The sequence below is a fragment of the Gossypium hirsutum genome, chromosome D07, assembly GCF_007990345.1.
Source record: "Gossypium hirsutum isolate 1008001.06 chromosome D07, Gossypium_hirsutum_v2.1, whole genome shotgun sequence".
In the NCBI taxonomy this organism is placed as follows: domain Eukaryota; kingdom Viridiplantae; phylum Streptophyta; class Magnoliopsida; order Malvales; family Malvaceae; genus Gossypium; species Gossypium hirsutum.
In genome coordinates, this window is record NC_053443.1 from 50168971 (window position 1) to 50313149 (window position 144179).

Consider the following 144179-nt stretch of genomic DNA (forward strand, 5'->3'; position numbering starts at 1 on the left):
CGAAGTTACGTTTAGTTCTTTTCGTTCGGAATGGATTCAGAATTATGTAAGTCTTTGTCAGACGAAGTTCTCAAGAGTGACGTTTTTCCAACATTCTAAGTTGTGCTGGTGAATTGTCGGTAAGCGTTCTTCGTCAAAAGTTTAGCGTCGAGGGTTAGACATTCTTAGTTGAGTGTTAATGTATGCAATGATTCATCGTTTTAGTTGTTTAATTGATTATTGAATGCTTAAATTAGGTTCTGGGACTTCTCCATGTTGATTCTACTTCAAAACAAGACCAGGTGTGTACCAAAACCCTTAAATTCTATGAATTTTAGACATCCAAAAATATGGTTGGTCGTGTAACTCACTGTCCATCAAATTAGGGTTATACAGGCATGTGTCCAGGCCGTGTGTGGCGATATTAATGCAGGGTTCACACAAGCAAAGGACAGGTGTGTGTGTCTAGGTCATGTAACTTACTATTTATGGTTTAGGACCATACGGCTAGGGACATTGGTGTGTGCCCAAGCTGTGTGAGCCACACGGGCAAGGACATGGGTGTGTGTCCAAGTCGTATGGTATATGAATAGAATCTTGATCTTATTTTTGAGGCCGCGAGTATTGCCCAAGACACGAGTACTAACCTTCACAATGTATTTATGATCTGAATTTGATCGTAAGGGGACTATCTGATGCTCTAATACTGATATATGGATGATATATTCGATATCTAAACATGTTAGACTGATGATGAACAACTTGTGACATGTATGTATGTCTGTTATGTTTGAACCTAAGTGAGTAGGATCTATCAGAACGTAATGTGCTATTGTCTATGTGTGCGAATTATCCAGGTATGATCTGTATTCTGTTAAGTTTGTTGGTACATCTCTGCGTTACTCTGTTGATGAAAAATATATTACATCTGAACATGTTAGACTGATTGTTACTGATTCTGATTTATAACAGTTCATGTGACTTTATGGCAAATCTGGTATGATTTTTTTAGGTTTGATAAGCCTACTTTACAAAACATGGACTCCCATATTCACTGGTTCTGTTACTGAGAGATAGCATGACTTACTTGCTCATTACTTTGATTTTGCATATGCATGCCATGACACATTGCATGGGACTTGGATTGATGTGAAAGAAGAAAGTTTCTAGCAGTTTAATAATCTGCATTATCTGGTGGCTTATCTACAATTCAGTTCCGACAGTTCGACTATACTATAGTGGTTTGACCACATGTATTCGATCTGGCAGTTTTAACTGCAAAATACTGGTGGCACTATCCACAGATATCTGTTGGTGTGATTTGGTTGGATGAGTTCTGGGGAAACTCTATTTTGGTGTGTAGCGGAGTTTGAGTATGATGTTTTCTGATAAATCTGTATTCTGATCTATTTGAAAAATATAGCATCTGCATAACACACATTCTTTGTTCGGCTCTGTTCTGCTCTGCTCTGTTTTGCTCAATTCGTTATGTTCTGTTTCGCTTTGTTTTGCTCGATTTTGTTGTACCACTATTATGGGAACCTTTGTGATTCTCTAGATCTATTTCATACTAGATATAAAACTATCTTAAGTTCCTTACGTGAGTTTGATTTTTATATATCAAGAATTGTTTATTTGTATCTGAGTTTGGTTATGTGATGCTTGGTAGCTCACCCTTTGTTTTACCTTATTCTGTTCAGGTGGACATATGACTTAGGATCCGACGACGCTCGAGAGCTCGGATCAGCTTGTACTGTAATAATTGTGATTTGATCTTTTGGGTTTGTAAATGGTCCTTAGACTTTGCCTTGCTTTCCTTTTGATAATCTCGTCTGTATCGGTCAATTTCTAACACGAAACTATATAACCACCTAAACTGACAAAAATAAATATATGATTTTCAAAGTTAAAATCTCGAAAAGAAATCGATTTTCAATGCGTTGATGTAACTAGTCCAAGTTCGGCTTAAACTTTCAGGCCGGGTATGGGGTTTTACAGGATTCATAATCCTTTCAGGGCTTCGAAGAGACTAACGAAAGTGATGAGAGGCATTAGTTTCATTGGTAGTTCTAAAGACGATGAATGGTCATTAGTGAAAATTCCTAGAGTTATTAACATTGAATCAGATGAAGTAGATAAATTAGGTGGTTTTCATGGATAGCATGTTATGTCATTTTGCTTAAGGTCTTTATTCCCTGTATTAACTCATGTACCTGCATTTTAATTACTTAAAAAAACCTAGGCAACTATGGAAGAGTTTCAAAGGAGGGGATGTTTGTTTATTGCCATTAAATTATTTTTTGGCTTTTGATGGATTGATATATGATACTAATAAAGACTGCAGTCATGGATCTGACTACAAAATAGAAGCGGCATCTAATTCTAATTTTTTCGAGACTAAAGTTATGTTCCATTTTTTGACACACAGAATAGTCATACAATGCTACACTCAAACTCCATCTCCACTATCAGCCTCATTGATCTCCAAAACTTATAATAGTGCTCATCATCTCCTTCATCTTTGATCAATAAAACCATAACTTTTATTTTTTTTATTTGTGGTTGTTATTTTTTATTTTTTCGTGAGAAAGAAAAACAATTTAGTGACTTGAAAGCTAACATGAAAAAAAAGTTAACATATACTGATTTTATTGATCAAGATTATAAGTGAGGTGGTTGAAGGGTTTATAAAATAATCTCTTGCAGAAATAAATATTTGATAAATTTTGAAATATATTTTTTAATTTATATAACTCTATATTCAATTAAAAAAAAAGACTCAGGGTTCCTTTGGATGGGCGTTTACTTCCATTGTGGTGCGTTGAACTTTATTTTTGTCTCACGCTATAATATCACTACAGTACCTAATCTCACCGCCGTCGCTGTTTTACACTAACCGCAAATAAATGCACTGCATATTCAAAGGGACCCTTCAAAATTATTCTTTTTAAAACATAACAAATATTATCATAAGAAACTTTTTTATTTTTTTATATAAAATCTAAAAATACCATTTAAACTCATAATAAAGCTAAAAAATTATCCATATATAATGAGACTAAAATCATCAAGACTTCAATTTTACTATTTTAATTAGAAACTTATTTTTTTATATGTTTTTATAAATATAATCCTAATATACATATTTACAAATATAGTGTAGATTCCATAATTTAGCATGTACCCAACTAAAATACCAAAAAAGGCCAATTTTATAAAAGAATTACGAAAATGGGTTAATTTTGTTGAAATTTATGGAAATGGGCCAATTTTACAAAAATGCTCACTCTAGTGCCTCTTTCATGGGAAAATCAGTAAAGCGTCCAGCTCAGCGCTTTTCCCCCTAACCAGTAAAACATGTCCAGCTCAACACTTTTTTCCCCTTGACTAGAAAAATGCTTCCAGGTTAACGCGTTTTTCTTTTTTTTTAGGGTTTTAATTGTTTAATTAGGGTTTATGGTTTATTAAATTACGATTTTACTGTTTTATTTAATTTTTAAGTGTTTATTAATTAGTGTTTTAGAGTTTTTAAAAAATGATTTTATTATTAGGGTTTTAGGTGTGTTAATTAGGGTTTTGGTTTATTTTAGGGTTTTGGATTTTATTGTTAGGTTTTTAGTGTTTAAGGGTTCCAAAAAATAATTTTGACGAGATGGGTTCGGAGAAAATATCTCGAGAATTCTGGGATATCTGAAACGTTTTTGAATAACGCTCCAAGAAGGATGCACTATTAGCAAAATTACTGAAAGTGCTTCCAACTGGACACCTTTTTAAGTATTGCTGCTGATAGTGCATCCTACTTGGAGCCTTTTTTCTCTACAAATTTCAACCCCCACTATCCGAGGCATTTTTATAGAAACGAGTGGGATGCTATCCCTTCGACTATAAATGACCCATATTTCAGCCTCTAGTGGCATAAGTTGGAGCAATAGAATTTGAAGAAGTTAAGAAGATTAGAAGTTCGTAGGGAAGGTATAAGTTGGAGCAACGATACTGTAACACCCCTAACCCGTATCCGTTGTCGGAATAGGGTTACCGAGCATTACCATAAAAATGTAACATATAACCATACATTTATACACTAATATAAACATGGTGTAAACCATTCATTTACATGCATATTGTCCCTTAATCGAGCCCTCGAGGCCCTAAAAATATGATAAAAACAATTCACGATTAAATTGGAAACATTGGGAAAATTTAAGAAAAAGTTAAAAAATTTGGACTGCATGGGTCACACGGCTGAGACACATACCCGTGTATCAGGCCGTGTAACAATTGAAATAGGGACACACGGTCATATCCCAACCCGTGTCTATGCCTGTGTAATTCTCTGAGTTAGATCACACAGCCAAGCCACACGCCCGTAACTCTCAAAATAGCTCCATATGCTCGTGTCCCAGGTCGTGTGTTAAGCCGTGTAACAGCCTAACTTGCATGCCTTAAGCCTACAGAGGACACACGGCCTGAGACACAGGCATGAAATTGGCCAAAGTCAAGCCATTTCCATCACCAAATCAAACATGTACCTAAAAGCATTTTATGCACATAACTAAAGCATCAAACCTTACCAAAACATACATGAAATGACCAATTCAAAAGACCAAATCCATTAAACCAATATGCATACAAGGCACATCAAATACAATAATTCAAACACACCTAAACATACACACCTACCACATTTCAATCATACTCATATAATTCAATACCACTTCCAAAACATACCATAGTTATGATCATTAGAACTTCCATATAAAATATACCATTTGGTCACTCAAACATGCATCATATCTTAGCCATATTAACACATACCAATAAGGCACCAAAAGTACCAAAAGTACATCAACCAAAACAATATATACATGCCAAACTTTTCAATTAACATTCAACTAAACATCAAATACAAGTCCACCTATACATGCCATTATAACCTTTAATAAGTATTAAAAACTACTGATATAATTGTTGGATAGTGTGATAGACCTCTAACGAACTTCCAAATCAATCAAGCTTTCGATTATCTATAAAACATAGGAAAGAAAACTACATAAGCATGAACATAACTTACCATGAACATAACTTACCATTTCAACGCATAACATTAAGATTAAACATGATATAATCCAAACATAAGCTCGGCACAAGCCTAAGCACCATCAACAACACAAGTTAGTGCATAAACACATAATTCACTTGAAATATCATAAGGTAAGCTATTTGTACATGAACATACTACTTTTGAATTCATCATTTTCATGAACATAAGTATACTTTTATTGAACATATCCATTTTAATAATTTTCATAGATTCATGACATAGTTCATTTTAACACTTACCATTCATTTCTTTTTCATGCCCGTTGAACCATTTAGAATAACATTGGATACGCAGGAAAGCTCACACGAAGTGTGCTAAACATATAATCGTAACCTTTCTTTTACATTATTGCTCACACGAGCTGTGGGTCAAAATGTAAGCTACACAATGCTGCTCACACGAGTTGTGGAGAATCCACAACAAATGCAGGACCTCAGCCATTGGTAGGACATTCAAGATCAGCACCCGAAACATAAAAACCCTAATGACATGTCATTTGTATCCTACGAATTCCTAAGGTTCAAACGGGACTCGATAACCATCGTGACTTCATTAGATTTACATCATTTAGTTACATGGAAATAAAACATTAACATATAGATCAATATAACATTAAAACATTATTTAATCATACGAACTTACCTTGATGATTTGAGCATAAAAATAAAGTCGATCAATCCGAGGCTTTTACTTTTCCCTGATCTAAATTCGTACGAGGTCTATCTTGATCTAAATAGACAAATTCAATTTATTTAATAATTCTATTATTTAATTTAGTCCATATTTTATTTTTGAAAAATTATAATTTTACCCTTAACATTTTAACTTTTTACAATTTAGTCCTTAAGCTCATAAATTGAAATCTAAGCATTTTCATCCTTTACCCCAGCTAGTCGATTTCTATAAGGACCTATATCAACCCATACAAATCATCATTTCACAATTTGACCATGGATTTTTACTACTTTTATAAATAAGTCCCTAAATGTAATTTTCATCAAAAATCCATTTACAAAACTTGTTTATTTAACAACAAGGACCCATAATATTCCATCAAACATAAAAAATCATGCAAGCATATTCATGGAAAATCCCTAAATATTTAACAGTTTTACAAATTAATCCCCGGGTTAGCTAGATTAAGCTACAATGATCTCGAAAACATAAAAATCATTAAAAACGGGCTCAACAAGGTATTTTTTCTTGGCCAAAACTTCCTCCCTATCTCAAAAATAGTGGTCGATTCTTAGGGTTCCAAATGAGGAAGATAATGTTTTATTTCATCTTTTATTATTAACATTAACTTATTTTATCTAATTACAAAATTAACCTTAATAACTTATTAAAATTTCAATAAAACCATGTCATGTATGTCCACTATCCACATAAATAGTCTAATTAACATCTAAGTCCTTTCACTTTAAAGTTCTATAGCCATTTGAAACATTTAACTAATAGAACTCTACTTTTGCACCTTTTACGATTTAGTCCTTTTCACATAATTAAGCATGCGAAGTCAAAATTTCTTAACGAAATTTTTATACAACCTTACTAAAATTCCATAAAAATTAAAATAATAATAAAATTATAATTTACTAGTTGGATTTTTGGTCCCAAAATCACTGTTCAGATTTCACTAGAAATGGGCTGTTACAGATACTATTTATAAAAAAGTAAGCATAAGCATTGGTTTTTTGTGTTAATATTTAATTAAAGCATTATATTTTTTGCATAATGTTTTTTTTGAACTTCTCTCAATGGATAATTTGGTACAAAATGAGTGGACAAATTAGTGTTATTATTTATTACAAAGGTGAGGTTTGGGACACCGAAAACGGCGTGGTTTTTTTATCGGAGAACACAATGCGACTAGATTTTAACTAGAACATAGAGTTGCCAGAACTTCAGAAAAGAATTAGGCAAAAATTTGTTGGATCCATGACAATGAGAGTATCGTCTATTAAGTATCAATTTTGTGTTTTGGTCGATCCCGTGAGATATGACGCATTCGATATCAAAGGTGCTCGAGGCTTGGAGGCGATGGTGCAGACACACCTCGATAGTGGACCACCATTTCTTGAGTTATATGTGGAATTTTGAGGGCTAGATGAAGGACTTGCCACTTCAACATCTTTTCCTATTCGAGAGGCGAGAATGATTGAAAATGTCGATAGTCCAACCACTTTGTTAGAAAGTTCCCATTATGACATCCTAGAACCATCAATGGGAAGACACTTATCCGTCTTGACCTTAGATTTCAATCGTGGGAGATAGAACACCGAACTATCAGGTTTTGGTAGTAGAAAAAAATACACGGCCCCTGTACGACACTTAGTTAGTGGATGAGACATGAACCTTCGTAGGTCGATGTTTAACGATGGGAAAATTTTTTAGGAATCGTAGCAACTTCTAGTGGTTGGCAATCGACATGTGATTTTGGATGTTCCAACACGAACATGAGAAAGGATGATGTACTCTATACAACGTTCACCGGCAAGGGGACCTCCAACACGACAAATGTTGGTGAGTCCGAGAATAAAGATGATAATGAATTTGATGTGGATCCACCTTGGGAGCTCAGTGTCGACAGTTCAGAAGTTGCATTATTTTCTCAACCAGAGTTTGTTCCAACTAAACTGAAAAATGGTGAGGGGTGAAGATGAAAAAGAAGAAGATTCACTATTCACGACGTATTCGCCTCCAACCTACATACATAATGTTGACCTATCGACAGAAGATGAGTTAGAGTTTGCAGAACTACCACACAGAAAGTCTGGCCACGCAAGTCCTTCATTGGATTCAAGTGATTTGGAAGTGGGCAGGGAGTTTTCCAATAAAGATGGTTTTCTCGCTACATTGAAGCAATACAACATTAAGAATAGGGTTAACTTCCGCGTGGTTAAATCCAAATCAAAGAAGTTTAAGGTCAAGTGTGCAATGTGAGATGGTAGATACGCATGGAAAATCATGACTTCTATTGAGAAAAAGACGGGGTTATGGACGATAAAAAAGTTCACCGGTCTGTATATGTGTGTTACCTTTAGTAAACTATCACAGGGTTTTTAGGGTTTTATTAGTTAGGGTTTTACATACTTGTGTGGTTATAGGTGTTTCATAGGATCACCCGAAGTTGGATTTAGATATGACCATGGGCATAATACTATCGATGGTGAAAGTGGATTCGAGAACTACTGTGTCAGTTTTAATTGCAAATATTCATACTGTAAGGCGTGGATAGCAAAGTATAAGGCTTTGTAGAAGATGCACAATGGGTGGGACGCGTCATACAACGATGTATGGTAGTGGTGTTAGGTGCTGGAGAGGTACGTCTCAGGTTGCATAACAGATATTAAAACGGAGCCCGTGTACCACAACAATTGCTTGCTCCGTAAATACCGAGTCTTCCGCCGTCTGTTTTGGACCTTCAAGGAATGCTCTCAAGCATTTCAGTATTGCAAGCCATTGGTACAAATTGATGGTACCTTTATGTATGGTAGATATACCCATCAACTGTTGTTGGTTATGGTACAGGATGGTAATCGGAGGATCCTTCCAATTGCATTTACAATAACACCGAGGGAGAAAGTAGACGATTGGAATTTTTTTGTCTAGATTGAGAAGGCATGTCTGCCCCCAACCTGATATATGCATCATTTTGAATCGAGAAACTGAAATATTATCTCCAATTGAATAAAAGGGAAGCCTCTGAGACCGCACACATCATCGGTACTGTCTAAGGCACGTTGCGTCCAACTACTACCAGCAATATTCCTCTACCGCTGAGCAATCACAAGTGACCAAAATGGGTATGTAATCACCACCAATATTATTTGGTTTGTAATATTCCGTTTGTTTTTATATTCTTTGGTATGTAATCGTCACTATCAACTTCTATTGACAGGGTACGGGATCATGAAGGACCGTTTTCATGAAATGTTAGAAATCTTATGGTCAACTCACTCGGTAGGGGAACGATACCTCACTAACATACCCTACGATCAGTGGACACAATCCTAGGACGATGCTCTATGATATGGACATATGACCTCAAAACTTAGTGGAATGCATCAATTTCGTTTTAAATGGAACGCGTCATTTGCCAATAACCTCGATTGTCAAAGAGACATACTTTCGTTTGGTGGAACTGTTCCCAAAGCGAGCGGTGAGTTATGTTGGGCAAATGTAAGGACGCCATGTATGGTGCCCGGTGGTACTAGAACAAATTAAGAAGGAAAAGGCACGAGCCAACTGTATGTACGCAGTTTGTCACTCGTGCAACAACCTATTGTTTCGGGTAATAGAGTTTGACAGACCGAACCAAGGTGTTGTCGGGTGACAGTATCGTGTACACCTAAGAAATAGGACTTGCGATTGTGAGATATTTGACGCACTTCGTTTTCCATGCGGTCATGCAATTTCAACTTGTATCAATCTCCGTTTCGATTCCATGAGCTTTGTCGATGAAGTGGACAAATTAGAAAACTTGTACAACGTGTGGAGACATGTATGTCCACTAGTCCTTGATGAACATAAGTGGTCGCCTGTATCACTTGCTTCGTTTAAGTTTTTACTTAATAGAAGATTGCGTTGCAAACCAAAGGTTGACCCATATTGACTCGAATACGTGGCAACATGAATATCCGAGACAGGTCAAACAAACTGAGGTTATGCGAGGTGGTGTAGGAACCCGGGCCATACAATGTGTAACAACCTGTTTTCAGTGGTGTCAGAAATAGTAGTTTTGGGACCACAATTCCAATGAGTAAATTATTATTTTAATCTTTATTTAATTTCTGCGGGATTATATTAAGGTCGTACTAAAATTTTGCTAAGAAAATTTGAAATTTAAATGGTTAATTAGGTAAAACAGACTAAATCGTAAAAGGTGAAAAAGTTGAGTTCTATTAGTTAAAGGGGTCAAATGGTTATGGAAATGAAAGTTAATGGACTTGAGTTGTAAATATACCATATTTAAAGTTAGTGGATGTACATGGATAGATTTTATTGAAATTTTTAATTAGTAATAAGGTTAATATGGTAATTTGGTAAATAAAAGAAAAAACTAATTAAATAAAGCATAAAATAATGATGATATCTTCTTTATTTTGTTTCAAACCCTAAAAATAGCCATTGGAGAAGAATTGTTATTCGGTCAAGCTTAGTTTGATGAATGTAAGTGAATTCAAGCCCTGTTTTTAATGATTTTTATGTTTTTGTGATCATTTTAGCTTAATCTAGCTAGCTCGGGGGTTAATTTGCAAAATTGTCAAAGTTAGAGGGACTTGTCATGGATTTTTTATTGTGTTTTGATGTTTGTTGAAGGGTTATTTATCTTTGTTGTAAAATAAACATGTTTTGTTAAGTGATTTTTGTTGAATTATGGAAATAGGGATTAAATTGTTAAAAGTATAAATCCTTGAGTTTTGTTGCGAATTGTTGATAATTATGGGTTGTTTCAAGGTCCCTAGTAACATTGGTTAAGTTGGATTTAGGCTAAAATGAACTATATTCAAGTTATGAGCTTAAGGGCTAAATTGGAAAAAGTTAAAATATTAGGGAAAAATTTGTAATTTTTCATAAATATGAATTATGGATTAAATTGAATTCTAGAAGTACTTAATTGATTGAAATTATCCATTTAGATCAAGATAAACCACCATCGGACTTAAATCGAGGAAAAACTAAAGCTTCGGATTAGTTCGACTTTACTTTTACGCCCTATTTACGTAAAAATTATAAAAAAATATTAAGTTAAAATAGAATAATGAAATAAAAAATAAAAAAAATTAAAATTTATTCTTACCATTTGTAATTGGTTGGCAGGGATGTTCTTGTTATCGAGACAGATTAAAGATCCGACCATTGCTAAATTATGTTGAACACGAACAATTTTTTTTTTTAAAATCTTGAAAATATTAATAAAAAATAAAAATAGAATTTAGGAAAAAAATTTAAGAGAATTTTTAGAGTTGATTGAGAAATTTGAGAGAAAAGAGAATTATGAGGAATGTGAGTGAGAAGAAGGTGTGTAGGGTTTATAGTTTTTTTTAACGGTTGGAGGGGCCAACGGCTATTTGAAATAGTAGTTGGAAGTGACTATTGGGAAGGGAAATGCATTGACTTGGACGCGTTTAATTGGTTAGAGGGGAAAAAAGTGCAGAACTAAACGCACTTTTCTGACTTTCTCCTGAAAATAACATTAATTAGGCACGTTTTTATAAAATTGGCCTATTTCCATAACTTTGAACAAAATTAACCTTTTTCTGTCATACTTTAAAAAATGAGCTTCTTCTAGTATTTTACCCATGTTCCTAAAAAAAAAAATTAATTTAAATAAAAAAAAGCGAGTAAAAAATAGTATTGTGTTTTTAGAGAGAGAGAGCATTGAGATTAGGGTCGGGTGATCCGTCTTTTGAATTTTGACCCGAGGATGACGGGAAAAAAATTCAAAATTATATATTAAAAAAATAGCGGTTCCTACTCTTGAAATTTGGCGCTTTATTTCCAGTCATTTCTCCAAAGAAGCAAAGGGAAAATCACTAGACCAAATCACCGCCCACCGGCCTCCGAAACAAAGCCGCTGCAAATTGAACTCTTAGAGTAAAAAGAACAATGGTATTGCTCCGGCAGCAACAACAGTCACGGAAGAGATCTTCCTCTTCCTTTGTCCCTCCATTTCCTCCGCCCAAAATCCCCAAACCTCAAAACGACATCGGCACTGCCGTTGATGCTGTTGAGAAGATGGTTTCGATCTTAGCTGAGGGCGGTTGTACCTTGGTAAACCCGTTAGGCCCGCCCTCCCTTCCTTCAGATCCCTACAAGCTCCGCCGCCACCTCTCCCGCCTCTTTTCTTCTACTGACGATCGCTCCGTTTTTCTATCTGGTTTCTCTTCTTACATTCAGTCTTCCTCCAATCTTCGCAGGTCTGTTCACTCTTTTTCCAATTGCTAACTTAAAATTTTTCGTTTTTGCTTCCCCGTTTACATGCATAATCTATCTGTTGCCTAGCTTTTTAACTAATCGTACTGGATTTTCTTTTAGTTTTTGGCTTTATTATTTCTTTTGGATTTTAGGACTAATCAGTTAATCTATCCTTCTATATATATGTTTTCTTGAGAATAGAATGAGATTCAGTTGGAAGGTGTTTTAAGGTTTTCGCATTGCTTACTCCATTGGTATTTATGACCAAATGCCTCATTTTTCCTACAAATTAAATGCTTTCAGGGTTCTCATGTCTTCAAACGGAAGTAATTTTGGTCCCGCTAGAAGTGAAAGCTTAGTCCGGCATCTCTTGCTGGTTGCACCGATCCAATTAGACCTCCAAATTATGCTCCTTGAGAAACTTCCTGAATATTTTGATGTAGTTCCTGGAGATTCCCAAACATCATTGTCCCTCGAAGATGATGTTTCTAGGCTTATCATTAATCAGTTTCGGTGGCTTGATTTTGTTGTTGATCCTAGTTCCTTCATCGATAAGTTATTGCAAGTTCTTTCCATTTGTCCTTTACACTTGAAGAAAGAGATAATTGGATCATTGCCCGAGATCATTGGTGATCAAAATAACAAGACTGTAATTGATTCCCTTGAGCAAATGCTTCATGAGGACCCATCTGTAATTGTTCCTGTGCTCGATTCTTTTTCAAATCTTAATTTGGATGATCAGTTGCAAGAACAGGTTTATTCTCTTCTGTCTAGTTTTTCCACTACGTGGTTTACTTGATTTTTATTTTATTTATTTTAATGTTCTATCATATAATGACATTTCTTATAAGTGGTAACAAATCTGCAAAGTAGTATTGCAAGGTTAATGCAAATGAAACTTTCCGCTCTTCAGCATAGAAGACAACGTTACTTCTTGGATTCAATATTTTGTCTTCTTGTCCTACAATAATACAGCTATTTAATGCAGCGCAAAGTAATCAGTGGTTCAGGGTCTTTTGTTCAATATTACACCTGAAATAAAATACAGGATTGGAATTGAGTTTTGAATGTTACAATTCAGTTCTTTTATCAGTCGTAGATAAGTTAGAAGTTTATGTCTGTTTGGTTACCCAGAGTGAGGTAATTGTAGTTATGGTAGACTAGCTGCGCTCCTGGGCTTAGCAGTTAAGTTGAATTAAGGATAATTAGCACAAAGGCTGTTGAGTTTGGTAATTGAGGTTTCTTAGGAGGAAAATACCTAGGTGATTTCACTTTGTGTTCTCTAGGCACTCACAGCTATAAAAGGTATTCAACTTCACCTGAATTCACTCAGTATTTGATACAGAAACCTTCTTATTGTGTCTTCTGAAGTTAGAAGGCTAGGTCAGGCTATACATAGACCAACTTTGGGTTGCAAGAACAAAGACAGTTCCAAACGGGTTTGCCATACATAATATTAGTACACCAATGTGAGGCCCCTGAAATTTCCAATACGCTCATTTCTAGGAAGACTTGAATTTACAGGAATGTCTAAACCGAAACCAAACCACTAAACAAAAACTTAAACGGAACCAGCCACAAGTAACATTAAACCTAGATCTGCAAAGGAGTCCCAAATTATAGTTTGGTGACCTTAATCAGCCTTCTTTGCCATTAATACACTTTTTATTTGATCCTTCCAGTAATTTCATCAAATGTATATTGCCTTTTGTTTTTTGTATTTCTACTTGTTGATGTGAAAATATGTAATGCCATTAGCTCAATTGAATATTCTCTAACAAATATATAAATTTTTTCCTTTCAAGTGGCTTTTTTACCTTTATTGACTGGAGAAACTTGACTTGAGCCCTCTTCTTTTCATCATTCTAATACGTTTTTAGCAGCCGATGAAAATTTTAAGGTGCTATGTAGCTCTTGCTTTGATATCTAATTTAATTCTCTTTCTTTACATTGAAGGTCATAACCATAGCACTATCATGCATTAGAACAATTGATGCGGAGCACATGCCCTGTCTGCTTCGATTTTTACTGCTCTCTGCCACACAACTAAATGTTCGAAGAATAATCTCACAGATACGTGAGCATTTAAAGTTTGTTAGGACACCACATAATCGCACAATTCAAAAAAATAAACTCAAAGGGAAGTTGGTTGTTGACAACACAGAGGCATCTATTCTAGATGCTTTGAGATCTAGCCTTCAATTTAAGAGTGTAAGTAATTTATGCTCTTTCCTATTTGACAATACATGTTTTTATATCCTCTTTCTTATTTGACAATTTATGGTTTTAATTTGATATGCTCTTTTATATCTACACATTACCTATAGCTACTCTGTCAAGAGATTTTGAAGGAATTGAATGGCCTTGAAAAACCTCGAGATCACAAAGTAATCGACATGTGGCTACTTATACTATTGTACACAAATGGTGAGTCCATGCGAAAAAGCGTTGAAAAGGTGTTTAAGAAGAAAATTGTTGAAGGTTGCATTCAAGAAGTTATGCTTGATCAATGCATTTGTGGGAACAAGGAACTCGCACAGGTATATGTTGCTATTCTTCGGCATTAAGATCATTCCAATTTTGCTGAATATATTCCAGAAACTCATCTGATTGCATCTTTTTTTTTTTTCTTAGGAATATTTCCTGTCCTTCCTTTCTTTATCTGAGTATATATTGGCTTGCAAAGAACAAAAGGCAAGGGATTTTGGCATTTACATGTATACTCTTCTTTTTGAAGAGTTTGCTGATACTTATTCAAGACAGGAAGTAAGCATCAATATATTCCTCTCTGAAGATTAGGTTCATTTTCTCCAAGAGACTTTCATGTGGCTTTGTGCAGGTTCTTGGTGCACTAGTTACTCATGTGGGCTCTGCTGTTAGTTTTGAAGTTACTTCTGCTCTTCAGATTATGGCTTCACTTGCCTCAAAACATGCAAGGGAACTGATTCCACTTTCTTATCATATAAATGGTAGCTAAGTTTTTGCTTTCAGATTTTCTTTATCTTTTGCTGCTATTGTGTTCTTCATTAGTTTAATGTTATTCTCAGGAATCTTGGACTACTTGGAGGGATTGACTATAGAAAATCTTTATAAGGTTTATTGCTGCTCATTATATTTTTGATCTTTTAACCTTTATAAGGACAAAGTTGTACGTGAAAGTGTCATTAACATTCAGTCAGTGCAGGTTTATGAGGTCTTCAGCCATATGGCACTGCTAGCTCGCTCTGGTGCTGACTGTTTGGGCTCTTCCATTGCAAATGAACTTTTTATTATTGTTCGGAAGCAGGTATCTTGCACCAGCATGGCTCTTGAGAATAGGGTGCTTTGAACATTGACTTTTAGTGCAATTTTTAGATTGTATCTCTCAATTTTCTGTGCTGTAGATTTAAGTGGAGGATCTTAGCAATGGAAGTTACTTTGACTAGCATTACCTTCAATTGGGCAGGTCGGCCATCCGGATCTGAAGTACAAAAAGATGGGCCTAATTGGAATCTTAAAAATAGTTTCATGTCTAGGGGTTGAAAGTAATGTCACTTCATCATCACCATTTCAGGTAGGACCTAGTATCAGTGTATCCCCTATCTGTGGCTCTTGGTTATTATATTGCTATTTAGTTGTTGATCACTTGATCTTACTTAAAGATTGCAGCATATTATTATAACTGTACATGCTACACATGGCATGTTGTGATCTTGAAGGTAAATTGCTGTTTTCTTTTTCCTTTAATCATGTCTGTTGTTTATCCTTCAATGCTGAAGACTGGTTAGAAGCAAAACAAAAGCAGAAACCTGCTGAAAATTGACAAAAACTTTTATCTTGACACATCACAAGCTACTGTAAAAGTTTCTTTCCAGGAGGTTGATGGTTTGAATAATTGCTTCGGCTGGGCATTACTGGCATTAAAACTGGTAGTCAAAAAGTCTATGTTACAGCTTGGGGTGACTGACTGCATTTGACCATGCATATGAGAAGGATATGATGTAAATAGATGGTTCCACTGTCACTGGTGCCAATAAATCCACAAGCAGTCTGAAGAACATAGTTTTTTCATTAGTTACAAGAAAATTTTTAATGACTACAAAAAATCAACAAGTGCATCTTGAGTCTAGACCATTATATGGATGTTAAAGTAGTGCATCAAAAGTATGGAGATTAATAGTTGTGCTTGAAACAATTAAAACCCATTTCTTCCAATGTTTCAGACCATAATAAAAGCTAAGATATGAGTGAAGTTGTGGTCTCTGGATAAGGTATATAGAAAAGTCTCCATGTCTCATCTGCAGCCACATTTTAAAAGGGAGTCAACAGCTTCTCTAGGATAGAAAATAATTGCACCAAGGCCTCCTTAGTGGACAGAACAGTTCAAACAGGTTGGATGGATCCTAGTTGAAGAATAGTTTTGCATATTAAGTAGAGAGCAGAAACCGAAATTGAATCTACCTACAATTTTCAAATTCTTTCTCTTCTGGAACTATTTTACTGCGTAATACTCGGTTCTTATCTATGTTTGATTTTTTATTGTTTTCCAAGTACTTATAAGTGTTGATTGTGAAATCCTTTCTCGTGCTTTCAACTAACAGGAAAATATAGGAAATTTCTTGTCATTCTCTTTCCCTGTTGAGTAGCTTAGGATGTATGATTTCACCTTTACTGTTCATTCACCTTTCTGAGACCTCAAATATTATTATCTTGAGCAAACAGAAATCAAATGCTGAGGAGGCTGTGGAGCTCCTTGAAACTGGCTTAGAATCTTGCAAACAATCATGCTTGTCATTGATCTTCTTTTACGATGAACTGACTGCAATTTTAGAAAGTACAACTCTTCACCCTATTATCATGGATTGGTGAGACAACTTCAACAATCTATTATTATTGTCATGTAGATTGCAAGTTTTAAGGATTTAGGAAGATAATAAAACTATTAATTGCATGCGTGAAAGTTGTCTTTTGCAGGATTGGCAAGCATTTAGGAGAATTTGAATCTATATTTCTGTCTGATCTTGATGGTGGGCAGTTGCCTAGCAGGATCCCGTATTGCTGTTTAGAAGGTAGGTTTAAAAATGCTGTCTGTGCTTGCCTGAAGTTTTATGTAAACTCATGATAGACTATAGTCTATTCTTTCTACTTTTTACTTCTTTAGGGGAGCTATGGATGAACTTGGACGGTGAAATGTCTCCTATTTGTCTGAACATTCTGCCATTGGCTTCTTCTTCTCAGTAATGTTCTTTAATGCTTTCCCTTGAATCTGAATGTCTATTATCATCCTCCTTAGAGATTGGGTGTAGTGAACTTGGAATCTTCTCTTGCAGAAATGCTTCTTTGCAATTTCTTCCTGCTAACTTCCATTTACTATCAACTGTAAGTGTATACTGTTTTAGTCATCAGAAGTATTAAAAAAGAAAGCTTTCTAATAAATTGATATCAATGGCAGGTGGAACGGTTGACAAACCAAGGATCTCTTGGTGGAATTGATGCATTACTTGGCTGTCCTATGCTACTTCCCTCGTCTAAGGTCAGATCAAGCATAACACTCACGACCATCATATTGTTTCACCATTGAGTCTCAGAGTTTCATGATGCTATTGCATTAAAAATGCTTTTCTCAGTGTGATTTTCCTCTATGTAATAGCTATTGTTTGAGTTAGATCCTTAACATTTTAATCTTCTGTATACAATTGTGATTTGTTCATGAAGTTTGCCGAGTATTGGAAAACTTCAGACCTATGATTTAAAACGATTTTATGTCAACTTTTAAGTGTTTATCCACACTGTTTTACTTAAGAGGACAGTTGTTTTCTTCTCATTTCTTCTATGATTTAAAAGTTGTGAAGATTTTTGTTTCCTATTGTAAGATACTTAAAATTATGTTGATCTTTCTTAGCTCTCTATTTTTATTTTATTGTTCATATTTTTTTATTGGACCATTTTTCTGACATGGACTCCTTTTCTAAAATGCCAGTACTTCTTAGAAGCTGAATGGCAGTCTCTGACAGGAAAGCAGAAACAGATTATTTGTCTCTCTCTTTATTATGCAATGAACTGGATAAGGGAACTGGTGAATAGTTTACTCTGAGATGTTGATTTTAAGTAACATGATTGTTAAACATGCAATTGAGGTTTATAGGTCTTCCACTGCTACAGCTCAATGCCTTCTGTACACAAGTAGATGGGAGATTTGAATCCATAAGTCAGACCTCAAAGGATGACATAATGCAGAAGCTATTAAAGCGAATGAGGAACCTAGTGTAAGTCATCAAATCCTCACTCCTTGCTAGTTTGTCCATTATCCTTAAATCAGATTAAGATATAAGGAGAGACCAAGGGCAATTATGCTGGCAGGTTTCATGGGAAATATAATTTCACCGGGATTGAAAAAACCTGCATTGGATGAAGGTATACTAAAAAAAAGGATCTTATCTTATATCAGGAGAAAAAGGAGAGATGTTGGCCCTCACCTGACCTAGAATGTAGTAAGCTAGTTACCATGCTTCTATAAGGAAGAAGTTAGTTTTCCCAACTTAGCAAGCCTCCCTTCACAAGAGGAGAGGCTAAGGCTGGCTTAAGCACATTTCTGGTTTAGTGTTCTCATTTTGGTTTTGCTTTCCTTGTTTGGTTGCTAGAAAACATGGCAACCTTTTAGCGGTAGTCTTTTCTCCTTATCCAGTCAATTGAGGATTTAAGAATAATCACGAACAAAATCGATGTGTAGTGGATCTATGAAATTTTAACTATTCTCCCAACTAAGTAATACAAGTCATGTTTTAGTGTGACACAGAACAGTTTACGGAAATGTAGTTCTTGGTAGCCTAATTCATTATTATGAATTACAGCTTCTTTTGTTTATCCTTCGGGGTGTCGCATATCATATCGTATTATGAACTAATTCTATATACTGATGGTAAGAACCAGCTGGCTGTTGATGCAGATTTCTCGAAAGCTTGTTAAGTCATTCCATCAGAATGTGTCCTGTAACACTACCTCAGCTCCATCTTCGAGTGGAGCATTGTGGATCAGCATTCATAAACCAACCAAACCATGTGGGAAATAAAGAAAAGAAGAATGAGCCAAAGATGACACCTGAATCCGCATCTCCATACAAGAGGAAGCATAAAAAGATTTCAAAGACCTCAGCAACTGGTGCAGATGGAAACCTACACCAGCAAACATTGTTTGATTTGTTGAGAAAAGCAGGAGCAGTGACAAGCCAGGAGGTACCAGATAAGGTTTCTTCAAAAGATATGGCAACCTCAGCATCAGTGGATCACAATTCTCATGTCTTTAATGAGTCGGTGCTTATAGAAGTTTCTCCAGTTTCCCAAGCTCTGGAATCACAGAAATTTAGGTTCAGGCCCCTTCTATTGGAATGCTTTTCCATTTTGACTTTTTCAAAGGTGTGTCTCCTTACAGTTTAACTCTCAACTATTGCACAGTTCCTTTAAATTTTTGGTTAGAATGTGGCATTTGACTGGCTGGTGCATAATCATTTGTTGTATGTGATTTACATAATCTTGGGACTCAGTAAAGATAATTCATCTGAACTTCTCATGGCCTACGTTCCTGTCTTCGTTTCAAGTGCCTTTAAAATAATATGTTTGTTAACCTTTTATTATGTGCTAATTAAGTTGTTTGCTCATTGCTTGTTGACCTAGCAGGTGTAGCGTTTAGTCCTAAAATATCAAAATGCAATTTTACTTAATGAGGCCTATTTTTCTTGTTTTCTATTAAAAGAATGATCATAGTCATTGAATGTGACTTTTCAAATGTAGGACCACGACACCTGTTGCTCTGACCCTGTGGCTGAGGTATATTTTTCATGTAGTTCTTTCTTTCCTTCAAATCATATAGATAAAATGATTAGGTGACATGTAGAAAACTTGTTATTTCTGGACAGTTGCCCCTATACCTGTACCTTATTCATGATTTTCAACACAAGCTGGATTACTTTGCTGCTCCGAGCAAACAATGTTCCTCAAGGAACATTATTTCTGCTGCTGTTACCAGGATGACATTGGATGAATTTCTTAGCAAAATTAGACCACTCTTTCAAAGTCTTAAGAGGAACTTAGACAGTTCGTTCTGTATTCTTAAAGAAGGAGAAGGTAACATGATAGTTTCATTTTGTTGCCAACACCATGTCTTCTATATTCTTGTAGTCTTATCAAATGTATTGTAGGTAACGAAACATGTCAAGAACACTGGAAGCTTCAATCCACTGCTGCTGGCAACCCAGATTTAACCAATGTTGTGCCATCAAATTCTTCAATTTCTACTATGGTGTTTAAGGAAATACTTAATTGTTTCAGTAAGGTGAATACTTTTACTCACCTTTACCTTTGAGTGTACATACATGTCTGTGCGGCACTTTCCATCTTGACAACTGATGCTTTTATTTGGTTTATGTTTCGATAGAAAATTTTCTTTTCTGAAAAAGTTGTATTCTACTACTAAAATAGTTTTTCCTCGAACAGATGCTAAACCTTTCTGAAGTTCAAAGGTACAGATCAGTTCTTTCAGATCTCCTTGAGGCCTTTCAGCCTGATAAAGCATTAGATACTGGTTCCTTAGATGTGCACCCTTGTCCTTCACCTGGTACAATAGAATATTTGTATCTTGGTGCTTGTTCATTTGTAGAGTGTATCCTTGATGCAGGTGCAAAACGCTTGCCTTTATTCCGTAGTTCTTTTATGGTGCTTATTTATCCTTTCATTGTAGCTAATTTGTATCAGATTCTACTCCACAGCATGTTCTTTCTCCTTTATTGTGGCATCAGAGGCTCTTTTTACTTTGGAATCAGCTGTTACATCATTTCTGAAGGTCATGGATAAGTTGGACGGAGATGATAAAAGCGTACAGTCAGCGTTTCACCAGATCCTTCCTTTATTGCGTGGCAGACTTTCATCTTCTGCTAAGAAACTTTTGAAGCATAAGTGGGACAATAAAAATCTTGAGAATGGCTGGAAGAACAAAGTGAGACCAATTACATTATGTTTGATTGTGATTTCTTACTTTAGCATACCATGTAGTTATGCATATAGCTACTGAAATACATGCTGGTTTTTCCAGGGAGAAATGGTACAAAAGATACTGCGGACTTACTTAGAATATGATGAGTCAATTTCTGATTTGCTTGATGAGCTTGCCTGCACAATTTTGCCACAGGTATTTGACTTTGTTGAGTTGACATTTGTTGCAAGGTTAATAGTGTGCTTCAGAAATTGTCCTTCAATGCTATGTTTATACATTAGGGATCTGCCAGTTTTTCTATGTACGTCCTCTGTCCTAGCAATAGAATTGCTCTTCCTTCTTAGAGAGTTAAGAGCAGGTGACTTACATGTGATGAAGGACAAGATCATGTTAGTTCTATTGGAAGTGTCGATAAAAGTTTGGATATCTGTTGCTGGCATTTTGTACAGGGATATGTTGGTCATTTCTTTTACTTCAATACTTTAACATTTGATCCTGCATTTTCTCATATTAAGGGGATAATGATGTGGAATATAGTCATGCTTATTGAAGGATTATATTTTGGACATGTTTCATTAGTTTCATATTATATTTTGTTGGGTTCAATTGTAAATTTCAGTATCGAGGAAACTTTTAGTGAATTTAGAGTTATAATTGGTGTTTGATTTTTATATTAATATTAACGTTTAAGGTGTAGCACTGTAGCCTATGAGTGTTCATCTTGACTTTTAGTTACAGATAATACTATTGGGTTCATTTTTATGGGTTAGTTAGCCTCACGAGTTAAAAGACACATTCAGTTGCAAAGTTTATACAAATAAGAAAAAGGGAGGTATGTGCATTACCTTCTCAGAGTGAGTTTTAGTTCTCATACTTGTTTTAGTTTCATGTCATTTAAAATGGAACTGCCAATTTTAATAAAACACAACTGCATATTTTTTGCTACTTGTTTCTTTTTTCACAAGCAAATAATGGTTGCCACAATTTTTATTACGGATTATTGAGATCTAAATATTGATAAATTGGATATCCTTGCCCTAATTCTCTTTTCTTTCTGATTTCTACCCCTAATTTCTTTTATTTTCTCTCAAGTTCCTGTCTTCTCATTTTTGTTTGTCTCTTTTGTCTTACCATTGTTCTGGGTTATTGCATCTACTTAAGATTTAGTTTAAGATGACAATTTTAAGTTAGAATGAACCATGAGGGTCATTTGGCGTACAATTCTTATCAATTGAATCCATTTTCATTTGTATGTAGTACCACTAAAAGGGGATTTCTTTGTCAGGTCTCTCTTACAACAATAGCAGAAGATGAGGATTATGGTTTCCCAACTCTATGTTCTGCAACTTTCCTCTCATGGTACCGTGTGCTGGTAGGGCATCTTCTGTTTTCCAAGTTCTTTTCAAAGATTACTCTTATTGTTTCCCATCAAACATGTTGATTGAGGTTGGCCCTTTGTGCAGTTTGAAGTGAATCTCACAGTTCTTGGAAAATTGGTAAGCAGTAATTTTGCTGCTTTGTTTCCATTGATCATAAGGGATAGAAAACACTAGTGAAAAGTGTTGCAATTCTTATCCTTTTTCTCTCTTTGTAGGTTAAGGAAGTTGTTCGCTTAGAGAAGGTTCGACCTGGTTTTCAACCTGTAAATGTTCACACACTTTTGATCAGGCTGCAAAAGAATGTTAATGTGGTTGTTGCACTAGTTAGCATGTGCAGAACCCATGACAAGGTAACCAAATAGAACTGTGGTTTTCTTTGCCAACATTTCTTAGATACTAATAACTAAATATGCATATTACATTCCCAGCCTTGAACCTTCCCCACCACTAGGGAAATTAGTCAAGTCTCTGATTTCTGTACATGAACGGCCTTCATTTCAGATTTGATTTTATGACATTTTCCTTTAGCTTTTCATTTATTTTTGGCCTTCTTAATTTCTGTCACTACTTCTATAACATTGTTTTAGGAATTCTTTTGAGAGAATTTTATGATTGTATGAGAGAACACCAGGATCATGAAATCGCTCTCCTTTATCCATTTGGCATGTGTAATTCTATGGATTTAATATATTAGTGAAACTGTAGAACCCTTGTACTTTTTCATGACTATACTTTATCTCAGATAGAAGTTCCCTAGAATAGTTTGTAAGAACTTTTATTGTTTCAGAGGTTTAGGAAAGTTGGGCACAGCTAGGTTTTGTTGAGTAAAAAGCTAAATGACTGCTTATCCTAAATTGGAAGTGTATGTGGTGGTTAATCAATAGAAGTGCCTTTGCTTATTACAAAAATTTCTTGCTAACATGTCATGTAGTTAGTACCTCTTTATTGTTGCTATGCTTCAGGCAGTAATCTTGTTGACATGTGATGGCATAGGTCACCCTGCATGCTATGGCAGTCAAGTACGGTGGGAAATTCGTTGATTCCTTCCTTAAAGGTAGTTATATCTTAGAAATGAATATGGTCATTGATTGCTGTCTGCCCGAGCGCTGACATCTTGGTATTGCAGCTTTTGACTTCTTGCAGGTTCACTTCCAAATGCATAATGAAGCCATACTTCTGTTGGTAAGATCAGATACAATTTTTTTTTCTGACATGCTTGGTCCAAGTTTGAAGCTTAGAAGAAGAGGCCTTATGACTAGTTCTTTTCATTAGGTGAAAGAACTTCAAAAGGCTACACGAACTATTCAGACCTTATGTTCTGAAGCCAAGGTGAGCCTTGTATATCAAATCCATTTGAGGCTTAGTCAGAAACTTTGAAATGATAGCAGATTATATTGAATTGTCATATTTGGTACTTGAAGGGCTTGAAACAAACAGCCATCACTAGCAAAATACCTGCTACTAAAAGATCTTTGGAACGCTTTTTGTTTCGTGTCAAGGCTCTTCTCCATTCTACCTCTAACGGGTGCACTTTCTGGATGGGTATGTACCGCATTATCTTATTTTTAGCTTATTTGAGGGAGTTGGGGACCTGGGTTTGGTTTAGAACACTACATTCTTCATATTTGGAACATTACTAAGCTTCATTGATATTTTCATTCTTTCTTGAAGAAGCGTATGCTCATTTAAACCAGTATAAAAGTTTTTAGTTTTATTAATTATTATTACGTTAGTTTAAAACAAGTTAGGGTCAGATAAACAATTAGCATTTGCTCTAGTACATCTTTAAAAATTCCAGGTTACTTGTGAAATTTATCTGGTCTAGCTCTTGAATCTGGCTTAAAGAAAAGACTCATACAAAATTCTTATACTGGTGCTTTAAAATAGATGATGTATTCTTTCATCAATTTGGAGATTAAATAGTGACTTGCTATCATATTTATTGCAAAATCAGTGTGATTTTACAAAATACTTTGTTGCCTTTTTACTTTTTGAAAAATTAGATTCTCCGAAGGGTCAAAATGTTACTTCTGTTTAATGCTTTAAATGTCTTATTTATATTCATTGAAGTCCAAACTGGCAATGATTGGATAACTCGTCCTCTTAGTATAGGTGAGTATGTCCCACTGAAATGGGATGATATTGTTAATCCTCCGGCTAGATTTGTACTTACTAAGTTAGATATTTTATATATATATGAGAAATGTTAGCCTATATTATTCCAACTTAGAAATGAATGTCAGAGACGGATTTATGTTTAAAATGTGTATACTCAAGTTAAGATGGGTTTTATAGAAAAAAGTTGTAACTGTTCTAGAAAAATCAAAATGGTAATTAAATAATCCTCAACTAGTTTCTATAGTCACCGGTTAACCGGACCCATTAACTATTTATCACTACAACTGTGTATTTACAATTGCACAGTGAAATCTGATTTTGGCCAAACATAATATTTTGATAAGTGGGAGTATGGGTGGGGGTGGGGTGGCCAAACATAATTGTATCATCCTATTGTAAACTCCAAGCTTCACATACTGAACATAAAATAATATGTATATTCCTATCGTGCGTCTATCAAATATGGAATAAGATAACATAATCTAATTTTATCATCAAGTGCCACTCTAAATGCTTAGAATTGTTTCCAGTTTCCAATATATCTTTGTATTTACAGGTAATCTAAAACACAAGGATCTGAGGGGACAGGTGGTGAGCTCCCAGGCATATGTAGATGATGGAATTGACAGCATTGATGAAGATCCAGAAGGAGCTGTTGATGTGGATCCACAAGGTAGTGTTCCTTCTGCTAGTGAAAACAGTGAAAATGAATGAATAGTTCTTTTCTCCGTAAAATGCTTGTCAATTCATAGACCCTATGCTAACATAGACAATCATTCTATCTTTCCCTATTATTCTAAATAGATCAAGTTTCTTATATATCATTTTCCGCGGAAAATGATGTATAAGAAAGATGATTTTGTTATTTGTTAAAAAGTGTTTAGTGATTTCATTTCGTTGGTAGAAAATGAAATTAGGCAAGGGTTTCATTGTATCTTATGATTATTTGATTTATTACATGAATAACTTTTTATCCAGTCCAAAGCTTCTTCACTGAAAAATGGGGATTATTTATTCGAGTCGATAAATGATTTCCGGTTCAATTATATTATATTACATCTCCCAATTGATTACCATCGGAACGGAATAAACTAATATGAATGAAAATTTTTAATTAATTGTTTGAGTTCAGAAAGTTTAATGCTTAGTTTGGTCATGGATTGGGAGCAAATAACATATGTAGTATTAGGGGTCTTTTACCACACAAACTCAATTTGCAAATACCAATATAGTTTACTTCAACCCTTCTGTTGTTTATATTTTATTTATTGTGGATTAGGTAGCAATCTATGAATACAATCTGTCTTTGAGCTACATGGTTTGTGACACTTGAGTTTTTTTGTCCACAGAGGATGAGATTCAATTAGAAATACAATATTAGAAACAACTATATTAGTATTAAGGATAAATCTTAAAATTATACATAAATTTGGATCAAATGTGCAATGCTATATATAAATTTTGATTTTGTGCAATTTTATATATGAATTTTTTGTTTGATTTATTTTTTGCAAATCACTAACACAATTATCAATATAGTATCATGTTAGTATTATATATTGTATACATAAATAATTATATTTATTTAATTACATTTATTTTTGCGAATATGTATAGTTAAATCAAAATCAAAGTTTTATATATATAATTTGAATCAATCAGAGTTTAATGTGCATGTACTAAATTAAAATTCATATATCTAATTACCCATTAAATCAAAGTTAATGTATAGTTTTGAAATTTACCCCTACTATTAATTACATTCATTACATCTAAAAATGCTGTAAGGGTCTTGGAAAAAAAATTGCCTTAAAAGGTATGTATCTTCTTTGGTTTCGTCCATTCATGAGCAAAGTGATCTTTCTTACCACAGTTAAAGCATTTACTTTAGTTTTGCTTTTGTTAACTGTGAATGTATTGGGAGAATTGTTTTGTGCCTAATTATAGTTTGTTAAAAGCTTTGCCTTAATATTCACCATATGATTTGCGTTAAAGCTGGAAGCTTCATTGGAACTTGTTCCTACCATATACAAATCAATATTAGGTTTGGCTGTATCAATACATTTTTCTTCCAATAGTAAATGGCTTAAAGCAACATCCAAATTCTTGATGCTATAATTGTAGATAAGGTGTAGGTTCATATGTTCCTAACTATGAGGTAAAGATTGAATAAGTGCTTGAACCTGTAGTTTACAAATAAGTGTAACTTGTGTCCTTAATCTCACTCTATCATTTTTGACATTTGATGCTGAGTGGTGTAGGTGTAGAGTTTAATTGAGTTACTTGATTTTAGCGGTGGATGTACCACCGAACTTAGTTGTCTACGTTTCCTATTCTATTTCATGCTTTTTGCACTTACGCACGATGTCGTTATCCATTCTGCTTAGCAACGTAATGCAAGCAATGGAAAATTTCTTTTTCCAAGCCTTATAAGCCTCTTGATCTCTTTGATGTTGGGTGGTTTGTCCATCTTTAGGCTATTTCAAAATATTATTTAGAACATTGTGAATCTCTTGTTCCTTTAATATGTATTCAGCTTCTCATTTTTGTTAAGTTCAACAAATATATTTTCTGAAGCAAATGCTAATGACATTATGCACGTATTAATGCTTAGGATGCACATTTTGTTTATTTATTTATTTTTAGTTACCTGCAAATGTTGGAAAAATTATTGAAGCTGATAACACTTCGTTTTTGAATAAATTTTTTTGTTCGATGGTTATAAGGCTTTCGAAATTTAATCTTTAACTGTTTTAAAAAAAAATCAATATGAATCGGTCCGTATTATTTTTTAATAAAAAATATAAATTTTTTAATTTTTTTAATAAATTTTGTTTATTATTTTTATTATTTTTAAAAGACTTTTTAAAATTTTGAAAGGATTTAATTGATTTTTTAATTTGTTACTATTAATTTCAAAAAATTTTAATTTGCTTTCAATAAAAGATTAAGAGCCAAATTGAATAAAGGTAATGATTGACTACTAAATTTGTTATTATACTTTATATATAAAACACTAAAGCAAGCAACTTTAAAGGATGGGGTTGTTTTGTTCACTCATCTAATATACAATAATCAATTTGTCTCTTTTTTTGAATAAAAGGGCTAAAATGAAATCTAGGGTATAGTACAAGGGATTTTGTGGTACTTTTATAGATTTAAACACATGTGAATTTCACCATTCAACGAAAACCTCATTTACTATTTACAGTAATTTATCATTTATATCAATTTTTATAAATATATTTGTTACATAATTTTGTTTGTCGCTCACATTGTGGATATGTTAATATTATTTAAGTTTATGATTTAATTGATGCTACTTATCAACACAATACCAATTCTAATTGCAATAATATTAAAAAAATAAAATAATTTTAAAAAAATTGATAATAATAATTATTATAGGATGTTTTTATCTTTTTATACCTTACATAAAATTTATTAAAAAAACAATTTAAAAAACACATGACTTAAGCATAAAACATCAATCTTCTTCTTCTTCTTCTTTTTTTGCTTTTTAAGTTTTACTAATATAAAGATTGAATAATTATAATTACAAGATAAATAAAAATATGTATTGACCAACTACAATGTTGAATGTAATCAATACAATGTACAACAAATGAAAAATTAAAATCAGCATAATGCATAATAAAAAACCAAAAAATTATTATTCTTTTACAAATTTTGACATCAAATTTATTTTTCACCCAAAAATCTCTCATAATAATAATATTATTATTTAAAGTATATTAAGATTATTTCAAAGAAAGAAATTCGAAACTGAAATTTTACTACAAATATAAAATTTATTAGTTTGAAATATGTTGGAAATCTATTTTTATAAATTTAAAAATTAGTTATTATACTTTTATTTTTAAGGATTTAGTTTCTATATTTTTAAAATTTTAAAATTTAAGTCCAGTTGCTAATACCATTAAAATTTAGTCCTTGTACTCGTTTTTTGATTTTGCTTGCCGCTTTTTGGACCATCCGAGGTTGATTTCCTTATTGTTTTAAGTGTTTGCAATCACTTTAAACATGCCGCGCTTTAGTTGTGACAAAGCTTGTTGTCAACGTGTTGTAATGTTCTATAGATGCTGAGGCTGAAACTTTGTTGTGTTGATAGAGTTTGTCATTTACCGCCGATGACGGATGTTTGTTGTTTTTTTTTTTCTCTTTTTTTCCGAATTGTATGATCTTATTCATGTAACGAATTAATGAATGTTCCCTTAAAAAAATAATTTTATAATAAACCTGAATTTAATAAAATAAATTTAGTAGTGTTAATAGCTGGATCAAAATTTTAAAATTAAAAAGTAGAACTAAATTCCTAAAATGAAAAATACAAAGACTAAATTCTAAATTTATGAAGAGTAGAGGGATTTTTGGCATATTTTAACCAAACTATTATGGCTGCTGAGGCTTGGATGTGTTGGTCCAAGAGGAAGTTGGCGCGCTTTATCGTTACATGTTAAGTTTTACTCCCGCTTCTCTTTCTGTTTTGCTTCTTTCCCTCTGCAACTCATGCTGATAATTGCAGTATCAGAATTTTTATAAGACCCAAATATCATTAAATTTATTTTCCACCCTACCCTCTCTCTCTCTTTCTCCATCGGAGGAGAAAATGGTTAGAGAGGCGGCGTCTCCACCCTCATTCCCACCCATCCGTAACCCCTGTATAAACCTCCTTCAGATCTACCGTTTGGTGCGACAGCTTCGATCATTGGAAATCGGAGAGCAGTGTCTTGATCTTCTTTCCAAGGTATCACCTTTCTTTCTTTTTCTTCTCCACTATCTGTTTGGTTTCTGGAAAAAGAATACGTAATCAAATAACTCAAAACCATGGAAAAGTTAGAATCTGTACATAAGTTAACAATATATAAAAGAAAAAAGAAAGACTAGTTTTATTTTCTTGGCTTTATAAAGGAATGGTAGAATTGAATATTCCAAAAAGATTAACTTACAAGTAATTATATCCAACATAGATAGTACTTGATACATGTTCTTAGAAATTTTTGAATCTTACAAGGAAATACCAATGCCTGTATTAAGTTTTCGAAGAAGGTGGAATTTGAGAGATTGAATATTTGCCAATGCCATCAATCATCATTCAAAGATTTGCACTCTTTTTCATGATTGTTACCCTCACCTCACCTTTTCTATTTCTTTTGTTAAACTTTTCAAGTTCTTCTATGATTTTATTCCACTAAAATTAGAGCTTTGATCAATAGATAATAGCTTTCTAGTAATAAGCATGATATTTTCTGATTGGCTCATTTGTAATCTTTTCTTATCCCCCAGAATAGACATTCTTGTAACCTTTTGGCATTTTTCTTATGGAGTTCCTGTTGAAATATTTTTAAATATTTATAGTATCCCAATAACTATAAATGAATGGGTGTAATTAATCAAAAGATAAAACTTTTGGTCATTGATCAAAAGTTATATCATTTGATTTTTTAAAAAAGAATTATAACTATTCAAAAAATATTATTTGAATAGTTACAAAATTAAATGAATAATTATTATTATTTATTTATTTATTCATAAAGACACCTATTGAAAGATGTCTCTATGAAGAGACATGAAAATTCCTATAAATAGGAATGGGATTTCATTTGGAAATCATATCAACAAATTCTAATATTATTTCTTCTCTTCCTTCATTTTCTAATATTATTAGATTATTCTATAAAGTATTGCTGCAGAAATCCTTTGTAGAAATTGAGTTTTTGTTATACATTACTCAGTGCATAGTGGACTATTCTCGTCAGTGCAAAACGCAAATAGTCATTGGCTTCATTGTATCCTCGAGGTTAATTTGCTTGGAACTCGTTTGCACACTGAAGATAAGTGGGGGCGAATATAACCTTAAAGATAGTGGCTTGATACACGCCTTGGAGCCTGTCCTATTTCTTCTTTTTCTTTTCGAGTTCCAATCGTGTGTTCGAGTTTTTTCCTTACCGGAGTTTTGTACTAACAATTTTAAGGTTATACTTCATGATGACTACCACAACACATGAAAGTGGAACACTAAGGGAGTTGGCTTCCAACTTTGTTAAACTTGATCGTTTTGATGGTGGCAATTTTCGACGATGGCAGAAAAAGATGCACTTTTTGTTATCAACTTTGAAGATTGCTTATGTTTTGGATACTCCAAGACCTGAAGAGAATGAAAATGAATCTGTTGCTGCAACCCGAGAAAGACAAAAATGGGACAATGCTGATTACATGTGCATGGGCCACATATTGAATGGTTTATCTGATGGTTTGTTCGACACCTACCAAAACGACGTCACCGCTAAAGAATTATGGGACAAATTGGAGGCAAGATACATGACCGAAGATGTTACAAGTAAGAAATTTCTTGTCAGTCGTTTCAATAATTATCAAATGGTTGATGGTCGTTCTGTTATGGAACAATTTCGTGATATTGAAAAGATGCTGAATCAATTTAAGCAATATGATATGAAAATGGATGAAATGATTGTGGTATCCTCCATAATAGACAAACTTCCTCCATCTTGGAAAGACTTTAAAAGAAGTCTAAAACATAAGAAAGAGGAAATATCTCTTGAGGCTTTGGCAAATCATCTTCGTATTGAAGAAGAGTATCGAAAACAAGATCAGAACCTAAATTCTGAAAATGCCAAAGTACATGTTACGGAGGAAGTACATACTACTAAACCATTCAAGAGAAAGTTCAATCAGACTGATAGAGCACCTAAGTTCAAAAAGAAACAAAAGGGCTCATGCTATCATTGTGGAAAGCCGGGACATTTCAAGAATGAATGTCGATTTTTAAAGAAGAAATCATCTTCTAAGGCTGATAATAACGAAAAGTTCGTTGCAATGATATCTGAAATTAATATGGCACAAGATGATAATACATGGTGGATTGATACCGGAGCAACCAAACATGTGTGCAAAGACAAAAGCATGTTCACAAAGTTCACACAATGTGAAAATGACAATGTCTTGTACATGGGAAATTCTTCCACCGCAACAATTAAAGGCAAAGGGTCTATTAAACTACAATTCACTTCTGGAAAGGTTTTAACCTTAAATGATGTATATTATGTACCAGAAGTTAGGAAAAATTTAGTGTCTGGAAGTCTGTTGAATAAGTTTGGTTTCAAACTTGTTTTTGAGGAAGATAAGTTTATTTTGTCTAAGGGAGGAATTTTTGTGGGAAAAGGGTATATGTATGAAAGCATGTTCAAACTTAATATTATTAATAAGAATAAAAATACTATTTCTGCTTATATGGTTGAATCATTTTGTTTGTGGCATTATAGATTAGGTCATTTGAATTATAGAAAATTGAATGACATGTATAAATTAGATTTAATTCCTGTTTTTAATAATAAATTAAAAAATGCAATACCTGTATGTTGACTAAAATTACAAGAAATCCTTTCCCTAAGGTTAAAAGGAAAACAAAATTGCTTGATTTGATACATAGTGATTTATGTGACTTGCATAATACTCCTACATTAGGTGGAAAGAAATATTTTGTTACTTTTATTGATGATTGTTCTAGATATTGTTATGTATATTTATTGCATTCAAAAGATGAAGCGCTTGATAAATTTAAAGTTTATAAATCTGAAGTTGAACTTCAGTGTGAATCATTTATCAAGTGCTTAAGATCGGATAGAGGTGGAGAATACTATAATCCAAGTTATTTTGAACTCACTGGAATTGTCCATCAAGTTTCAGCCCCTTACACACCACAACAAAATGGTGTAGCTGAAAGGAAAAATAGAGTCTTGATTGAAATGGTAAATTCAATGTTATCATATTCAGGTCTTGGACAGGGTTTTTGGGGAGAAACTGTTCTAACAGCTTGTCATATATTGAATAGAGTTCCTAATAAGGAAACTAAAATAACCCCCTATGAACAATGGAAGAAAAGGAAACCAAACCTTAATTATTTAAAGGTTTGGGGTTGTAGAGCTATTGTAAAAGTTCCAACACCTAAACGTAAAAAGTTAGGTGAAAGAGGAATTGAATGCATATTTATAGGTTATGCACATAATAGCAAGGCATATAGGTTCATAGTAATTGAACCAAATGATTCAATTTCAATTAATACGGTTATTGAATCAAGAGATGCTATTTTTGATGAAAATAGATTTAATTCTATATCAAGACAATTACAACCACAACAATTGATTCATTCTTCAAATGAGAATGAGATTCCGTTGAAACAAATTGATAATAATGATGAATCTTGTCAAGAATTAAGAAGAAGTAAGAGGATTAAAAAGGTCAAAGATTTTGGACCAGATTTCATTATGTTTCTTGTAGAAGGAAAAGGTGAAAGTATATGCAATAAGATACCTTATTGTTATAATACCGAATCTGATCCTATTACATTTGAAGAAGCAGTGAAATCTCAAGACTCTGCTTTTTGGAAAGAAGCAATAAATGATGAAATGGATTCAATAATGGGAAATCAAACTTGGATCTTAGTTGATCTTCCACCAGGTTCCAAACCAATAGGTTGTAAATGGATATTCAAAAAGAAAATGAAGGTCGATGGAACCATTGATAAATTTAAAGCAAGGTTGGTAGCAAAAGGTTTTACACAAAGACAAGGTATTGATTACTTTGATACCTATGCTCCAGTAGCAAGAATTGCTACAATTAGACTATTAATATCACTTACCTCTATATATAATTTGGTTGTTCACCAAATGGATGTTAAAACTGCATTTTTAAATGGTGAATTGGAAGAGGAAGTGTACATGGAGCAACCGGAAGGATTTGTTGTTCCAGGACAAGAGCATAAGGTATGTAAGCTTGTTAAATCTTTATATAGGCTTAAACAAGCACCAAAACAATGGCACAAAAAGTTTGACAAGGTTGTTTTAGCTAATGGCTATAAAATAAATGAATCCAATAAGTGCATATATAGTAAATTTGATAATGGAAAGGGTGTTATAATTTGCTTATATGTAGATGACATGCTCATTTTTGGCACGGATTTGGAACAAATAGAAAACACAAAGAAATTCTTGTCAAACAACTTTGCTATGAAGGATATGGGTGTAGCAGATGTTATTCTTGGGATTAAAATAACCCGAGATGAAAGCACTATAGCTTTATCACAATCACATTACATTGAAAATGTGCTTAAAAAGTTTGATCTTTTCAACTGTATACCAGCATCTACACCCATGGATCCTCAATTAAAATTAGTATCTAATGCTGGTAGGAAAATTGATCAATTGAAATATGCAAGTCTAATTGGTTGTCTTATGTACATAATGACTTGTACAAGACTAGATATTGCATATGCTATTGGAAAATTGAGTAGATACACAAGTAATCCAAGTAGTTTGCATTGGCAAGCTTTAAATAGAGTACTTAGGTACTTAAAGAAAACTATTAACTATGGATTGTGTTATAATGGATATCCTCCAGTTTTAGAAGGGTATTCGGATGCTAGTTGGATTACAAGTTTGGAAGATCATGCATCTACTAGTGGGTGGATCTTCATTCTTGGTGGAGGAGTCATTTCTTGGGGTTCCAAGAAACAAACATGTATTACTGATTCCACCATGGCAGCAGAATTTATTGCATTAGCCGCTGCATCTAAAGAAGCAGAATGGTTAAGAAATTTGCTTTATGATGTACCTTTATGGCTTAAGCCAATTTCACCTATTTCTATCCGTTGTGATAGTGAGGCTACTCTAGCAAAGGCATATAGCCAAGTATATAATGGAAAGTCTAGACACATTGGATTAAGACATAGTTATGTCCGACAATTAATCTCTAATGGAGTGATCACTATTAATTATGTGAGGTCAAGTGAAAATTTGGCAAATCCTTTGACAAAAAGTCTTGCTAGAGATGCAGTAAAAAGGACCTCAAAAGGGATGGGACTCAAGCCTATTAATTAGAGTCACCCATGATGGAAACTCGACTCAACGCTTGGTATAACGTCAAGTCTTGAGTTCAATGAGACAAAGTACATCATTAGTATGTGACTGTTAGCACTATAAATAAATCCATCCTAAGATTAAAGTGCTAGGTACCCGTAATGATAAGGGAAGGATGAGTAATGTACTCTTAATGGACCCATAACATAAATATGTTAGAGTGTTATAATTACGGGAATACTTTTGATGGGATCTACTTATGTGAGTGGAAGTGTGGCCGCTTCTAGGAGCTTAAGGGCTTGGCTCTGACAGCACTCATGAAAAGAGGACATAGACACATGGCTATAATAGTGTCCCTAGATACTATGCATTGACTGATGTTGAAATCATTGTGTGAGATGTGTTTAGTTAATCAAATGGAATAGTTGGTTCAAAGCTTAGTCTACCATACAATTTCGATTAACTTTAACATGTTTTCACTAAGTGAAGGTTCAATCGTAAGACACCTTTATTTATGCAAATTGATTTCCAAGAATATCAAAATCTAAATATTTTGAAAATGGGGGGAGATTGTTGGAATATTTTCAAATATTTATAGTATCCCAATAACTATAAATGAATGGGTGTAATTAATCAAAAGATAAAACTTTTGGTCATTGGTCAAAAGTTATATCATTTGATTTTTTAAAAAAGAATTATAACTATTCAAAAAATATTATTTGAATAGTTACAAAATTAAATGAATAATTATTATTATTTATTTATTCATAAAGACACCTATTGAAAGATGTCTCTATGAAGAGACATGAAAATTCCTATAAATAGGAATGGGATTTCATTTGGAAATCATATCAACAAATTTAAATATTATTTCTTCTCTTCCTTCATTTTCTAATATTATTAGATTATTCTATAAAGTATTGCTGCAGAAATCCTTTGTAGAAATTGAGTTTTTGTTATACAGTACTCAGTGCATAGTGGACTATTCTCGTCAGTGCAAAACGCAAATAGTCATTGGTTTCATTGTATCCTCGAGGTTAATTTGCTTGGAACTCGTTTGCACACTGAAGATAAGTGGGGGCGAATATAACCTTAAAGATAGTGGCTTGATACACGCCTTGGAGCCTGTCCTATTTCTTCTTTTTCTTTTCGAGTTCTGATCGTGTGTTCGAGTTTTTTCGTTACCGGAGTTTTGTACTAACAGTTCCCTTGGTTCTATGAGGCTACTTTTACTGGTAGGTCCTGCTATTTCATTCTATGTTACTCCACACTCTTGTTCTATACAATATTCGGACAGGGGTATGGAGGTACAATCCTCCAATGTTATTGAAAAGCTTCAAAAGAAATAAGCAAATTCGTATTAGACAGATCCCTGTATGCAACACTCACAATTTAAAATTTTGTTGCTGTTATATCACTCATTGTATTAATTAGTTCTAATGTATCTCTAGAATAGTGCTATTTTGTCCGCCATACCCATGTTACTCTCCAAGAAAATTATAGATTTGAAAGCTTTATTGATACATACAATGTCCACATCAAATCAATACTAAATGATTGATTACCTGTTCATTATTCAGGTAATAACTTCCGCTTACCGTCCACTAGTATCCAATAGGCTTTCAGAAAGAGTTGTAAGACGAACTTGCAATGCTATAGGGCTTTTCCAGGTTCACTCTTCTAGTTTTATAATTATCGTAGTGTTTTAAGTATTGTATGATTCTATCAATAGATTTCAGTCCAAATATGTAATATATATCTATCAATGACATCCATTCTTTGTATATCTTTACAGACTCTAGCTTCTCACCCTGATACAAAGATGTCATTTATCAGAGGTAACTTCACTTTGAATCCTCTACATATGTGAATACTTTATGAACTGTATAAGTCTTCGAGTTCAATTGTTTTTCTTTAATTGTATGATTAAAAAGAAGCTATATCTCGTACAAAAATACCATAGTTTGTTAGGTTTGGAGTTTAGTTTTATAAAAACTGTTCTAATTGAAATATTTCTTTGTAGCTTCTATGCCAGAGTATCTTTATGCCTTCTTGAAAACCAGGAGCAGAGAAAGGAACTATGAACGTCTACGGTTCGCCAGCTTAGTTGTGATTGGGTCCCTAGTAGAGGTAGCATTAGCTCACATCTTCTGTTCATTTCTCATGTTAATCTCTGTCAGAATACATACATCTTTAGAGCTCATGGAGTTGGATAAAATGTGTTTTCAGTTAATATTTTTTAGTTACTTCGTTTTTGACTTCTTCAGGTTGACAATCCAGAAGTTGTTGATTACCTTCTTGCCACAGAAATGTTTCCTTGTTGCATGGAAATTGGCACAACATTTTCAAAAACAGTGGGTGACTGGATTTCTTTAACTGTTATATCATTTGTTTTTCTGGCTTGATAATTATGAGGGAAAAATTGCTATATAAAGCTAGGGGTTAAGAGTCGGCTAAAATCGAAGTTTAACCATATTCAAATACATATATAGTCCTGGTAACAGACTTGAGACATTTCTGTTTATGATGTGATCATGTGACAAACTGTGCATTATTCCAAATTTGCACTGTAAAAATTGGAGCGATGAAATCTTCGGAAGTCCAAGAAAATGAAATTGAGGTAAAATGGAATAAACCATAGAGCTTATTACACATACCGTGATTTCTGGACCATAATTGTATCATCTATGGCGTTTACTACAATCTTGGACATGCAACCTTCTTAGCTATATTCTTGAAGCTAATATGTTCAACAATTGGAAGTACAGGTGGCCACATTTATAATTTACAGAATCTTACTAAATGAGAAAGGGCTCAACTACTTGCTCTCCATGCCGGAGCGATATCTCGTGGTAACCCATTGTTTGGAAAACATGGTTGAAATACTTGATGTAGAAGATGAAGAATATTTGCCACACTTGCTGAAAAACATCATTGGCTGTTATCTCAGGATCTCAGAAAATGAAAGGTTAGCAAATAGTACATAATTTACTTGTTCATTCATTAATGTTTGAAACTGTGTTTGGAAACGTAGGATACGAGCAGACTTGTCAGGCTACATTCCATGGTTGTTGGTAGATTACAAATATGTTAATATCATTCGTGTAAGCTTCAAAACTTCCATTTAGAATATTCTATCGGAATTTAGGTTTTGTTTCCAGAAAGAAAAGGCTCATGCCAATTTCCTTTTCCAGGGTGATCCAGAAGCCTTTGGTAACCTACGGAGATTGATTGGCTTTTCGGAAGTAGCACAGGCATACAAGAGAATCTACCGGTGAGCCACCCGGATTGGTAATCGGATGACGAAGAATGCAATCTGTTACGAACAGAAATCGAGAAGCCAAAAATGGCAAAGAAAGAAGGGAAGGAAAAGAGAAATTCCAGAGAGGAGATGAAGAGTTTGAGAAGAAGGAAGAAGAATAGACAGAAAAGAGAGAGAGAAAGAGAACAATTCCTCAACAATTTTCATTAACCATTCAATGACCTCAGCCAAAATAGAACAGCATATATAAGGGAAGATAACAGCAAAAAGAAAATAAAAAGGAAAAGAAAATTGTTGGATGAAATGCTCCTTCTCATGGAGTTTTCTACGCGCTGTATCATTAAAGCAAAACGCATCGTTTTGCTTGGTATTTTCATTTGCTCGTATCAAATACCTCCACCTCAAAATGATTCTTGTCCTCAAGGATCAAAGTGAAGAAAAGTGCTTGAATTTTCAATAGGATAACCATAAATATCCATTATTTGATCAAGCATAGGGCATTCATAAGCACAAAGTTCATGACAGGAACATTAAACTTGAATTCAATGGGACATAGATCATCAAAAATTTCTAGCCCAACGCTATTCATTGTGCCATTAGGATTAGTAACCTTATGCACTTTGGTAATCATTGTAGTAAATTTCACATCTTTATAAATTCAGTTTTCACGTGCCTTGTCTACAATTGGATGATATAAAAGGAATTGTTTTGGCCTTTGAAAGTTAACCCACATCTCATTCTTATCATAAGCAAGAGAGACGATTTCATCATTGTTAAGCAAGCAAAAATCTGATACAACCATTTCTATAATAACCCGTATTACTTCATTGACTCTAAAGCTAAACTCCATGTCTATAAAAAATAAACCCATTTTCTTCGAATCAGGAAAACCATTATGAAACTCATGAAGTGTAAATAGAATAGGAAGAGGAAGAACAAGACCCACAAGCGAATCATCATGCTGCATTTTATGTGACCACTTAGTGCTGCAGCATGAAGGCTTCACTAATAGGAATGGAGGCAACTGAGGAAGGTTTGGAACAATTGAAAAATTCCAGAGGCATGGTCATGTCATCGAATGGCACATCAAGTAACTCAGGATAGCTAGAGAAAGCTAGTAGTAAAAGTCTCAAAGGGAAGGTTGCCCATGTTTGCCTCGAAACAACTTCGCATATACTTGTTGGTAAGCTAATGTTATTGAAGGCAATAGAAAGTGCAAGATAGGACCTGAATCGACCAAATTTGCAGACTGTTAACTTCTCACACAAAATTTCATGAAAATCTAGGTTAAAAGATTTCTTCTGCTGAAAATCCTTATGGGACTTCTGCATCCTGGAACTTAGGCTTTCTGCGAGATTGTCATTCAAATAACCACGAAGATAGTCAAGGTTCAAATACCTAAACCTTTTAAGAAATTCATATTCATCGTCACTCGAGGAGTATAGTCAGCTATCCTCAAAATTGAACAATGGTTCTTTGTGAGCTATATCAAAATTTTGCCCCAAACCCCATGAGGCACAATATCGTTGAGCTTCAATCTTCCCTGAAGATATTAGCCTAATCAAAATAAACCCACCGAATTCATCTAACTCGTACACCATTTTCTAACAAAACCGCACTTTCTTCTGGTATGTGTGGACTACAACAAGCACAGATAATTGAGGAACTCCTGAATAGCTCACTGCCTAAGTAATCCAAAGCAGCAGTTTTGCACGGGTTATCAAATCTAACCGAATACCAATGAACATAATATAGAGTAGAAGCCATTAAATTCCCAACAACAGAATCACCTAAAATCCCGTCGAAATCATCAACTGGATCGTTTGCTACTGGCACTCCATTGAAGGAATATTCATTTGGAAGAACCTTACCCATCACTGTACACTTATCATTTGTCCCAGTTATAGCTTGCCTCAGTTGTGTCCCTGGCATTTTTTGTGTAGTTGAAATAGCCGAAAAGCCATCATTAGGTTCACCCTGTTCTTGTATCTGAGAAACCTTGAACATCGGATCCGATTGAAGCACTTGATTTTTGACTTGTCTAGACGAACCTTCTACCTTCACAGCCGACGCACGAGAGAGAGCAACAGCTGTGTAGGCTTGATGGAGCTTGTTCTTAAGGATCGTGTAATACTTATCCGTGTCACTCAGTATAGTCGAATGTCGAATCGGACGGTGGATAACTACGATTATTAGGTCTTTTTACATCCACCACACCACCATATGTGTCACCAATTTCAGATTTGGAAACTAGCATTTGAGGTACCACCAAAGACGTACCAACCACATTCTCGCCCATACATGACACCTGGATCGCCGCACTAGCACCATAAAACTGTATATCAAGTTGGAAACAATCATCATAAACATTACGACCCTACAAAGAAATTCTAGCTAAGATAGCATTTAGGTGTCCTTCAAACTTGATCAAGGCTTGAAAGCCAGCAGACTTTTGAAATGTGACATCTTCTCCACAAATCCATAAGGTGAGAAAATCTAGTGGAACACTTCCACAGTAATAGGATAAAGCATATGATAGATTGTGACTAGGAGGGTTTGATTCGACTCATCACCAGTCATGGAGGATTGACTGAAGCTCTGGTACCTTTATTATGAACAGAAATTGAGAAGCCAAAAATGACAGAGAAAGAAGGGAAGGAAGAGAGAAATTCTAGAGAGGAGAGGAAGAGTTTGAGAAGAAGGAAGAAGAATAGAAGAAAAGAGAGAAAAAGAGAATAATTCCTCAACAATTTTCATTAACCACTCGATGACCTCAGTCAAAAGTAGAACATCATTTATAAGGGAAGATAATAGCAAAAAGAAAATAAAAATTAAAAAAAAAATGTTGGATGAAACTCTCCGTACCATCGAGTCTTCTGTGCGCCATATCATTAAAGCAAAATGCATCATTTTCCTTGGTATTCATTTTGGCTCGTATCATAATCACCTTGTTCAGGCTGGCCAGGGCTGTCACTGGTCACATACAATATACAATGTCAATACCCCATACTTGTAAGACTTACTCTATAGAATTGAACTCTATAAGTGTGAAGGCGTATGCATATTTCACAGGACCTGAGTTCGGGTTATATTTTAATTTTTAATTAATTGAGTTTAAATTAATACTTCTACATTATTAAATGGATAAGTTTTGAGTTAAAAAAATTGGACCAATTTTTGGATTTTAATAAATTAGTTCAGTTCTTGAATAGATCTATACGACCAATAATTAGACCGACAAAATGCTTACTCATCCTTGTTAGCTTAACTCAAACAAAGCTATAAACATTGAACTTCAAGCTTTTCCAGCAAAGAAAGACAAATGGCAAATCAATAGACACAGTCAAAGCAAATTTCATTCCATCAAACTGAAAAAATTTGTTTAATTATTAAATAAAATATTTTTAATATTAATATTTTTACATTCTTATTGTTGATGTCAAGGAAATGAAGGAGGCTTGAGAGATTACTCAAAGGCCGAGAGCAGTAAGTGAAGTTCGAGGAAGAGAAAATGTTTGGGATTATTGGAGAGGAGAGGTTGGTAGATAGAGATTGTTGTTCTCCCCTTTATTGGCTTTGGAGAAGCATCCAAGAAAGACATTTGTAGACTAGATGTCCTCCCTTGATTTGTGGGCCGTCACTTAGGTCATTCAACTTAATTCTTTCGTTAGGTTGATAATGTAACTTGATGTGATGGAGTTGTAGGGCATGTTAATATTGAGTGATAGAGGTCTTGTTGGGCGAAGCTCGTAAGTTCACGAAGTGGTTGAGTTTCGCATTGCCTTGGTCTTAGGCAAGGCATGTTGCTTGACGAAATAGTCTCCCTAGCGGGATATGTCTAACACTTACCTATCCAACTTATTAAATTGCCATCTACAATGGAATGCGATGAGGGTGAGGGCAAGTGGGTGGGAATTCTCTCGTCCACCTCTGCTCTACTTATGAATGAAATATTAAAAACATTTACATCCCTAAATGCTGATTATATCCATAACTATCCCATCTCACTTTTCTTATTAATGAATGGACATAATTTCGAGATATAATTCTTTGATATATGTTGGGTCCAAATTGATATTTGAAGGTAGAATCAAGCAGTGCCAGAAGCAGTGCTAAGAGCAATTCCAACTGCTTCAGACACTAGTAATGAAAAGTGTAAAAAAATAAAGAACATAAGAGATATTTACATAGTTCAATTTTTCTAAATCTACGTCTTAGCACCTCCTACAACGAGTGTTTTCAAGCACTAATGTTCACCAGTTTATGTTTCTTACTTTTGTACTTAAGATCTAAACATCTTCCCTTTTAAATTATTTCCTTAAACACATAGACTCTAACTCAGTCACATGATTATTACAGTTTTATGTACTCACAAAATGTTTCTTATTGAAAAAAAAAGTAATTTTGTAAATATGTGGAAATGTAATTTTGTAAATATATACATATATATGTGGAATTGTAATTTCATAAATATTTCAAGAGTAGAGTGGGAAGATTTATGCCAAGACCGAATCTAACCCATTCCCAAATATTTTTTAAAATTAACTCAACTTGACCCGATCTGAACCCAATTTGAAAAAGAATTTGACACTAACCGATTCTATCAAAACATGTAGATTTTGAATTTTTTTCACCACTAGTTAAACCATTTAAAGAAAACTCTTATGGGCTTTGTTATTCTAAATAGGGTTAATATACTACTTGGTGCCTCAGTTTGGCTTCAATATTCAATTTGGTACCTAAATTTTTTTTGTCCCAATTTGATACTCAAGTTTGATTTCAATGTTCACATTGTACTTGAGTTTTTTTAATTTGTTACTTTAGTTTTTCTTTGACCCATTTAAGAATTTGAGTTTAGCTTCAATGTTTAATTTGCATACGAGCATTATTTTTTGTCCCAATTAAATACCCCTGTTTTTTTACTAGAGTACATATGTCAAACATTCATTAGGTTATTTTGACTAGGTATCAAATTGAACATTGAAGGCAAACTCAAATACCAAATTGAATATTGAAACCAAACTCAGGTACCAAAATAATTTATTAACTAGTCCTAAATAGTACATTTATCACCATTCACAAAACAACAAAACTCAAGAAAGATAGAAAAATAAACTAAAAATATGAGTGTGTGTATTTTGAAAAAAATGTACGACTTTATTGTTTTTATCATATTTTATTTGGTTATAACCTTGTAGAGCTCATACTAGTAAATGCAATATTATAAAATTTATTACTAGAACAATAAGAAGAATATCACCTGGATTTTCAATATTTCTGTAACATCTCTCTCTCTCTCTCTCTCTCTCTCTCTCTTATAAGAGGAAATGGTTTCAAATCCAACGACTTCATCTATAATCCAACCACTCCGCCAAAAGGAAAGAAATCAATACGAAGTTAGTGACGTTTTTCTTCAAATCACTACCAATAATTAGCGACAATATTTTTTTGTGGCAAATGTTGTGGTGTTTTCAAAAACACCAGTATGCTGTTAGTGACATTCATAACCGGCGTAGTATGCAAAAAAAAAAAAGCCAGTAATATATCATTTTATTGTAGTGTCTATTCTAATTTATTTATTTGAGAAAAGATATATGAAATTAATTTTGTAGAAAAATGCATTCAGTTATTAGTAAAATAAAATACTACAAGCTTCAAATTTTGTTTGTAGTAATAAATAAAAAAACAAATTTATAAGGAGAATTTAGTGAAACGTGTTAAGGTATTATTCAATTTCGTCAACCGAATATCAAAATTTTGTATTCTGACCAAAGGAATAGAATAGAGCAATGTATCATACTGAGTACTATACCAAGTAATCTTTTATTACCAAAAGTAATTTAAAATTACCTAAACTAAAGTCTCTCCCAAAGTAATTATGAAAGTAAAATCGTAATTTTAAAAGTCAAATTCAACGAAGAAGAACCATTTATCAGTTCAAACATGCTTAAGAGTATCTTTAATAGGAGGAAAAGACATGTTTAATCATGTTTGAACCCATGTCCTCTTCATTGTTGTAATAGCAACAATACCAACTAAGCTAAATTCACTCGACAAAATATACGCATATTTTTTGCTATAAATTTTGAGTTTATATCAAGACATTTAAAGCAATAGATGAGAGGCCACTAAAGTACTCGAGACTAAGAGAGTATAATTTAGAGATTTAACCTAATTTTTTATTATATATATAGGTAATTTTGTAAATGTTCCGAGAGGCGAAGCGGGTGAGTTTACCTCAAAACCAAATCCAATCCAATCTCAAATATATACTAAAATAAATTTGACCCAACTCAATCCATTCGAAACCTAATTTGAAAAATAATCCGACCTTCACCAATCAAATCGAAACAAGTTGATTTCAGATTCTTTTTCATCCCTAGTTGAGCCTTTAAAATAAAATATTTATGGTTTGTCGTCATAATAGGTTAATACATTTATCACCATTCGCAAAACAAGAAGTTTGTGACTATGAGTTTGAGTGTGTGTTTAGAAAAAAAATGCACGACGCGCTCCCTGCATCATTTTTTGTTTGGTTATTTCCTTGTGCAACTCCTAATAAATGCAGTATCTGAAATTTTATTGCTAGAAAAACAAGAAGACATCACTTGGATTTTCAATATTTCTATAACGTATTTTCTAGTCTATTCTCCCATCCCTCGTCGGAAAAAATGGTTTCTGGTGCGGTTGCTCCAATCACATCCAACCCTCCTGTTAGAGTCAGATATTTGATTCGAGGAGTTGCTTCTAAAGAAACCCAAGAACAATCACTTGACGTGCTTTGCAAGGTATCAGACACCTTTACTTTACTTTTTTATTTTTAACTACCTGTTTGGTTTTTGAAAAAAGAAAATGATCAAATAAGCCAAAAACCATAGAAAAAGTTAGAACATGCACATAAGATGACAATATACAAAATAAAAGACTAATCAATTTTGGGGTCTTTATTTTCTTTTTGGTTTAATAAAGAAATATGGTAGAACCATTTTTAATATTTCAAAATATTAGTTGTCATATTTTTTTTTAATTTTTATAATATATGTTTTTTTATCAAAGAATAATTAAGAAAATTCCATATAAGCTTTCTTTGAAATACTGAAAAAGGGCGAAATTCTAAGTAAATTAAACCTTCATATAACTATGAGTTAGAGCAAAAAAGATTTTACCAACCTGAATACATACATGCATGTATAGATGACTTGAGTTTGATATTCAAACAGTGCTCTCTCTTTCATGATAGTTACTCTTTTTTTTTTAGAACTTTTCAAGTTCTGAACTCTAAGAAATGGCTGCTCATTTGTAATCTTTTCTTCTCTCTACAGAATGGACTGGCTTATGACAATTTGGCAGTGCTGTTATGGAATTCTTTTGGTACTATGAGTGTCCTTTTGAAGGTAGGTCTTGCTATTTCATTCTATGTTACTTCTAGAACATATTTGAGCATGGGTGGAGGTACAAATTGAAGTAAAAAAAAGCATATTTACATCATATACTTCTAAATTTCATTTTTAATGTTTTAGGTATACAGGGGATTTGTTTTGCTAAAAATGAATTGGGTAAAATCAATTTGTAAGATAAATGATTTACTTTCCGTTATTTTACAAGTCACTTTTTATTACTCAAACTATTTTTCATGAAATAAACATAAAAAAATACAAATAAATATTTTTCGTGATACAAAGCCACCCTAAATGTTTCTTCATTCATCCCTAGAATAGTCATATTCATCTACCAGACCATGTTAGTCTCTAGGAAAATCATAAACTTCAAAGCTTTGTTGATAGATACATTGGTCACACCAATTCTGTAGTAAATGGATTAATTATATAACTGTTCATTATTCAGATAATAACTTCAGCTTACGGTCCACTGTTATCCGACGGCCTTACTGAAAGAGCTGTAACACAAGTCTGCAATGCTATAGCCCTTTTCCAGGTCCACTCTTCTACTTTCATCTTCTTTCATTTTTCCTTTTATATGTTAAGAATCTCAAAGGTGAGCTTGCCTTCGTTTTAAGATTAGTAAAGTTTGAATTTGTAGATTATATTAAATTTCACTTGTATCAAAATCTTAATGACATCATTCTTTGTATTTTTATAGTGTGTAGCTTCTCACCCTGATACAAGGATTCCATTTATCAGAGGTAACTTCACTTTTGAGTTATCAAATTCAATTATTGTTGGCTGCTCTAATTGAAATAAATATTTCTTTTGTAGCTACAATGCCAGTGTATCTTTATCCCTTCTTGAACACCATGAGCAATGAAAGGAGCTATGAATGTCTAAGGATTACCAGCTTAGGTGTGATCGGGTCCCTAGCAAAGGTAGCTTCACCTAACACCTTTTGTTCTTTTTTCTCGTGTCAACTTCTCGCAGAATACATACATACATACATACATAGAGGTCATGATGGAGTTGAATTAAATGTTTTTTTCCCCAGTTAATATGATTTGTACTAATTTTGATGGAGTTTTGGAACTGTGCAAGTAGAGGATCCAGAAGTGATAGGGTACCTACTTTTGATGGAGTATTTTTTTTTTACATAAAAGAGAGATTATATCAATTTTAATATGCATGATAATATGAAATATGATGATTAGATCTTTAAAGTATTAAATGTATAAAAATATACGAAAAATAGTTTTAAACCTGTGTAAGTGGATCCCTCCCCAAAATATATAATAGAGATATAACATGTTTAGATACATATGATTTTAGTATATATATATTAAACTTATATAAAAAAGTACATTGAGATGTTTGATTTAGGAAATATAAGATTGCCTTTCATAGTATGATTATTAACAAGAGCAAAGGCAGGGAAGGCGGATAGCGCCTTAGTCCCTCCTAAAATGGTAAAATTATGTTTTAAACCCTTTAAATTTTATAAAATTTTAAGTTAATACATGATAAAATTATAGTTCCCAAATAATAAAATTTTGATTTAGTCATTCTAAAACCTATAAATATACATGTCAATAAATGGTAAAATTGCATTTAGCTCAAATAAAAATATATAACTTAATCTTGGTCCCTAAGAAACATTTATGGCTTCACCCTTGATTTTTGGAATGTATGATTACTTACCACATTATTGAGTTTATCACATTTTACTGTTTGGTTTATTTGGTTAGAATGTTAAACTTTACTAAATGTGTTGTTATACCAATTAAAAAGATCATCTCATCGTTCCTGTCCTCATTTTAACAGAGGGTGACTAAAATAGAAACAATTGAAAATGTTAGCGACGGAATTGAAATTTTAATAGTTTGATGACCAAAACTGAAACACACTAATTGTTGAGTGACAAATTATATAATTTACCTAATGAAACAATCATAAAAAACTAATGAATCAATTCTCTAGTGTTTTTTATTCAAGCAATATTTAGTCTATTATATTACATTTTGTCTATTACATCTTGCCCAAAATATTACTTTTATAATTATTTGTCATCCTGATCAAATTTACACTTAGATCATAATAAATAACATGTTTTAATAATTAAAAAAAGAAGAAGCTTATGTTTCTTCATTCTTTTCCTTGACACTCTAATTAAAATAGAATTCCTCCCCTCACTACAACATATTGTTGTATCAACGACAATATCGCATAGGTATACTTACAATGACATTTCGGGTAAAAATGCCACTATATATACAAGATTCATTGGAGTTTATATCGGGAAACTGCCACTATTTCATTGTACAACCCAATTTTGCCCAGACCCGGGCCCAAGAACCAAAACCAATTAACTCACCCAACTAGCCTAACCCGGAACCCAATTACAAACAGACCCAATTACCATTAACCTAACATACCCAACTCATTACAGAACAGGCCCAAACCCGAGGCCCAATGTCTTAGCCCAGTAAGCTAACAGCCAAAACTAGGGTTTCAGAAAGTCTGAAACCCTAGCGCCGCACCTAGTACTGCCGCCGCATGTCCCATCGGCCACTTGCCTCAGACCTACCGCCACTCCTCTGGTAGCCACCAACTCCACCGCCATCGTCACATCACCTGCAAAGAAGATGGCAAACACGCAAGGAGAAACGAAGAAAAACCTATTTTTCTCTTCTTTCTTTCGGCCATAAAAGCCATCAAAATATGTAATTTTGGGTTCCTCTAGCGATTTTTGTAACAAAAAAATGAACATTAGCAGAGAAATATAAGAACAAAAGAGATTCAAGGTGATTTGGAGTTTCCTTTTTCGTTCATAGATGTTTTAACTTTTTTTTATTTATTTGTATTTTTTTTCGTCTATTTATATATATAAATTAAAGAAAAGGAAGAAGAGGAGAACTCACCTGATTCGTTTTTTCGGTTGCGCCGCTGTTGGGATCTGCCCATCGTTGAAATCGGCCTCGAAAGTCTGAGTTAGGGGGTCTCTCCTTTGGATCTTTCGGTTAGACGGATTTTGCCTTCAATCGGGCCTTGGAGCGGGAACTAAATCGCCCTTTTGCACGAGGCCGGCCACCGCCCTTGGTGGCGCACCGGCGGCGCTGGTATGGCTCAAAGGCCTGGCTTTTGAGAGGAAATGTGGGGTTTTTTTTAGGGGATCAGTTAAAATGAAATTTTTTCAGAAAAATTGGGTTTAAATACCCAAATTGAAACGGCGCCGTTTAAGACAGGGGGATCCACGCGTCGACCCGACCCGACCCGGAGGATCCGCGTGTTTTTTAGTTTTTGGACTATTCGCGCGCGCAGTCCCCCTGATTTTGCAGCGTGTTACAATTTGATCCTTTTTTCGTTATTTTCTCTTATTTTTAATTTAGCCCCTGCAATTTCATTTTGTTCCGACTTGGCCCATTTCAACGCTGCGTTTTGGGCCTGTGGTTTACTTGCAATTTTGGCCTTTCCCTTTTCAGCACGCGTTGCAATTTGGTCCTTTTTGTTTTTTTATTTCGATTTCGCCCAGTACTTCCGTTTTTATTCTGGTTTAATCCATATTTTAGCAAATTTATTATTATTATTATTGTTATTATTATTATTATTATAATTGTTTTTATGCATATACGTATTTTTTTCTAACTTATTTAATATGTAAACACTCATTTTTATATACATATCTATCTATATATATATAATTAAAACATGTATATTATATATATATTATTATTTCATATCTATATTTTTTTATGTATTAAAATACGTATATTATATATTATCTTATTTTATTTTTATAATCCACATATGTATATTTTTTTTATCTACATACATATATTCTTATGTTTTGTAATATTTATGCCTTTCTTAATATATATATGTACATATTTTAACCTTTGTAAATACATATATATATTTATATATATACACATATTTTAATTTTTGCTTATATATATCTTTATATTTAATCGTATTTACTATTTATTTGTTTCATTTTCATTTTTATTTTGAATGAATGTTTTAATTTTATTTGTTTTTATACTTTGTTATTTTTATGTTGTAGATTTGGCCTTTTTATATCGTTGTTATTGCTCGTATTTTTTATACTTTTTATACTTTCATATTCATTATGGTTTTACCATGCATAAAAAATGTAATTTGCTTTCGTATTTTTTGTTACGCTTTTCGTGTTTTTTATTATACTCGATTTAACAAAATTTATTTTGAATAAATAATATTTCGTGTTTAGATTCGAGAAGGTCGTACCCTAACTTACTGGGTTTCGATTTTCACGATAAATCTAAATGTACGAATCTTTTTAAACTCAAATTTTAAATGATCTCGGGATTAAAAAAATCGCGTCCTAACTTACTGGTCGTGATCTCGTTTAAATCCGAGAGGGCTAAAATTTTTAAATAAACATTTTTCATTCGCGTATCGGGAATTCGAGACATCATGTTCTAACTTACTGGATATGACTCTCTTTCTCGAATAACGTGAAATATGCTTCTTTTTCAATTTTTTTTTATATAATACAAGGATCGTATTTTTAATTCCTTCAAGTTCTCAATTTTCGACATCAAGACATTAGCTAATCAACTAGGTACCAATTTTGGGCGTATCGAGGGTGTTAATCCTTCCTCGTGCGTAACCGACTCCCGTACCCGTTTTCTAAATTTCGTAGACCAAAATCGTTGTTTTAATAAAAATCAAATTATTTATTAAAAATAACCTTTTTCAAGGCGACCCAATCACACCTCAAAAAGGATTGGTGGCGACTCCTGTTTCTTTTTGTAAAAACCCAAGTCGACCCCGTTTTCTGTCAAAAAAATGGTGTCAACAGCTTGGCGGCTCCACTGGGGACTTTTTCAAAATAAGTGAGTCGAGCCACGAGTTGATCACTTTTTGTCTTTTTGTCGAAAGTTGAAAATTTGATTTAAATATACGATCCTCTCATTGTATTTCATTTGTTTTGAGTTATAGTTTTTATCATATTTTGTATTTTTAATTTTTTATCTCTGCACTGCATTGCATGACCGTTGGTCACACCTTTTAAGTGGGAGTGAGAAACTAGTCCTTCGTGAGGTTTTCACCTCCGTGCAGGATAGTGGATCGCTTTCGGAATACATCCGTACCTATGTCTTCGTGAGATTTTCATCTCCGTGCAGCCATAGGGAAATGTGTTCCCCTGAACCGAACTCGGTCTATATGAGCCTATAATGGGTGAAGATCGAGGAATCTGCTGGTTCGGGTACCTTATCTTTAGAGCCAAACCTCATGTAGTGAACCTTAGGAACTTACCCTAGGTAGAGCCACTCCAAACCCTAGTAGATACCCTGATGTATGCTTTTATTCTTTCTGAATTGTCTTAGATTGTATGTTTATACCCGATATTAACGTTTGCTGTTTTATTTTGGATGCATGACATTTCAACTGCATGGCATTTCATTATAAAAGGCGTTGATTCATATTCTGTTTCTAGAAAGAAAGCTTATTATGGAAAGGGGATTTCTTGATAAGGTGGAAGATAATGCGGCGGTCCGAATTTAGTCAGAAACGACACACGTGAGAAAGGGGATAGTTTGGCTGAAGGATATGAATCTGAGTTATGGGACTTCACCCGTATTAACGTAAACCAGAACAATTTGCAAGAATTGAAAGAAATTTGGGGCCAGTTGAACGAGGAGGACAGACGATTGTTCTATTCCGATTATGGGGATTTGCCGTACCTGCTAGATATGAAGGTAGACAAGCACCTGTTTCGGGCTCTCGCACAATTTTGGAACCCCGCCTACAGTTGTTTTACGTTCGGAAAAGTCGACTTAGTACCTACGATAGAAGAATATATGGCTTTACTTCGGTGTTCGAAGAGTCAAGTCGATAGAATCTACTCAAGAGCTGCAAATGCACCCTTTTTGAGAAGATTGATGAACATAACAGGTATGAGTGAGCAGTGGGTCACAGCCCGAATCAAACAAAAAGGGGATAACAAGTGCATTTCTTGGAGGAATTTGAAAGATGTGGTCCTAGTGCATCCAGATGTAAAAAAGAGGGTAGATGTCTTCGCTTTGTGCCTATACGGTTTAGTTATCTTTCCCAGAGCTTTGGGGCATATTGATGAGGCAGTCACTGATCTATTTGACCGTCTCGACAAGGGAGTTACTCCGGTTCCAGCAATTTTAGCGGAAACATTCAGATCATTGAATGCCTGTCGGCGAGCGGGTGAAGGCAGATTCGTTGGATGTGTTCAGTTATTACTTGCGTGGTTCCACAGTCATTTTTGAAAAGTGGATAAGGTGTCATATCGGGTCTTCTCTGAAAACTATTCGCCACTAAAGGAGATAGTAGGTACACCGAGAAGAGATGACATTTCGATGGAAAAATGGATGGTAATTCTTCAGAGCCTTCAAGAAGAGGACATTGAATGGAGAGCTCCGTGGTTACTCCCGGACGAAATTTTGTATCAGTGTGGTAGTTTTGATTGGATCCCTCTACTTGGAATCTGGGGAACTATTGGATATGCCCCGTTATTAGTACTTAGACAATACAGGTCAAGACAGTTTATACCCGCAACCCAGGGACTAGCCGGGTGTAAATTCGCGTACGGGAGTGATGGTTACAAAAGGAGGATTCGAGAGATATCCAATGCGTGGAATCAAACTCGACGAATGAAGAGATTGACTGTAGGACCAATGACGACTCCTGAATATGACGAATGGAGGGCCAGAAGAATCAATGACAATATTCCCAAATCGAGTCATGAAGGCAGTCAGTCATTAGAAGAGCATTTAAAGGTCGTCCCTTCTGAGCTGGAAATTTTAAAACAGGATTTTGAAAGAAGAAATGCAGAGTTGGAAAAGCAGATAGAGCGAATAGAGGAAGAGAAAATGAATTTAAGACTGGATGCAGATGTTCAGAAGCTCGACGCCGAACGATTAAAAAAGGGGAAAGCTAGGGCTGAAGAAGATCTTGATAGTTTAAAAACAGATTATAAGAAGTTACGATTATCAATAAGAACTGCTGGGTTGGGAAAGTCTTCTGAACAGTGGCGCAAGGAGATTCAAGAAGAAAAGAATAAGGCTGATGAATGGGAAAGGAGGTTCCAAGAAATTCAAGCACAGAACGAGACTTTAAAGAGGAGTTTGTCGGAGGACCAGAAAGAGAAAGGGGAGCTGGAGAACAGAGTGACTGAATTAAAACAATCTCTTTATCGGCATTGAAATCGGAATTCTGTGATGGAATTGAGGGCAAGCTTAAATAGAATTGAAGAAAAGAAAGAAAGAATTGAAGAGTTAGAAGCAGCATTGCGAAATTGTGAGAATCGGATTGAGTACTTGGAATCTAATGAAGATCGTCAAGCCGAGCAGCTGCACTACTTTCAGAACCAAGTAAGAGACAGGGATCACATTATGGAAGAAGCCGTGCTTCAAATCCGAGAGGTGGCTGACCATTTGCAGACGTTAGCAGCACAAGCTAATGTGTTGAGCGTGAAGTACGAATTAGAGTCAAGTCGAGGACAAGAGTTAGCCTCGTTACTTAAGAAAATTAGAATTTTAAGTATTAGGGCTAAGTCGTATCTGTAATCCACCTTATGTAAAGAAGTTTGTTTTCTAGTAAAGTTTTTAGAATGAAATTGAATTAGAATCAACATCCCTTTTTGCATTCATTTCATGAATTGCATCACATTATATGCATTAACAACCATTAAAGGACCCTAATTGAATAAAATTATTTCAGCTAACCTGGAAAATCGACACTGTTACGGCACCCGGGCTAAGTCAAAAATTATGGAACAAAGGTTGGAAAAACTAGAACGGCTTCAAAAGGAAATGCAAGACCAGTTGCAGGTGCAAATGAAAGAACATGTGGAAAAGATCCAGAAAGACATGGTACAAAAGATGAAGGAGTCTCAAGATGACCTAATGACTAAATTGACGCAATTAATAACCAAGGGAGCGGATAAAGGGAAAGGTCCTGTGATTTGCGACGAAGAAGAAAACAATGATGAACCACTTTTTCCTCCAGGACTCACGCCTCCGCATGCGCAAGTTCAGACTGAACCACATCCACGAAGACCTTCTGTTTCGATTAGGCCTCAGCATCTTCCAGGTGATGTTTCAATGCCGAATAACCTTTAGGTCGGATCTGGTTCTAGTCCTGGCAATAATCTGGTTAATTTTGTTATCCCGAATTTCGATGAAGTAGCTGAGAAAGACAAGGTGAAGGAAGAGTTGCCAAAGCAGTTTGAGGAGAAATGGAAATGGATTGAAGAGAAGTTTAGGGTGATAGAAAGTATCGACAGCTATCGCGGAATAGATGTGAAAGATCTAAGCTTAGTTCCGGATTTGGTGCTTCCTTACAAATTTAAGATGCCGGAATTCGAGAAATATAATGGGACCAGTTGCCCAGAAGCCCATATCACTATGTTCTACAGGAGAATAACGGGGTATATTAATAATGATCAATTATTAATACACTCCTTTCAGGATAGTCTTACAGGTGCGGCGTTAAAATGGTACAATCAGCTAAGCCGAACCAAAATTGCTACTTGGAGAGATTTGGCACAGGCATTCATGAGACAATACAATCGTGTCTCAGAAATGATGTCTGACAGGATAACTCTACAGAATTTGGAGAAGAAATCGAACGAAAGCTTTAGACAATATGCATAGAGATGGAGAGAAGTGGCAGTGCAGGTGCAACCACCTCTTTTGGAAAAGGAAATGACGACGCTTTTTATTAATACATTGAAAGCCCCATTCATCACTCACATGTTGGGAAGCGCTTCAAAGAATTTCTCGGATATAATAATGAGCGGCGAAATGATCGAGCATGCTATTAAAAGTGGAAGAATAGACGGAGGGAGAACAATAAAAGGACAGCCCCGAGGAAAAGAGAAAATGAAGTGAATAATGTGAATGCCTACAGTAAATCAATTACTGTGAGTCAACCAAAGAAAGCGGTCATTAATCAACAGGGCTCATCGAAACAAGAGTCGGGAATGAGGCAAAATACTGAGAAACCTCAGTTCACTCCCATTCTAAAGACATATAAGGAGCTGTACTAGAATTTATATAATACGCATGTTGTCGCTCCTCGTTACTTGAGTCCTCTACAACCCCCATATCCAAAATGGTATGACACAAACGCTCAGTGTGATTATCATGCCGGAATTTCAGGACACTCGATAGAAAATTGTACTGCTTTCAAGAAGGTAGTGGAAGGACTTATCAAATTGGGCGTTGTCAAATTTGGTGACTCACCCAATACAGAAAGTCCGTTGCCCAATCATGATGAAGAGGTGAACGCGATAATTGAGAATGGAGGAAGGAGAGTCAAAGCCAATGTAGCAGAGATAAGGACCCCCCTTGAATGGGTTTGGAAACAAATGGTAAAAGGAGGACGCATCAAGCAAGATTCAATAGAAAGGCCTGAAGGAGCAAGTAAGTTTTGTGAGTTCTACGCAGAAGAAGGCCACAACATCCAAAAATGTACCGAATTCAGAACTATGGTGCAAAACTTAATGGATAACAAAGAGTTGGAGTTTTATGAAGAGATTAATGGACTAAAAGAAGGAGAAGTTTATGCTGCAGAAGAAGGATCCATGGGGAAAGCCCAAATGGCTAATCACCCAGTGGTAATTATTTCAAAACCAATGAGCAGAGAATCTGGAATTCAAATAGCGCCAAAGGTCATAATCCAAAGACCTGTATCATTTCCTTACGAGGATAGCAAAAAGGTTCCTTGGAATTACGACTGCAATGTGACAATTCCAGGGAAAGAGAGCTTGGTAAACGCTTTAGAAGAAGATGAAGGATTCTATACACGAAGTGGAAAACGCTATGATCTGGCAAACGCAAGAGTGGAATCTGGAAAAGGAAAAGCCTTAGCGGTTGAGTTGGGAAAAGCAAAAACAGACAAAATTGAACCACGTGTCAATCAGCCGGTAACTGAAAATGAGGCTAGAGAATTTCTAAAATTCTTGAAACATAGCGAGTACAGCGCGGTAGAACAATTGCATAAACAACCGGCTCGTATCTCAGTGCTTGAGTTGCTTATAAGTTTGGAGATACATCGTAATGCGTTGATTAAGGTGCTAAATGAAACTTATGTCGCTCACGATATCTCAGTGAATAAGTTAGACCGCTTGGTTAACAATATCAGTGCCGACAATTTCATTTTCTTTAATGATGATGAAATACCGCCGGGGGGAAGAGGAGCCACCAAAGCATTACATATCACTGCTCGTTGCAGGGAGTATGCGTTAGCAGGAGTGCTAATTGATAATCGGTCAGCCTTGAATGTTTTACCCCTATCCGCCTTAAATAGGTTACCGGTGGATAGCTCTCACATGAAATCATGCCAAAATATAGTGAGAGCATTTGATGGTATTGAAAGGAAGGTGATGGGAAGAATAGAAATACCCCTCTTGATTGGCCCGAATATATACGAGGTGGATTTTTTAGTGATGGATATCAAGCCTTCGTATAACTGCTTGTTGGGAAGACCCTGGATTCATTCAGCAGGAGCGGTACCTTCATCATTACACCAGAAGTTGAAATTGGTAACAGAAGGCCGGTTAATTACGATTGACGCTGAGGAAGATATCATTGCATCGGTAACCAGTGACGCACCATATTTGGGAACAGATGATGAGGCGGTTGAATGTTCCTTTCGATCCTTAGAGTTTGTAAATGCAACCTCTGTTATTGAGGGAGGGAAGATCCCGATGCCCAGCATATCTAGAGCCACGAGGATGGGACTACAAATGACAGTTGGGAAAGGAGCTATGCCCGGAAGAGGACTGGGAAGATGCCTTCAAGGAAGGATAGAGGCAACAGTGCTGAAAGACAAGCAAGACCGTTTTGGTTTAGGATTTAAACCAAATGCTAAGCAAAGAAGAAAAGATTTGGAGAAAAGACAAGAGAGGAGGAAGGCGCGTGTGAACGGGAAAGAAGTTGATTGGGAACCGATGGCTTTCCCCCACATATCCAAGACCTTTGTATCAGGAGGAACCATGTATTCTGGACTGAGGACTCGAAGAAGGGAGATCACAGAGGAAATGCTAGGAAACTTGAACATCAATGCCCTATCTAAAGAAAAATCTAAAGAAGGAAGTACATCAGGCATCTATCCCGTTGAACCTAGGAGTGTTTTAAACAATTGGACTGCAGAAGAAATGCCTGAAGTTTTTAGAGCTTTTTCAAAGTAATATTCAAAACATACTAATTGTTCTAAGCCTAGAGAAAATGAAACTTTTTGTGAAATGAAATGGGCTTATATTTGAACGTTGTGATTTCAATGAAATATATTTTCGCATTTTGAGTAAATGATCTTTTAAAATTCTTTTCATTTTTCGTATGAATAGTCATCATGGATGCTTTTATTCCAAATCATTCTTTCATTCATTCATGACCATATTAAATAAGAATCCTTAAATTCATACATTCCCTGTACATTTTTCGGTATTTATAACAGGTCCCAAGATATCAATGGCATGAGTGACTCTACTATGGACTTGGGAAATCCTTTTGATCGAGATGTGTGTTTAGAGGAATCTCAAGATTTTGAAGATAACACAGATTGCAACCTATCTCCGGACTTGTTGAGGATGGTAGAGCAGGAAGAGAAACAAATCCTACCTCACAAGGAGACAGTAGAGACGGTGACCCTGGAAGAGGGAAAGGTGGTGAAGATTGGCACATGCATAGCTGAAGAAGTAAAACAAGACCTCATTGAGTTGCTTCGAGAATTCAAAGATGTCTTCGCATTGTCATATCAAGATATGTCGGGGCTAAGTATTGACATTGTAGTACACCGACTTCCTATAAAGGAAGATTGCAAACCAGTTCAGCAAAAACTCCGAAGAATGAGGCCTGATGTTGTATTAAAAATAAAAGAGGAGGTACAAAAGCAATTCGACGCTGGATTCTTACAAGTGGTCAAATACTCTGAGTGGGTGGCCAATATTGTTCCTGTCCCTAAGAAAGATGGGAAGGTACGAATGTATGTAGATTATAGAGATTTAAATAAGGCTAGCCCAAAAGATAACTTTCCCTTGCCGCACATTGACATTTTGGTAGACAACACAGCGGGGCATTCACTGTTTTCTTTCATGGATGGTTTCTCTAGATATAACCAAATTAAGATGCATCCTGAGGATATGAAGAAAACTACATTCATAACCCTATGGGGAACCTTTTGCTATAAAGTGATGCCATTTGGGTTGAAAAATGCAGGGGCAACGTATCAGAGGGCCATGGTAACACTGTTTCATGATATGATGCATAAGGAGTTAGAAGTCTATGTTGATGACATGATTGCGAAATCTAAAACAGAAGAGGAACATGTGCAGGTCCTTAAGAAATTATTTATGAGGTTGAAAAAATTTCAGCTAAAGTTAAATCCAGCAAAATGCACATTTGGGGTCAGATCAGGAAAATTGCTTGGGTTTATGGTCAGTGAGAGAGGAATCGAGATTGATCCTGACAAAGTAAGAGCAATACAAGAATTACCTCCGTCGCGTACTCAAAAAGAGGTTCGAGGTTTTCTAGGAAGACTGAACTACATCGCGCAGTTTATTTCACAATTAACCGAGAAATGTGACCCCATATTCCGTCTCCTTAAGAAACATAATCCAGGTGTATGGGATGAGAAGTGCCAAAAAACTTTTGAAAAAGTTAAACATTACTTGTCCAACGCCCCAGTGCTGATGCCACCTTGCCCAGACAAACCGCTCATACTGTATTTGGCAGTATTTGAAAATTCCATGGGATGCGTGCTTGGTCAACATGATGAGACAGGACAAAAAGAAAGAGCAATCTACTATCTCAGTAAGAATTTCACCGAATGCGAAACAAGATATTCGCCAATCGAGAAGTTATGTTGTGCCCTGATCTGGACAACTCGGAGACTGAGACAGTACATGTTGTACCATACAACCTGGTTAATTTCTAAATTGGACCCTCTGAAATACTTGATGGAATCAACCGCTTTGAATGGAAGAATGGCCCGATGGCAAATTCTCCTATCTGAATTTGACATAGTCTATGTGAACCAAAAGACTGTAAAAGGGAGTGCAATAGCGGACTTCCTGGCAAGTAGAGCGCTGGAGGATTATGAACCCTTGAACTTTGATTTCCCAAATGAAGATTTGATGTATGTTGCGACTATAGAAAAAGATTTCCAAGAAGGTGGTCCTTGGAAACTAAATTTTGATGGAGCTTCAAACGCTATAGGCAACGGAATCGGGGCAGTACTCGTGTCCCCTAGTGGAGATCATTACCCTTTCACTAACAAATTGGATTTTGATTGTACAAATAACATGGCTGAGTATGAAGCTTGCATTATGGGCATCCGAGCAGCCATAGAGCGGAAAATTAAGGTTCTAGAGATATACGGGGACTCTGCATTAGTAATTTACCAACTCAAAGGGGAATGGGAAACAAGAGATCCCAAGTTAGTCCGCTATCGAAAATTGGTTATGGAATTGATTGAGGAATTTGATAGTGTCACCTTTAGTTATCTCCCACGAGATGAGAACCAGATGGCTGATGCTTTGGCTACCTTGGCTTCTATGTTCAAAGTGAACAAGCTAGAGGATATGAAGCCTATCCAGATCAGCATTTATGAGGCTCCAGCCCATTGTTGCAACATTGACAATGAAGGAGAAAAGGATGATCACCTCTGGTACCATGACATATTGCAATATGTGAAGAGTCGTGAGTACCCTAACCATACGACGGAAAATGATAAGAAGACATTGAGGAGATTAGCTATTGATTATGTCCTAGATGGGGATATCTTGTATAAAAGAGGAAAAGATCAAGTATTGTTGAGAGGTGTGGACGCTGTCGAAGCCAATGAAATTTTGGAAGAGGTGCATGAAGGTATCTGTGGAACGCATGCCAATGGCTTCACGATGGCCAGACAAATTATGAGATTTGGGTACTATTGGTCCACCATGGAAGGGGATTGCATTAATTATGCCAAAAAGTGCCATAAATGTCAAATCTATGGTGACAAAATGCACGCACCACTGTCACCTCTTCATGTTATGGTTTCTCCATGGCCTTTCTCCATGTGGGGAATGGATGTTATCGGGCCAATATCTCCGAAGGCTTCTAATGGGTATCGTTTTATCTTTGTGGTTATTGATTACTTCACTGAATGGGTGGAGGCTGCTTCATATGCAAATGTCACGAAGTCAACAGTTAGCAAGTTTCTGAAAAAAGAGATCATATGTCGATACGGGATGCCTGAAAGGATTATATCAGATAATGCACTGAACTTGAACAACAACTCAATAGCGGAAGTTTGTAGTCAGTTCAAGATCAGACACCACAATTCGTCACCGTACCATCCAAAAATGAATGGTGCCGTGGAAGTAGCTAACAAAAATATCAAAAAATTGTAGGGAAAATGACTGAAACCTACAAAGACTGGCACGAGAAATTACCTTTTGCCCTTCTGGCATATCGTACCTCTGTTAGGACCTTTATGGGGGCAACACCGTTTTCTTTAGTCTATGGGATGGAGGCAGTTTTACCCATAGAAGTTGAAATTCCTTCTCTCCGAGTATTAGCTGAACTAAAGTTGGATGAGGCTGAGTGGATTCAATTTCGATATGACCAGCTGAACTTGGTAGAAGAAAAGAGGTTAAAAGCTATTCGTCATGGTCAGATGTATCAGAAACGAATGATGCAAGCCTATAATAAAAAAGTTCGTCTTAGAGAATTTTACGAGGGGGACTTGGTGTTGAAAAAGATTCTTCCTCTACAAAAGGATTTTAGAGGAAAATGGATGCCAAATTGGGAAGGTCCATATGTGGTAAAAACGGCTTTTTCAGGAGGGGCTTTAATCTTAAGCGAAATGGATGGTAAAAGCCTGTCAAATCATGTGAACTCAGACTCAGTCAAGAAATATTTCACTTAAAATTTGAAGGTCCAAAAAAAAAAAAGAGGAGAGGCCAAGGTGAAAACCCGTAAAAATGCGCCTTGAGACCAAAGGGGATTTGAGTTGAAAACCTGAAAAAGGCGGCTCAAATTTTGATGAGGCATGAGGTGAACGGAACAATTCAAATTTTGATAAAAAATCTGGGGCATATGGTGGTCTCGCTATACTTGAATCACAAGAAAGGGTAGGCGACATCTTGGGGTATTGACAAAATACTGTAGATTCCCTAAACACATATTAAATGGTAAAAAAAAAACTTATGCAGGGAAGCTCGTGCTGCGATATCTGGGGCACCTGTTGTTATCTTATATTTTGAATTTTGGAAAAATTTGTTGTCTTGATTGATGTATTCATTTCAAGCTTTGTTCCCCAATAAAATTTCATTTTATTTATTTTTCATCCTACCTTAGGAAAATTTGTTAACTCATTCATTTCGAGATTTGTTCTCAATAACATTTTGTTTGTCCATTGTGGTAATTTCTTTCAAAAACATTTGGAATAACGATTAATGGACTGAATGTTCAAGCCAAATGAGCTTTGCATATTACTCTAGAAATTTCTAAATAATGAAGGAACCTGAAACATGACCGTTGTTTAGAACACACCAAATTTGAAGTGTCTAAAAGGAAAAAGTCTAAATCAGGACTATCCTTTTAAACTTTGTTGTCCAAACATGGATAAAACAAAATGACAAATGTCGTGTTAGGTGACAAGGCTTCAATGAACAAGCAAGCAATAACCACCAAGTGGTAAGGAAGAGGTTACCTCGGAGAAGAGAACCTTCATTTGTGCATAAGTCTTTGGCATGACACCCTGAGAATGGTGTAGGAGACCAGAGCGGTTCAGATCCTATATCCCCGAATTATGATAAAAGAGGTCGGAGGAAAAGCCATATATTTCTACCCTTAGATTACTGTGAGAGAATGATGGTACAAATTTTGGTATCCCAGTGGATTAAACTTTGAGGTTCACAGTGGGGGCAACTTGGCTAAATGTTTCTTCAGAAAAGCCAGTCAAGCAAGAAGCTGTCGTAGCATGTTAGTCACAAAGCCTTAATAAACTTCAAGTAATGACAACCTAAGCGGGATCACTCTCGGAAAAATAAATTTTGCATTCATGCAAACACCATTCACACATGTCTAGATAGGAGCATTTGTTTCATTTTGATCATGTCATCCTAATCATTAGGCATAATTAGGTTCATTATACAGGTCTTATCTCCCTGAGATTACAGTGGAGCAGACCGAAAATTACAGATCTGATCTCCTGAGATCATAGCGGAGCAGATCAAAGATAGTAATCCTATCTCCCTGAGATTACAGTGGAGCAGATTAAAGGATCTTATCTCTCTGAAGTTACAGTAGAGTGGATCGTATCAGGTCTTATCTCCCTGAGATTACAGTGGAGCATACCGAAGAAGTGCAGATCTTATCTCCTTGAGATTACAGCGGAGCAGATCAAAGATAGTAATCCTATCTCCCTGAGATTACAGTGGAGCGGATTAAAGGATCTTATCTCTCTGAAGTTACAGTAGAGTGGATCGTATCAGGTCTTATCTCCCTGAGATTACAGTGGAGCAAACCGAAGAAGTGCAGATCTTATCTCCCTGAGATTACAGAGGAGCAGATCAAAGATAGTAATCTTATCTCCCTGAGATTACAGTGGAGCGGATTAAAGGATCTTATATCTCTAAAGTTACAGCAGAGTAGATCGCGTCAGGTCTTATTTCCCAGAGATTACAGTGGAACAGACCGAAGAATTTCAGATCTTATCTCCCTGAGATTATAGCGGAGCAGATTGAAGCCAGTAATTCTATCTCCCTGACGTTGCGGAGTGGGTCGAAGCGCCAATGCCTACACCCCAAAAGTTGCTGCAAAGAAGATTGAAGCTACAAGTCGGATCTTGTTGAAGTGCAGTAGAGTGGATTGAAGCGACAAGACACAGTAGACTGGAATAAAGCTACTTGAAGAGGAGAAGCATCAAAGAAGTCAAGACTCGACGGGACAAAATTGGTCTTTTTTTAGTCTTTGCTCTGTTTTTGTTACACGACAACGAGCAAAGAGGGGCAGCTGTACAACCCAATTTTGCCCAGACCTGGGCCCAAGAACCAAAACCAATTAACTCACCCAACTAGCCTAACCCGAAACCCAATTACAAACAGACCCAATTACCATTAACCTAATCTACCCAACTCATTACAGAACAGGCCTAAACCCGAGGCCCAATGTCTTAGCCCAGTAAGCTAACAGCCAAAACTAGGGTTTCAGAAAGTCTGAAACCCTAGCGCCGCACCTAGTACTGCCGCTGCATGTCTCATCGGTCACTTGCCCCAGACCTACCGCCACTCCTCTGGTAGCCACCAACTCCATCGCCATCGTCACATCACCTGCAAAGAAGATGGCAAACACGCAAGGAGAAACGAAGAAAAACCTATTTTTCTCTTCTTTCTTTCGGCTATAAAAGCCATCAAAATATGTAATTTTGGGTTCCTCTAGCGATTTTTGTAACACAAAAACGAACATTAGCAGAGAAATATAAGAACAAAAGAGATTCAAGGTGATTTGGAGTTTCCTTTTCCGTTCATAGATGTTTTAAAATTTTTTATTTATTTGTATTTTCTTTTTTTTCATCTATTTATATATATAAATTAAAGAAAAGGAAGAAGAGGAGAACTCACCTGATTCGTTTTTTCGGTTGCGCCGCCGTTGGGATCTGCCCATCGTTGAAATCGGCCTCGAAAGTCTGAGTTATGGGGTCTCTCATTTGGATCTTTCGGTTAGACGGATTTTACCTTCAATCGGGCCTTGGAGCGGGAACTAAATCGCCCTCTTGCGTGAGGCCGGCCACCACCCGTGGTGGCGCAACGGCGGCGCTGGTATGGCTCAATGGCTTGGCTTTTGAGAGGAAATGTGGGGTTTTTTTTAGGGGATCAGTTAAAATGAAGTTTTTTCAGAAAAATTGGGTTTAAATACCCAAATTGAAACGGCGCCGTTTAAGACAGGGGGATTCGCGCGTCGACCCGATCCGACCCGGAGGATCCGCGTGTTTTTTAGTTTTTGGACTATTTGCGCGCGCAGTCCCCCTGATTTTGCAGCTTGTTATAATTTGATCCTTTTTTCGTTATTTTCTCTTATTTCTAATTTAGCCCCTGCAATTTCATTTTGTTCCGACTTGGCCCATTTCAACGCTGCGTTTTGGGCCTGTGGTTTATTTGCAGTTTTGGCCTTTCCCTTTTCAGCACGCGTTGCAATTTGGTCCTTTTTGTTTTTTTTATTTCGATTTCGCCCAATACTTCCGTTTTTATTCTGATTTAATCCATATTTTAGCAATTTTATTATTATTATTATTATTGTTATTATTATTATTATTATAATTGTTTTTATGCATATACGTATTTTTTTCTAACTTATTTAATATGTAAACACTCATTTTTATATACATATCTATCTATATATATATAATTAAAACATGTGTATTATATATATTATTATTTCGTATCGATATTTTTTTATGTATTAAAATACGTATATTATATATTATCTTATTTCATTTTTATAATCCACATATGTATATTTTTTATCTACATACATATATTCTTATGTTTTGGAATATTTATGCCTTTCTTAATATATATATGTACATATTTTAACCTTTGTAAATATATATATTTATATATACACATATTTTAATTTTTCCCTATATATATCTTTATATTTAATCGTATTTACTATTTATTTGTTTCATTTTCATTTTTATTTTGAATGAATGTTTTAATTTTATTTGTTTTTATACTTTGTTATTTTTATGTTGTAGATTTGGCCTTTTTATATCGTTGTTATTGCTCGTATTTTTTATACTTTTTATACTTTCATATTCATTATGGTTTTACCATGCATAAAAAATGTAATTTGCTTTCGTATTTTTTGTTACGCTTTTCGTGTTTTTTATTATACTCGATTTAACAAAATTTGTTTTGAATAAATAATATTTCGTGTTTAGATTCGAGAAGGTCGTACCCTAACTTACTGGGTTTCGATTTTCACGATAAATCTAAATGTACGAATCTTTTTAAACTCAAATTTTAAATGATCTCGGGATTAAAAAAATCGCGTCCTAACTTACTGGTCGTGATCTTGTTTAAATCCGAGATGGCTAAAATTTTTAAATAAACATTTTTCATTCGCGTATCGAGAATTCGAGACATCGTGTTCTAACTTACTGGATATGACTCTCTTTCTCGAATAACGTGAAATATGCTTCTTTTTCAATTTTTTTATATAATACAAGGATCGTATTTTTAATTCCTTCAAGTTCTCAATTTTCGACATCAAGACATTAGCTAATTAACTAGGTACCAATTTTGGGCGTATCGAGGGTGCTAATCCTTCCTCGTGCGTAACCGACTCCCGTACCCGTTTTCTAAATTTCGTAGACCAAAACCGTTGTTTTAATAAAAATCAAATTATTTATTAAAAACAACATTTTTCAAGGTGACCCAATCACACCTCAAAAAGGATTGGTGGCGACTCCCGTTTCTTTTTTTAAAAACCCAAGTCGACCCTGTTTTTCGTCAAAAAAAATGGTGTCAACATTCATCGTATCAAAACGTAAGATTCCATTCTCTCGTGCAAGACGCAATCACACCTTACATTTAACGACGTTTTTCTCATAAGCGGCTCAATAGATTTGAACATACAGTAACATCTGGATTTGTATCTCCGTAAATTCTAAATTATAACGAATTGGGAAAGATGCGTTAAAATAACATATAACAGTGTTTGGCTAAAATCATCACTATATATGTAATTTTTTTCTAAAAGTAAAGAAATCACTTGGAAGTTAGCGGCACTTGTGTTTTAGATCACCACCAATAATTAGTGATGGTCTTTTCTCTGGGGAATTTTGTGGTTCTTTCAGAAATGTTGCTATCCCACTAGCAACGTTCATAACAGTCCGTAGTATGTGAAAAAAACACAGCTAATACATCATTTTGGTGTAATGGTTTATTTATTTGAGAAAAGAAATATAAAATTAATTTAATAAAAATGCATTAATTTATCAGCAAAACAAAATGCTACAAGCTTCACTTTTTGTGAAGTTATCAATAAAATGCAAATTCTATTATGATAATTTAATAAAATGTATTTTTAACTAATCTTAATTTCGTCAACCAAACATCAATCGTACCTAGTAATATACTAAGTAATCTTATATTTCAATAATCCTATACATTACCTAAACCAAAGTCTCTCTTAAAGTAAGTATGAAAGTAAAATAGTAAAAGTCAAATTTAATGGAGAAGAACCCTTTATCATAATTTCCCCCACATTATTTTGTGTATTTATATTTAAGAGAAATGTTTAAATGCAATATTAGCCCCCAAATTGTATGATGTGTTCTAATTAGACCTGTAAATATTTTTGGCTAAAAAGCTATAGTGGCTTAAGTAGAAATAATAAGTAGTTTGGCATCATGACTTGAGTTTTATTTCAGTTTTTGGTGAATTCCGATAACAGGGTTGAGCCTGAACAATCAATGCAACTAGCACGATTCGAATTCAAACCATATTTGGGGTGGTGACCACCCTTGACTATAAAACCATCACATAGAGTTTGAGTTTTATTTCATTTTATTGCTTCAAAGAAATTAATTTGATATAAATTTGTTGATATTGCTGCAGATTTTGCTAACAAGTTTGGCTTGCTTGCGTGTGCACGCATACACACACACAATCTACATATATTACTTCTCTTTAAATTTTGAGTTTATATCAACATCTTTAAAACTAGGTAAGAGGCGGCTAACGCACTCAAGACTGAGGGACTATTAATTTAAACCTAACTTAATATGTGGAATTGTGATTTCATAAATATTTCAAGAGCGGAGTGGGTATAGACTTACGCCAAGATTGAATCTAACCCATTCCCAAATGTTTTTTAAAATTAACTCAACTTAACTCGATCCATTTCGAGCCCAATTTGAAAAAGAATTCGATGCTAACTGATTGTATCGAAGTATGTATATTTAATTTTTTTCATTACTAGTTAAACCTTTTAAAGAAAACTCTTAAGGGCTTTGCTATCCTAAATAGGGTTAATATACTACTTGATGTCTCAGTTTGGCTTTAATATTCAATTTGGTAGTTAAATTTTTTGTCTCAATTTGGTATCTGAGTTTGACTTCAATGTTCACTTTGGTATCTCATTTTTTTTTATTAATTTGATACTTTAGTTTTTCTTTGGTCTATTTAAGAACTTGAGTTTATCTTCAATATTTAATTTGGTATCTGAGCTTTTGTTTTTTTCCCAAATAAGTACCCCTATTTTTTTACTAGAGTACATATATCAAACATTCATTAGGTTATTTGGTCTGGGTATCAAATTGAACATTGAAACCAAAACGATAAATGGGTTACAGACCTACAAAATACAAGTAAAGTCCTAGGAATACAATGCCCACTAACAGATAAGGTACTATACTCTGCATATGTGATGCTAGAAGCCTCTCGTCGATGATGTTCCTCGGACATGAAAAAAAGTCTACTAATCTGAAAAGGAAGACAATTTGAAGGCTGAGCCTGAGCTTTACAGGCTCAGTGGTACACAACTAATCTACCATACTTCAAGCAATTCATAAATATAAGCATGCAAATCAGATGTATACATATACATGAGTATCGAATAATCAAATTATGAGACATTCAATCTACATAACCAAATCACTTGCATATCAAACTTGTCAAACTTGTTAGATTGCACATGCTGCTTCAATAATCAGGTATCCGGATAGTCTCGTGCCACTCATGGCCGCTAGTCAAATGATCTCGGGTGTCCGTAAGGTTATCCCTAGCGCCACTCATGGCCGCTAGTTAGGTTAGAGCCTAAAGGTTGAGCGCAAACAAAGCATCAAACATATAATCATAAATACACAACCATGAAATTCAAGTCTCATACTCGTTCAACTTACTTATCATTCTGGCTAAAATATTAAAATAATGAAATATTGCAGTCTAATGCCTTGACATTTTGACCTTTGCTCATTAAAAAAATAATAAATCTTAATATATAACTCTAAATCGAGCACCGTTTATTTTAAACAAAACTAGACTTTTGTACGGTTATAGAGATATAATGCTTACTTCCTTTTTTATCTTGTGAATTTTTTGGTGATTTTTTCAAAGTCACTACATCTGTTTTATAAGAAATCTGCTGCCAGATTTTTATGACCTTTCAACACTAAAAAATTTATATATTTTAAAATAAAAATCGAAGTCGATCTCCATCTATTCTAAATGGAACTAAACTGACTCATGGTTACAACAATGTACAGATAACTTCCTAATTATTTTTACGAAATTTATGGTGAATTTTCAAACTTACTGCTCATGTAATAAATTGTTTCTAGTAAATTTCACAACTAAGTTTTTAGCTTTATTTAATCATCCAAACATGATTTCCACCCAAAGACATACAACATACATACACTATCACACAAGCATCATATTTATGACTTATCAAGAAGCATAGGAGAGTTAGAGGGTACTACCTTGATGGTAGAACACCAACAAAGCTTCTTGTCTAACTCTCCACCACTTTGCCTTTACCCTTTATCTTTAGAAGATTCACCACTCTCTTTAACTAATAACCATACATCACACAAGATTTCCCACATAAATAAGGGTCTATAAGATGCAAAAATACATGCTTTAAAAAAAAAAGAGAAGATGGGTAGAGACTTCCTCAAACTCAAACCCTCCCTCCACTTTCATCCTTGAAAAACATAGATTTTTCCATGGAATTTTAAAAAGTTAGATCAAGACCTTTACATTCTTTGAGATTTGGAGGATGAAAATGGTGAGAAAACTCACTCAAATCTCTCTCCCTCTACACGGTTTGCTAAGGAAAATAGATAGAAGAAATAAAAAAAATGAAGAAATGTAGAAAGAAGTGTGTAGAAGCTAAGGAAAAGAAGAAAAAGAAAGAAAGAAAAAAATAGAGTGATTATAATATAGGGAAAATGGGGACAAATCAACTTTATCCCTCACCTCAATCTGTCCAACAATCTTTTTCCGATAATTGGGAGAAGATTTTTATTCAAAAATGGTAAAATTACCATATTAGTCATCCATCTTCGCTCCACTTCACACAAGCTTCCCAACATCCTCAATTTCTTATAAAAAGGTCCAAAATTCACTCAAACTAATTCCAACAAAACCCGATCCCTAAATAAATTTATCTATTGCTAACCTGGGTCAACGTCAAACGTTGACTCGAGAATTTGGGCCGTTACACCAAGTTTCAATATTTTTGTAACATATTTTCTAATCTCTCTCTCTCCCCTACTAGAGGAAATGGTTTCAGATGCGGCGACTCCATCCATAATCCAACCACTCCACCAAAAGTAAAGAAATCACTATGAAGTTAGTGACGTTTTTGCTTCAAATCACCACCAATAATTAGTGACTATTTTTTTGTGGCGAATTTTGTGCTGTTTTCAAAGACACTAGTATCCTGTTAGTGACATTCATAAGCTGCGTAGTATGCGAAAAAAATGCCACTAATATATCATCTTGTTGTAGTGTCTATTCTAATTTATTTATTTGAGAAAAGATATATGAAATTAATTTTACAGAAAAATGCATTGGGTTATTAGTAAAATAAAATACTAAAAGCTTCAAATTGTTTGGTAGTAATAAATAAAAAAAAACAAATTTATAAGGACAATTTAGTAAAATGTGTTTAGATAATCTTCAATTTCATCAACTGAATATCAAAATTTTATATTCCGACCAAAGGAATTAAATAGAGCAATGTATCATATTGAGTACTGTACCAAGTAATCTTTTATTACCAAATATATTTTAACATTAAACTAAAGTCTCTCCCAAAGTAATTATGAAAGTAAAATAGTAATTTTAAAAGTCAAATTCAATGAAGAAGAACCATTTATCAGTTTGAATGCGCTTAAGAGTGTCTTTAATAGGAGGAAAAGACACATGTAATCTTGTTTGAACCCACGTCTTCTTAATTGTTGTAATAACAACAATGCCAATTAAGCTAATACTCACTCTACAAAATATACGTGTATTTTTCGCTATAAATTTTGAGTTTATATCATGACATTTAAAGCAGTAGATGATAGGCCACTAAATTACTCGAGATTAAGAGAGTATAATTTAGAGATTTAACCTAATTTTTTATTATGTATATAGGTAATTTTGTAAATGTTCCGAGAGGCGAAGCGAGCGAGTTTACCTCAAAACCAAATCCAATCCAATCTCAAATATCTACTAAAATAAATCTAGCTCGACTCAATCCATTCGAAACCTAAATTGAAAAAATAATTGGACCTTAACCAATCAAATCGAAACAAGTTGATTTCAAATTCCTCTTCATCCCTAGTTGAGCCTTTAAAATAAGACACTTATGGTTTATTGTCATAATAGATTAATACATTTATCACCATTCGCATAACGAAAAGTTTGTGAATATGAGTTTGAGTGTGTGTTTAGAAAAAAAAAACGCACGACACGCTCCCTGTATCATTTTTTGTTTGGTTATTTCCTTGTGCAGCTCATACTAATAAATGCAGTATCTGAAATTTTATTGCTAGAACAACAAGAAGATATCACCTGGAGTTTCAATATTTCTATAACGTATTTTCTAGTCTCTTCTCTCATCCCTCGCCGGAGAAAATGGTTTCAGGTGCGGCTGCTCCAGTCACTTCCAACCCTTCCGCTAGAGTCATATATTTGATTCGAGGGCTTGCTTCTGAAGAAACCCGAGAGCAATCACTTGACGTTCTTTGTAAGGTATTAGACACCTTTACTTTTTGTTTTCTTCTTAACTATCTTTTTGGTTTCTGGCGAAAAGAAAATGATAAAATAACCCAAAAAACATAGAAAAATTTACAACGTGCACAAAAGATAATAATTTACAAAATAAAAGGCTAATCAGTTTTTGGATTTTTTTTTCTTTTTGGTTTAATAAAGGAACCATTTTTAATATTTCAAGATATTAGCTGTGATATATTTTTTTAATTTTTATAATCAATATATGTTTTTTTATCAAAGAGTAATTAAGAAAAATTCCATAGAAACTTTCTTTGAAATACTGAAAAAGGGCGAAATTCTAAGTAAATTAAACCTTCGTTTAACTATGAGTAGGAGTAATAAAGATTTTACCAACCTAAATACATGTATGTATAGATGACTTGAGTTTGATATTCAAACATTGCTCTCTCTTTCATGATATATATATATATATATTAATTTTTGAGTTCTAAATTCTAAGAAATGGCTGCTCATTTGTAATATTTTCTTCCCTCTACAGAATAGACTGACTTATGACAATTTGGCAGTGCTGTTATGGAAATCTTTTGGTACTATGAGTGTCCTTTTGCAGGCAGGTCTTGCTATTCCATTCTATGTTACTTCTAGAACATATTTGAGCATGGGTGGAGGTACAATTGAAGGAAGAAAAACATATTTACATCACATACTTATAGATTTCATTTTCAATCTTTTAGGTATATAGGTTGGATTTGTTTTATTGAAAATGATTTATACTTTTTAAAAGGATAATTAAATATGTATGTTTAATGATATTGAACATTATAATATTTAATATAATAATATTAGATTTGATTCAAGTTAATTTTTATATAAAAAATTCTTTTAGAGTATTTTTTCTTCAAAGAATGACTTTGCATCTTTTAAAAGGATAAATCAATTTGCAAGATAAATAATTTATTTTCCGTTAATTTGGAGTCATTTTCTACTGCTCAAGCAGTTTTTCATGTAAAACAAAAAATGTAGAAAGTATTTTTCGTTTTTCATTCATCCCTAGTCATATTCTTCTAGCAGACCATATTAGTCTCTAAAAAACCATAAACTTCAAAGCTTTGTTGATAGATACATTGGTCACACCAATTCTGTAGTAAATGGATTTATATAACTGTTCATTATTCAGATAATAACTTCAGCTTACCGTGCACTGTCATCCGACGGCCTTACTGAAAAAGCTCTAACACAAGTCTGCAATGCAATAGCCCTTTTCCAGGTCCACTCTTCTACTTTCATTTTTGTTTTTATATGTTAAGAATCTCAAAGATGAGCCTACCTTTGGTTTAAGACCAGTAAAGTTTATATTATTTTTCACTTGTATGAAAATCTTAATGACATCATTCTTTATATTTTTATAGTCTGTAGCTTCTCACCCTGATACAAGGATTCCATTTATCAGAGGTAACTTCACTTTTGAGTCATCAAATTCAATTATTGTTGGCTGCTCTAATTGAAATAAATATTTCTTTTGTAGCTACAATGCCAGTGTATCTGTATCCCTTCTTGAACACCATGAGCAATGAAAGGAGCTACGAATGTCTAAGGATTACCAGCTTAGGTGTGATCGGGTCCCTAGCAAAGGTAGCTTCACCTAACACCTTCTGTTCTTTTTTCTCGTGTCAAGTTAACGCCGAATACATACATACATACATAGAGGTCATGATGGAGTCGAATTAAATGTTTTTTTTCCCCAGTTAATATGATTTGTACTAATGTTGATGGAGTTTTGGAGCTGTGCAGGTAGAGGATGCAGAAGTGATAGAGTACCTGCTTTCAACTCAAATATTTCCCAGTTGCCTACGCTGCATGGAGGTTGGCAAAACATTGTCAAGAACAGTGAGTCACTGCACTTTATTCTAATATACAAACCTATTACTGTTGCTTCACTAATTTCTTCACTCTTTTTTTTTTCTTCTTTTTAGGTTCATACTCATGTCATCTAATGTTAACAACAATGGATATGAACTAAAGCCATGACTAGTAACTTGAGGTCATACTTAAAAGAAAGACATTATTTGATTGGAAAGTTACAATTTTGACATTACTTTCAGGCCGCTTGCTGATAAATTTTGGGTTAATATTTCATACCTTATTTGGTTTCAATATTTAATTTGATACCTTGGTTTCAATATTTAATTTAGTACTTGACTTCTTTCAAATTGATACTTGAGTTTTTCTTTGTCTCATATAAATACTTATGTTTGACTTCAATGTTCAATTTGGGACCTAAAGTTTTTTTTACTACAGCACAATGTGAAATATTTATTGGGTCACATGATGTTTACTTTGGATACCAAATTGAACAGAAGCGAAACTTAAGTACCAAAATAAATATTAAAATCAAATATAAGTATTTGTACGAGACAAAGAAAAACTTGAATATAAGAAAAAAAACCCAGCTATCAAAATGGAACATTAAAATCATATATAAGTACCAAATGATATATTAACCTTAATTTTTTTGCCTTAAAAAAAAACTATTACGGGGAAAAATTGTACACAACTATGTTACTTGGATTCTGGGGTTAGGGAAAAAAAGTCCAAGGTAACTTAGGATGGATTTGGATGGGCGGTGCGTTTATCTGCGGTTAGTGTAAAAATAGCGGTGGCGGTGAGATTAGATACTGTAGCGATACTGTAGCGTGAGACAAAAAGTAAGCTAGACGCACCGCACCCAATCGCCCATCCAAACCCACCCTTACTTAGACACTGTGTATTATTTCACATTTTCAGTGTAGAAATAAGAGCAATGAAATCTTAAGAAGTCCATGAAAATGAAACTAAGGAAAAAAGTAAACATCTTTGGGAATAAACCAATGAGCTTATAAGACATATTGTAATTTTCAGCATCATAATTGTCATCTATGGCGTTACCATATCTTACACATGCAAGCTTCGTAGTTATATTATTGATGCTAATATGTTTAACATTATCAACTGCTAATATAATAATGGATGGTACAGGTGTCCACATTTATAATTTACAGAATCTTACTAAGTGAGAAAGGGCTCAAGTACTGTTTCGTTCTTGCTGAACGATATCTCTCAGTATCCCAATGTTTGGGGAAATTGGTTGAAAACCTTAGTGAAGATGATGCAGAAAATTTGCCTTGCCTCCTCAGAAATATCATCGGATGTTACCTCAGGCTCTCCGAAAACGAAAGGTTAGCTAAAAACACACGTTTTTATCTTACGAGTTCATTCTTTAATGGATGAAACTCCCTATTTAGGACAAGGCCACAATTGTCGAGCTACGTTCCATGGAAGTTGTTAGATGGCAAATATGCTAACATCGTTCGGGTAAGCTTCAAAACTTCATTTCGTACATATGAACACATGCGAATTAGAATAGCTAAACCCTACACCCTATACATGATATTCAATTCCTTTTGCAGAGTGATCCAAAGGCTCTTGCTAACCTACGACAATTGGTTTGCAATTTAAGGACCAGCAAGAGTTGTACAACCCACTGTACCGACGAGCCACCGACTAGCAGCAACTCACCCGGGCCGTCCATTCCATGATGTTTACCTTATTCAGACTGGGCAACGCAGTGACAGGGGAACATACAATAAACAATATCATAATTTCCCCACATTATCATGTGTATTTATATTTAGGAAAAATGTTTAAATAAAAGATTAGCCCTCAAATTGTATGACATGTTCTAATTGGACCCGAATTTTATTTCAAAGAAATTAATTTGATTTAAATTAGTTAAATCAATTTGTTGATATTGCTGCAGATTTTGCTAACAAGTTTGGCTTGCTTGCGCGTGCGTACACGCACAATATACATATATTAGTTATCTTTAAATTTTGAGTTTATATCACGAACTTTAAAAGTAGATATATGGTGGCTAACATACTCAAGACCGAGAGAATATTAATTTAAAAGTAGATATATGGTGACTAATTTAATACGTGGAATTGTAATTTCATAAATATTTCAAGAGAGGAGTGGGCAGATTTATCCCAAATATTTCTTTAAAATTAACTCAACTTACCTGATCCATTTCGAATCTAATTTGAAAAAGAATTCAACACTAACCGATTGTATTGAAATATGTAGATTTTTTTTTTCATCACTAGTTAAACCTTTAAAAAAAAAAACTCCTATGGTCTTTGTTATCTTAACTAGGGTTAATATACTACTTGGTGACTCAATTAGGCTTCAATAATCAAATTGGTACTTAAGATTTTTTGTCCTAATTTGGTACTTAAGTTTGATGTCAATGTTCACGTTGTACTTGAGTTTTTTTAATTTGATACTTTAGCTTTTGTTTGGCTTATTTAAGAACTTGAGTTTAGCTTCAATGTTTAATTTGGCATTCGAGCTTTCTTTTTTTTGTCCCAATTAAGTACCCTTGTTTTTTTTTTACTGAGAGTACATATGTCAAACATTCATTAGGTTATTTGGTCTAGTTATCAAATTGAGCGTTGAAGGCAAACTCAAGTACCAAATTGAATATTGAAACCAAACTCAAGTACCAAAATAGTTTATTAACTAGTCCTAAATAATACATTTGTCACCATTCACAAAACGAAAAAACTCAAGACAGAAAAATAAATTAAGAATATGAGTGAGTGTTTTGAAAAAAAGTTACGACTTTCTTGTTTTTATCATTTTTTGTTTGGTTATATCCTTGTACAACTCGTACTAGTAAATGCAGTATTAAAAACTTTATTACTAGAATAATAAGAAGAATATCACCTGGAGTTTCAATATTTTTGTAACATCTCTCGCTCTCTTACACACAGAGGAAATGGTTTCAGATACGATGACTCTATCCATAATTCGACCAATCCCCGAAAGGTAAGAAATCACTACGAAGCTAGTGACTTTTTTGCTTCAAATCACCACCAATAATTAGAGACAATAAATTTTTGTGGTGAATTTTGTGGTGTTTTGACAAACACTAGTTTCCTATTAGTGACATTTATAAGCAACTAGTATGAAAAAAAATTAATATTAAAATATTAAAATATATTGAAAATTTATTATATTATTAAAAATAAATAAATAAATATTTATGTTTAATGGTATTGAATATTATAATATTTGATATAATAATATTAGACTTGATTCAAGTTAATTTTTATATATAAAAAAAATTTAGAGGTTTTTTTTTCGAGAGGATAAGTCACCCTTTTTAAAAGAGTAAATCAATTTGCAAAATAAATATTTATTTTCCATTCATTTGTAAGTAATTTTATGTTGCTTAAACTATTTTTCATAAAATCAACTTAAAGAAAAATGGAGAAAATATTTTTCCTGATACGAAGCCACCCTAGAATAGTCATATTCATCTACCAGACCATGTTAGTTTCTAAGAAAATCATCAACTTCAAAGCTTTGTTGATAGATACATTGGTCACACCAATTCTGTAGTAAATGGATTTATATAACTGTTCATTATTCAGATAATAACTTCAGGTTACCGTCCACTGTTATCCGACGGCCTTACTGAAAAAGCTCTAACACAAGTCTGCAATGCAATAGCCCTTTTCCAGGTCCACTCTTCTACTTTCATTTTTGTTTTTATATGTTAAGAATCTCAAAGATGAGCCTACCTTTGGTTTAAGACCAGTAAAGTTTATATTATTTTTCACTTGTATGAAAATCTTAATGACATCATTCTTTATATTTTTATAGTCTGTAGCTTCTCACCCTGATACAAGGATTCCATTTATCAGAGGTAACTTCACTTTTGAGTCATCAAATTCAATTATTGTTGGCTGCTCTAATTGAAATAAATATTTCTTTTGTAGCTACAATGCCAGTGTATCTGTATCCCTTCTTGAACACCATGAGCAATGAAAGGAGCTACGAATGTCTAAGGATTACCAGCTTAGGTGTGATCGGGTCCCTAGCAAAGGTAGCTTCACCTAACACCTTCTGTTCTTTTTTCTCGTGTCAACTTCTCGCAGAATACATACATACATAGAGGTCATGATGGAGTTGAATTAAATGTTTTCTTTTTCCCAGTTAATATGATTTGTACTAATGTTGATGGAGTTTTGGAACAGCGCAGGTAGAGGATCCAGAAGTGACAGATGTTGAATAAACTTAAATGAAATAGAGTTATGTTATATGAAAGGTCAAGAGTTATGTTGTTTTTTTAATGGGTTTAAATTAGTAGTTTTTTCTTTTAGGAGAATGAAAGGTCAAGAGTCATTGGTGCTATTATTAAATATTAATATTTTCAGTTTTTTTTTTGTTGTTTTAAAGGGTAGACTATAGCCTATAAATAGTTTGTAAGCTTTTGATATTATAAAATGAACAATTTCTACAATTTGGTATCTGAGCTATGGGGAGTGTGACTAGTAATGTGCCATTGCCTCGACTAACAAAGTTGAACTATGAGAATTGGAGCATCCAAATGAAAGCTCTGCTCGGGTCTCAAGATGGTCGGGAGGTTGTCCAAGAAGGTTTCGTAGAACCGACAACTACTGCGGGATATACGGCGGCTCAAAACAAGGCGTTGAAAGAAATGCGATCGAAAGATAAGGTAGCATTGTACATGTTATTCCGAGCTGTTGACGAGTTGGGCTTTGAGAAGATTGCAAGTGCGACAACTTCAAAAGAAACGTGGGACATTTTAGCAAAGGTGTACAAAGGAGCCGACCGAGTTAAACAAGTCCGCTTTCAAACTCTTCGTGGCGAGCTGGAAGGCATGAAGATGAAGGAATCGGAAGGTGTCTCCGACTACATCACGCGTGTTCAAACCGTGGTGAACCAACTCAACCGAAACATTCCCAAACCCCAAAACCCTAGCAGCATTTAGCCTCCAGCGCCGCAGCCAAGCCCTCCGCACGTGACGAGCCTCCGTACGCGTACGCCTCTGCCTCCATACACGCCACGTCCCCTGCGCCCCTGCACGCTAGCTAGCCTCTGTACCTGCAACAAATAAAAACAAACAACAGTACACAAAGAAGAGAAAAAAAAAAGAAAAAGGAGAAAACAAAAGAGAAGGACAGATTTTGTATTTTCTTTTTTATTCTGTATCTTTTCGGTATATAAACCGATTGCAAAGAGAACAAAAAAAGACACAAATATTGTATTGAAAAACCTCTTGAAAGGAAAGCAATAGAAAAACAGTTTCTAAAGGTGATTTGCTTTGGAATTTTCGTTTGATTTCTTTTTTTTTTCTCTTTTGTTTTTTCGCATCGGCTCTCATCTCTTTTAGTGGGAAAAGTGAAAGTGAAAGGAAAAGGGCTTAGAACTCATACCTGGGGTTGGTGTGTCGCCGAATCCCTCCTCCATTCGGATCGGAGTTGAATGGATGGGGGGGACTTTCGTTTCTTTGAGGCGGCGCGGAGAGGATGGTTTTAGGGTCACTTAGGTTTAGTTTTTTTTAGTTTAATATGGATTATTGAAACGACACCGTTTGGGCCCTGTTTCAATGGCTCTAAAACGGTGCTGTATTGAGCTTACCCGATGACCCGACCCAGATGTGGCTAGATCCGCGTGTTCTGGCGTGGGGAGGGATATTTGCGCGCTTAGTCCCTCGCTTTTAAAGCGCATCCAAATCAATCTTTTTATTTTTTAAATTCTACCTGACATGTCACTATTGTTTCATTTTGGTCCCATGCATCCTTTCATTAATTATTATTTGCACCCCCTATGTTTTGTTGTAGTTTCAATTCGACCCTTAACCTTTATTTAAATCGTTTTAATATTTTTTGCATTTTAAACTATTTTATTCTACAGTACTTTATTTAGTTATTTTAAACTTTTGTATATAGTTCATATTTTAATATATATATACATTATTTAGTCTAAATTTTTCTTCATATATGATATTTTAAAATTTAGTTATCTTTAAATTAGTTATTTTAAAATTCCTCTTTTATATATTATATTAAACTTATTGTGTGTGTTTTTTTTACTTATTTTGTAAATAATTTATTTTAAATTATTCTATATGTTATTTTATCATTAATTTGTTATATATATTAATCATTCTAAAATTATTTTAGATTCTCTGCTTTAAAGTAATTTATATCGATTATTTAAAACCCGTGTTCATATAATATTCATTTAAGTTTTTATCATTTATTTAATTTATTTTACATATCTTATTTTAATTTCTATTCCATTATATTTTTATTCACCGCAACTTGGTGTACACGTTATACATATATTTTTGTATGAAGTTCTCCATTTTATATATATTACTTTTTTTATATATACTACTTATATAGATTAATATATAGTATTAATATATTAGTTATTTTGATTTTTGGTATATATTTATTTTAAGATCTTTTTTGTATATTATTTATTATTATTATTTTAAAACCCTAGTTTTTATCTATGTCAAACTTCTTATACATGCTATTCTTTTTAGATTTTTATACGAATAATCCATTAATATATAATTTCCCTTCTTTCATGTTGCGTTTTTTTGTGTTATTTAAAAAACTTGTTACATTTTATTTAATTCGCTTGTTACTTTTTAATATTAACTTTTTAATTCATGTTGCTTGCTAATATGGATGTTAGTATTTGCATAATGTAGGATATAAAATTGTTGCTCTCATGTATATGATATTGTTTATTCGTATATATTAAATTTTTGTTACTCATTAGTGCATGCTTTAGTTTACGAATTATTACTTTGCGTTGTACATTATTATTCAAGCGTTTTTTTATTCATTCAAAAGATTACAAATGTCAAAGTTATTTCATACAAAAGTTTTCAAGATAATGTGATACTCGGGATTTGGAATCTTCGAGAAGATTGAACTCTAACGTATTGGGTTCCAATTTTCTTCGTCGAGCCTAAATAATCGAGAATACTCGCTAATTAAAGCATAAATAAAAAGCTCATTATCGGGAATTCGACACGTTGTGTCCTAACGCATTGGATGTTTTGAGACGAGGATTTTTCTAAAAATAAAGGCAATATTCGATATTTAGGAATTTTTGTGAAATCGAACCCTAACTTACTGGGTTTTGATTTTTTTCGTTTGACCCAAATAATCGGATATCCTTCTCAAATGCATAGGTTTTAAAAGTCAAACTTAATTTTGAGGATTTGAAATGTTGCACTCTAACTTACTGAGTCTGACAATTTATTTCTTTGGAATAAGTGAACCTTATCATCCAATTCATTTTATTCAAAATAAAAGGATCGAATTTTAAAATCTTTTCAAAATTTCAACATTATGACATTAAACGATCAATTCGGTACCAATTTTGGGCGTCACGAGGGTGTTAACCATTCCTCGTACGTAACCGACTCCCGAACCTATTTTCTCAAAATTCGCAGACCTAAAATTATTTTCAAGATGATCCGATCACACCACAATAAAAGATCAGTGGCGACTCCCATTTTATTTTCAAAGTCGATCCCCATTTTTTTTCTTTTCCAAAAAGTGGTTTCGACAATGGTCACTATGCGAAGGATTGTAACTCTGATAAGTGTTACAACTGTGGTAAGGCGGGACATTTCGTTAAAGAATGTCGCGTCTCAAAAAAGGTGGAAGAGACAACCAACCTAACCACGGAAAATGATAAGGCAAAAGAAGGTTTTCTTTTGATGGCACACAACGAAGTCAACACCAACAACAACATGGTGTGGTACCTTGACACGGGTGCAAGCAACCATATGTGCGGGCTCAAGCACCTATTCAAAGAAATGTAAAAGGTTGAAACAGGACATATGACATTTGGAGATGCGTCGAAGGTTTAGGTAAAAGGCCAAGGTACCGTTTGTTATTTACAACAGGATGGGTTAGTTGGGTCAATCCAATATGTGTATTACGTACCAGACCTCAAGAGCAACATTTTGAGTATGGAGCAACTCATAGAAAAAAGGTTATTCGGTATTTATGAAAGATCGGGTGTTACACTTGAAAGATAAGGAAGGGCGTTTGGTCGCTCTAGTTGAAATGGAGAGAAATCGCATGTTCAAGTTGAATTTGAAAAGCGTTCGAGGAAAATGTTTACGAGTTAATGTTGAAGACAATGCATCGCTGTGGCATCTCCGTTTTGGCCATCTACATTATGGTGGTCTAAACGAGTTGGCGAAGAAGAACATGGTGCATGGGCTACTAGATATGGACTATGAGGGAAAATTTTGTGAAGAATGTGTGCTTGGCAAGCATGCGAGAATGTCATTTCATAATAAGGCAGAATATCGGGCTAAGCAACTTCTCGAATTGATTCATACCGACATATGTGGACCAATCACCCCTGAATCTTTTAGCGGTAAAAGGTATTTCATTTCTTTTATCGATGATTTCTTACGAAAAACTTGGGTTTATTTTCTGAAAGAAAAATATGAGGCATTCGAGGTGTTCAAGAAGTTCAAAGTGATGGTGGAAAAAGCAACTGGTAGACACATCAAATCTGTACGATCTGATAGAGGTAGGAGTATACTTCGATGGCTTTCATGGAGTATTGTGAGGAGCAAGGCATAAAACGATTCCTAACCGCACCGTACTCACCCTAACAAAATGGTGTGGCTGAGAGGAAGAACCGAACTGTTCTCGACATGGTTCGATCAATGCTCAAGAGCAAGAAGATGATGAAAGAATTTTGGGCGGAAGTTGTGCAATGTGCCATCTATGTGCAAAATCGATGTCCACATGTGAAGTTGGATGATCAAACACCACAAGAGGCTTGGAGTGGACAAAAACCATCAATTTCTCATCTCAAAGTATTCGATAGTGAGCACATGTACCGGATCAATGAAGAATGAAGCTCGAAGACAAAAGCAAAAGGTTTATTTTTATTGGGTATGATGAGAAAACAAAAGGATACAAGCTACTCGACCTGATAAGTAAGAAGGTTGTGGTAAGTCGTGATGCACGATTTAATGAAGCAAGCGAGTGGGATTGGAATAACTCAACGGAGGTTATCATCAAAGATGGAGGATCATCAATTGCTACACCAACAATCATACCGACAAATCCTGAAATTATCGATGATGAAGATGAACCGCAACAACCGAAAATGTGAAGTTTGCAAGATTTGTATGATTCAAAAAATGAGGTACATATTGTATGTCTTTTGGCAGATTCCGAGAATATAAGTTTTGAAGAGGCGGTGTGAGACAAGAAGTGGCAAACTGCTATGGATGAGGAGATTAAAGCAATTGACCGCAACAACACATGGGAGTTAATGAAATTATCGAAAGGAAGTTAACCTATTGGTGTGAAATGGGTGTTCAAAAGAAAGATGAATGCTCAAGGCGAGTTAGAACGGTACAATGCGCGACTTGTTGCAAATGGATATAAGCAAAAGGAGGGGATCGATTATGATGAGGTATTTGCTCCCGTTGTAAGAATGGAGACAATCTGGTTGCTCATTGCACAAGCGGCACAATTTAAATGGCCGATATTTCAAATGGATGTCAAGTCGGCATTCTTGAATGGTGTATTCAAAGAAGAAGTCTACATCGAACAACCACCCAGGTACATAAAAATAGAGAGGAGAAGAATGTGCTAAAATTGAAAAAGGCACTTTACGGGTTGAAGCAAGCACCGCAGGCATGGAATACTCGTATTGATACATACTTCAAGGAGAATGGGTTCAAACAATGTCCCTATGAACATGCTCTCTACGTGAAGAAGAATGGAGGTAATATGTTATTTGTTGCTCTTTATGTCGATGACCTCATTTTTATGGGGAACAATGGTGAGATGATACTAGATTTTAAGAACCGAATGACACAAGAATTCGATATGACAGATTTGGGTTTAATGAAGTTTTTCCTTGGTTTGGAGGTTAGACAAGAAATGACAGGTATTTTTGTGTCACAGGAGGCATATGCAAAGGAAATTTTGAAGAAGTACAAGATGACACATTGTAACCCGGTATCAACACCAATGGAACCAGGTGTAAAACTCTCGAAATTTGATGGAGGAAACGAGTCGACGCAAGTAAATACCGAAGTTTGGTGGGAAGCCTTCGCTATCTCACTTGCACAAAGCCTGACATTTTGTTAAGTGTTGGCATTGTAAGTCAGTTCATGGAGGAGCCGGTTTATTCACATTGGAAGGCGTTGAAGCGAATACTACGGTACATTCAAGGAACGGTGTCACTCAGGTTATTCTATTCAAATATAGAAGATTACAAGTTGATTGGGTATTCTGACAGTGATTGGTGCGGAGACTTAGATGATCGGAAAAGTACATCGGGATATGTGTTCTTTATGGGTAACACAACATTTTCTTGGCTTTCAAAGAAGCAACCAATCATGACACTATTGACATGTGAAGCTGAATATGTGGCAACATCTTGGTGTGTGTGTGTCATGCTATATGGCTCAGAAATTTGTTGGGTGAGTTGGAGCAACAACAACTCGGTGCAACTGAGATACGAGTTGACAATAAATCAGCGATTGAGTTGGCAAAGAACCCAGTGAATCATGAGAGAAGCAAACACATTTACATTCATTTTGATTTCATCCGAGATCATGTAAAGGAAGGAAGTGTGAAATTAGTGCATGTGGCAAGTCGAGACCAAGTTGCGGATATCTTCATAAAACCACTACCGATGGTACTCTTCGACAACTATAAGAAATTAATTGGCATGAAGGATGGCAGAAGCATTTAAGTTTACAGGGGAGTTTTGTTGAATAAACTTAAATGAAATAGAGTTATGTTATATGAAAGGTCAAGAGTTATGAAAGGTCAAGAGTTATGTTGTTTTTTTAATGGGTTTAAATTAGTAGTTTTTTTCTTTTAGGAGAATGAAAGGTCAAGAGTCATTGGTGCTATTATTATATATTAATATTTTCAGTTTTTTTTGTTGTTTTAAAGGGTAGGCTATAGCCTATAAATAGTTTGTAAGCTTTTGATATTATAAAATGAACAATTTCTACAACAGAGTACCTGCTTTCAACTCAAATATTTCCAGTTGCCTACGCTACATGGTGGTTGGCAAAACATTGTCAAGACCACTGAGTCACTGCACTTTCTTCTAATATACAAACCTATAACTGTTGTTTCACTTATTTCTTCACTCTTTTTTTTCTTCTTTTTACGTTCATACTCATGTCATCTAATGTTAACAACAATGGATATGAACTAAAACCAACATGGCTAGCAACTTGAGGTTATACTTAAAGAAAGACATTATATGATTGGAAAGTTGCAATTTTGACATATTTTGGGTTAATATTTCATTCCTATATTTTTAATATTTAATTCGATATCTGATTTTGTTTTGCCCCAATTCGGTACCTGAGTTTGGTTTCAATATTTAATTTCGTAGCTGGCTTCTTTTAAATTGATACTTGAGTTTTTCTTTGTCTCATACAAGTACTTATGTTTGACTTCAATATTCAATTTGGTACCTAAAGTTTTTTGTGTTAGTTAAATACCTATGTTTTTTTTACTAGAGCACATATGTCAAATATTTATTGGGCCACATGATGTTTAGTTTGGATACCGAATTGAACAAAAGCCAAACTTAGGTACCAAAATAAATATTAAAATCAAATATAGGCATTTGTATGAGACAAATAAAAACTCGAGTATGAAAAAAACTCAGCTATCAAAATATAGTCCCAAATGATATATTAATCTTAATTTTTTCTGCCTTAAAAAAATTATTAGGGGGGAAAATTGTAAACAACTATGTTACTTGGATTCTAGGATTAGAGGAAAGAAAAATCCGGGGTAACTTACTTAGACCCCATGTGATGATGTGACTACCATGCATTATTCCACATTATGTGATGTTGTGACTACCATGCATTATTCCACATTTTCAGTGTAAAAATCAGATCAATGAAATCTTAAGAAGTCCATGAAAATGAAACTAATTTTCTGCACCGATGAGCTTTGGAATTAAACCAATGAGCTTATAAGACATATTGTAATTTTCTGCACCATAATTGTATCATCTATGGCGTTACTATATCTTAGACATGCAAGATTCTTAGTTATAGTCTTGATGCTAATATGGTTAACATTAACAGCTGCTAATACAATAATGGATGGTAGGTGTCCACATTTATAATTTACAGAATCTTACTAAGTGAGAAAGGGCTCAAGCACTGTTTCGTTCTTGCTGAACGATATCTCTCAGTATCCCAATGTTTGGGGAAATTGGTTTAGAACCTTAGTGAAGATGATGCAGAAAATGTGCCTCGCCCCCTCAAAAACATCATCGAATCTTATCTCAGGCTCTCCGAAAACGAAAGGTTAACTAAAAACACAGGTTTTAATCTTACCAGTTCATTCTTTAATGGATGAAACTCCATGTTTAGGACTAGGCCACAATTGTCGAGCTACGTTCCATGGAAGTTGTTTGATCGCAAATATGCTAACATCGGTCAGGTAAGTTTCGGAATCATAAACTAAGATATGATATAAAATTTAAGAAATCATAAATTAGGATCTATTTGTCATGTCAAATTATCAAGAACAAAACAAGAATAAAACTAGATGCGGAAGCATACCTGAATCCATCGATTTCTTGAAATCTACAGGTCTTAGAGTTTTGATATTCCAAATTAGCACATAAGAAATATTGAGAAATTGACTCTCTATTTTTTCTGATGGGATATTAGAAAAGTTACTTTGTCTGTAATTTGGAACCATAACCTAATATATGAAACTTTGGCATATTAGGCTTAATTCCCAATTAGCCCATCATTAATTAGAAATGAATTAGAACTCAATTACTAGAGTATCTACACATATTTGACCCATACTTTATTTAATAATTAAAGCCCAATAAACCTTAACCAAATTAGATCACTTTTAATTTGAGCTAACCTATCATGATAATAAATAATAAGATGTAACTATCCTTATTATATATGTGATGTCCATATTTTTCAACATCAAAACTTCATTTTGTGCATATGAACACCTGTAAATTAGAATGGTTAAACCCTAAACCCTATACATGATATTCAATTCCTTTTGCAGAGTGATCAAGAGGCCCTTGCCGACCTATGACAGTTGGTTTGCAATTTAAAGACCAGCAAGAGTTGTACAACCCACTGTACCGATGAGCCAGTGACTAGCAGCAACTCACCCTGGCCGTCCATTCCGTGATGGTTACCTTATTCAGTCTGGCCAAGGCAGTGACTGGGGAACATACAATATACAATATCATACTTTCCCCACATAATTATTTGTATTTATATTTAGGGAAATTGTTTAAATGCAAGATTAGCCCTCAAATTGTATGATATGTTCTAATTGAACATGTACATATTTTTGGCTAAAAAGCTATAGTTACTTGAGTATATATGTTGGTTGGCATCCCGACCCGAGTTTTATTTCATTTATTGCTTCAAAAAAAATTAATTTGATAAATCAATTTGTTGATATTGCTGACTTTGCTAACAAATTTGGCTTTACACACAAATATTAGTTCTCTTTAAATTTTGAGTTTATATCAAGACCTTTAAAATTAGGTAAAAGGCAGCTAGCGTATTCAAGACTGAGAGAGTATTAATAACCTAACTTAATACGTAGAATTGTAATTTCATAAACATTTCAAGAGCGGAATGGGCAGATTTACGCCAAGATTGAATCTAACCCATTCCCAAATATTTTTTTAAAATTAACTCACCCTATCCATTTCGAACCCAATTTGAAAAAGAATTCAACGCTAAACGATTGTATCGAAACTTGTGATTTTGAATATTTTTCATCACTAGTTAAACCTTTTAAAGAAAACTCTTATGGGTTTGTTACCCTAAATAGGGTTAATATACTACTTTGTGTCTTGGTTTGGCTTCAATATTTAATTTGGTACTTAAGTTTTCTGCTTCAATTTAGTATCTGAGTTTGACTTCAATGTTCACTTTGGTAGCTCAATTTTTTTTTTTTAATTTGACACTTTAGTTTTTCCTTGGCTCATTTAAGAACTTGAGTTTAGCTTCAATATTTAATTTAGCATCCGAGTTTTTTTTTTTTCCCAATTAAGAACTCCTGATTTTTATAACTAGAGTACATATGTCAAACATTCATTAGGTTATTTGGTTTCAGTATCAAATTGAGCATTGAAACCAAACTCAAATACCAAATTGAATATTGAAGTCAAACTCAAGTACCAAAATACTTTATTAACCAGTCCTAAATAATGCATTTGTCACCATTCACAAAACGAAAAAACTCAAGAAAGATAGAAAAATAAATTAAGAATATGAGTGTGTGTGTGTTTTGAAAAAAAACGTACGACTGTCTTGTTTTTATCATTTTCTGTTTGGTTATTTCCTTGTACAACTCATACTAGTAAATGCAGTATCAAAAACTTTATTATTAGAACAATAAGAAGAATATCACCCCCCAAGTTTCAATATTTCTGTAACGTATTTTCTACTCTCTCTCTCCCCCTATCAAAGGAAATGGTTTCAGATGCGACAACTCCATCCATAATCCAACCACTCCACCAAAAGTAAAGAAATCACTACGAAGTTAGTGACGTGTTTGCTTCAAATCACCACCGATAATTAGCGACAATATTTTTTTGTGGTGAATTTTGCGGTGTTTTCAAAAACACAAGTATCATGTTAGTGACATTCATAAGCAGCATAGTATGCGAAAAAGCGCCACTAATATATCATTTTATTGTAGTGTCTATTCTAATTTATTTATTTGAGAAAAGACATGAAATTAATTTTATGGAAAAATACATTCAGTTAATAGTAAAATAAAATACTGTAGGCTTCAAAATTTTTTTGTAGTAATAAATGAAAAACAAATTTATAAGGACATTTTAGTGCAATGCGTTTAGATAATCTTCAATTTCATCAACCAAATATCAAAATTTTATATTCCGACCAAAGGAATCAAATAGAGCAATGTATCATACTAATTACTGTACCAAATAATCTTTTATTACCAAAAATAATTTCACATTATCTAAATTAGAGTCTCTTTCAAAATAATTATGAAAGTAAAATAGTAATTTTAAAAGTCAAATTTAACAAAGAAGAACTATTTATCATAATTGTCACTCTCGATTACGTGTAGTTATATTTAAAAAAGGTTTAAATGCACAATTTTCATTATCTAAATAGGAATAACAATATAGTTTGGTTTATTGGGACTTCACTCTGTTAGTATGGTTGCTATTGCAATAACAAGAACATAGGTTCGGACGCACTTAAGAGTGTCTTGAATAGGAGGACAAGACACGCTTAATCACGCTTGAACCCAAGTCCTATTAGTTGTTGTAATAGCAACAATGCCAACTAAGTTAATACTCACTCGGTAAAATATAAGTATATTTTTCGCTATAAATTTTGAGTTTATATCAAGACATTTAAAGCAGTACATGAGAGGCGATTAAATTACTCGAGACTAAGAGAGTATAATTTGGAGATTTAACCTAATTTTTTATTATATATAGATAATTTTGTAAATGTTTTGAGAGGCAAAATTAGCGAGTTTTCCTCAAAATCAAATCCAACCCAATCTCAAATATATACTAAAATAAATTTGACCCAACTAAACCCATTCGAAACCTAATTTGAAAAATAATTCGACCTTCACCAATCAAATTGAAACAAGTTGATTTCAGATTCCTTTCCATCCCTAGCCGAGCCTTTAAAATAAAACACTTATGGTTTGTTGTCATAATAGGTTGATACATTTATCACCATTCGCAAAACGACAAGTTTGTGAATACGAGTTTGAGTGTGTGTTTAGAAAAAAACGCATGACTCCCTCACTTTATCATTTTTTGTTTGGTTATTTCCTTGTGCAGCTCATACTAATAAATGCAGCATCTGAAATTTTATTGCTAGAAAAAGAAGAAGATATCACCTGGAGTTTCAATATTTTGTAACGTATCATCCAATCTCTTCTCCCATCCCTCGTCGGAGAAAATGGTTTCAGGCGCAGCTGCTCCAGCCACTTCCAACCCTTCTGCTAGAGTCAGATATTTGATTCGAGGCCTTGCTTCTGAAGAAACCCGAGAGCAATCACTTGATGTCCTTTGCAAGGTATCAGACACTTTTATTTTTCTTTTTTCTTCTTAACTACCTTTTTGGTTTCTGAGGAAAAGAAACTGATCAAATAACTCAAAAAGCATAGAAAAAGTTAGAACATGCACAAAATATAGTAATATACAAAATAAAATACTAATCAATTTTGGGGTCTTTATTTTCTTTTTGGTTTAATAAAGGAATATTGTAGAACCATTTTTAATATTTCAAAAGATTAGTTGTCATATTTTTTTAAATTTTATAATCAATATATTTTTTTATCAAAGAATAATTCAGAAAATTCCATATAAAATTTCTTTGAAATACTGAAAAAGGGCGAAATTCTAAATAAATTAAACCTTCATATAACTATGAGTTGGAGTAATAAAGATTTTACCAACCTCAATACATACATGCATGTATAGATGACTTGAGTTTGATATTCAAGCATTGCTCTCTCCTTCATGATAGTTTTTTTTTTTTTGACTTTTCAAGTTCTAAATTCTAAAAAATGGCTGCTCATTTGTAATCTTTTCTTCTCTCTACAGAATAGACTGGCTTATGACAATTTGGCAGTGCTGTTATGGCATTCTTTTGGGATTATGGGTGTCCTTTTGAAGGTAGGTCTTGCTATTTCGTTCTATGTTACTTCTAGAACATATTTGAGCATGGGTGGAGGTACAATTGAGGGAAAAAGGAAAAGCATATTTACATCATATACTTCTAGATTTCAATTTCAATGTTCTAGGTATATAGGTTGGACTTGTTTTATTGAATATGAGTTACATTTTTTTAAAAGGTTAAATCAATTTGCAAGTTAAATAATTTATTTTTTGTTATTTTATAAATTATTTTTTATTCCTCAAACTATTTTTCATGAAATAAATATAAAAAATACAAAAAAAAATTCGTGATACGAAGCGACCCTAAATTTTTCTTCATTCATCCGTAGAATAGTCATATTCATCTACCAGACCATGTTAGTCTCTAAGAAAATCATAAATTTCAAAGCCTTGTTGATAGATACATTGGTCACACCAATTCTGTAGTAAATGGATTTATATAACTGTTCATTATTCAGATAATAACTTCAGCTTACCGTCCACTGTTGTCCGACGGCCTTACTGAAAATGCTGTAACACAAGTCTGCAATGCTATAGCCCTTTTCCAGGTCCACTCTTCCACTTTCATTTTTGTTTTAATATGTTAAGAATCTCAAAGGTGAGACTTTGGTTTAAGACCAGTAAAGTTTATATTAAATTTCACTTGTATGAAAATCTTAATGACATCATTCTTTGTATTTTATAGTGTGTAGCTTCTCACCCTGATACAAGGATTCCATTTATCAGAGGTAACTTCACTTTTGAGTCATCAAATTCAATTATTGTTGGCTGCTCTAATTGAAATAAATATTTCTTTTGTAGCTACAATGCCAGTGTATCTATATCCCTTCTTGAACACCATGAGCAATGAAAGGAGCTACGAATGTCTAAGGATTACCAGCTTAGGTGTGATCGGGTCCCTAGCAAAGGTAGCTTCACCTACCACCTTCTGTTCTTTTTTCTCGTGTCAACTTCTTACAGAATACATACATACATACATAGAGGTCATCATGGAGTTGAATTAAAATTTTTTTTCCCCAGTTAATATGATTTGTACGAATGTTGATGGAGTTTTGGAGCTGTGCAGGTAGAGGATCCAGAAGTGATAGAGTACCTGCTTTCAACTCAAATATTTCCCAGTTGCCTACGCTGCATGGAGGTTGGCAAAACATTGTCAAGAACAGTGAGTCACTGCACTTTCTTCTAATATACAAACCTATTACTGTTGCTTCGCTTATTTCTTCGCTCATTTGTTTTTTCTTCTTTTTACGTTCATACTCATGTCATCTAATGTTAACAACAATGGGTATGAACTAAAACCAACATGACTAGTGACTTGATGTTATACTTAAATAAAGACATATTATCTTGCGGATAAATTTTGGGTTAATATTTTGGTTTCAATATTTAATTCGATACTAGAGTTTTATTTTGCCCCAATTCGGTATCTGAGTTTGGTTTCAATATTTAGTTTAGTACTTGATTTCTTTCAAATTTATACTTAGTTTTTCTTTGTCTCGTACAAGTACTTATGTTTGACTTCAATATTCAATTTCGGACCTAAAGATTTTTTTTGTTTCAGTTAAATACTTATGATTTTTTCACTAGAGCACATATGTCAAATATTGATTGGGTCACATGATGTTTGGTTTAGATACCAAATTGAACAGAAGCCAAACTTAGATACCAAAATAAATATTAGAATTAAATATAGGTATTTGTACGAGACAAATCAAAACTCTGAGTATAAATAAAACTCAGCTATCAAAATTGAACATCAAAGTTAAATATAAGTACGAAATGATATATTAATCTTAATTTTTTCTGCCTTAAAAAAACTATTAGGAGGGAAAATTGTACACAACTATCTTACTGGGTTAGGAAAAAGAAAAATCCGGGGTAACTTACTTAGACACCATGTGATGTCGTGACTACCGTGCATTATTTCACATTTTCAATGTAAAAATCAAAGCAATAAAATCTTAAGAAGCCCATGCAAATGAAACCAAGGAAAAAAGTAGACAGCTTTGGGAATAAACCAATGAGCGTATAAGACATTGTAATTTTCAGCACCATAATTGTATCATCTATGGCGTTACTATATCTTAGACATGCAAGCTTCGAAGTTATATTCTTGATGCTAATATGTTTAACATTATCAGCTGCTAATACAATAATGGATGGTACAGGTGTCCACATTTATAATTTACAGAATCTTACTAAGTGAGAAAGGGCTCAAATACTGTTTCGTTCTTGCTGAACGATATCTCTCAGTATCCCAATGTTTGGGGAAATTGGTTGAAAACCTTGGTGAAGATGATGCAGAACATTTGCCTCACCTCCTCAAAAACATCATTGGATGTTACCTCAGGCTCTCCGAAAACGAAAGGTTAGCTAAAAGCAAATGTTTTAATCTTACCAGTTCATTCTTTAAGGATGAAACTCTGTGTTTAGGACAAGGCCACAATTGCTGAGCTACGTTCCATGGAAGTTGTTAGATCACAAATATGCAAACATCGTTAGGGTAAACTTCAAAACTTCATTCGTGCATATGAAGACATGCAAATTAGAATGGTTAAACCCTAAAGCTTATACATAATATTCAATTCCATTTGCAGAGTGATCCAGAGGTCCTTGCTGACCTACGACAATTGGTTTGCAATTTGAGGACCAGCAAGAGTTGTACAACCCACTGTACCGATGAGCCACCAGCTAGCAGCGACTCACCCGGGCCGTCCATTCCATGATGGTTACCTTATTCAGACTGGGCAAGGCAGTGACTGGGGAACATAGAATATACAATATCAATACCCCATACTCGTTAAGATATTACCCTATAGAACTGTACTGTAGGTGTATGGGGATGGTTATGTAGGCCAAAAACAACTCCGTAATGGCTGCTAGTTAATTACCCTTAATATTTTATGTTTACAGATACAATGCATAATCTCTGTCTTGCCTATATCTATATGGAATATATATATAAAAAATAAATTTGAATATATCCGTGTTAGATGACTTGATTTTGATGGAGACTATATTATAAACGTCTCAATGGTCTAGGAGACTTTGTGCATGGTATTATCAATCCGTCGCCCTTCACATTGATGTTGAATTTGTTATTTTTCAATTTTAATCAATTTGTCTTTACATGAGTTTCAAGTAGTAGATTTCTTTAAAATTGAATTATTGATATAATGCCATAAAATATTCATGTTAAAATTTTATATTTGTATCAATTTCACATTTTATCTTTAAGATAACTTTTATTAAAAAAATCACATTTTTATATTTAATATATTTTTTAATTTCAAAATACATAGTGAGAAAAATCAGAAGATAATTGAAGCAACTAAGCAAATAAAGAAGCTAACATGTATATAAAAGATTAACAAATAAATTATGAGGAGCTGAAAGTTAATAACAAATTTGATTGCGGTAGATGACAGTGGTTACAAGGATCCAAAGTCTTTTTTTTTTAAATTTAACTCGAACAAATGTATTCGATTCGATTTGATTCGTATTCCATCTCACTCGACTTGATTTGAGAAAATTTCAAATCGAGTTAGGATGATAAAAAAGAATCCATTAACTCAATTAACTGAAAAGTTTTTCTTTCGATTCGGTCAAACGCTCACCCCTAAGCAGATTTACGCCAAGACCAAATCTAACCCATTCTCAAATATTTTTTAAAATTAAGTCAACTTGACTAGATCCATTTTGAACCCAATTTGAAAAAGAGTTCGATGCTAATCAATTGTATCAAAACATGTAGGTTTTGAATTTTTTTCATAACTAGTTAAACCTTTTAAAGAAACCTCTTATGGTCTTTGTTGTCCTAAATAGGGTTAATATATTACTTGGTGTCTCAATTTGGCTTCAATATTCAATTTGGTACTTAAGTTTTTTGTCTCAATTTGGTAACTAAGTTTGACTTCAATGTTCACTTCGGTACCTCAGTTTTTTCTTTTAATTTGATACTTTAGTTTTTTTTTGGCCATTTAAGGACTTGATTTTAGCTTCAATGTTTAATTTGACATCCAGGCTTTTATTTTTTTCCCAATTAAGTACCATTGTTTTTTTTTTACTAGAGTGTATATGCCAAACATTCATTTGGTTATTTAGTCTGGGTATCAAACTGAACATTGAAACTAAACTCAAGTACCAAATTAGTTTATTAACTACTCCTAAATAATACCTTTGTCACCACTCACAAAATGAAAAAAATCTGTTGAAACCAATTTTTTGAAAAAAAGGGTCGTCGACTTTAATTTTGAAAACAAAAACGAACACGGGAGTCGCCACCGATATTTTTTTGAGGTGTGATCGGATCACCTTGCAATTCAATCGTTTTAATAAAACGTTTCGATTTTACTAAAACAATGATTTTGGTCTACGAAATTCGAGAAAAATGAATTCGGGAGTCGGTTACGTGCGAGGAAGGATTAGTGCCCTCGTCACGCCCAAAAATTGGTACCTAATTGATTAATTAATGTCTTAATATCGAAAGTCGAAAATTTTGAAGAGATTTAAAATACGATTCTTTTCTTAAAATTACCTAAAAGAATTTAAAAAGGACGTATTTCACGTCAATCGAGAAGACAAATCATACCCTATGAGTTAGGATATAATCTTAAATCCTGAAACGAGAATAAACACCAAAAATTTTATTTTTAGAAATTTTGATTATCTCGGTTTTGGAGAAGAAATCATATCTCGTAAGTTGAAACACGATCCTTTTTTAATTCCCGAGATAATTTTAAAACTGTGTGTTTTGAAAATGGTTTGTATATTCAGATTTATCAGAAAAACGAGAGCCCGTAAGTTAGGGAACGATCTTTCGAATTCCAAAATATAAAATATTGCTTATTTTTTATAAGTTTTTTTTTGAATTTAGATGAAAATTAATGAAATATTTAAAATGATATACGAATAAAATATTAAGCTAACGAATGACTTCAATGCGATTGTACTAATAAACAAATCATTGCAAATACAACAACAATAAAACAATCAAGAAATAACAAGGAAATACAAAATTTAAAAGGACAAAGGGAATTAATAAATAAATATACAAATAAATACTTAATGAAAACAATTTATGAAATATTTTAAGGATATAAAAAAGGGCAAAATTAGGGTTATAATAATAATAATAATAATAATAATAATAATATAAAAATAAGATAATAACTAAAACAAACGTACGTGAAGATTGTAATACCCAATTGATGCCCGGGGCCCAAATTAATCAATCTAACCCAATTACATTTGGCCCAATAAGGCCCAAATCACTAAACCAAACCCCAAATCCCAGTCTAACCCTAAACAGTGGTTAACAGCAGCTACCCTAACGTCGTGCACGCCCCACACGCAGCAATCAGCAGTCGCACCCCACACACGTCGCAGTAACCGCCCACGTTCAGCCCTCCACGCGCACGTCGCACATGTCTCCTCTAGTACGCACCTGCAATAAGCCACGAACGATATCAGCAAGAGAGACAGGGCAAAAACTGGTAAAAGGATTGGGGGCTATATAAAGGGAATTGATTTATGTAATAGGGGTTAGCAAAAATTTTGTATGAAAATTAACAAGAAATACAAGAGAAAGAAAACGATTTTGGAAGGTAACAGATTTTGTTCTGTTCTTTTACTATTTTCACTTTATTTTGTTTTTCTTTTGTTATCCTAAAACAAAAATAAATAAAGAGAAGAAGGAAATGAGGACTTACCGTCGTTGGGCACCCTCATTCGTCGTTATCTGTTCGGAGTTGGGAGAACGGCAGAGAAAGGGAGGCTGCGGTGCAAACACTTGAAATGGCAGAGGAGTGGTGTTTTAGGGTTTTAAAATAGGCTTATATAGGGCATCAAGTGGATAATTTGCGCAATTGGTCCCTTCTGTTTTTACAGTGCTTTAAAATTGTCTTTTTATTTCTTTTAAATTTCGCAAAATATTTTATTACTGTTTTAATTTGGTTCGTGTTGCTGCGCAGCATTTTAGAAGATGGGATTAATTTCCCTTTCAATCCTTCCCTGTTGCGCGCATTTTAATTTAGTCCTTTTTAGTGTTTTATATCTTTAAATTCAGCCTTTTAAGTCTGTTTATTTTACAGTTTGATCCCTAATTGGTAGTTTTAGGTTTATTTTAGTTTTTTTTTATATTATCGATATTGTTATTACATTATTATTTTTACAATGTAATTTATTATTATTACATATATTTATGCGCATATGTATCTAATTATATATATATTATTTATTTTTATATATATACATATTTTATATTTTTTATTATTATATTTATGCATATATACGCATATGTTTTTTTTTATTATAATATATATGTATATATTTTAAATGTTCTTTAAATGAATACACATACATATTCTATTATTATTTTATTTTCTTAGTTTTTACATACATACGTACATACATTATTATTTTATATTATTTATACATTTTTCATATTTTTATAATCCTATATATATTTCTTTTATAATATGCATGTTTATACATTATTCAAATTATTATAAATATATTTTTTGCATGTTTTTTATGTATATATTTTCATCTTTTCATAATTTACTAATATATTATATTTATACGTTTTTATGTTTATTATTTCTAAAATGTATGTATATTTTATTATTAATTCATTTTTCATGATTTTTGAATACATATATATATGCATTCGCATTTTATCATGTTTTCAAAGGAAATATATTTTGGTTTTGTCAAAGCATTAAAATTGTTTTTTAAATTTTAAATATTTGGCATTCTTGATTCTCGAGAAAGATCGTGTCCTAACTTACTGGATTGTGATTATTTTTCGATGAATTTGGAAAACCAAATATTTATTTTGTAATAAATTCACAAAGATTTCAAATAAAAGCTTATTCTCGGGAATCCAAGAATGCCGGGTCCTAACTTACTGGTCGTGACATTTTATCAACTCAAAATAAGAATTTCTAAAACCAAAGACGAACTTGATTTTGAAGTTTTAAAAATATTGTGCCCTAACTCACTGGGTGTGATGTTTTATTTCTTTGAAATAAGAATGTTTATCATTTTAATTCATTCTCGAGTTAAAAATTTTTTATTTTAACTCTTTTCAAATTTTCGACATCAAGACATAAAATAATCAAATTTGGTACCGATTTTTGGGCGTTACGAGGGTGCTAACCCTTCCTCGTGCGTAACTGACTCCCGAACCTGGTTTCTCAAATTTCGCAGACCAAAATCGTTTTTAAGGTGAGCCGATCACACCTCAATCAAGGATCGGTGGCGACTCCAATTTTTGTTTTTAAAGTCGATAACTTATTTTTATTTTCAAAAAAATGGTTTCGACAAAGATAAATTTAAGAATTATTAAAATGAGGAAATAAAACAAGTAAATTTGTAAAAGCAATATTAAAGCTTAGGTATATATGAAAAATAGTGGATATAAAAATAAAAATAACATAAATAAAAATAAAGAATAATAAACAGATTAATAGACAAACAATAAAAATAAATTAATTAAAGGACTATATTGAAATCCAAATAAAATTTGAGGCAAAATTCGTAATAAATTAAAAGGTAAAATCGAAATAGGACTAAAATGAAACGCGCGTAAGGGACAGAGGGCCATATGGGAAACTTTCCCGCACTCTTAAAATGTGTCGTTTGCAAGGACAACATTGAAAATGAAATAAAATTCGAAATATAAATTAGAAAATATAAAAAGGACTGGATTAAAACAACTGAAAAATACGGAAGGGCTAAATGCGCAAATAACCCGTCGAAACAAAATACGCGGATCCTTCCCTTGGGTTAGGTTGATGCGCGGGTTGAATGGAGATTAAGGCCTAAACGGCGCCATTTTAGGGCTATGGCAATCAGCCCTAAACGGCATTGTATTACTAAGCCTATAAATGCCAAAAAAAATTAAAAAAAAACCATTTAAAAAAAATTTGAAATCCTCTCAACCTCTCTCTCGCAGGTTCCAGAATCCAGCCAGCTTAGGTCGCTGGACCACCGCGGCGGCCACCGGTCACCAGCGACGCCGCCGCCATTCGCAATGGCCGAAAAATCGAAAAGACCCATTTTTTTGGGATTTTCGATTCTTAGATAAAAAAACGCCAATTTTCATCAAAATCGGTGGACCTCGACCCCACGACGGTGCAAAAGGTACGTTTTTTATCCCTTTCCCTTTTTTATTTTTTGTTTCCTTCTAGAAAAAAGAAAAATAAATAAATAAATAAATAAGAAATCAGAAAGTAAACAAGATCTACCTTCGAAAGTATACTGATTTTTTATTGATTTTCTCCGTCTAAAAAATTTACATTTTGTTTTGGTGGCTTTTATAGCCAAATACAATGCCATTTCTTTTTTTTTTCTCTGTGTTTACGTGTCTGTTTTGCAGGTATAAGGGTCAGCTGTGTACGGAAGCCAATGTGGAGGTACGAAGGTGGCCGTACGGAGGCGCGTGTAGGTGCTGTTGGGGGTGGACCTAGGTGCGGCGCACCTAGGGTTTTCTTCTTTTCTTTTTTGTTTTGTTGTTAGCTTTGGGCTAGGGTTTGTAATGGACCATCAAGTTTTTATTTTGGGCTGATTTTTTGTAATTGGACTGGACCTTGGTTTTTTTTTTTGTTGTTGTTTATTTTGTTTGGTTTATTTTGTGTTTTATAATTGTGATTTGGGCCCAGGCCAAAATTGGCCTATTACAAAATCAAGAAAGACAGAAAATAAACTAAGAATATGATTGTGTTTTGAAAAAAAAAGTATGACTTTCTTGTTTTTATCATTTTTTGTTTCGTTATTTCCTTGTACAACTCATACTAGTATACTAAAATATATACTAAAATAAATTTGACCTAACTCAATCCATTTGAAACCTAATTTGAAAAATAATTAGAACTTCACCAATCAAATCGAAATAAGTTGATTTCATATTCTTTTTCATCCCTAGTTGAACCTGTAAAATAAAACACTTACAATTTGTTGTCGTAATAGGTTAATATATTTACCACCATTCGTAAAACGACAAGTTTGTGAATATGAGTTTGAGTGTGTATTTAGAAAAAAAACGCACGGCTCTCTCGCTTTATCATTTTTTATTTGGTTATTTCCTTGTGCAACTCATACTAATAAATGCAGCATCTGAAATTTTTTTGCTAGACATACAAGATATCACCTGGAGTTTCAATATTTCTGTAACTCATATTCCAATCTCTTCTCTCATCCCTCGCCAGAGAAAATGGTTTCAGGTGCGGCTGCTCCACTCACTTTCAACCCTCCTGCTAGAGTCAGATATTTGATTCGAGGTCTTGCTTCTGAAGAAACCCGAGAGCAATCACTTGATGTTCTTTGCAAGGTATCAGACACCTTTACTTTTCTTTTTTCTTCTTAACTACCATTTTAGTTTTTGGAAAAGAGAAAATGATCAAATAACTCAAAAAGCCTAGAAAAGTTAGAACATGCACATAAGATAACAATATACAAAATAAAAGACTAATCAATTTTGGGGTCTTTATTTTCTTTTTGGTTTAATAAAGAAATATGGTAGAACCATTTTTAATATTTCAAAATATTAGTTGTCATATTTTTTTAATTTTTATAATCAATATATGTTTTTTTATCAAAGAATAATTAAGAAAATTCCATATAAAATTTCTTTGAAATACTGAAAAAGGGCGAAATTCTAAGTAAATTAAACCTTCATATAACTATGAGTTAGAGCAATAAAGATTTTACCAACCTGAATACATACATGCATGTATAGATGACTTGAGTTTGATATTCAAACAGTGCTCTCTCTTTCATGATAGTTTCTTTTTTTTCTTTTTTTTTTTTTTGACTTTTCAAGTTCTAAATTCTAAAAAATGGCTGCTGTAATCTTTTCTTCTCTCTACAGAATAGACTGGCTTATGACAATTTGGCAGTGCTGTTATGGCATTCTTTTGGGATTATGGGTGTCCTTTTGAAGGTAGGTCTTGCTATTTCATTCTATGTTACTTCTAGAACATATTTGCGCATGGGTGGAGGTACAATTGAGGGAAAAAAGAAAAGCATATTTACATCATATACTTCTAGATTTCAATTTCAATGTTCTGGGTATATAGGTTGGACTTGTTTTATTGAATATGAGTTACATTTTTTAAAAGGTTAAATCAATTTGCAAGTTAAATAATTTATTTTTTGTTATTTTATAAATTATTTTTTATTCCTCAAACTGTTTTTCATGAAATAAATATAAAAAATACAAAAAAATATTTTTCGTGATACAAAGCGACCCTAAATTTTTCTTCATTCATCCGTAGAATAGTTATATTCATCTACCAGACCATGTTAGTCTCTAGGAAAATCATAAACTTCAAAGCTTTGTTGATAGATACATTGGTCACACCAATTCTGTAGTAAATGGATTTATATAATTGTTCATTATTCAGATAATAACTTCAGCTTACCGTCCACTGTTGTCCGACGGCCTTACTGAAAATGCTGTAACACAAGTCTGCAATGCTATAGCCCTTTTCCAGGTCCACTCTTCCATTTTCATTTTTGTTTTAATATGTTAAGAATCTCAAAGGTGAGACTTTGGTTTAAGACCAGTAAAGTTTATATTAAATTTCACTTGTATGAAAATCTTAATGACATCATTCTTTGTATTTTATAGTGTGTAGCTTCTCACCCTGATACAAGGATTCCATTTATCAGAGGTAACTTCACTTTTGAGTCATCAAATTCAATTATTGTTGGCTGCTCTAATTGAAATAAATATTTCTTTTGTAGCTACAATGCCAGTGTATCTATATCCCTTCTTGAACACCATGAGCAATGAAAGGAGCTACGAATGTCTAAGGATTACCAGCTTAGGTGTGATCGGGTCCCTAGCAAAGGTAGCTTCACCTACCACCTTCTGTTCTTTTTTCTCGTGTCAACTTCTTACAGAATACATACATACATAGAGGTCATCATGGAGTTGAATTAAAAATTTTTTTCCCCAGTTAATATGATTTGTACGAATGTTGATGGAGTTTTGGAGCTGTGCAGGTAGAGGATCCAGAAGTGATAGAGTACCTGCTTTCAACTCAAATATTTCCCAGTTGCCTACGCTGCATGGAGGTTGGCAAAACATTGTCAAGAACAGTGAGTCACTGCACTTTCTTCTAATATACAAACCTATTACTGTTGCTTCGCTTATTTCTTCGCTCTTTTGTTTTTTCTTCTTTTTACGTTCATACTCATGTCATCTAATGTTAACAACAATGGCTATGAACTAAAACCATGACTAGTAACTTGAGGTTATACTTAAAGAAAGACATTATTTGATTGGAAAGTTACAATTTTGACATTACTTTCAGGCCCCTTGCTGATAAATTTTGAGATAATATTTAGTTTCAATATTTAATTCGATACCTGAGTTTTTTTTCCCAATTCGGTACTTGAGCTTGGTTTCAATATTTAGTTTAGTACCTGACTTCTTTCAAATTGATACTTGAGTTTTTCTTAGTCTCATACAAATACTTATGTTTGACTTTAATGCTCAATTTGGTACTTAAAGTTTTTTTGTCTTAGTTAAATACCTATGTTTTTTTTACTAGAGGACATATGTCAAATATTTATTGGTCCACATGATGTTTAGTTTGGATGCAAAATTTGAACACAAGCCAAACTTAGGTACCAAAATAAATATTAACATCAAATATAGGTATTTGTACAAAACAATAAAAACTTGGGTATAAAAAAATTCAGCTATCAAAATTGAACAATAAAGTCAAATATAAGTAGCAAATGATATATTAATCTTAATTTTTTCTGCCTTAAAAAAACTATTAGGAGGAAAAATTGTACACAACTATGTTACTTATATGGGTTAGAGAAAAGAAAAATCCGGGTAACTTACTTAGACACCATGTGATGTCGTGACTACCGTGCATTATTTCACATTTTCAATGTAAAAATCAAAGCAATAAAATCTTAAGAACCCATGAAAATGAAACCAAGGAAAAAAGTAAACAGCTTTGGGAATAAATTAACCAATGAGCGTATAAGACATATTGTAATTTTCAGCACCATAATTGTATCATCTATGGCGTTACTATATCTTAGACATGCAAGATTCTTAGTTATAGTCTTGATGCTAATATGGTTAACATTAACAGCTGCTAATACAATAATGGATGGTAGGTGTCCACATTTATAATTTACAGAATCTTACTAAGTGAGAAAGGGCTCAAGTACTGTTTCGTTCTTGCTGAACGATATCTCTCAGTATCCCAATGTTTGGGGAAATTGGTTGAAAACCTTAGTGAAGATGATGCAGAAAATTTGCCTCACCTCCTCAAAAACATCATCGGATGTTACCTCAGGCTCTCCGAAAACGAAAGGTTAGCTAAAAACATACGTTTTAATCTTACCAGTTCATTCTTTAATGGATGAAACTCTGTGTTTAGGACCAGGCCACAACTGTCGAGCTATATTCCATGGAAGTTGTTAGATGGCAAATATGCTAACATCGTTCGGGTAAGCTTCAAAACTTCATTTCGTGCATATGAACACATGCGAATTAGAATGGTTAAACTCTAAACCCTATACATGATATTGAATTCCATTTGCAGAGTGATCCAATGGCCCTTGCTGACCTACGACAATTGGTTTGCAATTTAAGGACCAGCAAGAGTTGTACAGCCCACTGTACCGATGAGCCACCAGCTAGCAGCGACTCACCCGGAACGTCCATTCCATGATGGTTACCTTATTCAGATTTGGCAAGGCAGTGACTAGGGAACATACAATATACAATATCAATCCCCCATACTCTCTAAGATATTACCCTATAGAACTGTACTGTAGGTGTATAGGGATGGTTATGTAGGCCAAAAACAACTCCGTAATGGCTGCTAGTTAATTACCCTTAATATTTTATGTTTACAGATACAATGCATAATCTCTGTCTTGCCTATATCTATGTGGAATATATATATATATAAAAATTTTGAATATATCCGTGTTAGATGACATCGAGTCTTACAGGCCAAATCACTTGATTTTGATGGAGACTATATTATAGACGTCTCAATGGTCGTAGGAGACTTTGTGCATGATATTATCAATCCGTCGCCCTTCACATTGATGTTGAATTTGAGTTATTTTTTAAATTTTAATCAATTTGTCTTTACATGAGTTTCAAGTAGTAGATTTGGAGTACACCTTTAAACTTGAACCAGTCCTGGAACAGATTTGTATGACCAGAGAGCAATTAAAAATCAATGGCTCGCTCATCCATCGGATCTGATACTATTTATTACATTAAAAACTTGTTCTCCATTGGAAATAGGCCAAATTTAATAAAATTTAGAGTTTGAAAATTTTAAATTTGTAATGATTCGAAAAAGATGGAGCTTGTAATGCTATGTTTGAAAACTGATTACGTAACGAATTGGATTAAGACTGAAATTCATGTTTTGATACATAAAGATTAGGAAATTGTCTTTTGTAATATTTGCTTTTGCTAAGTGCGAATTACTTGGCCTTTTCAACGGCTGTGATTTTACCAACTCCATCTCTTTCACCGACTCAAAACTCAATCTCTTTGATAGCTCAGCTAGTTTTCTCACTTCTTCACTTAGCTTAGCTTGTAACTCAGTTTTATCACTAGCTATAGCGTTGAGCAATGTCGGCAAAAACACTGTGAAACCACCAAAGGCATTGAACCCAAGGACGAAGATCAAGTTATGGACGGCTTCGGATTTGGGAAGTCAAAGTCTTCCATGCCGCGGCGAACAAGTTCTCCATCGTGTTGTTCGATGAAGTTTTTCATTTTGCCTTAGTAATGTGGCAGCTTGGTGACAATTACTTAAGGACTAAGATAAAGATAATGATAAATTTTCTGGAAGTTTCATGAAACATTAAAGGATAAGAGTGATGGATAATTATAACTTGAAAGGTGGCAACCTTATCTTTGACTAAGCATGAATGTGGCATAAGTTTAAGCATACGTATCCATAATAAATGGATAAGTTTGACAACAAATTAACAAGGCTATAAGACAATATAACCAAGCCTATAAATATGTAAGCATAGTGTGTATGGAAAGTGTAAGTGGTGTGAGTAAAAGAAGAATAAAAGAGAGTGTGTGAGATAGAAAACTAGCAACAACTAGTATAGAGAGACAAAAATTATATTTGTATTGTGTAGTATTTGTGTGTAATAAAATTAATTTTCAGTTATTAATTTTTCATAAGTTTCCAACAATTGGTATCGGAGCTAGATTTGTGTTGACGTCACAATAGCAAACATGATTCAACCGCAAATCCCAAAAATTAACAAAGATAAATTATGGCAATTAGAGCATCCAAATGAAGGTTTTGCTCGACTCTCAAGATTGTTGGGATTTTGCCGAAGAAAGATATGTCGAGCCCAAAAATATAGCTGCCGAAACGACTTTGACAAATGAAGAAAAAAGAGCATTGAAAAAATCGTAAAAAGGATAAGAATGCGTTGTTCTTTATTTTTCAATGTGTTGATGAATCAACATTTGAAAATTTTTTAATGCGAAGACATCAAAGGAAGCATAGGGAATTTAGCAAAAAAATCCCTTCAAAGAGTGGAAAAGCAAAAAAAAAAGTACATTTACAAACCCTTAGGGTCCAATTTGAGACGTTAAAAATAAAAGTTTCAGAATTTGTTGATGATTATGTCACCCAAGTGAAAGTAGTGATAATTGAAATGAAAAGGAATGGAGAAACTCTTGATGACGTAAGAGTAATAGAAAAAAATTTGTTGTCATTAACACGCAAATTTGATTATGTGGTTGTTGTCGTTAAATAGTCAAAAGATCTGTCACAAATTTCTATTGACAAACTTGTGGGTTCCCTCCAAGCTCATGAGTATAAAATCAAGAAAAATGATTATACTGGAAATTTGGAGCAAGTCTTGCAAAGCAAGTTGTTGTTCAATGAAAGTGAAGCTAGCAATAGTTTTGGATGAGGTACAAGCAATCGTGGAGGATATAAAGGTGGTAGAGGAATACATGGACGAGGCAATCAATCATATGGTAGAGGCCAAACAAGTGAAGAGTATCAGATGTCAAGTCGTGGACTAGGAGTTCGAGGCCAAGACCGAGGTCGAGGTCGAGGTTGAGGTAGAGGTAGAGGTAGATTTTAACAAGGAAATAAATCCCAGATATAATGTTATAATTGTAATAAATATGGTCATTTTAGTTATGAGTGTAGATCAACTCCCAAGGTGGAGGGGAGAAATCATGTAGCGGTAGCTAAATAAGAAGAAAACGTGGAATCTAGTGTGTATTCCTCATTTACAAAGAAACTGAAAAATCAAAAAAGAAATATTTGGTATCTTGATAATTGTTTCAGCAATCACATGTGTGGCCGAAAAGACTTATTTTTAGAGTTGGACGAGAATATTCACGGACAAGTAACGTTTGGAAATGAATCGCACACCACAATCAAAGGTAAAGACAAAGTTACAATTACACAAAAGAAAGGAGAGAATAAGTACATATAAGATGTTTATTACATACTAGCTTTGAAAAGTAACATCATCAGCCTTGGAGAACTTCTAGAAAAAAGATATTAAGTAAATATGAAGGATCGCACATTAGCCTCAAATATTAAGATACTCAGAACTAATAGAGGAAGTGAGTATACTTCAAAGCTATTTGAAAGCTTCTACAATGAGCAAAGAATCATTCATCAATTGACAACTACATACACGCCACAACAAAATGGAGTCGCTAAAAGGAAGAACCGCACTATTCTTGATATGGCAAGAAGCATGGTTAAAGGTAAGCATTTACCAAGAACGTTCTAAGCTGAAGTTGTTCAATGTGTTGTTTATTTGTTGAACCATTGTCCAATAAAAAGTGTGAAATACAAGACGCCAAATGAAGTCTGGAGCAAGCAAAAGCCAGGAGTTGGGTATCTCAAGATTTTTGGATGCATCATATATGCTCATGTTCCTAACTAGACGAGAAAGAAGCTTGACGAAAAAGGAGTGAAATGTATTTTCACTGGTTATGAAAAAAGAAGGAAGGCATATAGGTTATACAACCCTCTCACTAAGAAAGTTATCATCTCAAGAGATGTTGAGTTTGATGAAACTGATTATTGGAGATGGAGCGAATAAGAAAATAAAACTGAAGGATTATTTTTCAATAATGAAAAAAAAAGATAATTTCATTTATCAATATGAACAAGGTAATGATCAAAAGCCTCCACCAAGTCCTATTGCAACAACCCGTACATCGTCATCACCAATAAGCAACAGTACCAACAACTCAAAGGAAGCACCTGCAAGAATACGTAGTTTACGCGATATTTATGATGTCACAGAACCCATAGAAACAATGTTTGAATATTGTTTATTATGTTTAATGACAAAATGTGATCCAATAATATATGAAGATGGAATTGAATATGTCAAATGAAAGAAGGCAATAGATGAAAAAATTACAGCAATAAGAAGAAATGACATGTGGGAGTTAACAAGTCTACCAAAAGGGCATAGTTTAATTGGAGTAAAATGGGTGTACAACGAAGACCAACAAAGAAGGAAAAGTGGAGAATTACAAAGCAAGACTAGTTGCAAAAGGCTACAAGCAAAGACATGAGTAGACTATGATGAAGTATTTTTTCTGGTTGCCAGAATTGACACTATAAGGCTTCTCACGACAATTGCAATACAAAATAAATAAAGGGTTTATCATATGGACGTGAAGTCACCATTCCTTAATGACTACTTAGAAGAAGAAGTCAACATCAAATAGCCACCTAGATATAGCAAGCAAGGATAGGAAGACAAAGTCTATCCCTTGAAAAAATTTTTACGTGGGCTAAAGCAAGCCCCCAAGAGTATGGAGCACAAGAATAAATGAATACTTTCAGAAGAACGAGTTCATAAAAAGCCCATAAGAGCATGCCCTATATACGAAGAAAAATGGAGTTGGTGGCATCATGATTGTATGCTTATATGAATGATATGATTTTCACGAGAAACAATCCAAGTATGTTCAATGACTTTAAAAAAGCTATGACTAAGGAATTTGAAATGACAGATATTGGTGAAATGTCATACTTTCTTGGACTTGAAGTGAAACAAATGAAAGATGGAATATTTATATCTCAAAAGAAGTTTGCAAAATACATTTTAAGAAAATTCAAAATGAAATATTGCAAGCCAGTAGCCACGCCAACAGAACTATGCATGAAATTAAGTGTTGGTTCATCTAGACAACCAGCAAATCCAATGTTGTTTAAAAGCATTGTTGAAAGTTTAAGGTACTTGACTATCATGCAGCCATATATCATGTACGTAGTGAGAATAATTAGTAGATACATAGAGAAGCTAAAACAAGATCACTTGATTACAACAAAGAGAATTTTGAGATATGTCAAAAGTACGATGGATCATGGTTTATTTTATACACACTCACAAAGTTCAAAATTGGTTGGTTATTCAAATAGTGATTATGGTGGTGACTTGGATGATCGCAAAAGCACATTTGAATATTTATTTCATATTGGTTCCGCAACATTTTCACAGTCATCGAAAAAGTAACAAATGGTAGCCCTCTCAACATGTGAACCAGAATACATGGTTGTTTCAACGTGCGTGTCAAGCAATTTGGTTGAAGAATATTTTGGGTGAATTATTTATTAAACAAAAAGGTCCAATTACAATTTATATTAACAACAAGTCCACAATATCTCTTGCAAAGAATCTAGTGTCTTATAGACGAAGCAAGTGAAGAAAAAAAATGTAGAGTTAATAAACTACCGAACAGAAGACCAATTGGAAAATATTTTCATGAAACATTAAAAGCGAACGTATTCCATAAACTCAGAAAATCTTGGAATGAAAGTTAGGTTCGAGGGGGAGTGTTAGAAGTATAATGGACTTCTCAAAGCCAATAAAGCTTGAAGCCAAGAGTGGATGTACAATTTGGCTTAGTAATGTGGCAGCTTGGTGATGATTACTTAAGGACTAAGATGAAGATAATGATAAATTTGCTGGAAGTTTCATGAAACATTAAAGGATAAGGATGATGGATAATTATGGCTTGTAAGGTGGCAACCTTATCTTTGACTAAGTTGACTAAGCATGAATGTGGCATGAGTTTAAGCATACTTATCCATAATAAATGGATAACTCAAACAACAAATCAAGAAGGCTAAGATGGTTTAACCAAGCCTATAAATATGTAAGCATAGTGTATGGAAAGTATAAGTGATGTGAGTAAAAGAAGAAGAAGAAGAAGAAAAGAGTGTTTGAGATAGAAAACTAGCAGCAACTAGTATATAAAGAAAAAAAATGTATTTCTATTGTGTAATATTTGTGTGTAATAAAATTAGTTTTCAGTTATTAATTGTCCATACGCTTCCAATAGAGTTTTTGGTAGCCTTTACTAGTGATGGCAAAAGGGTGAGCATAAGAGTGGACGAATATCACTTCCAAAGGTTGAATAACACGGAAGGGGTAGGTAGGTAGGTAGGAGTTGGATATGAAAAGAAAAATAGTTGCATATGTTGCAAAGTGTTTAACTTGTCAACGAGTAAAAGCTGAACATCAAGTTCCCTCTGGTTTCTTCAACCAATTTCAATTCCCGGGTGGAAATATGAACAAAATACAGTGGATTTTTTTGTTAATTTACCAACTTTGTCGAATAAAAGAAATGTTATCTAGATAATAGTAGACCGATTAACAAAATCTGCTAATTTTCTAATAGTGAGAATAGATTGGTCACTTCAAAAGCTTGTTAAGGTGTATATTCACAAAATAATAAGACTTTATGATGCACCTATTCTTGTTATCTTGGATTGAGATCTTTGTTTCACTTCGTTCTAGAAGAAATTGTATGTATACTTGGGCACAAGGTTGAGTTTCAGCACTACTTTCCATCCCAAATCTAACAGCCAATCAAAGTGTGTTATCCAAATATTGAAAGACATACTACGAGTTTGTATCATTGAGTTTGAAACTAGTTGACAACGTTATTTACCTTTAGCAAACTTTGTTTATAATAACAGTTTTCAATCAAGTATTCAAATAGCTATGTATGAAATTTTGTATGGGTAATGGTGTAGAACACCTCTATGTTGGTCAGAATTGAGTGAGAAAAAGATGGCAAGGTCAGATATAATGCAAGAAATGAAATATAAAGTGAGATTGTTAAAAGACAGATTGAAAGCAATTTCAGATAGACATAAGTCGTATGTTGACTTGATGCAGAAAGAAATTGAATTTGCCTTGCATGAGGGTATTTCTGAAAGTTTTTCCATGGAAGAAAATTTTGCGCTTTGGTCATAAAAGGAAGTTAAGTCCCAAATATATTGAGTCATATAAAATTATTGAAAAAATTGGATCGGTTATCTACTATTTGGTGTTGCCATCAGAATTGAAAAATAATAATAATATGTTTCATGTGTCGATGCATCAACGTTATCAATCTAATCTTCTCATGTGATACCTATAGAAGCGATAGAAATGCTACCTAATTTGACATTTGAAGAAGAGCCAGTAGAAATCTTAGCTCAAGCAGTGAAAGAGTTGAGAAGAAAACATGTGCCATTAGTGAAAGTCTTATGGTACAACCATAACATTGAAAATGCTACTTGGGAGTCGGATGAACTAATGAGATCGAAACATTTTCACCTCTTTTTAAATAAATTTCAAGGATGAAATTTATTAAAAGAAAGGAGAATTGTAACAACCCAACTTTAGCTGATGTCAAAAAAAATATGATTTTAGGTCCAATTTGGTCCATGAATCGTAATTAGACCTTCCGTAAGGTTCATACTGCTTTAAAATGATCTGGAAACAAGATATTTGATAGTATGTTATTATAGGTGACGTGTTTAAGGTATGTAAAATATGTATGTATGAATTGTGTTCTGTCAAGTCTAAGGGCAAGTATCCGTGTTGAAATGTTGTGTATGAGTTTATGATGTTTGAATATGTTAAATTGTAAATCTCTGAATTTGATATATGACCATGCATGTGACATTGTGGATTTTCTAGTGTAAGTGATTCATATTATGAAATATTTGTCTGCAAAGCATGAAAGTCATGCTTATTGGTTCCTATTAAGTATATGAATGCATGTCCAATATGCTTATCGTTCTGGTTTGTATTTGTATGATGTGTCATATTGCATGGGGTGAGGGTATGATATGTGATGAAGGAAGTGTGATTTTGGCAGTATTACTGCATCTTCTGGTGGTGTAACCACAATATCTATTATGATAGCTTAACTGCAATTTTAGTGACTTGACCACATATATTTGATTTTGGCGAATTATCGCAACTTTTCTGTTTGGCAGCTCAGCTGCACTTATATAAGTGACATACAGTCACTAAACAATGTGTAGGGTTGGATGGGTAATTAATACCCTATACGGTGTGTAGAGATAGCAGGAGTTGGTGGGTAGCTGATGGGGGTAAGATCTGTATCTGCATTTGTATCTGAATTTGTGTCTACATCTGTTTCTAAACCTGTGTTTGCATTTATATCTGAACCTATATATGTATCCGTATTTGGTTATGATAAAACATCTTATTCCGTATGTGAGAATATGCCTAAATCTGTATCTGAATATTGTGTTTGTTTGTGTATGTGTTTCCAATTTGTTGCTTGGGATGTGTTACGCATTGGGCTTTTAGCTCACTCCTTTGTTTAATTCGTTTGCAGTGAACTTCTAACTTAAGACCGAACTGCGTGCAAGAACTTGAATTGTTTTCATGACTAATTAATTATGGTGATGTACGTTAGTATTTTTTTTTCTAGACTTTTGGGACAATAATTTGTTTTTGGGTTGTGTTTTCATTTTCATTTTCATTTTCATTTTGTTCGTCAATTTTGATATTTTCAATCGTAAATTGCAAAATTACACAGGTTAACAAATTGGATTTCAATTTTTAAAATTAAAACTCTAAAACATTTTCTGCTGCAATTTAAGTAACTCTTAAGTGTTTATCTGTAAATAAATAAATAATTTTTAACTAATGTTAGCATTAATCAAAAAAGATTTGTTCAAAATTGGTATTTTCGAAGCAAATGAATTTGAAATAGATTTTGACATTTGAAATAAGTGTTTACGAACTTAAGTTTGTCTAAACATCTGTGAGAGTTCTACAAGTTTTATTTTTTTGAAACGCTTAACCAAGTTAGGTTAAAACAAGAGTTTTTAAACAAACTAATGTAACTGTTCCAAATTCGGCTATAACATCCAAGCCATCTTTTAGTAGCAAACTGGTGGTAAACATTACAATCATGTCAGGTATAAGAAACAATTTTACAAGGTCCTCAGGTTGATAGTGACAATCTTCAGGAAGCTTTGTATTACAAGGTGCTCTGTTTGAAGGTAGAAGCAATGACTTAAGATTCTGGGGAGGAGCAAAGATGTCAGGCATTTCATTATCCAAGGCTTTAGTGAAATCAATATCAGGCTCAGCTTGTTTCTTATTTTTGGCTTTCTTTGTAGTTGACACTTCCATATTTTCTTCATCAGCAATATTCTCAAAACCTACGATATTCAACACTCAAAATAAGTTAATGAGCTACTAAAGTAAAATGTTGATCAAAGATGGCTTGATTTGAATAAAGTGGTAGTTAAAGCCCTTGTCAAACACTCGTTTGATGCACGTTCAAACCGTGTTACCCCCATCCCCCACCCTAATATTGTATTAAAAAAAACATGTTGATGAAAGATAGCAGTTGCCAGTGGCCCCATGACATATACCTTCAGTTTTTCTGTATTTCCAATGATCAGGACCAGCCCAAGCATTTTGTTTCAAAGTAAATCCCAGGTTCAAAAACAAATAATCATCAACTTTCTCAAATCTGTCATCTGCATCAGGATTGTTGAAAGAAAATAATCGGTATCCTGTCAAATTCAATTATGATTTAGAATAAAAAGCATGTAATTCAAGTCTTAACCTTTTCAAAGAATTAAGAGAAGGAAATATGTTAAACCTCGTGATAACTCGTAAAAGTTGGCTCTTCCCTGTTAAATTCCTCATCAACAATGCTTGGTTGGTCATCATGATCGAAACCATCATTGTCAAAACTCTCAAATGCAACACCATCAAACTCACTTTCATTATTTATAGCATCAGCTAGCTCTGTTGATCTCTGGCTGCAGGAAAAGTTCTCCAGTGGCCTTCTGTTCTCTTCATAAAGTTGATTGACTATATTATGGAGAGTTGGAGAAATCTCAGCTTTTGTTTGCATGTTCAACACCATACGCTCAAGGTATTCTGTCAATACATCAAAGAGTGATTGTAATCAAACACCTAATTTTATCAGACAAAGATGTGAAAACACCAGTCAAAACCAAAAACAAACCTCCAGCAAAAGATAGATCAATTGTTTCAGATATATCATGCTGATTTGAAGAAGGAATTTCCTTCCCTGGCACTTCGAATGAATCAAAGAGAACACGACATCAGCATAAACACCAAGATTATTCAACAATAGACCCTTGGCTCCACCTTCATCAAATTGTGCAGATGTTTGATGATAGACAGGATCCACTGCAAATGCTACTGAAAACCAAAAGATGGCATCATAATCAAAGCTTGTACCTCACATTGGAATCAAGATTGTGGATATGTATGATTAGATTACCATCAAATTTCTTTACATTAAGAGCCTCAAAAGAAGATTCCAGCGTTGATAAAGGTGACATCTGCAGATATAGACGTTCATTACTATATAGTTTGAACTTTGAATTAGATAATTCTTTAAATTTAAAGACCACAAACCTTTTTATCTGTCTCTTTCTTAGGATTCACTTCCTGTGTGGTATCAATATTTCCATTCTCCACCACAGAATCTGGCATTATAACATGATATCACATTTAGTTAAAAATGTGGCCAAATAATGCTAAGTCTACAGCTACGAAAATACTGACCATAACCTATTCTTACTTTTTCCTTGAAAAAATTTTGATAAGTTTAAATTTTCTAAAATCCATAACATTAGCAAGCCTTCTGTACAACCTCTTCTCATACAAACAATCTCTGATAGCAAAAAATAAGATAGGGCTTAGGTGCCACCATAGAAGAAACCTAACCTTGCTCATTTTTTGACCTGCTCTGTTTATCCCACCAAGAACCTTGCATGCTTCTGAATGAACCGAATCCACGCTCAATAAATAAATCTTAACACCAGCTTCCAAAGTACAACTGGCCTGTAAAATATATAATGAAACTCATTCATTAAGCATGAAAAAAAAAAGTGAAATATTATCAATTATCAATCCAAAAATTGTTTGTCATTGTTTTCTCCAAACATTTCCAGACGTTTTTGCTTTCACGGTTATAACCAATGGCTTCAGCTTAATATTTACACAGCAGTTATTCGTAGTCTAAATACATGCTCCCTTGAAAACGCAATGCATGGATCCAGAACAAGATCATTGAAGTAATCCCTTGGGTCAGGCTAAGTATCAATTTGGTCACCAGTGTTTAAAATTGCCAGAAGATTAGTAACTAAAAGGTAAGAAAAGCCATAAAATGTGCAACATTCTTTACTCTGAACTACCAACTATAGCTTCAACATTCTCATATAAATCTCAAACGAATTCGTTTTCGGAGTCGATTCAATATTTATTTATCCAAGTTTCTGCTATACTAAATAACGAAAAATGCTAAACAAACCTTTTGAAAGTTCGTCTCAACGTCATTTTCTTCTTCGACCTAGATAACATCGCGAAGATGGTCAATTAAATTCAGCTCCCAAGTGTTCTTTTGATTAATTTTCTGCATCCAAAAGATAAATAATAAATTTAAATACGAATAAAATTACATTAAAACTTAAAAACAATTCAACCACCAAAAGTCCAATGATTACCACTTACAATCTACTGAAATTTTAAAAAAGAATACATAAATTTTAAAAAAGCATTTACTTAACCTCAAAAGAAAAACCCTCGTCTTCCTATACTTTTAAGTAATTGAAGCGATTACAGACATTTTCACTGGCCAATTTAATGCAATTTTGGAACAACTCCAGAATCTGGTCTTTAGATAGGCAAGGGTCGGAATCAGTAGGCGACTGAGGATGGGAAAGAACGGGCTTGCGGCGGATGGCGGCGACTCGAGCGGCTCGAGCCTGGACACGCTCGAGTTTGTCGTCGTTAGAGCCCAGGAAGAAGGGACTTGTGGGGGGACTGGATGCGAGAGGCCATAGGGATCCTAGGCCTAGTGTTAGGGCTCAAAACTTCCGCCATTGGCTTAAAGTTTTGCGCTTCCTTCAACGTTGTGATGGAGCCTGGTTCGGATTTCAAATCCTGTATATTTGAAATGAGAGACAAAAAAAGAAAGATAAAAAAAAACGGTTAATAAAAAATAAAATAAATAAATTTTGTTCCTTCTTTTCTTTTCCCTCCAATCTATGCTTTGAATCTGGATATTTGACGCGCAATTTTCCGGTGTGGCCAAGTGTTGTGTGCGGGATCGGAGATCTTTGAATCCCGGCCGTCGCTTTATTATACTTTTAGCTCTGACCTCATTTCCCATTGACCTTCAATTTCTTTGGGACAAAAATATTCGATTTTGGTTTATGTTTTTATTGCTAAAATTGGCCTTTTAACCAAAAAAAGTCCTTTTTTTTCAAAATTTACCGAAATGGACCACTTTTTTAATTATTTACCGGAATGGGCCAATTCCGCAAAATCGCTGCCACGTAAGAGCGATGTCAGGGTACGTGACAGATCATCGCGTCCACGTCAGCGCGACCTGCTGACGTGGAAGGAAATCGCGCCCTCAAGGAAGCGATTTCCTTCCACGTCAGCAGGTCGCGCTGACGTGGACGCGATGACACGCGCGCGTGAACAGTGGCCTAACGGTAAAAAATTTGACCATTGCCCCCCCCAACGGTCACAATTTTTTTACTATAAAACCCCCTACCCCTTATTTTTTCACAAACAAATATTCTCTCAATTTCCTTCCAAAATTCTCTTAAACTCTCAAATTCCTTCCAAAATCCTCTCAATTTCCTTCAAAAAATCTCTCAAATCCATATTTAATTTCCTTTTCCATTCAATTTCATTTTTTTAAGAAAATTTTAAATATTTTTATTTTTTAAAAATAATTTTAATATTTTTAATATTTTCAACAATGGCCGGATCATTGATTCGTCTTGATAGGAATCACATATCGGTGGAGCAAATGAAAATGGTAAGTATTAAATTTAAATTTTATTTAAGATATTTTTATTTATGTATTTTTAGATAATTATTAATTTATTTTTTGTTATAAAAGTCTAAAGATCGGGTATTGGAATGCAATATTCGGAATATGCATGGTCCTCCATCACCGTTAGTAGAGAACTACCTGCGGGAAGCGGGATTTTGGCACGTGGCGACGGTAGGCCGGGGATGCAAGTTGGAGCCGAAACTGATCAGTGCGTTAATCGAGAGGTGGAGACTCGAGACGCACACATTTCATCTTCCATGTGGAGAGTGCACTATCACTCTGGAAGATGTCCATCTACATTTGGGATTGCCGGTGGACGGGCACCCAGTCACCGGGTCTGCCCAATCTAGTAATTGGGAGGCGGTGTGCTACGAGCTTTTGGGCGTTGTTCCGGATAAAATGGATGGAGGTAAGGTGGAGATGGGCTGGTTACATGCCACATTCCCCGATCTGAATGAAAATTCAACCGAAATTGAAAGAATCCGATATGCTCGATCATACATTCTTCAAATAATTGAGGCTATCTGATGGCCGACACGTCACGGAGCCGTGTATATCTAAGGTGGCTGCTAAAACTCGTTAATTTTAGAGCAGCCGGTGAATTAAGTTGGGGGTCTGCCGTCTTGGCAAAATTATATCGGGAGATGTGCGGGGCGACCAAACTGAGGAGAGAAAAAATCGGAGGTTGCCTGCCACTACTGCAATCATGGGCACGGTTTCGCTTTCCATTTCTACGTCCTCGAGTGAACCACCCATATACATTCCCACTCGTAACGAGGTAAATTTTATATTACATTTTGAAATTGTTATGTAGATTTTGTAAGAACAAAAGTATGCTAAAAATTTATTTAATTAGGTGGAACCATCCGGCAAGTTATCGTGGATTACCGTCTGAACTCGAAGATATACGGCTTCTATTGGAGCAACGGTCGGAAGCAGAAGTAAGTATTATTGCAAATAGATATTTCCATACATTCGCTAGTGGATTGATATTTAGTATTTAGTATTTAGTATTTAGTATTTAGTATTATGTATATAAGTAATATTTCTATCATGTTCATGTAGTTTCAATGGACACCATACGAGGATCCGGCAGTCCGGGCAGTAATCCCGGAAGAGTTTTTACAGAATTCGAACGCTTGGCACGTGAAAGTGGTGTTGATAAACTATGCAACCGTGGAGCCCCACCAGACAGACAGAGTCCTACGTCAGTTTGGATGTAGACAACCGATCCCTGCGGACCCTGAGGTGTTTGACGAGCACCACAAAATCGACCTTCGGCTATTAGGTACGGATTGCACTAAATACTGGTCAGAGAACACAGAAATGTGGGAAAATTGGCATGAATATCTACCTACTCGGGAACAAATCATCGTTCCCGAGTTAGCGTGTGTTCCAGAATACATGCCATGGTTTAGGATCTATGGGAAGCCGTATTTACTTACGCCAGAGGAGAGGCAGCGGAAAATACGTGTCGGAAGGGAAAGGCGCGGGCGGGCCTCTAAATCCAAGGGGACAAGACTATGAGGGCAGCCCCTCAACGAGGCCTAGATATTCACCCGGTTCATCATCAGCGGCCATGCAATCACCGTTCCCAACGAGAGCACCGACGCAGTCACCTGACGCAGCAATTCAACAGATGGTACCCACACATTCGCCTTTCCCTATGATGCCAGGTATGTTTCCTAGCCCTTATATGTACCCTAACCCATACATGTATCCTTTTCCGAATCCTATGGCAGGTTGGAGCCAAATGCCCGGATCAGCTCCATTTCCTGTAATGCCGAGCGGACCACCGATAACTAGGCCAGCGGTGCAGGAGGGTTCGCAAGGGGGCCGTCAGGGAGCTCTCCTTTTTACCAATCGCCAGCAACGCATGGCTTTCAAACTCCGTCGCCGTTCATGATGTGATAACCCAAAATAGGGCCTAATCAGAATAGTGGTTTCGTAACCACAAATCTGAAGTGAAATAGTTTAATTTTATAAATTTTTATTAGTTACTGATTTATTGAAATATTGTGTGAAATATGAATAGAAAATTTTAATGATTTAGTGCCTAATTGAATTTTTAGGACTAAATTGAGAAAAATGCAAAGTGTGTCTAATTAGTGATTAAATGGCTTAATTGAATTATTGCATGAAATTGGAAGTGCTTATGTGGCAATTAGACCATAAATTAGTGATATGGACACAAAAGGGTAATTCTAGAAAAATATCTAAGTAATGGGTCAAGGGCATTTTTGTCCAAATTGAGAAAAAGACAAAATAAAGTGAAAATAAGTGTCCATCTTCTTCAAATTGAAGAGCTTGCTGCCGAAACTTTCATGCTTCAATAGTTAGGGTTTTTTATTTTTTTAAGCTCAATTGTAAGTGATTTCTTGCCCCGTTTTTAATTATTTTCGTATTTTTATGCTTATTGAAGCTTGAATTTCATGTTTCTACTATTTAATTTAAATGAAATTAAAGTTTAAAAATTGACCCATTCATGATATAATTGTAAATTGATTAGTGATGTTAGATAATGGATGTTTGCAGTGTTAATTACAAGTTTTACTAGATGAATTTCAATGAAAATGTTGAAAAAGGGCTAAATTGTGAAAGATGGTAAAGTGTGCATAAAGTTGTGATTTTGTGAAATTGAGGGCTGTTATGAGCATGAAATATGATTTAGTGAAGTTTGAAATCTAAAAATTTAGTGAATTTTATTTTTACGAGCTTTGGGACAAAAGTGGAATTTTTGAAAAGTTATGGGGAAAAATGTAAATTTGCCAAAATATTGTGTATGAATTGTATTTGAATGGAATATTGATAAAATGTATTAAATTGTGTTAATATAGATCAAGAAAGAAGAAATAGTGGAAGTGATCGGGGAAAAGAGAAAGTTATCGACTAAATTACAAAAATAGTCGTTTTGCATCCGAGGTAAGTTATGTGTAAATAATAGTAATATATTTTATAAATTGTGAATTTTATTTGATATGTGAATCAATAGTGAATGTGGAAGGAAAATTGTTCATGAATTATTCAAGTGATAAAGTGTTTAAAATAAAGTGTTAAGTGTAAATTCCCGGTTGAACTTAAGAATAGAAGTGGATACAAGTGACATGTCACTAGAGACCAGTGTTACAGTGTTACAGTGAGTCCCGGTGCTGGGTGATCTAGCATGTGTTGCAGACACCTGACAGCTTGTGTGAGCAGGCCCGTGGACATTTCCAGTGTTATTGATCAGTGGTAGCTTCGGCTACATAACAGTGGTAGCTTCGGCTACATTTCAGTGGTAGCTTCGGCTACATAACAGTGGTAGCTTCGGCTACATATCAGTGTTGCACTTATGTGCTAAATCTCTACGTATCTGTGTATATTCCGAGTGTTCAACGGGATTAATAATGAGTTAAAGTGAATATGAAATGAAGTGTGTATGCAGGTACAATTGAAAGAATGAGCATATGTGATAAATGTTAAGTGTGAAAATGTATATGAAAGTGAATTGGTAAGATTGTGCATGTGTAAGTGATTGAAATTGCTAAGGAATGTTTTGATTAGTTATATGCTAAAAGTGTTATTTATTAAATGAGTACCTATTATTTACATGTAATTTACTAAGCTATTTGTAGCTTACACATTTTCTTATTTCCTTTGTTTTATAGTGATTTGAACTTGATCGAATTGGGGATCGTCGGAGCTCGTATCACACTATCATAATCATCTCGGTATTATGTGCTTTTCAAAATGTTTAAACTATGGCATGTATAGAGTCTTAATCATTTTGAGTATGTTCATATGATATGGCTAAGATTAGTTATTGAAATGGTTAGTAAAGATTATGTTTTGGTATTTTGTATGTGTAAATGGTAGCTAATACAAAGAAGCAGTTTCTTTGACCGCAGCAGTGGCGTGAATGTGAAAAATCACCATAAATAGTAGAAATGGAATTTGAGAGTGAATTATATATAGAATTAAATCTTATCAAGTCTATTTTTATATGAAAGAAACGGTGTAGGAAAATGAATTCTGTATTTTGAGATATTTGAATTTTAGTGAGACAGGGTCAGAATGGTTTTTGAAGTCCCCTATTCTGACTTTGGAAAATCATTATAAATTGTACAGAAAGAATTATGGGTCATAATTTATATGTATAGATTTCTTAGTGAGTCTATTTTCAAAAAAAAAAAACAAACGATAACCTTATATGAATTCTTTGAGATGAGATAATTTATTTTTAGTGCCAAGAGGTCAGACCTGTCGAGCTGTGAAACAGGGGATACTTTAATGAATAAACTGTACTAATTGGCTGCGTAAAAAATTCTGAAAATTTTATGGTAAGTAGGAATATGAGTCTAGTTTCAGGGAAAATTTACGGATTTAAATTTCGAGTCTCTTAACTCGAGTTATAATTAAATTAGTGACAGTCACACAGGTGGACAGTTTTGTTGTGAACAGTGAATTTAATTTTAAAAGCAAATTTTTATGCTCCGAATTGGTAAGTTAAATTGGATGACATCTCGTACTCGATTCCGGTGACGGTCTCGGGTAAGGGGTGTTACACATGATGCAAACACCGTTGCCGTTCATGATGCAAACACCTCCGCATACACTATTCTTTGAAGGTGGATCATCGTCCCAAGTCCGACAACCAGATGCCGAACCGGAAGAACAACAATCACCACCGGAGGAAGAACAACCGCCGCCGGAAGCTAGAGGAAGGAGGAATCCAGCGCGTAACCGTCGACGGCCGCCATGTGGAACCGAATCCCCCGGTCATAGACATTGATTACCGTATTAAAATTTATCATTTGATGTAATGAAATACAAGTTTATGACGATGTAATACACATAGAAATTTTTCCAAGTTATTTTGATATTATTTGATTAAAAACCCTAACCTAATTTAATTTAATTAAAAACCCAACCTAATTTAATTTAATTAAAAACCCTAACCCTAATTTAATTTAATTAAAACCCTAACCCTAATTTAATTTAATTAAAAACCCTAACCCTAATTTAATTTAATTAAAAACCCTAACCCTAACCCATTTTAATTAAAAACCCTAACCCAACCCTAACCCTAGTTTAATTTAATTAAAAACCCTAACCCTAACCCATTTTAATTAAAAACCCTAACCCTAGTTTAATTTAATTAAAACCCTAAACCCCAACCTAATTTGATTAAAAACCCTAACCCTAGTTTAATTTAATTAAAAACCCTAACCCTAATTTAATTTAATTAAAAACCCTAACCCATTTTAATTAAAAACCTTAACCCTAGTTTAATTTAATTAAAACCCTAAACCCTAACCTAATTTAATTAAAAACCCTAACCCATTTTAATTAAAAACCCTAACCCTAAACTAATTTAATTAAAAACCCATTTTAATTAACAAAAGTTTTTGGGCATAATAATTTTACACATTTTTACAAGTTATGTTGGATTTCGTAAAATGTTTCGACTGGTACTAACATTTAAGAAATTGTAGTAATTTGATACTTTTACTAACAATTAATACAATTATCAAATAGTAATTGAATAAAATGTAATTGCATCTAAAATTACATTCAACTATTGCATCTAAAATTACATTCAACTATTGCGATTAGGGCATGATCAACTAGTATGGCCTGGGTTCCTACACCATCCGCACAACTTTTGTTGATTGGTTGTTTCTCGGATATCCATATTGTTCCGTATTCTAGTGGAGCAAGGTCGACCCTTCGGCTTGCGACACGATTCTCTATCCGGTAACAGCTTAAAAGGAGCAAGACATACGGGCGGCCACTTACGTTCATCTGGGACCGGTGGGAAAACGTGTCTCCATACGTGGTACATGTTTTCTAATTTGTACACATCGTCTACATAACTCAGCGGATCCAGGCGGAGTTTCTGACAGGCTGCAACAACATGAGCGCGTGGATAACGAAGTGCATCGAACTTCCCACAGTCACAAGTCCTGTTCCGCAAGTGTACATGATATTGCCCGCCAACAACACCTTGGTGCGGTCTGTCAAACTCCGTCACGCGAAACCATAAATTGTCTCGATCGTGACACACTACCTGTATGATGTTTGCCCTCGCGTTCGCCTTGTTAATTTCTTGAACTACCTTACTGCATCATACATGCCCACCCTGCATCTGGCCTGCATAAGATGCCGCTCGCTCTGGAAATAGCGTCGCCAAACGGAAATATGTCTCTCACACAACCGCTGTTATCGGTAGATGGCGCGTTCCTTTAAGAACAAAATTTATGCATTCTACCAGGTTCGACGTCATATGGCCATATCGTAGGCCTCCGTCGTATGCTTGTGCCCACTGTTCGAAACGTATGTTGCAAAGGTAGTCCGCCCCTTCTCCGTTTTGGGATCGTAAGATTGGCAACATCTCATGAAAACGATCTTTATTCATTTCATACCCTACCAATATAAGAACATAGCGAATATTTTATACCACTTCTACCAATAAAACTAATTCAAAATGACAAACGAAATAATACAGTTATATAGTAAATACCCATGTTGGTCACTTGTCGTCGTTCGGTCTTAGATGGATATTGCCTGTAGTAGTTCGAAGCAACGTGTCTCAGGCAATATCTATGGTGTGTACGCTGCTACAAGCTTCCCTCTCGATCAAATGCAGCTAGTATACCGGCGCCCCGATCTGAAATAACACAGATATCAGGTTGGGGGCACACATGCCTCCTTAACCTAGAGAGAAAGAAATCCCAGTCATCAGACGACTCCCCCGGTGTTATTGCAAATGCAATTGGAAGAATTCTCCCACCGCCGTCCTGTGCCACTGCAACCAATAGCCGATGACTGTACCTACCAAACATGAAGGTACCGTCAATTTGTACCTTGCTTAAAGGTCCAAAATAGGTGTTTGAACACTTGCCATCCACGTAGCAATCGGCCGTTGTAGTACGCATGTTCCGTTTCAAGGTCTGTGATGGCACCTGGGACGTATCTCTCTAGCACCTGACACCATTGTCATATTTCATTATATGAGGTGTCCCACCCACTATGCATCTTCTCCAATGCCTTTTGCTTAGCTATCCAAGCCTTACGGTAAGAGGGCGTGTACCCTATTTGGCTATGGATATTGGCAATTATCACCGACACTGAAGTCTTAGGATTTGCTTTTATCGTGGGCAGTATCAAGCTAGCCAACATAGCTAAATCCATTTTCGGATGATCTTCTGAAACACCTACAGAGGGAGGGAGTACATTAAATAATGCAACATTGGAAAATAAAAATATTATTCAGACACATTCAATACTGTACCTGCAGCACATGTATATGGACCTTTGTACTTTTTGATCTCCCACAACCCTATCCTCTTCCTTAACGAGGAGACAATTTTCCATGAACATGTGTCGTCTTGCACTGCACACTTCGCCTCAAACTTATCAGTTTTTGATTTAACGACGTGGTAATTAACACCGTTTTTGATGCTATGCTGTTTCAAAGCACCAATAAAACTATCCTTATTGGTAAACTGATTACCAACTTCAAGTTCACCGAGATCTACCCCCGAACTTGTACGATCGTGCAACCGGTGTGGTAGATCTGGAAACTCTAACGCATCGTCTGCTGACAGATCGACATTATGCATGTGGGCTGGAGGTGAGTATGCTCTGAATCGTGGATTTTCTTCATCATCTGCACTCCTATCACCATCTTCACCTTCTGTTGGAATAGGCTCCGGTTCAGAAAATAATCCCACCTCTGCACCATTCGGCCCGGGCTCTCGAGGTGGATCCACATCGGACTCATCTTCTAACCCACAATCATCTGCAGCGTACGATGTCCCCTCCCCGGTTGATGTCGTAGGTAGTACGTCATCCTTTCTTCTGGGCATTTGATAACGTCCCCAATTGGATGTAGATTGCCATCCACTAAAACTTGATGCAGTTCCCCAGCTCGTATTTCCAGCGTCAAACGTCGAGCCACCGACGTACATGTCCCATCCACCGACAAAATGTCTTGGTGGGGATGTGCATTCGACACCGCTACCGAACATGGGCTGTTCCGTATTTTGTAACCCGCTAACCGAGTGTCGGCCAGGGGTCGTGTATACATCTCGAACACTGGACGGAAGTACATCAGTTGGCGACGTAAATTGTCCATATAACTCAATATAAATTGCTCCGCTAGCAAGATGAGTCTACACTATTGCCTCCAAGCTACGAGCACCTTTTATGTCGAACGAGTCATATGTCACCGAATCAACAGAAGAACAAAATCGATACGTGATTGACAGAACTTTCATTGGCGTCGTTTCGAAGATTTTACGCCTAATTCTTTTACGAAGTTCTGTCAAATCTATGTTTTGGCTAAATAACAGTCGCACTGTATTCTCCGACAAAAAAACAACACCATTCTCGGTGTGGCAAACCTCACCATCGTAGTAAATAACAACACTAATACATTCACTCATTTTGAAACTCTAACTTTCTTAGCCTCTCTAAAATGTTTCTGCTATGACTTATGCATTCTAAGAACATTTTTCTACCTAATTTATAGCCTCAGCCCAAACTTCCTACTGTAGCAAAATCGCGTCCACGAGGGCGCGATTTGACACTATTTGCTCAGAAACGCTAAAAAATAATTATTTCCTACATGACCAACTGTAGCGAAATCGCGTCCACGAGGGCGCGATTTCACAATTTCTTCTCATATAGCATCCTGGTATCAGCGATTTTATACTATTTGCTCAGAAAACGTCAAAAAAAATTATTTCTTACATGACCAACTGTACCGAAATCACGTCCACGAGGGCACGATTTCACAATTTCTTCTCTGATAGCATCTTGGTAGAAGCAATTTTATACTATTTGATCAGAAATGTCAACTCGAAATAATTTTTCTCGGGACCCCTAAACCCTAAAAAGCTTGCACCCTAAACCCTAAAACCCAAAAAACCCAAACATAAAATTAACGTCAAAATCACGTCCCCGGAAACGCGCTACGTGACAGATCATCGCGTCCACGTCAGCGCGACCTGCTGACGTGGAAGGAAATCGCGCCCAATAGGAAGCGATTTCCTTCCACGTCAGCAGGTCGCGCTGATGTGGACGCGATGATCTGTCACGTACCCTGACATCGCGCTTATGTGGCAGCGATTTCGCGGAAAATGGCCCATTCCGGTAAATAATTAAAAAAGTGGCCCATTTCGGTAAATTTTTTAAAAAAAGAGGCTTTTTTGGTAAAAAGGCCGCTAAAATTACCACAAAACCCCTTTAGAGTGCATTTTAATTTTTTTATTGAAAAATGATAAATTAGCCAATATATATTAGATGAGTAAGTAAAATAATCCCTTTTAAATTTTGGTATTTATAAATTTAGCATTCAACTTTTACACATTTATTAAATTTGACTTTTACTATTTTATTATAAGTAAATTAAAAAGTTTTGAAATTAATAAAGCTAAAGGGTGAAAAACGTTTTAACAACAAATTAAAAAATAACAATTAAACTCTTTTAAAATTTAAAAATTATTTAAAAAATCATAAAAAGTATCAACAAATTTTATTAAAAAATTATAAAAAAAATTAAAATTATAAAATTTTTATAAAAAAAACAGTACTAACTAACTAAGTAAATTTAATGGTTATAAGATTTAATAAAAAAATTAAAAATTGTATAAAAATATAAAAAGCCTAATATAAGACACGATTTTAAATCTTATAATTTAATCATTCGTTTAATTTGAGATTTATTTTAAAGGATAATTTTAAGTATATAATTTAAAAAATAAAAATCATTAAAAACATAAATACTCTTACAAAATATTTTGTTGTTGAAAATTTTGATTTTTTAATCTTTTTTCAATCGAGCGGTCCAATTAAGTTATGACATAAACTTTATAAATAGTATAGATAAATATATTTTGCTCAACAAGGGGTTAAATATATCATTCATTTATTTATTATATATGCACATGAGGGGATTAGAACCCAATACCTCAATATTTTTCTTTCCTCGACTTTACCATTTCAACTAAAGACAAGAAATTATTTTAAGGATAGAAATGAATATTTTTACTTTGGGGTGTCAAAATGCATTTTTATTACTATACTATCCCTCCGCCCCTAACTAAAGCTATATTTAATTTTTATATAATTTTTTTTGTATAGATTTGTTACATAATTTTCTTCACACATATCATAGGTGTAATATAATCTAATATTGATAATATTATTTTTATGAATTAATATTTGATACACGAGCAAAGAAAATTTAATCCCACAAGTAGGTTGAAATATGATCACATTTCTCAGTTTAAAAAAAATTTACCTTTTTCTGGTATATAATGCAAGCTCTCTAGCTTCTTCTCTCATTTCTTTGTTTCGGAACTCTCCTGTACAACCCTCTACCTAATGCATCAGATCTTTAATGTCTGCCATTGTTGGTTGGGACAAGTTTCCATCCAACATTCGTTCTGCCTTAAATGATGTTGAACAAAGAATTAAAATTCGAGCTTGAACCTTCTATTTTGCCATTCTTGTGTGGGACAACTTTGTTTCCCCTAGCAATGCATTTCTATTTTGCCCAACTCATTTACAATGTATCAAAAACTTAAAAAGGTTTTCCATTACGTTACTAGGATTTGAGTATTAATTATGGAAATGAAGTTTTTTTGAAAGGATTATATCTTATAATTATGTTAAGATATACGTTGACGACCAGAGTGAACATGTATACATCAATCTAAAAAGCTACTTAGGTGAAGGGATTTCAGCCACTCTAACCTCCCAATGACCTAAATGTACAAACTACCAGGTGAAACAAAAAGAAGCGTCTCAAGGTTTTGAACGTTCCTTGTTATCTTCAGGCGAGGAGAAGGATGATACACTATGTTTACTAGATAATGGCGTTGACCTTTTAGACGTGCGTTTTGTAGCGATGAGGGAAGGTTCCACTTCCCATTCTTCCATGGCTACATCAATCTTGTCACCATCTGCACTTTTGAATACCGGGTGAATATACGCGTTCTGAAGGAACCCTTTTAGGTTCAAGTTCGGTTCCCTTGCTCGCTCCAATGTATCCTTCATCATTGCTTCCTGAAAACATGTGCACAGAAAAAAAGGTTATCAGATGCATGTATGGTCCATGCATGGTCCAAGTTCTTCCTGGTTTCTTTTTGTCGAATTACTTCAAGTTCTAGTAATATAATATTGGTTTGACAGATAACCAACCTGTAAAGGATTTCGGACAAAAGCCGGTTCGTAACGCCCTTTGCAAAATCTGTGGAACCATATGGTTAATATTGGAAGGGTGATAAGCAATGGGGTCGACGAAGCAGCTTCTTTTGTGCTCAATAATCCCATTAGTAGCAGCTGTGAGACGATTAATGCGACAATGATACGTAAATGAACATCGGGCCAGTATGCAGCAGCACTTTCGTATTCTTGATTGTAGACATTTATGATCTACAAGTTCATTTAAATACTTATTAGAGAAAGAATTCCTAAGAGATGATAAATCGAAAAGAAAATATTGTGGTTAATCAAGTGGAACCGCTATCGAAAAGCATAAATTCCAAACAACCTCAATTAATTTTATGAATGCTAGGTGCAAGCTATTAGTTCTATAATCACTAAATAGTCTCACTGCCTTTTCACTACTGACCCGAAAAGTAATAAGCCTACTCCGGGAAGATGTCAATTCTTACCTGATGGCGAAATACGACATAAGCCAATGCGAAGAAGACGATTACGAAAGGAAGCAGGATAGGAGTAACTATAGCATACACAAGACCAAGTAAGAAGTAAAGCTGTATTTGAGGTTCTCCTGTATTGAAACCAATGGTTCCAGGATCCATTGCCTCTTCCCGGTCCTTTTCGGTCTTAACCAAGAAGAAATTCTTCAAGTGATAGATTATCAAAGGTTTCAATCTCAGTATCTCGGCAGCAACTCCAGCCCAACCATCGACCATTATATAAGTAATGAAGAATGTTGCCTTCATTGGAATTGAGGCACCAATTGTCTTCGGTATCCTACAAGTAGCCACGGCACGTCATATAAGAGAAGCACCGGATGGTCCACACAAGCAACATAAAAGATTAGTCAGATTAATGAGGATACGGAAGAGCAAAGAAACGGCTTGGCCGTTGATATCCTCAATGAACAGTTTATGCTATATCCAAGGTACACAACACTGAGTATCAAATCAAAGCTGATACTCACCATGTCTGTGTTAAGAAAAAGGAAAAAAGAAGGCAAAGCTAGAGCAGAAGGCAGTAAGCTTGATTGTATTATAGAGCAGAAAGGCATATATGAGAACATACTCATTTGTAGACTGGTGTATAAAACTATTTAGTTGCTGAAATGCAGTTCCGGTGATTATGCTCCCGAGAAAAACATTGATAAATTGGAAGAAATAATATCTACTGGCCGATCTCCTTTCCAGAGCTGATAGGCTAATAAATCCTTCGAACTTTGACATTATCATCAATATTGTGGGCAGAAATAAAAGAAATATCTTCAGAGCAATCCCAGGAAGAAAGCCTTGAATGAATGACTTTATGACTTTCCTGCAGGAAATATGGATGTTATTTTAAGCAAGGAACAAAAATGAAAGTTAATTGTAATGGGAGCATCAAGGTCCGATATCCTTTTCCTTATGGCGATCTTCAATTTTATCGAATAATAATGATAAAGTTTCACTAAGGTTGATGTTTGAGAGGAAATGTACATGTTCCTACACTAATAAAAAGACAACATAAAATTTTCTTTTTCTTCAATGCAAGGCCAAGATTGTTATAAAGAAGACAAAGAAGAAAAAGAAAACTCACACTTCAATTATAGGTTTTAGGAAGGGAAGTGCTTTCTCGATGCTCTCTATGTTAGCAAGGGATTGCACGATTGCAATAGGAATCACAAAAAAGAATGTAAGGAAGAAAAATGCAACAGCGACAATGAGCCTCCGAATTGTGAGAAAAACAAATGGAATTGATAGGTTTTCCCAGTACACGTCTCGTGGTTCCGGAGCCCACTCAGTCAACCATATAGTTGGGTTCCTACATTGTTGAGTTTGTGCACAAACAGCAGCTCCCCATCGAGTTTTGAAGGAAACAAATGCTGCTGCCATAATTGATTTAGGGTTGCTGGTAATCTTCTCCCTCTCCAAGGATATCTGGCAGTCATTGAAGGAACAGATGATTAAGCACACATGTTTCAGCATTACATGATTTAAATGTGCAAACAAATTGCTGATCAGTTCGAAGATTAAGAAAGCAAACCCCAAATATCCTGATGAGATGGTAATTCAAGCAATAAAGCTGGATTTAGAAACTGCAACCAATAATTGGACATTTATGATGCATGCATGCATGCAAGCAGGCAGTTTAAAACTAAACGTAACATTGTCATAACTCAAAAGCATTTGAGTCTGAGGCCATGCTTACCATTCCATAATTATCATAAGCTCTAAGAAACTACTAAATAGTACATTGACCAATCAAATTTGGATCTGAAGATGAGTACTTGGGGTTACTGTCAAACGAATCCTGCAGTCAGCGGAGATACTGTACATCCTATGTTACTTGAGTTCAGTTGCGAGCGTCTGACAAGGGTATGCATCCAGCACGAGTATTTTAATTTTTCTTTTTTCAAAATTTTCATGTATTTAGAGAGTCCTTGGAGAATCATATCCCCATTCCTATGTCTAGATATGCATTGATATGGTGCTGGACACAGATACTTAAAAAATAATAATAATAAAGGGCTGGAGCAATATAATCTACAGCTGCTCTCCTACCCCATCCCCCATGGTCGGAAATCTTGGAACTTCTAAGCAAATAAAAGTTGATCTCCTGAGTTTCGGAAGTAAATAACAAAATACAGGGAATAAAAAGAAATGTCACTTACATCTCTAGATAATCTCTCATTTTTTGCTGTATAAAAGTCGACTGCATCTACGCTCTCTCCCCAGAGGCCAAGGAAACCCGTCTGCTTAATGGAAGAGAAATTCATCAAAGGATGTCAGGCATCCAGAAAGGGAGGAATAAAAAAGAAGGAAAAATGAATAATGTCTCATCAGCTTTATTTTGGGTTGAATTCCAAAAGATAAAACAAATTATTGATGGAAACTTAAGAATGCAAAAGGCAGGGATAAAAGAATATTTCTAGACATATATAATATGAACAGTATTTGCAAAAAAAAAAAAACCTTTAATAAAGGTCTCTTAGATGGATTCCTTTCATATTTATTTTGATAGTAGTCAAGCCAATTCTGAATTTTCTTTTTCTCATTGACCAATTCTGAGAGCTTGTTAGCATTATAAACAACCTGCAACCAAATAATTAAGACAAAAAACATGAATATTTCAGCATATAAACGAGTTAAAACTAAGTTAAACATGTCACATAAGGTTATGTAGGATAAACGGATTTCTGTAATGAAGTCTAATATCAAACCTGATGACTGAGATAGTGTTCTGGATGGTTGACAAGAAAGAAATGTTCGACAAGCTCACTAACGGATTCATCAGGATCAGGTGGGACATTCTTTACCAGCACCTTTACCAACAAAATGATGTCAGAAACAAGATTCGAACCAGCAGAAAGAAAAATAAAAGATTTAAGATGTTGTAACATAATAAATCTCAATTCTTGTGAACTAAGCTGAAGGGGAAAATGAAATCCATAATAAACTCAATAATTGCTTCAGGAACATAGAATTCAAAAAGGGGAAATTTAGCTTCATATATCACTTTAGGATATGTGCTTACTGTAAATTGGTCTGGGTGCCGTTGTTCCGATGCAAGGAAATGTAATCTCATTGATGCCACTATCTCATACTCTCTTTTCAGCACATAGCATGTCCAAAAGGTAAAGGCATAAGCCATTACCAAATGTGTCCAAAATCTACAAACAAGAATACATATTTAAAATGATATAGTTATGGAACTAGTTACCGATGAAAGCCTCTCCAAAGTTCTACCGAGGAGTTGGGAAAAACCCCAATTGCTTTCCGGATCTAGGTTTTCTAAGAAATGAAAGAGCAATAAATTTCCACCCGAAACAAGCAAAAGGAAATAGCAATTCAAGTTCATCAATCAGGACATCCACACCCTAAAGCATTCAACTCATCTATGTGGAAAAAAGAAGGGATTTAAACATCTTATTATTCTTCAGATATCTTATGTTAGAAGCAATAAAGCCATTTGCCTCTTTGCAACTTCGAAATGGTAAAAAAATTTCCTAATGCTAATTAATGTACATTGAAATTATAAGGACAAAGCACGATTGAAATAACAATAAGTTTAGAAATTGCTCTAACTGTCAACTATATCTGGTATCTGTAGAAATTATAAACTATGTCAAAGAGTTCTTTTAAAAGATATAGGGAAATGAAAAAGATAAAGCTTGAAATGAGAAAGTTCTGCATACCTAAGTGATCCATTTGGTATATTTGATATCGATAGTTTATCGATATCACTGAATGTTAAGCCTGAATGTTCCAGGGTATTATTGGTCCAATTAACTGGCACCATAATTGTAAATGCTAAGAACGCAATAGGAACAAAAATTTTAAGCCTGCACTTCAAAGAGAAAAAAAGATGAAAGGGTAAACAAAACAACACATTAGTCCAAGACATATAACTAATAAATTACATCTTCACAATAGAATTATAGATTTACAATCTAAACCATCCGTGACTATAGGATTTGTGTGTGTTGTGAATAGTTAAGATTCAAGTTTCTACAATTCTCTTGGGAAGAATAACCAAAAAAAAAAAAGAAAAAACTAGCAGTTAATAATAAACCAAGACCAGCAATAGGAGTTAACGAGGCCCATCGAAACATGAAAGCAGGAAAAAGTAAGAAACATCCCTAAAGTATTACCATAGTTTGCTCATTATGAGTTCAACAGACCAGTTAAGAGTTGAGACCATTTAATTTACATAGTAAAAGAGAAGGTCCACTAATAAACCGAAAGTAGTTTTCCTGTTGATTGTGGATTTGCTTTACTTTTTTGCTAATATGACTTAGACATAAATATGATCTATACATACACACACATAAGCACCAAAGGATGACTGAATTCACCTTATCATGCAACTGTGTACCAAGATATAAATAACTAATAGAAAAATCCCTCTTCCCACCATTTTTACCGAATCTCTGTTCATCTAAAACGAGAATAACCGTTGTATGTTCCTAGATTCATGCTTTGCTTGCCTACAGTTCAACTTAATACTTTTTATTCGTCTCTATGTCAGTCCATGACCTATTAGCCTAGATATTCTTGCAGCTTGTATGACAGGATAAATTATTCGGCCCAACAAGCATTCAGATACAAGGAACATTTACTTGAACACGCAAGAACATACGTACCCCAACAAGTAAATCCTCAAGTAAACAGCGGAATCCAATCCGGCATGGTCGATCAACTCGGGCTCCGGCATTTGGAGTGCAGCAGGCATCCAGTTGAGAAATCTGGCATACGACCTGAAGTCCAAATTCACGAACTTGCTTACAAATGCACCATTGGCCAAAGGACTGCACCTTAAACCTTTGAGATACCATTTGGGGAAGTACACCCTGTCATTCACTGGTTGAATCCGAAGAATTGCAAATGCCAAAAAGAAGGCAAATGCACTGAGAATATTGATAGCTGCTGCAACTCCAATATCACTTAGAGTTGCCATGAATTTGCTTCAACAGTGACTACTCTCCTGAAAATAGAAAAGGATTTTGTTTCAGAAAAAAAGGGTAAAGCTTTAATCTATGCAATTAGAGGTAACAATAAGCCAAAAAAAGGTGCAAATTTTAGGCCAAATATTTATTGTTTTAAATTTTTAGCTACTTTTGACTTTTGTGTGCCTTTGGTAGCTGTGCCCCCTCTCCTAGTACCAAAAAAACAGCAAATGTTGAAATCAGATGCCAATATTTTGGGGTTTTCTCTTTTGTTACCAATAAAACCCTTTCAAAGAAAACCCAAAACAAAAAGCGAATTTTCTCTGAAGTTTGAAACTCATAAAAAGCAACAGCCATCAAACTTAAATCCAAAAAAATGATGAACAAATAACATATTAGCATAAACAACAGAACAGTAGGATTAAAAAGAGAAATGAACTGTTGATGTTATGAGAACTGTTTTCTGCTCAGATTTTCTCGGCAACCAAACAAGAACTCCTGTACTTATCGCTTACCTCCCAACATCTTAACAATGAAGGGAACACTAAAAGATGGACGTTATTACCCTTATCGAACCCGAAAACAAAGCGTTTGAAGTCCAAACAAGTCCAATGCAGTTTAAACTCGTCAGAAAAAGGCCGAAACAGATGAGAAAACTCAATAATAAACACTTAAAAACGCTTCTTCTTTTTTTCAGGTTTTTTCTCCCCACCTTTGGCCAAAGAAGTGAGGGAGCTATAATTTGAAAACAAGGAAAGAAAATCTAGTAATCTTCAAAATATTGGGTCAAAAAAATAAAATCAAAATCAAAATCAAATCGAAGTCGAAGATTTACTGCAGGGAATGCATATTAATTCCCTTGATTGTTAGTCTTTTCCAAAAAGGCGAAAGATGAAAGAACAAAAGGGAAGTGAGGTGGCAACAAAATTGTGTTTATATATCTACAGAAAGGAAGCAGTTTTAAAAAGACAAAAGCAACTATTTATTAATCATAACATTGATTTGTAATAAAAAAGTAGTTTGTCGGTAGAAATGCCATGTGCCAGAAACTTGAATAAAAGACATATCTAACGGCTACCTGTTGCTCTCCCTTATTCTAAACAAAACAACAAAGACCAACCAAAACATGTCTTATTTTATTTAAATATTTGTATTAATTTCACACATATTTTTCTTTAAATATTACTATAATATTAAAAATACTATATGTTAGCGAGTTTTAAAAGTTTATTAAATTAATTCCTTAGAAAATAAGATTATTAAATTAATACAAAAACATTATATCAAATTTATTATTTTTAAAATAATAAAACTTTTCTTTAATTACAATAACAAGACAAAACCCGAATAATAAATTTGACTAGCGCAACTAGAATCCAGGCCACACCTAAAATAGTAAACACTCTAACTATCAGGTATCACATGAAGTTCAAAATAATAAAACTTTAAGCAATTGTATTTATAATCATAAATAATATATGTTCAAGCAATTACAATTAAAACAAACTCAATAGAAAGTACCATCAAATTAAACACTTTGGCTCCAGGGGCAGGCAGAGGTCAGGGCCCCACTAAAATGAAAATTTTTTCATTTAAGTCTTTTAAAATTTTTTAAAATTTTAAATTAGTAAGAGTAATATTACACTTTGGCCCCTAAAAATATAAAAATTTAATTTAATCATTTAAAATTTATAAAGATATAAGCTATTAAAATGGTGAAATTATATTTTGGCCGTCGTAAAATTTACACTTTAATTTTGACCCCCTAAAAATTGTTTTAGTTTCACCCATGTTTGTCTCCATTCTATTATTCTTGCACTGGTAATGTCGATATCAATTGAATTAAGACCCAATGGACGATATTGAATTGTTTGTAATTATAAACACTTGTATTATTTATATTATTTATAATTCTACTCATTTGGGGAAAATGCTTAAAATAGGCATATACATACCTCATCATTCGTGAAACGTGTCCTTGTTATTTTATTTAGATGACGATAATTTCTTGAAAATGTAATTCAAATAATATTGGTTAAATCATGGTTACGATATGTTGTTTACACGTGGGAAGCTGTTTTTCTTTTCCAAACAAAAATATTATAGTGTGTTGGCAATGCTTACCAAATCACTATTTAATCAATAATTGTGGTATATTATAATTTAATATTGGTTTTGGTTTAATTGGGTGATTATTTGAGTTTATTAATATTAGAATAGGGCATAATTACGATGTGAGTGAAAAATTACACTAAAGATTATTTATTAAAAAGTATATAAAAATCAAATAAAATTTTAGTTAAAATGGTAATCTAAAATTTTAAATATGGTGGTACAATGCGAAGAGTTGATAATGGTCATGATTTGGTTGAGTTTTGACATAAGAGAGGAAAGTTTGTCTCCAACGGTGAAAGAAGGGCTATAAAGAATCAAGGTTGGTATATAAAAAAACAACTTGAAATAAACATGCAACAAAAATTAAATTTCTCTTAAAAGTAAGTTGTTAACTTGATCAATCAATCAAAATAGCTAAGAGTGGGGTGAATTGGCATTTTAAAAATTTGTGGAAGTAAAAGAAAAAGTATGAAACAATGAACACAAGAATTTAGAATGGTTCAGCCCCAATTGCCTACTTCAATACCTTAGCTTTCCACAACAAAAGATTTTCTCAAATTCACTAATTTCATGAACCTTTAACGACAAGGTTTAACCTTACAACTCCCTTAAGATTTCTACCCAAATCTTAATATACAAACCCTCTCAAAAAAGCAAACAAATAAGCAAATAAAGAAAAAAAAATCCTTACAAGATTAGGATGTTTTCCAATTAAGCACTAAATTAAGCACTAACACAAAGAAAATACTTGAGCTAATAAAAAATAATAAATGCTCACAAGTGTATACAGTAAAATATGAAGAAATGAAGCACAAAGGTTGATAGGATGGCTTTTTGATCTTTTTCTCTCTCTCTTGTTGTTTTTGAAGCTTTGGAAGCTGGTATTTATAGTCCAAATTGATTTCCAACCATTGTGATTGTTGTGGAATTGAATAAAGCCGTTGGGGATGTAAAAACCAACGCATTAATGTCACCTACAACAAGTATCAATACCTTTTTATGGGTATCGATACTTATGGCATTTAATGTTTAATTTTTTAGAGTATGCCAAAAGACCAATCATGAAATGATTGTAATAACATACTTGTTTTACCTCATTTATTAATATAACGCATTGCTATTATTATTTCAATTTTTTTCTATGTATATAAATAAATTGTTTTATAATAATGTCCTAAGAATAATATGATTATTCTTAAAAGGTCCTTAGTCGAGTATGATTGTGGGTTTAGACAATAATAATGCATTAAGACTAACGTGTAATTTATTGATGACAAAGTGTTGTCATTGACATGGGATGCCAAAATCAATACATGAGTATGTGTGTTAGAGAACAACATATTGGATTGACCTGTTATGAGTATGTTTCTTGGATTATTATATAATAGTCACAACATTGCTTATAGTGATTACTGTGTATACGATCCTCAGACTTGATATCATCATTATCCCAACATCGTGAGTCGTATATTTTAATACAGTCAAACATCCACTGTAACTGGTTTTTCTATAAAGGCTGATGTTGGATATACCACAATCTATGTAGTGGGATATGGTTGATCAATGTAGGATTTGTCCCTCCTACATAATGGGAGCAATATCTTAGGCCACTTGATTGAGTGATACTAGAAATGCATCGCTATGCTCGAATAAGTTGATATGAGATATCATACATATTTGTTTATCATAATCTACTTAGGATATCAAGAAACATTAGATGGACTATGCAAGTGTGGCTATTTCATAACTTGTGTCCATTCTAGATAAAAAGGACAAAAGGATTGAATACATGAAGGGTTGATCACAGAGAGTTTATGTTGAATCATGACTTCTTGTAACTTAGGTAGCAATGATGCATTGCTAAATGCCAATATTATTGCTAACGTTACAATAACCTACAAGGTCACACCCTATGGTTGAAACAAACGAAATCCAAACATAGTTGGTATTGTTTTTTAGCTGTCACATGAATTAAATTGATTATAGAGTTAATTCAATTGACCAGTTAAATATCGAACGAATTATATTTACAAGTATGTTATACACATAATGAGAACATGGTTAAATTAATATATATGAATTTGATTCGTATAAAATTTAACTAAACATAATTTGTTGAAAATACTTGTTATAGTTAGTGTAATTATAATTTACGATTGAATATTATTATAATTATTGTAATTGTAATTTTTTGGTTAAACATTATTATAATTATGGTAGTTATAATTATTATATTCAGTTAATTATTAAAATGAATTTTGATTCATATTAAAATATCAATTATTCCCAAATTAGGAAATATAAGGTTTTTAAGAAAAATCTAATATACCCGAAATATATAGAATGAGGTCTTGCAGCCGTCAAATAGATTTTCTCTCTGAAAAAGTTTAAGAGAGTTCTTTTTGTTCATTGTCACATCAAGTGGATTACGTAGAGGCCAAAACTTTTCGTAGCGGGTGACACGGCCGTATAACCCTATTCAAAGAGTTACACAGGTGAGGACACGGGATGGGACACGATTGTGTATTCCTAGTTCGAAGGTTACATGACTTGAGACACGGGCATGTGTCTTAGCCGTGTGAGGCACACGGCCATGTGACCCCTATATCCAAATTTTTGTACCTTTTTCCTAGACTTTCCAATTTATTTCAATTTAATCCCAGATTGTTTCTAAGGTGTTTTTAGAGCCTCGAGGGCTCGATTTAATGACAATACATATGTGAATGATTGGTTCATAATATGTTTATGATATTATATGAAATGTATGTTTAAATGTTTTATTTGTACGGTAATACTCTGTAACCTTAATCCAACAGCAGATACAGGTTAGGGGGTGTTACAATTATCTTTTTTATATCAAAATATTTTATCAAATAAAGTTTTGCTTAACATAGGTATATAAAAAATGTCATTTAAAATAATCTTTCCAAAATTATCAAAATATAGAGATGTACTGCTCACACTCCTTCTACCGCCACATTGCTCCCATCTATTGTTTGCAATGAGAGTTCCTTATCCCAAAAGCTTCTCATTTCCTTGAGCCACTGTAAAAAAACACAAACATGATTAGTGGCTCCAGAATCAATAATCCAATGGTCTACTAAATTTTCCACTAAACAAGTTTTAATAACAAAGAGTTTCATACATTTTCCCTTAGAGGCTTGGAAATCCTTCTACTCTTTACAGCTTGCCTTAAAGTGCCCATTCTTTTTGCAGAAGAAACCTTTCGACTTAGATAGGTTCTTAGGCTTCTCTATTTCCTCTTTTGGCGGACCTGAAGTCTTAGCCTTTTTCTTAACATTCCAAAAATTGGAGGTTAGTAGAATCGGGTTTATGAATCGAGAGAAAGTGGTCATGGCTTAAATTTTGAAATTATTTATGCATTTTTAGGAAATAAATGAGGTATTGGTTTGTTGGTTAAGTGTTAGTGAAACATTTCTTGAAACCCAAGTTCAAATCCCTTCACTCTCACCATTTTTATTATTTTTCAAATTTTGTCTTAAACCCTAGTATGTGACATGCCTTGTTTTTAAAATAAACATTGCAAAATTATTTTAAGAATGAGAAAAAAAACCTAATGGTTAAAAGAAATATGAGAAAGCATGGAAATTAAATAAGGTCCCAAGTTTGAATCTTTTCCCTTGCAAAATAATTAAATTTTGCAAAATCCTTTTTTTTAATGTGTGTATCATCCATACCCTTGAAACCTAAGTATAAATACAACTTTTTATTTTATTTTTCAGTCTTTAACTCAAATTTTCCCTACCCTAGCCGTTCACCCTCTACCTCTCCTCTTTTGTCTTTAATTTTCTTTCTTTCTCCCATTGTTTTCGTCGCAGACACCTCCCATTTTACTATATCTTTCTTCTTTTTGCATCAAGATTGTGCACCATCTCCTTTACTCTATTGCTGCCATTTATCCTAATCTAAATCAACCCTAAATCTGAAATCTTGAATCCCATGATCGATCTCGAACATTGCCAAGAAAGTGTCATTGCCGTTTCTCTCAATTAGCTTGGGTAAGATCTTTTTTCTCTTCAATTTCTTGATTAATCTTGTCAATTAAAAACCAAAATTTTCAGATCTAGAATTTGGGAGATTTTAAATGATTTAAAATTTATTTTTCCAAATTTTAATGAGATCTCAAACTATTTTAAAATTCAGCCCTAATTTTGCGTGAGCCTATGTGCAAGAAAAAGGGTTGTTTTGTTTCTTGCCCATATTTTTCCAGCATTAAATTGTGTTCTTGAACTCTCCTAATCAGTTTTTAATTACATGTTAATTAGGTAGAGACGTTCTTGGTTAATTGGCCATTCGGATCTTACAATTTGGGAAGTGTGAGTGCTATTAATTGTAAACTGGTTTGTTGTTTCGACAAAGTTGTTGGGAAAAGGTTATGGATTGATTAAATGAGGGATTTTAATCAATATTAGCTACTAATTTTCCAGTATATAATTGTGTTAGGTGCTAGCCAGAACACCCCAAATCAACCGTAAAGTCGAAACTAGTTCGTATGCATGATTCTTAGCAAAATAGTATAAGAAATCTAACTAGTTTGGATTCGAAAAATAGTAGTAATTTTGACAATTGGTTGGAACCCATCTCTTAAGTGGCCCTTAAACACCCACCTATAGGTTCCAACCAATCGTCAAAATCACTACTATTTTGCGAATCCAAACTAGTTAGATTTCTTACACTATTTTGTTGCGAATCATGCGCACGAACGACTTTCGGCTTTACGGTTGATTTGGAGTGTTCTGGTCAGCACCTAACACAATTATATACTGGAAAATTAGTAGTTAAAATTGGTTAAAATTCCTCATTTAATCAATCCATAACATTTTTCCAACAAGTTTTTCGAAATAACAAACTAGTTTACAATTAATCTCACTTACACTTCCCGAATTGTGAGATCCGAATGGCCAATTGACTAAGAACGTCTCTCCCTAATTAACATGTGATTAAAAAATGATTAGGAGGGTTCAAGAACACAATTTACTACTGGAAAAATATAGGCAAAAACCAAAAAACAAAACAACCCTCTTTCTTACACATAGGTGCCAGCACCACCACCCATGGTGGCCAAAATTGGGGCTAAATTTTAAAATGGTTTGAGATCTCATTAAAATTTGGAAAAATACCTTTGAAATCATTTAAAATCCCCCAAATTCTATATTTAGAAATTTTGGTTTTTAATTGACATGATTAATCAAGAAATTGAAGAGAAAAAAAGATCTTACCCAAGCTAGTTAAGAGAAACAACAATGACACTTTCTTGGTAATGTTCGGGATCAATCTTGGGTTTCAAGATTTCATATTTGAGGCTCATTTAGATGATGATAAATGGAAGAAATAGATTAAAGGATATGGTGCACAATCTTGATGCAAAAAGAAGAAGAAAGAGATGGTAAAATGGGAGGTGTATGCGACGACAAAAATGGGAGAAAGAAAGAAAATTAAAGATAAAATATGAGAGGAAGAGAGAGAACGGCTAGGGTAGGGAAAAATTGAATTAAATACTGAAAAATACAATAAAAATTTGTATTTATACTTAGGGTTTAAGGGTATGAATGACACACACATTAAAAAAAGGGATTTTGCAAAATTTAATTATTTTGCAAGGGAAAAGGTTTGAACTTGGGACCTCATTTAATTTTCATGTTTTCTCATATTTCTTTTAACCATTAGGTTTCTTCCTCGTTCTTGAAATAATTTTGCAATATTTATTTTAAAAAAAAGGCATGTCACATACTAGGGTTTAAGGTAAATTTTACAAAATAATAAAAATGGTGAGAGAGAAGGGATTTGAACTTGAGTTTCAAGGAATGTTTCACTTAACACTTAAAAAAAAACAAACACCTCATTTATTTCCTAAAAATGCAAAGATAATATTAAAAATTAAGGCATAACCACTCTCTCTTAATTTACAAACCCAATTCTACTAACCCCCGATTTTTGGGATGTTATAGCTCCGTCGAAAAATTTTAGGTTACAAAAATACCTAGTCCATTTTTGGCTCACATGATTATTTCTAATTTAAAAAAAATAAAATTAAAATTCCCATGTGAAGATTATATTGTTAGAATCTAGTGCATTAAGTGTAATTTTATTTGTCATTTGTATATGTAATTTTTTGAACACATTGATTTAAATAAAATTACATTATTCACATTAATATTGTTTGCATATGTCCTTAATGATTTTTGCACGCAAAACAAAATGTTAGCAAATATTGGTTCACTAATTACCTAATGTTTAACTAATACTAAGTTGCATTATGTGCTCAAATCATAATGCGAGAAGACAACTTATATTAGTAGGTAATCTAAAAAGTTTGTTGCCTAAATCGAAATTGACCAAATCAATTAAAACACTATTATGTCTTCTACCAAGTCCAAATGGGGAGTTACCTTATCTTGGGTATTAGGGTGGTTTACTCCCAAAAGATAGAGACATAGATGCTATTGTCTGGGCTGACAATACATTGGACCAGACCCAAGTTGAATTGTTCCTAGATCCGTTTATGGATTAATTCACTTGTGACATTCACAGTGTGGCTTATCTCAATCTTGAGTAAATGATTGACTATGTGTGAATGACTCGTATGCTTTGATATATTAAAAACCTGAGTTCAAATAACTAAAAAGCTGAAAGCTAGTATGATGGTTATACAACTTTTGAATAACATAGCTTCATTTACAATAGGGGAATTCATAGCTCAATAAAGGGTAAATGATATTCTCTCAATGACATTACATGATAGATGGAAAAGTAACGCGACCATGAATCATTTATTAAACAAATGATTTAATTACTATTTGTTAGTAACTGACTTTTTCATGAAGTAAGATGTAATGGTTACCATGAGATAAAATAGGTTCATAATGAGGGTAAAGAGTTAACCCAAAGAAATTAAGGATATCTAATGGGGATAACAAATTTATGACAAGGTCATTGGACAAACACTTATTGAGTTGCTTTCATAATGGTATATAATAAGGGAGAGTTCAATCATATACTTTAGTTGAATGATTTCATGATTAAATATATTATAATTAATAGGAGAAAAGCCAGAACTAAATTACAAATTATTTGAGCCCTAATTATACATGTCCAATCGGTCCCATTCGCTAGCTCGACATAACCCAAAATGAATTGAATATAAAATCGATACTATAGAATGAATGAAAATGACGATTAAAAGAAATAGATCGAATGTATCACTATATGCAATGAATGTGTTTTCTCGCTAAGTACAAAAGATGACTTAGAAATTAAATTAATTTATTTAAATTATTATTTAATTGTAAAAATTAAATAATTGAATTTCAAAGTGAGAATTAAATTAATTAGTCAACATATTTTTATTAAACATGACAATTAAATATATTTTTTCATAGATTCCAATGCGGTAAAGTTGCATGACTTTAACGAAATTAGAATTGAGCTGTGAAAAAAATTTAATTGGATTAATTAATTAATTAATTAATATTTTAGGAAATAGAAAAATAGTTATTAGTTGGATAAATTATAAGTGTTGGATAAAATTTCAGATAACATATATAATATATGAGACAGGCCCGAGAGCCCATCCCAGATAATTAAGGCTAGCAAACTCAAGTCTCTCTTCAAATTGCTACCCCATTGTATTCCACATCTAGAGGAATACTATAATTCTATTCTATTATTATTATTTAATTATCTATTGTTCAAGTAAAACTCTTATACCGTTTTCTTATAAATAGGAATTATGGGATGACCTAAAGAAATACAATACATAAGTGGTTGAGCATCATTATTCTGTTAGAAAATAGTGGTAATTTATTTAATATAATAAATTCTATTTTCTGAAAAGCTCAAAGTTAATAAAAGTTTTCACTCTATGCGTTCGATTGATTTTGTTTGACTCTACACTCAAAATAATTCGGGGTTTGTGAAACAACTTAGACCGTCTCAAACAAAGCACAAGTGATAATTTGGTTAAGGATTTATTACTATAAATACCACACGACTTGGTTTTAAGAAAAATTAAACCTTCAACTATGCCAAAAACATTATTTTCTAAATCAATTTTTCCAACAGATATTCCATGATCTAATTACAAACCCGAAATTTGAAAAAAAAAACCCCTAGATTATAGTCAGTCTAATATTAGGAACCATAACTTTTGACTTACTTTATAACTAATATAAAATAAAAAACCATACATCTGTTCACATACATATAATTTAAGAATGTCACTTTTTATCTTATTTAATCAAATAATGAGAGAGAGAGAGAATCAAATTCAATATCGGTTTATACTAAACTTAACACAACCTGATTCTAATACCAATTGTTGAAAATTTTGATTTAAAAACTGTATTTTTAGGCACATTGGAAGTTAATTTTTTTAAATGAGCCATGTGGTATTTATAATACTAAACCCTAAACCAAATTATTACTTGTGCATTGTATGAAGCGGTCTAAGTTGTTTCTCGACTTTCTACCAAATGATGTTCTTCACTATCCTCGAACTCAAATTACTTTGAGTATGGGCTCAAACAAAACGATCTGAACACACATGATGAAAACTTTTATTAATTTTCATTGGGAAATTTAATTTTCTCTCCATGGGAACCAAAAACTTTGAGCTTTTCAAAAAATAAAATTTATTCTTGTAAATAAATTGCCACTATTTTTTGACAGAGTAATGATGCTGAACAACTTGTGTAATTAGATCATTCCATAGTTCCTATTTATAAAAAAAATGCACAAGAGTTTTACTTGAACAATGAGTAATGAAATAATAATATTTTAATATAAAAATTTAATTTCCCTACTTGAGAAACCCTTGGGGGTGGTGGTAACCCTTATTAGGACTAAGGTTTGCCACCCCTCATGTAATGAGATAGGCTCTTGGGTCCGTCTCGTGTATTAGATACAATTATATGTGTTATCTGTTCTTTAACCAACACGTATAATTTTATCAACCCAATAATTATTTTTTATTTCCCAAAATATATTATTTAATTAATAAATAAAATAAAATTTTAATGACTCGACTTTGGCCAATGTCAAAAAATACGGTTTCAGAATACAATTTCCTAAATCGAGTTTATGAAAATATGAATAAAAGTATTTACAAAGTTAGTATGAAAGTATATTAAATAACAACATGGAAATTAAATCGAGAATAATTAATTAAGGTTTAGGGATTAAATTGTAAAAAGTCAATCATTATTGAATTTTAAATTGGAAAATGCTAGAGGACCAAATTAACAATTAGTCAAAGGATCAAATGGTTATTTAACCATTAAATTGAAATGAGTTAGTGGAATTCGATGATAACCCACTCACTTGTGATTAATGAGGTTAATTAATGGATTAAACATGTTTAAATGTTGAAATAAAGGTTAATTAAATTTAATTAAGAGGTTAATCATTATATATAAGGTCATGTTAGTGGAGAGATGAAGGACATTCATCCTTCATCCTCCCATAGTGTCGTCCAAGTGAGGAAAAGAAAAGAAGGAAAGAAAGTTTAGCCCTTTTTCAATTTAGTCCAAAATCTCTAAGCGAAAGACGACGTCGGGTCGTCTCGAGAGAAAGGAAAAGTGAGAGTAATAAACAAGTAATGAATACAATTTGTACTTTCATGATTTGAGTTTAGATATATATTATTTTGTTACAAACTAGCATATTAGAGGTAAGCATTATACTTGTCTCATGATATGGAATGTCGAGAATTAAATTGAGATGAACATGGTATAAACGAGCATTGTATAAAAGTATGATATGTGATCATGAATATATATTTGAATATTTGGTTACCCTATTAACTGCCTCGGGCAAAGTTGAGTATAGATGGGATGCAATATGATTAGTGTACGGGATTATACTTTGGTTTCTACTGATGAGGTGCGGAGTGTATATTATACTTTGAACATTTTGACAAGGTGCAAAACAGACTTTACTTCGGTTTATACCGATGAGCTATGGAGCGCAATTTATAATTCAGAAGTTCCGATGAGGCATTAGTGTTAGATATATTGGTGTGATGGTTGGATGATTCATGTATCCGTATTGAGTCTGTGCTTGATTAATAGGGATCATTAAACATAAACTTACTAAAGGATAGTTGATATGAAATGTTGATGAAAAATGGTATATTATGTATATATATGTAATGTGACAAACGATAGGATGTGAAAGATCATACGAACCAATTTAAGCGAGCCTAAATGCATATGTGGATATGAAACGAATCAATAGATTCGAGAAAGAAATGAATAAGGGATATGCTATGGAATATAAATGAATGTGATGTAATGATAGAAAACATAGTATGGTATATTAATATGAGTTTGTCAAATGAGATAAGGTATGAATTTTGGTACATTAGACATGGATGGTGAATTAAAATTGTTGAAAACTAGATCACATTTTGATTGTATTCTTGACATGCTATTATTTTTTACATGTGTCATAAAAGTACCACTAAGCTCTATCGCTTAGCGTACACATAAGTATCATTAGATTTCGATGTCCTAAGGACAAACAAAATCTAGATCACGGCTCTTGGCTTAGTAAATTTGTATAGTTCATTATGTTATCAATAAGTGGCATGTACATTTTGGGTAGAAAATTTTAACTTGAATATAAGCATATGAATTGAAAGTATATATGTATGAAGCACAAGACTCAAGTGGATTTAGATATGCTTAAGGTCATATGAATTAAGTTGTTGTAAATATCGATGAAGTTAATTGGGTATTTGATTTAATGTTTAAGATGAGTTAAATTGCATTTTTGGGTCACTTAGACCAATTGAATTATGTGATTGGTAGGTTTGAGTTAAATTATGCAAAGTTTGAAGGATTTTACCTTCTGAGTCTCGATACCACTCTATTGATGTTGCGACATCGAGCTTCTATCTCTATGGTCGTGGTTCTCCCCTTTTGAGGTGGCGATATTGAATCCCCTTATCTTCAAAGTCACGACGTCGGCCCTCTGTTTTCAAGGCCACGACTTACCTCGATTGAAGTCACGATGTCGAGTTTCTGCTTTCAATGTCATGACATGATTCCCACATGGACACGGCCTAATCTTAAAAATTTATCTAATTTAATTACTTAATAATTTCTTTTTCGATTCTTGTTCTTGCCTCAGAAACCTTTCTATTCAACTTTTCAAAATGGCTCGATTTAAAAAATCTGATCTTGAAACCAAAATTTCTAACGCCAACAAAAATCAGGTTATTACAAAAATAATTTATAATTAAGTTCCAACTCTTCTTCTATTAATTAAAACATTATTTAATCATGGAGTCATTCCATTTATAAAAGCCTGTTTTTTAGTGGTGATGAAACAGTGGTTTCGGGACAAAAAATTTCTGTCATGTTGACTTGTAAATATTATTTATAGAATATTTATGGAGCAATTAGAGTCGTATTAATTTTTGGTTAAGAAATTTTATCGTTTAGATAGCTAATTAAGGAAAAATGACTAAATTGAAAAAGGTGCAAAACATAGTAATTATTGCATTTAGATGACCAAATAGCTTAATTAATAAATGAGGAAGAACTTAAGTAGCAATTATGCCTTAGTTAATATGGTGGGACAACAATTTGGTTGAAAATGATATAATAATATATGTACAATGGTAATTTTGTAATTTAATGAAAATTAAAACAAAATTAAAGAAAGAATAAAAGATTTTCTTTTTCAATTGACCGAACACCATAGCTAGGGAGAAAAAGCTTCGGTTTTGGTTGTTTCCACTGCATGTAAGTGAAATCAAAATCTATCTCTTATAATTTTTATGTTTTTGAGATCGTTGCAACTAGGTCGCTCTATCCCGTACCTCCATTTTTGAATCTGTTAAAAATTTTAGAAGTTTCCATTGATGAATTTTGAATGTTT

At 33.9% G+C, this 144179-nt stretch overlaps 10 protein-coding genes, 2 long non-coding RNA genes and 1 pseudogene across 15 annotated transcripts; 10 read left to right on the top strand and 3 right to left on the bottom strand.

Moving 5' to 3' along the window:
- The first annotated feature begins 11572 nt into the window (after nt 1–11572).
- On the top strand, nt 11573–25439 carry LOC107956218 (Fanconi anemia group D2 protein homolog). 2 transcript variants are annotated; one of them, XM_041097789.1, is made up of 31 exons: nt 11573–12003; nt 12305–12755; nt 13958–14212; nt 14329–14541; nt 14636–14767; nt 14841–14970; nt 15049–15095; nt 15186–15287; nt 15447–15554; nt 16703–16845; nt 16955–17049; nt 17142–17217; nt 17311–17359; nt 17433–17513; nt 17961–18056; nt 18143–18246; nt 18927–19392; nt 19768–19803; nt 19893–20100; nt 20175–20308; nt 20470–20650; nt 20742–20968; nt 21065–21160; nt 22251–22337; nt 22429–22461; nt 22560–22694; nt 23338–23398; nt 23471–23526; nt 23617–23673; nt 23766–23886; nt 25019–25439. In XM_041097789.1, the coding sequence occupies exons 1-31, from the start codon at nt 11693–11695 to the stop codon at nt 25174–25176; spliced, it is 4449 nt and encodes a 1482-aa protein (XP_040953723.1). In that variant the 5' UTR covers nt 11573–11692; the 3' UTR covers nt 25177–25439. The 2 variants fall into 2 exon arrangements, with proteins under 2 accessions (XP_040953723.1, XP_040953724.1); XM_041097790.1 differs by having other exon boundaries at nt 11581–12003; nt 20470–20590.
- Nucleotides 25440–28831: 3392 nt separating this feature from the next.
- On the top strand, nt 28832–38244 carry LOC107955079 (protein CAF40). The gene is made up of 8 exons (XM_016890791.2): nt 28832–29230; nt 35939–36028; nt 36154–36196; nt 36382–36488; nt 36626–36712; nt 37127–37326; nt 37393–37462; nt 37553–38244. The coding sequence occupies exons 1-8, from the start codon at nt 29093–29095 to the stop codon at nt 37634–37636; spliced, it is 819 nt and encodes a 272-aa protein (XP_016746280.1). The 5' UTR covers nt 28832–29092; the 3' UTR covers nt 37637–38244.
- A 6047-nt stretch (nt 38245–44291) lies between these two features.
- LOC121219177 (cell differentiation protein rcd1) lies at nt 44292–45636 on the top strand. The gene is made up of 3 exons (XM_041096870.1): nt 44292–44408; nt 44943–45014; nt 45466–45636. Exons 1-3 carry the CDS (start codon nt 44292–44294, stop codon nt 45634–45636), a joined length of 360 nt encoding a protein of 119 aa, XP_040952804.1.
- Nucleotides 45637–53679: 8043 nt separating this feature from the next.
- LOC121219178 (uncharacterized) lies at nt 53680–56506 on the top strand. Its single transcript, XM_041096871.1, has 5 exons — nt 53680–53701; nt 54185–55011; nt 55099–55393; nt 55532–56131; nt 56484–56506. The coding sequence occupies exons 1-5, from the start codon at nt 53680–53682 to the stop codon at nt 56504–56506; spliced, it is 1767 nt and encodes a 588-aa protein (XP_040952805.1).
- A 1823-nt stretch (nt 56507–58329) lies between these two features.
- On the top strand, nt 58330–61002 carry LOC121219179 (uncharacterized). The gene is made up of 2 exons (XM_041096872.1): nt 58330–58894; nt 60965–61002. The coding sequence occupies exons 1-2, from the start codon at nt 58330–58332 to the stop codon at nt 61000–61002; spliced, it is 603 nt and encodes a 200-aa protein (XP_040952806.1).
- A 9922-nt stretch (nt 61003–70924) lies between these two features.
- Nucleotides 70925–73508, top strand: LOC107955077 (CCR4-NOT transcription complex subunit 9; the record flags this gene model as incomplete). The annotated part of the gene is made up of 7 exons (XM_041096873.1): nt 70925–71020; nt 71163–71205; nt 71279–71385; nt 71545–71640; nt 72769–72968; nt 73035–73104; nt 73200–73508. Coding segments are annotated over 7 exons (741 nt in total), but the record flags the coding sequence as incomplete, so codon positions are not given.
- Nucleotides 73509–75259: 1751 nt separating this feature from the next.
- Nucleotides 75260–75857, top strand: LOC107955078 (uncharacterized). Its single transcript, XR_001699802.2, has 4 exons — nt 75260–75317; nt 75460–75502; nt 75576–75682; nt 75839–75857. It is a non-coding gene; the product is annotated as an uncharacterized lncRNA (long non-coding RNA).
- A 5289-nt stretch (nt 75858–81146) lies between these two features.
- Nucleotides 81147–82183, top strand: LOC107956268 (uncharacterized mitochondrial protein AtMg00810-like). The gene is made up of 2 exons (XM_041096874.1): nt 81147–81698; nt 81785–82183. Exons 1-2 carry the CDS (start codon nt 81147–81149, stop codon nt 82181–82183), a joined length of 951 nt encoding a protein of 316 aa, XP_040952808.1.
- A 5300-nt stretch (nt 82184–87483) lies between these two features.
- LOC107955076 (cell differentiation protein rcd1) lies at nt 87484–91319 on the top strand. The gene is made up of 9 exons (XM_016890789.2): nt 87484–87733; nt 88264–88335; nt 88797–88886; nt 89024–89066; nt 89140–89246; nt 89405–89500; nt 90507–90706; nt 90772–90841; nt 90936–91319. Exons 1-9 carry the CDS (start codon nt 87617–87619, stop codon nt 91062–91064), a joined length of 924 nt encoding a protein of 307 aa, XP_016746278.1. The 5' UTR covers nt 87484–87616; the 3' UTR covers nt 91065–91319.
- A 2148-nt stretch (nt 91320–93467) lies between these two features.
- Nucleotides 93468–94408, bottom strand: LOC107956817 (uncharacterized). Its single transcript, XR_001700271.2, has 2 exons — nt 94050–94408; nt 93468–93784 (listed from the first exon to the last, which is right to left on the bottom strand). It is a non-coding gene; the product is annotated as an uncharacterized lncRNA (long non-coding RNA).
- Nucleotides 94409–97437: 3029 nt separating this feature from the next.
- On the top strand, nt 97438–101301 carry LOC107956816 (cell differentiation protein rcd1). The gene is made up of 9 exons (XM_016892323.2): nt 97438–97672; nt 98213–98284; nt 98748–98837; nt 98975–99017; nt 99091–99197; nt 99352–99447; nt 100489–100688; nt 100755–100824; nt 100920–101301. The coding sequence occupies exons 1-9, from the start codon at nt 97556–97558 to the stop codon at nt 101046–101048; spliced, it is 924 nt and encodes a 307-aa protein (XP_016747812.1). The 5' UTR covers nt 97438–97555; the 3' UTR covers nt 101049–101301.
- Nucleotides 101302–109432: 8131 nt separating this feature from the next.
- On the bottom strand, nt 109433–112865 carry LOC107955074 (condensin complex subunit 2-like; annotated as a pseudogene).
- An 11216-nt stretch (nt 112866–124081) lies between these two features.
- On the bottom strand, nt 124082–131136 carry LOC107955073 (CSC1-like protein At3g21620). Of its 3 annotated transcripts, none has more exons than XM_041097792.1 (12): nt 130726–131136; nt 129858–130198; nt 128910–129056; nt 128249–128384; nt 127935–128036; nt 127687–127806; nt 127386–127466; nt 126311–126651; nt 125804–126049; nt 125188–125512; nt 124712–124945; nt 124082–124576 (listed from the first exon to the last, which is right to left on the bottom strand). In XM_041097792.1, the coding sequence occupies exons 2-12, from the start codon at nt 130169–130171 to the stop codon at nt 124316–124318; spliced, it is 2307 nt and encodes a 768-aa protein (XP_040953726.1). In that variant the 5' UTR covers nt 130172–130198; nt 130726–131136; the 3' UTR covers nt 124082–124315. The 3 variants fall into 3 exon arrangements, with proteins under 3 accessions (XP_040953726.1, XP_040953725.1, XP_016746277.1); XM_041097791.1 differs by having other exon boundaries at nt 130676–131087; XM_016890788.2 differs by having other exon boundaries at nt 130996–131056.
- Nucleotides 131137–144179: the final 13043 nt, after the last annotated feature.

Excerpts from the sequence above, each read along its gene's own strand:
- LOC107956218 (XM_041097789.1), top strand. The coding sequence starts at position 11,693 with ATGGTATTGCTCCGGCAGCAACAACAGTCACGGAAGAGATCTTCCTCT. Across the intron at positions 14,213-14,328 it reads CTAGCCTTCAATTTAAGAGT|CTACTCTGTCAAGAGATTTT; the intron begins GTAAGTAATTTA and ends CATTACCTATAG. Across the intron at positions 15,288-15,446 it reads TTATTATTGTTCGGAAGCAG|GTCGGCCATCCGGATCTGAA; the intron begins GTATCTTGCACC and ends TCAATTGGGCAG.
- LOC107955079 (XM_016890791.2), top strand. The coding sequence starts at position 29,093 with ATGGTTAGAGAGGCGGCGTCTCCACCCTCATTCCCACCCATCCGTAAC. Across the intron at positions 36,489-36,625 it reads TGATTGGGTCCCTAGTAGAG|GTTGACAATCCAGAAGTTGT; the intron begins GTAGCATTAGCT and ends TGACTTCTTCAG. Across the intron at positions 37,463-37,552 it reads AATATGTTAATATCATTCGT|GGTGATCCAGAAGCCTTTGG; the intron begins GTAAGCTTCAAA and ends TTCCTTTTCCAG.
- LOC121219177 (XM_041096870.1), top strand. The coding sequence starts at position 44,292 with ATGGTTTCTGGTGCGGTTGCTCCAATCACATCCAACCCTCCTGTTAGA. Across the intron at positions 44,409-44,942 it reads CACTTGACGTGCTTTGCAAG|AATGGACTGGCTTATGACAA; the intron begins GTATCAGACACC and ends TTCTCTCTACAG. Across the intron at positions 45,015-45,465 it reads CTATGAGTGTCCTTTTGAAG|ATAATAACTTCAGCTTACGG; the intron begins GTAGGTCTTGCT and ends TTCATTATTCAG.
- LOC121219178 (XM_041096871.1), top strand. The coding sequence starts at position 53,680 with ATGGAGAGAAGTGGCAGTGCAG. Across the intron at positions 55,394-55,531 it reads TATAGTGAGAGCATTTGATG|GAGCGGTACCTTCATCATTA; the intron begins GTATTGAAAGGA and ends TTCATTCAGCAG. Across the intron at positions 56,132-56,483 it reads TAAAGAAGGAAGTACATCAG|GTCCCAAGATATCAATGGCA; the intron begins GCATCTATCCCG and ends TATTTATAACAG.
- LOC121219179 (XM_041096872.1), top strand. The coding sequence starts at position 58,330 with ATGGCTGAGTATGAAGCTTGCATTATGGGCATCCGAGCAGCCATAGAG. Across the intron at positions 58,895-60,964 it reads TTTGGAAGAGGTGCATGAAG|AAAAGCCAGTCAAGCAAGAA; the intron begins GTATCTGTGGAA and ends ATGTTTCTTCAG.
- LOC107956268 (XM_041096874.1), top strand. The coding sequence starts at position 81,147 with ATGGCCGATATTTCAAATGGATGTCAAGTCGGCATTCTTGAATGGTGT. Across the intron at positions 81,699-81,784 it reads GAGGAAACGAGTCGACGCAA|TTCATGGAGGAGCCGGTTTA; the intron begins GTAAATACCGAA and ends ATTGTAAGTCAG.
- LOC107955076 (XM_016890789.2), top strand. The coding sequence starts at position 87,617 with ATGGTTTCAGGCGCAGCTGCTCCAGCCACTTCCAACCCTTCTGCTAGA. Across the intron at positions 89,501-90,506 it reads GCAAAACATTGTCAAGAACA|GTGTCCACATTTATAATTTA; the intron begins GTGAGTCACTGC and ends TGGATGGTACAG. Across the intron at positions 90,842-90,935 it reads AATATGCAAACATCGTTAGG|AGTGATCCAGAGGTCCTTGC; the intron begins GTAAACTTCAAA and ends TTCCATTTGCAG.
- LOC107956816 (XM_016892323.2), top strand. The coding sequence starts at position 97,556 with ATGGTTTCAGGTGCGGCTGCTCCACTCACTTTCAACCCTCCTGCTAGA. Across the intron at positions 97,673-98,212 it reads CACTTGATGTTCTTTGCAAG|AATAGACTGGCTTATGACAA; the intron begins GTATCAGACACC and ends TTCTCTCTACAG. Across the intron at positions 98,838-98,974 it reads ATGCTATAGCCCTTTTCCAG|TGTGTAGCTTCTCACCCTGA; the intron begins GTCCACTCTTCC and ends TGTATTTTATAG.
- LOC107955073 (XM_041097792.1), bottom strand. The coding sequence starts at position 130,171 with ATGGCAACTCTAAGTGATATTGGAGTTGCAGCAGCTATCAATATTCTC. Across the intron at positions 124,946-125,187 it reads ATGTCGTATTTCGCCATCAG|ATCATAAATGTCTACAATCA; the intron begins GTAAGAATTGAC and ends ATGAACTTGTAG. Across the intron at positions 124,577-124,711 it reads TTGTCCGAAATCCTTTACAG|GAAGCAATGATGAAGGATAC; the intron begins GTTGGTTATCTG and ends ACATGTTTTCAG.